This window comes from Rosa chinensis, chromosome 5 (assembly GCF_002994745.2).
Source record: "Rosa chinensis cultivar Old Blush chromosome 5, RchiOBHm-V2, whole genome shotgun sequence".
NCBI lineage: Eukaryota > Viridiplantae > Streptophyta > Magnoliopsida > Rosales > Rosaceae > Rosa > Rosa chinensis.
Window position 1 is genome coordinate 762,686 of NC_037092.1, and position 138,470 is coordinate 901,155.

The following is a 138,470-nucleotide window of genomic DNA, read 5'->3' on the forward strand; positions in this document are numbered from 1 at the left end:
TCTTTTGCTCCAACAGATTCCCTATAACTATCTCTATTTTAGGGAAAGTGAGGAAAGAGAAAACCAAATTCCCTATTTTTACAGCAATCTCTAAAATTTTAAGAATATGGAGATTTTAGAGATTGCTGTAAAATAGGGAATCTGTTGGAGCGATGCTAAAACTTTGAATTTTGCTTTCCTATTATATATAAATTATAGGGAAGCTGTTGGAGTTGTTCTGAGAGATTCTCAACACTTGTAACACAAAAAAGTTAAAATATATCAATTTTTTATTAGTTAATTATTGACGCATCTCAATCTCGTATGATATGTCAGATTTACAGAAGACTCTTAATCCATCACGCATGAGCTTCTCCCAATCAAAATGGGGATGCTATCATATAAGTGGTATTTGTATAATATCTGTTGAATCATAGCTAGTGATAATGTATAAAATAAGAGTGGTAAAATAGAAAACTGAAACCACCTAAATTTGTAGCTTTCAACTTTTGATAGTATTGATCTCTATGATTGAATTTAATACGGGAAAAAGAAAGACTTCTCTCTTTCAATCTCTAACCTAACCCTACCAATTTGACAAACCAAAAGAAGAACTGGATGTGGAAGTGAGCTAACTTATACGCAAATGTAACTGCAACTTTCGTTTCCTTTTATCATGATTCTAAAAGAAAGGAATCCAGTGACAGTTAATAGTACCATTATTTTGGAACCCCAAGCGTTAATTAGGCAAACATCTTTCCTTTTCCTATGCCTACTTTTCGCAGATTCAAGTAAGCAGGCTACTGCTCATCTGGTCCACCTTGTCGAAAGCGGGCCTCCGACTCGGATCAAAGCTTCTGAAGTTTCGCCCACTATGGATTTCGAAGACTGATTGAATCTTATTTCTGCTACTGAATCTTTGAAGTTGCGGCATCAGATAGTAATCATAATAACCAAAGTAATGGCTTGTCTTTTGACCAAAAGTTCCATGTCACAGGAGAAAGCTACTCTATAAAAAGCGGTTGATCAGAAAAAAGCTTCATGTTTGAGTTTCATCTAGAAAATTTAGAAACACTCGAGTGATTACAAGTTACTACCAGCAAAGTGTTATGAATAATCAGAATAAATTTGAGTGTAAGCTGCTACAGACTAGAGCGATATGTTTCTCAAAAGGTTGCTATATTTTTCATAGCTCAAACTAACTGACTTCAATGCTGGCAGAAGAGGCCGATGACTGGAGCACGGAGCTGAGAACTGTGGCTCAGCCCAGCAACGCTAACTGCCGGATTTCATTCTTTACCGGACAAGTTTCTTCAATACAACTTCCGCACGATGCTCAAATTTTGGTAAGGCCCAATCGTGCTGGATTATATCAAGACTGTCCTTCTCAGCACCCAAACTCTGATCAATACAAAATCAAATAAGCACCGAAACCAGTTAGATTAGGAGTAGGAGTTAAGATGGCATCTGATACATCTACTGTGATTAATCTCTTAAACGTTGAAAGTGTTGCAGAAAACCACTAAGGTTATTACCTTTGATGGATCCATGCCGAACCCACTCATTTGCATCATACGCTGAGTATCATCCATGGCTGCATAAGAAAAGCTTGTGTTAGTACACCAGCCTAATAAACTTCCTACAATTACATGTGTGAACAGACTCCTGCATACATTTCTAAGCATGTAAAATACCATGATATAGTGATCATATAAGTTAGCACTAACCATTTTCTTCTCCCAGAATGAGACTGAACAAGCCTCTCAATCCAAACAGATTGAGAAAGTACCTGAGACACGTGACTTTGAGTAATTAGACAGAAACAGATAAACAAACACACAAGAGGTGAAAGATCAATGAGAGTAACTAAGTAATTCCATAATTAAGACATAGGTAAGTACCATGAGCGGCTACTGACATAGCTGACATCAACAGTGCTCAAGTCAATCCCATTCTGCAACATTGACCTGAACCTCTGAGTAAGAGGAAAAGGTATTTTGGCTGCAGAAAAGCAAAAGAAACACTCATACACGATAACTTAAGCATGTGATATGAATATTTACACTAGTTTTGAGAATAGGACAGTGGTAAACTTTGGAGCAAATACAAGCTACACTATATATTCAATAACCTAAAGAAAATATATGCAAAACCAAGGTTAGAGAACACTGCTAATGATATAACAGGGTGAAACATAGTCATATAGTTTACTAAATCCAAAATAAAGAAGTCATATATTACACAGGGATCATGAAATTAGCTTAAGAGGTATAGTAACTAACCTGCTACAAATCCAGAAAAGAAAAAGTTGACCCACGCAAATGTAAGAGTCTGGCCAACAATAAATTAATCATAAGAGTATCAGTTACTATATCTGACAAAATCAAGCCAAACTACAATAATAGATGCTGCAATTTGAAATACCTGGGGTATGATCATAGACAAATTCTTCTTCATCATGTCCATAGCCATGTTGGGATCAGAGAACATCTGCGCCTGTGGATTCTGTGCCTGACCCTTAGGAACAAATAACAACCCATTTTCCTGGCAATATCACAACAACTTGACTTCAGCAATAAGAACTAGAAGACCAGAACCTACTGTCAGCAAAATAACCTTCTTTAAAGAACCCTAAAGGTGTCAACAGCTAAAGCATATAAATTACAGCCCAGAAAAGCATTACAGTTTCTCACATTCGGCTTCTCGCAGCAAAATCTCATGATTTTAATTGGAAACCATCTCTTTAAATGTCACTCAAAGCTGAATTTTTTCGATAAAAAATGAGCTTAAGCAACTATTGCTCTGAGCCAAATTACAAAGTTCATAATGCTCAGCTCAACAACACATTAACACTACAAAGTAACGGACATTCTTTTCGGTTTACGATTTGCAGATGAACACATGTAAAACTAGTGCGTTAAGTGCTCAATAAGCAATTAGAGTGAGGATTATAAGCAAACCTCGTTGCTGAAGTAAAATCGGCGAGCGCGAAACGACTTGGGAGGTATGAAATTAGCAGAAGCACGCAAATTCCGAGCCCTAATAACCAATTGCCTGAGAATTTCAACTTCACAAAGTTAGATAAACTGTAAATAAGTAATGAATACGGGCATGTAAGCATGTTGAAATTAGGGTTAAGGATACACAGACCCTTCTTTGACGATTTTGGCATCGGGGACTTGGCTGGAGCGCATGAGCTTGGAGACGAAGTATCGGAGGACTCCGATGAGGACCATGACGACCGAGAGAGGGATCAGAACCCAGTCTCTGATCGCCGTGTCTAGCACCAGATCTGCCGCCATTGTTGGAGCTCGGAGCTAAAACGACACCGTCTCTGCTCGTTTCGGGTCTCTCTCTCTCAACTAATATCTATTCCGAGAGACTTGAGGGTTGTTTTTGATCCCGGTTCAGCCGTCCAGGTAGCAAATGGCTAGAGACGGATTTCGAGGCTATTTTAGTCATTTTTGAATTGTTGGGCATCATGTAACGGCCCAAATCTTAATGAGAAGAATTCTGACCCGGTAGTTGTATCGGTTATTCATGTTTTCAATTTTTTTATTGAATTGGACATCTGGTTAAAATTAGGGGTGGATTTGGATCCATCGGTTCGATTTTGTCTTACTAGTCGCTAACTGAGTCGATGAGTCCCGTTTCCCTGGTCAGTTACTGACCAGAGATTATTTGCTCAACTACCGTCGGTGGATTTGGATCCATCGGTTCGATTTTGTCTTACTAGTCGCTAACTGAGTCGATGAGTCCCGTTCCCCTGGTCAGTTACTGACCAGAGATTATTTGCTCAACTACCGTCCGATTAAAATCGGACGGTTGACAGATCTCATCTCTGAAAAATCTAGATACATGTCAACCGTTCGATTTCAATCGGACGGTAGTTAAGCAAATAATCCCTGATCAGTAGCTGACCAGGGGAACATCTCTGCTGAATCGATCAATCGATGACTTTGGTTTTTTACTTTTCAAAACCCGAACCGATTACAAAATACAAAAAGTGGCATTGTCGATTCAGTAATTATTAATACATATAAAATAAGTTTCAATAAATTGTAACACCGAGCAAACAAGATGACGTATAGTGCACTCTCCTTCCTAGCCTTATCTGAAGTTTCGGTTTATTGGTAACTTTTGATCAGAAGTGTTGGATGATGTTTCTTCTGCCTTCGTAATTTTTTTTTTGGTGGAGACACTTGATATCTTTCAGTCTTGAGGAAGAAAAAGAAAAAGAATCTGCTCTGGAGTAACAAAAGTTCATAGGGGGTAGAATAACCTCTAGGTATTATTGATCTTGCCAAGTTTTGAGAAAGATGCTTAACCTTTGCTGGTAGTATTTGCTAGGAGATCGAGGTTGCTTCATTCATTCCTTTGCTCTAAATAATTAGTTTGGTATCTATTACAAATATGTTGCTAGCTTAATTTATTTGGTTCCAGTCTTATGGCTTTGAGGACTTGCAATATTATAACCTTGATTCACTGATCATGGCTTTTGTGTCCTTCCCAATCATTACCAATAACATAATATACAGGAATACCATGCAAATTTCGCATGTTAATCCTGTCTATACCATCCATAAAAATTCTAAGAAAATTACAGCTAACAATGCCTTTGGTAATTTTCATCCACCATTTTCAGGCCAACCTTTGATTCAAAGAAGGCACAGAGAGTTGTTGATGGAGCCGATATTCTGTGCTAAAAACTCACCAGAAGGTGCAGGCGGACAAGATCAGCAGGATCCACGAACTCTCGAAAAACTGCTGAAACTGTACGAAGCCATGAAGAACAAAGATGTTCTCGAGTTATCGGAGGTCATAGCAGATGAACCCGTGTGTGCAGGCAACTTATCCTCAATCATCCAACCCCTTCGAGGAAAAAAGGTAAAGTTGATTAATTTTAATCTTATAGAGCCTTTATTGTAAAAGTTAGTTTCCTTCACCATTTTGTTGGTACTTTTCTTCCTGTTGCAGAAAGTGGTGGATTTTTTCCTAAATCTAATCCGACACCTAGGAACTGAAATTGACTTTTTTGTAAAACCAACATTACATGATGGGATGAAAGTTGGTGTTGAGTGGGCTTTAGGTACATCCTTATTCTCAAAACATCGATGGTCGATGAGGTTATGGAACCTTTTTCTTCAAGATCGATCAAATCTGATTCCATCTACTTTCTGATATGTTTGGCTACTTATATGCAGGGTGGAGCAAAACGCATACGCCTTTTGGAAAGGGTTTTAGCTACCATATATCCCACCACTACAAGGGGAAGGTGGTGATAAAGTGAGTCCAGTTTTGCTTCTGCTTTTGCTTCTGTATTATTTCAAAGATAATCACTACAAACAAGTAACTCGATCAAAGTCGAATAGAACCTAGCTAGGTAAAGTAAATTTGCACCGATATATTTGTTCGATAAACTCACGTTTGGAGTTCTCTATCTTTTTTTCAGAAATGCAGAGATGTTCACGGAACCACTCCGGCATATTCCTTCCAGGATGGTACGTTCTAGTGTCTATTTTCATGCAAATATCTCACACTAAACCGTCTTTTTTTTCTTTCTTTTTTTGGGTGTGTATCTTAGTAAACTGGCTGTCATAACAAGAGAATTTTCACCTCATGATAAAGATCCTGAACATCATGTGCAACATTTAGAAGATGCCCGAATTCGATAAACTCATTTGAACCAATCTCATCATTATCAAACATAGAAAAAGGCTGCTGGCAGTTGAAGCATCTTCGTTGTTGATGTTACTGTGTGATAAAATTTGAACCAAGTTGAATTTTTGCATGTGCACTTGAGTTTTTGCAGTTGGAGCCATTTACTACTTCCTGCAATTACGTTTGTTCTAATTTCCTATTACATCTACAGAAAATGATGGAAATTATGACTGCTTTAACGGAGAAGATGGGTTCCAATGCAATATTCAAGGGTTGGGGAAGCAAAGTAGCATTGAGTATCCTCCTTGTGTTCATCATAGCTGCATTTCTAATCACTTTGATGCTCATCTCGCATTAAGTCTTTCACTCGAGGTGCTGCAGATACTAATCTTATGTAATGAAACCATTTGAAATTCTTCCTCCACCGTGTCAGCGGAAAATGATGAAGAAAGCTCAGACGAATCTGAGATGGAGTTGTAAATATTATTGACCCTGCTTGGTTTGCCGAGTCCAAGCATGGGATAAATGTAACCATTATTCTACAAGGACTGTAAAACTAAAATTCAAACTTGTCCGCGCTTTCAGGCCATGCTGTGGTATGGGTGACCCCAAAAGCAGGATGGGCAGCCTTGGTGTAAAGGAGTACATGCCTGCTTAACATATCACAGTTTGGGGCCGATCATTTTACCATTAGCCAGAAAAAAGGTTACCTTCTAAGAATAAGAACTTCAATACTTTGAAACTGTACGCAAATATATTTACTATTCGATACAGCAAATGAAACAAATCACAGTTAAACCTGTGTTTTCTGCCAAGGAACAAGATACACCAGTTGCAGTTAAAAACTTAAAACTAACACTTCCTGCGATCCGACATATTACAAACAAAGGTCCTTCCAGGCTGTACAGAGCATTTATCATTCTGTGACAGTTTTAAAGGTTAGGAGAAGACCACTACAAAGAACTAAAAGACAAGGCAATGGCCGCATACCAAGAAACTTCTTGCGGTGACCAAAGCACACATAAGATTCTAAATATAATCAACCAATACATGTAAAACAGCATATCACCTAGGCTCCTAGCCACGTCAGTGCACCAAAAAGAAAAAAAAGGTTCTGCCCTATCTTCTCTACCATCAGAAGAGACCAGATGGCAAATGTCCCATGCCCTGCAAGAAAACAAACAGAGTTACTTTGGAAATATCAGGCATACGATAAGCAGAAGAAGCATTTTGGGGAAAGCACCACAACCTAAGCAAATATGGTGGTGCTTTGAGCAAAGACGCTAAAAATCAAAAATGTAACAGAAAGCACAACTAAGAGAGAAATGACGAAGATTAACCAAATGGAACTTATACTAACCGGTCAAGACTACCACAAATCATGACTGTTTGATGAAATGATAGCGGTCTAACATCTCTTGAACCCCCAGAGCAGATATGCTTTCGCATCCAAGAAGCTCATGGAGCTTTGGATCACATACAATCACCATAGAATTTACAGGATCCTACATAAATACAACCGAAACCACAATCAGTCTCATTTCCGAATGACCAAATGTCTAGGATGAACAGGGAAATCTCAAAACCGACAGGTCATCCTTCATCAATGATAGAAAGGAATGTATTCCCACCTCCAAATTGTTAGCCTTTACATATTCCCAAACAAGTCTTATTGCCTCAGATTTGAGCATCTCCCTCCCTTCCAAACCCAGAAACTTAGCTAGTGCTTCAGATATTGTAACAGTAGAGGAACCAGGTTGAGTATTATCAGTGTCAGTTGCAGACTCAGCATCTAACTTTACTCGCTTAGCTTGAGTTGGCTCCTCTGCATTTATAAAAGATAAAGATTATTAACTTAAGCAAAGATGTCACGAAATAAAAGATGTTACAAATTTCACAAAGTTCGCATACTTTTAGGTCCAAGGGTTATTATATGCTTGGACAGCAGCTTATTCATCTTGAACATGTCAGTACAATCAGTCTCAAATACCACGCGCAAGGCATCATCACAAATAATCTTTCTCTTATTACTTGGATCTTGGAGGTTGTTTTTCCTTATATATGCCCAGAGCTGCTTCACAATCTGAAATAAGTAAAACAAAAATTAACACAAACGCACATTGAGATTTATATAAAAACACTTGGCCACGTAAAATGGACTTGACAAGCAGTATAAATAGAGAATCTTGATGGATTTGGGAGTAACAACCTCGGTCCTTGGCAAGGCCGGTTCACCAACAACAACCTGAAGCTCAGGTGAGACACCACAGACTTTATTTAAACCCCCAGCCCCACCCCTTCTTTTGGTTCCAGTAGTCGGAGCACTGAAATTTACGCGAGGCACAAACACGGCAAGTCATATATATTGACATTACAAATGCTAAATCGCAACATAAAATAAACAGTGAGTCCTTATAGAGCATACAACTACAAAACAACAAGATGAGACTAGAACTATGAATTAATAACAGGATGATGCTACTTTTGAACTAATTACCCGAGACAGATAATCCTCCATATTTTTATACAAAGATTAATGTGCAGCTGAACAGATAAAAACTAGTTTGATTAGCTACAGTTCTTTAAGCATGCTGGCTGGCTGGCTCTTGAACAAACTTTATGGCAGACGTACCACAGCCACGCTCTATTTAATTAGAGTGAGACATAAGTAAACAGTAAACACTGACCCTTAACGATTTGTGTTTCATATTTGAGGAACCGGGCCAAAATTGCAACAGTTTTGACTATTATATGAAAGATGATATGATGGCAGAAAGGTTGAAAATTTCCCATAACAATAATAAGAAATTCAAAATGCTTTTCATACGTTTGTTTCCACATTTGCTACAAAACAATTTTCAAAACTTATGTTATCAGGCTTAATTTAAGCAGACAAAGAAAAGCATTATAATTTAGAACAAGCCAATAACAGGGACATGGAGCAGTAAAATCAGTAAAAAAACCGTGCAGTAACAAGCAAACTATGCAAATTAATCCACCGTGGTAATTCGCAACAGGTAAAATGAATTCCATTTGAAATCAAACCTCGTCGAATTCGAACAAATTGAAAACCCTAAAAACCACCATTTCATTTCCGATTTCGAATTGTGCAAATTAAAGGGGCAAACCTGTCTTTGGGCGGTTCCGGGGCGACGGCGGTGGCATTCTGGGAGGCGAGGACCTCGAACTTGGGAGGCGGCTGCTGCGGCAGGGCCACCGGACGCCGGAGCTGCTGCTGAGGCGGCTGCTGCGCCTGGAAGGTGTAGGCCTCAGGGGGAGGGCGGGAGTGGGGGTGGAGGGCAAAATGGGAAGGAAATTGTTGGGGGAGGAATGGTGTGGGAGCGAACTGAGGGTGGTGGTGGTAAGGGTTGTGGTGGAGGGCAAAATGGTCTTTTGGTGGGGGCGGTTGGGGTTGTTGTTGTTGTTGTTGGTGGTGGTGCAGGGGATAGGGGCGGAGGAGGAAGCTGATCTGGTCGCGAATGAAGGCAGCCTTGTGGGAGAGGTCCAACCCTAGCTTGGCCTCGAGCTGCTGAACGACGCCGTTTACGGAGGTGACGTTGTTAGGGCCTTGTTGACGGAGCACAGTCTCCACCCCTTCGGCTATTTCTTGGTCCGACACCATCCCTCCTACATAAATATTAAACAGAATAAACCGAAAAAACAAACGCTCTCTAGCCCCTCTCTCTCTCTCTCTCAGTCCCCTTCTGCTCTCTCTCTATCTCTGTCTCTATCTCTCTCTTCCTCTCTGTCTCTCTCTACTCTTTTTAACCTCTATCATCTTTTATAATATTTGAAATGACGAGTCTGTCCCGTTGGTTTTATCCATGGTTCATTAGTCTTATCTGTAATATCAAATTTTTTGAACTTATCCGACGTAGGAAAATTTTATTATGCACCTATGGTGCAAATGAATCAATAGATTCAGTAGATCTCACCGGTAGATATTTACGGATAATTTTCTTTTCTAATAACAAAATACATCTAGTCGTCTATTTAAGTTGGTGCAAGTGCACGTCAATGCACTTGATACTCTCTAGTGTCAGAAAGAAATAGTTTGATTTCATATTTTCATGGTTTCCTTTTTGAAATTTGTATAATTCAGCATGTAAAATTTATTATGGATGACAACTCATTTGATACGAAATTAATAATTACCGAATATAAATTAATAATTCAAAAATTTACTAACATAAGGACGATTCTTTACAATTTACGCCAAAAAAGAGTAATAAATGTTGGTGTAAGTACACATCGGTGCACTGAATATTTTATTTTTTTGATGTGTCGGAAAGAAGTGAAAGAACATATTTTAGGGATTTGATTTTATGTTTTCATGGTTTCCTTTTTGAAATTTTTATAATTCAGCATGTAAAATTTATTATGAATAACAACTCATTGGATACGACATTAATAATTACCAAATATAAATTAATAATTTAAATATTTACTAACATAAGGCCGATATCTTTAGAATTTATGCCAAAAAGAGTAATAACATGGCTCGCACTACAGTGTTTGGAAGAGATGTTTATTTATGTGATTAGAGGATAGGCCTAATGACCTAATTAACTCGTAAATAGCAACTATAAAGATTATTGGCTCCTATTTATGATGAGGATTTTGGTATTAATTTCTTCCCGTTGTATGAGTTGTCAGATATATTGAAGATCACTTTCCTCTCTAAAAAAAAAAAGAGGAAAGGAATTTAAAGTGTTTGCACTTACACCAATAGAAATTGACGACTAGATAAGATTATGCGACTTTTTTATTATTAAAATAAAATGTTGACTACAAATATCAAAAACTAAAACCACCTAAAAAGTGCTGGTTTACTTACACTAACAATGCATAGAAATATTTCGATAAGATAAGATAAAATAAATCAAATCAAATCAATTATGAAATATTCGTGGTAGAATTGATTCGAACTTGCATTCAGTTTGAACTTGGACTAATCTAATTCGAAATCAGTAACATATCCACCGTATTGGTCTACATCATTTGTATCCATCGAAGAGAAAATAGTAATTTTCCTTCATCCAATCCTTAGATAACAAGTTAACAACCTTAAAAAGTCAAAAGGTAAATATTCATAATGTAAAGTTGCAGTGTTTTTATTCTTTTTGTTTTCACTTTCAAATTAAAGATATAAAGATAAAGAGGTGAATAGAAAAGGAAATTGAATACTTTTGATTATGACCGGTGTATCTAAGCGTACGTATTCCCAATAATACCCTGGCCGGAATCTGCAAATTTGGCGTCTCTGTTTTTTATCAAGTTTGGTGTGATTTCTTGTTGTGACTTGGAAGTACGAAGCATTGGATAGGGATTGGTGTGGTTCGGTCAACCACTACTGTAGAACAATGTCACTAGATCTTGGGGTCAAGAAAGTAATTACAACAATAGTCGTGTTTCACTCTACTTGCCACCAACCTAGAGTTTATGTGATTCTTAAGCTACCACCTTTTCAGTGGTTTTGTAATATTAATATATGTGTTATATAGGATTAATGCATTATTGCGTTACAAGCAATGTTTAACCACACCTAGCTCTCTTGATCGACACTTGTGGATGCGTAAAACGCAAGTGACTAGGTGAGAGGCCAATGCAAGTAATGTAAGCCAATAGAGACGTGTTAATTGGTGAAATATCTACACATTTCGCCACTAACTTAGTTCACATATTATACGTACACTTCGGGTATGTAATACATATAAAAAGCTATGTCAAAGATTACATAAGCAGTAATTAGTGCATGAGGGTTGTAGTTGATCATTATCAATAAGTTAGTTATTTATAAAGTTCTGACAGCTGTGAAACTAATTGAAAACATGATCGAGTCTGATAAAAATAAACATGAATCTCTTTATAAATTTAAATCTTTTTGCCAGTGTCAAATTGTTATGGCTTAAACATGCTGAAAAACTTGAACCTCTTGTTAGGATCGGTTCACAAATGAACCTTTGTGTGAAGGCATTTAATTACTCTTATTTGATGATTTCTACCAAAGAAATAATGATTTTTGTTGTTGTTGTTTCAGTCACATTGCTTTGACATATCATATTGAACCCACGACTTTGTGTTATTACTTATAAATTCAACTTTGAAATAGTTGGTATTGTGGCACAAATTAGTCAAGTTTTGGAGAAAATATACATTTGTAAACATTGAGGTTAGATTCTTGGACAACATCTAAGAGACTTTTACGTTCAATATTCATGCTATGTTTCAGATTGCTTCTTCAATAACGCTTTTGTCATGAAACACTCATACCATAAGCAATTTTAGTAGAATTGTGTAGAGATCTTTCATAAAGATAAGCACTTTAGGTCAAAGCACTTGAAAGCACATGCAAATGGACCCTCTTCATTCTAGAAGGCTATATCGTTACCAAATAATCAAGTGAAATTATCCATCTACTAATCTCATGATTGGCTTAATGATCCGTTGTTCAATACAACGAGACAACTTCTAGCTTTCGTTTGAGATGCTCTTGGCTCCCTCCCTCATGGATGATTTACGTAATCTTCGTATCAATAATATCTTTTGAGCCTCCACACGTATCCTGATAAAAGTAAATTTCACTGTTGGTTGCTAATAGGTCATTCACCTCTCCTCAAGTCATTTATGAACACAATGATCTCCCAATCCCGCATCTCATGCTAATATTCTTGATATTCGTAATTTTAGTTTTTGTTGTAGAGAAACTGAATTGGAGAGAAATTTGCTGTGTCTTCTCATTGATAATAGGGGCCTCTTTATATAGAGGATTACAATGCATAGAATCTCAATCATACAAGGAAAGTAATTCTACATTGATTAGGATTCTAGATCCTTCTAATTAAATCATATTACCACTAGGTCAAGTAACCTAGAGTTTGGGCTAAACACAAATTAGGTTTTCCTTCAACACTCCCCCTTGTGTTGCCCAAACGCGGTGCTTCTCTCGTTGCCTCGTTAAAAACCTTGCCGAGTAACAAAAACCCAGTGGGACAAAAATAACCTCGGTCGAAGGGGAAAAAGAGCACAACACACCCTTCACGATTCGAGACGAACATGTAGACATCTCCCCCTGATGTCTGCACCTCCCCCTGATGACTACGATCATGGGAGTTCAGATAAATTCTGCAAGCCAATTCTTGCCACATGTTTCTCGAACGTGGTATTGGACAATGACTTAGTAAACAAGTCTGCCTCACTGTCCTCAGATCGAACCTAGTTCACTTTGATCTCGAGGAGTGTCTGTTGTTGCTGATTATGCTTGGTGTTGTCGCTTTTGATGTAGTCTTGCCTCATTTGTTCAAAACAAGTAGCATTATCCTAAATGCTCGTAGGCTCATCTGTGGTAGACTTCAAACCACAATTGTTCGAACATGCGTAATTATGGATCTAATCCATATACATTCACGAACCACTTCGTGAAGGGCAATGATCTCTGCATTGTTCGAAGATATAGCGACTACGGTCTGTTCTGTAGACCTCCAAGATATCACGGTCTTTTCCCATGGTGAACACTTAACCAGTTTGGGAATGACCATTGTGTGGGTCAGAGAGATACCCAACATCAGCAAAAACCTTCCAAAACACATGTCGTTTTGGGATGGGGATAGAGAACGCAGGCCAGCGTTGGCGGCGTTTCTGGTGTGTGATGGGTCCGAATCCATCATCTCTTTGTAGGGATAGAACAAGCCCATATCAATCGTACATCTCAAGTATCGAAAGATATCTTTTACACCAATCCAATGGCGTCGCGTTGGCGCAGAGCTATATCTAGCTAACAAGTTCACAACATATGAGATGTCCGGTCTTGTGCATTGAGATAAGTACAATAATGCGCCTATTGTACTAAGTAAGGCACTTTTGCCTCTAGCACATCTTCGTCATCATCCTTTCGACGAAGAGGATCCTTTTCAGGATCAAGACTATGGACGATCATGGGGGTGCTTGAAGGCTTGACCTTGTCAAAATGCCTAAACATCCATCGACACGATGCTCAAGTTCCAAACCGAGACATAATCGTGTTCTCCCAAAATCCTTCATCTCAAACTATAGATTTCAAGTGTTCAACGGTTTCCCTTAACTCTTTAAGGGCTTCTAATGAAGATCATGTCCAACATGAACCGCGATAGAATCCGAAACTTGTCATAGAAACGCGTGGGCATATCCCTTCCCAATCAAGTAGTCACTTTAGTGAGCGTTTCAACCTCTTTGTAAACGCGCTCCATGGTCTAGAGTCACTTGACTTGGGTAAATGAAGTTCACCATGAACCTTCATGTATATTCCGTATCTAGATCCCTATAGAGATACGTAGTGACCATATGAAACTACCAAACTGACAGGGTAGTGGAGTGCAATGACATCCATTACGAGAGAATATGTCTCATCGTAGTCGATTCCAGGGCGTCTTGTGAGAAGCCTTGCGCCATAAGGCGAGATTACCATCTCTTTTTCTCATCACGCTTTCTAACGAAGACCCATTAGTCAACAGGTTTTATGTTAGGAGGTGTTGGCATCTCTAGCTCGAAAACCTTCCTCTTCGTTAGAGAATCCATCTTAACCTGGATCGCATCTTTCCATTTAGGCCAAAAACTCTCTACGTTGGTATTCATTCATCAACGGAGCGTGGTTCGACATCATCTAACTCAAAAACTCATGCGCAACAAAATACGCAACTACATCATCAATTCTGATGGAGTTTATATCCCACGTCTCATGTACACTAGTGTAAGTTTCATAGAGCTCTATATTCTCAGGAATAGGGTTTGACGTTGAGGCGTCCCCCAACGATAACCATAACCCGGAAGATACTCATGAGACGGATTTTGAGTCTTGATGATTAAAGGATTGGAATGTGCCAAAGTATCCTTCGAACCCACGGGCCTCCCACGCATCCTAGCTGGGGCCATGGCCTGTAACGCCAGAGTGCCACTCTCTTTGGCATTGGCGCCATGCCTACCTCCGTGTAGGGTGGCGCTTACGTCCTCTAGTAGGGACGTCCTTCCTTGCAGGCATGTTTGCAGCATATTTGTGTGATCTCGTCACTTTAATAGGGATCAAGATGAGACATAGTGGGGACAGACTACGACAATTCCTGTCGTTCCTGTTGAATATTCGTGTTCTTATCTCCCCCTAACGACGGGAAGACTGTCTCATCAAAGTGACATCCGCAAATGTAGCGGTAAGAAGATCGCCTAACAAGGGCATTTAAGTGGCGGACGATTGTTGGAAGCTCAAATCCAACGTAGTTGCCCATTCGTCTGTAAGGACCCATCATAGAGCGCTGTGGCGGCGCAATTGGCACATAAATGGCTCACTCAAATATGCGTAAGTACAAAATACGTGTACCCAGTCACTAGCTGTAACGCAGAGGTACATTGAGTGGCGGTAGGTCGTAGACGAATTAGCATAGCTGCATGCGATATTGCATCACCTCAAGCGGATGTAAGAAGATTGGTGCGCATTACCAATGTTCGGACTACCATCGTAGTCGTTTCCGCGAGACCAATTGGGTGTGTACATGGGAATGTGATGTCCAACATCAAACCCATTGCAATATCCATCGAAAGTCTTTCGATGTAAATTCACTAGCATAGTCAAATCCAATTGACTGAATAGGATGATTTGGGGAGTGAGCCCATTGTCATATGATATGTGCTAGGAGTCTAGCATAAGTAGCATTTATAGGTGGACAATGGCACAACACGTGACCAGCGTGTTTGCGTGTCAACCAACATCATGAAATATTTAAGCTTCCGCAAGTTGGTTGAATCAATCCACAAAATCCCTACGGATTCTTTGTAAGAATAGAATGAGTATTGTCATATCCTTTGCATAGGACGGTCTCAGTCCTAATTTCCCTAAGGAACGGGCTTTGTAAAACGAGCGAGAGGCCTTAGAAGCAACCAATGAGGAGTTTGGTTAGGCCTAAGCGTCTGTAGCGCTATTAGAAGCAAAATATGTGACTACATCTCCCATCATGGCGTGGGAGCCATGGAAATTAGCATGTATGGCGTCATGGCCACAAGGAGGAACAACCATGGCGTTATGCCCATGGTTGGCGCCTTTTATGGCGTCATCTTGCTTCATTTTGCTCAAAAGAAATGATGTCCATGTGAAGTCTTTTGTAGACGGATCATCATATCATGACTAGGATGATCTATCCTGTCGTGACAAAGCCAATATGTGTCTAAATCCAAGAGATCTTCTCTCAAAACTTTATTGGATTTAATAGCTCGAATAGTGACATAGAATCCACTAGAGAGACACATAAACTTCTCTAAGATGCGTCTTTGTTCGCAATTATTAGAGGTAATGCAAAGGAACTCATTTCCGTTCTCTACATGCATTTTCGCATGGAATTCGTTGGCTATTCATAGGGTACGATTTGCCCTAAGAGCGTAGAGAGTTTCTGTGACAACAGTAATCAAGGTGCCATTTGGCAAGTGGAACTTGGGCTATTCCATGTCCTTGAATTAATACTGATGGTTTAGCCATCGTAGTCACAAAGTCATATGCTCAGAATCAAAATTGAGTCGTAATGAAAAGAACTCGAAATTTTATTCATAAGCCAACGAAATACATCATTGTTTCTATGATCAAAGAAAATCTAATCCAATAAAAAGGAATATGGCAATCGCCTACATCTCTTGGAAAATAAAAAGACTTAATCAAAATCGCCAGTTTCTGGGTCTTGATCCTTGTAGTCTTCCACCCTTAGATCTAGATCACCATCTTGATCTTCTTGTGCCATGTAATTTGCTTCCCTTGCCTCACGATACGTCTTGTATGCGTTTGCAACATTCTGGGGTGCGGTACATGTTTTGGCCCAATGTTCAGTTGATCCACATCGAAAACAAACATCATTATGGTCAGGCTCCCTTGATCGAGGCGCCATTGGGGCGCGATTTGGACGACCTATCCTCTTGGTGGCGTTACCACCATGGTCGGAGGCTCCGCCTCTCTCTCTCTTCACACGTTGACCTCTACGGTTCCGTGCACGCCTCTCTTGGCGATTTCCTTCCTCTTTAGGGCGAATATATGGACCAGAACGTCCAGAATTGTCCCTATCTTTAGGGTTTCGCTCCTTGCGTCCTCCATTGAGGGGCGACTATAGTTAGACTCCGGAATAGGCTTAGTTCCCACGGGTCTAGCATTATAGTTCTTCACAAGGATATTATCGTGCTTTTCAGCTACGTTCATGGCGCCAATGAGCTCATGAAACCTTGTGATACGTCCTGCATTTACATTATTCCGATAATTCTTTGAAATCATCAATGCAGAGACGGGGAAGGTAGAGAGAGTCTTCTCGATCAACATCGTATCAGTTATGGCATGGCCACAATACTCCATCAGAGACTTGATACGAAGAGTTTCCGAGTTATAATCAAGCACAGACTTGAAATCACAAAAGCGGAGGCTATGCCATCGCACTTCTAAATCAGGAAGCAGGGAGTCACGAACGTTGCCAAATCGCTGCTCTAGTTCTACCCATAGCTTTCTTGGGTCTTCCTCATTGAGGTATTCATTTTGGAGCGCGTCATTCATGTGCCTTGTCATGAGAATTATGGCCTTAGCTTGTTTTGCTTCAAAAGCAGTAGCTTGCTCGATTGAGAGCACGTTCTGACCAGGCTCTTGGATGGTTTCCAGAATTCCATCAGCCTTAAGATGTTGGCGCACATCTCGGACCCACCTATGGTATCCAGCGCCAGTTGTCTAGAGTGGAACAAAGTTCAACTTGTTCAGGTAACTCATCCTGAAAAACAACACAAGATTAGGGTTAGTTTCGGAGCGAAAAAGGCTACCACGAAAAACTATTAAATTTCTGAGCGTAGTCGCTTCCAAGAAATTAGGAATTTTCTGAGCGTAGTCGCTTCCAAGAAAATCCGATTCCAAGAGGGGTTTTGGATTAGATCGAAACAACGATGTATGTGGTCGATCGTTTTCTTCTCAACAAACTCTAAGTTTGGAGGACTCTACAAGCTCCAAGCTTGGAGTGAGCACGAACCCCCACAGTTCGGCTTTTGGTCTCCCCTACGTAGAGAAAGGGGGGGTAGGAGAAGGGATTTTGGAAGTCCCCGAGAAAAGAAGAAGAAATAAATAAAAAAAAACTTTAAAAACGGGAACTTTTAGGAAAGTTTACCTTAAAAAGATGGCAGGAAAAAAAATGTCGCCGGAAAAGTACTGTAGCTGCCGGAGTTACTGTAGCAGACCGGGAGTAACTGTAGCTGACCGGAAAAAGATGCTGGAAAAGTCGCAGGAAGTTGGCCGGAAAAAGCGCCGGAAAGTGGCCGGAAAAGTCGCCGGAAAGTTGCCGGAAAGCGTTGACCGGAGGGTTGACGTGGCAGGTCCGCGCGCTGACGTGGCAGGTTCAGTGCTGACGTGGCAGAAGGCTTGGCGGCTAGGTGGCTTGGCGGCTTGGCAGCTTGGGTTGGGGCCTGCTGCACGTGGGCTCAACCTGTGGGTTTGGGCCTGCAGCAGGTGGGCTGCACAGGTCCCCCTTTTTTTTTTTTTTTTTTTTCTTCTGCCGGTTCAGGTTAGGAGGATTTCGGTGGCCGGTTCGGTGGAATTTTGGCAGGTTCCGGTGATGAAATTTCCGGTTCCGGGTTTCTGGGGTGGAGACGCTGCAGGTGGTCGAGTATGGCTGCAGGAGGTGGTGAGAAAAGCTTTGAACCGGGCAGGGAAACCTTTTGCTTTTTCCGGTGGCCGGTTCGGTGGTTTGCCGGCCGGTTCTTGGGGTGAGGCCGCCGGTTCTGGACTCCTGGAGTTGGGATCTTCAAGGTGGGCGGCGGTGGTTTCTGGGATTTGAAGGCTACGAATTTAGGATTTCAGGGTTAGGGCTTCGTGCTGATAACGTGTTGTAGAGAAACTGAATTGGAGAGAAATTTGCTGTGTCTTCTCATTGATAATAGGGGCCTCTTTATATAGAGGATTACAATGTATAGAATCTCAATCATACAAGGAAAGTAATTCTACATTGATTAGGATTCTAGATCCTTCTAATTAAATCCTATTACCACTAGGTCAAGTAACCTAGAGTTTGGGCTAAACACAAATTAGGTTTTCCTTCAACAGTTTTCTCAAAGACTTCTTTATTTAAATCGTTATCTGAAAAAAAAAAAAAAAACACCCACAATACAAGCAACCCGAGCTTCCTGGGTGGGCAAGCGGGTTGGGGCCAACCCGACTACTACCCCTCAAAACATTGTAGCGGAGAGTGAAATGCGAAGACAATGGCGCTGCTTCTCAACCTAAGCTCGCCGTCCCCAACCTCATTCCAGTCGACTCGTCACCTCCCCACCACCACTCGCTCCCGCCAAAATGAAGCTGCCCAAGAATGGTCGTCCCTGCTCCACAACCTCAAGTCCCACGGCAGATTCTCTTGCCTCTTCTCAGGCAACCGCAGAGAGGTCATATACTTCGTAATCCCAATTATATTAGTTGCTCATTATTATGTTAAGCTCAGTTTCCATGGGTAGTTTGCAAGTTGTTGATTTAGTCGGAAATGAAAAAAAAATATACTTCGAATTGAGCAATTAGCTTAGTGGAAGAGAAGGAGGAGAATGAATAAACTGGGTTTTAGGGTTTAGTAATGATAGAGAGCAATTCGGTTAGCTGTGTCGCATTGAATGTAGGATGTAGTGATGAGTTTGAAGAAAATTTCACTTCTCTTTCGAGATTTTTTTTATTGCATTGTGGCATCTGCATCTTCTTTGCCTTGTGCTGTTTGAGAATTTGCATTTTGCAGTTATATTTGAGGGGATAGCATTGAGTAGATCAAAACATTGTCTGTTCTTTCGCTGGTTGGGAGATTCAGTATCAGGGATTTCTTCACATTTTGAATCTATAAATTGTAGCTTGAGCTTTTAATGTGTTGGTGAACTTTAAGACACTACTTGTTAAACTTAAACCTGTAAGTCATTTGCTTTACTGAAAAGTACAGAGGACAATTAGGCAGGAAACATATGTTGTTCTACCAGTACACGGAATGCCTGAACCTATTCGTTTTTTTTTTTCTTTCCCAATCGTCATAATAACATGCGAAGGAAGCAATAAACGGTAGTTCTTCTTAACTCGCAGAAGCCTTATCTAAACCATTTGATACACAACTTGGATTTTGCCTGATAATGTAGGATTCATCAAGTATGATTAGCGTGGCTGTTGTATAACTCAATCAATTTGCTCTAGGTATAGGGCCACAAATAAGGTATAAACGTACCATGCTTATCCCCATTGAGACAGATAACAATATCTATCAGATACAAGTTAATGAAAGTAGTTGATTTGGCTCTTGGTCCCTTATTTCATCTCACTCTGAATGCAATATTATAGTTTAAATGCAGGTTTCTTTACCCTGAATGAATTTAACTCTGCTGTTTCTGTGGTTACAGGACCAAGCGCGGAAAGCATTAGAAGGTGCCCTGGGTGGAAAGAAAGATGAATTTGAGAAATGGGACAAAGAGATTAAGAAAAGAGAGGAGGTGGGTGGAGGCAGTAATGGTGGTGGAGGGGGCTGGATTGGGTGGGGCAGACGCTTGGGGTGGTCCAATGGTGACGATTTCTGGCAAGAAGCACAACAAGCAAGTCTTGCTGTCTTAGGCATTCTTGTGATGGTAAGAAGTCTCCTTATTCTATTGTTACTTCAATCCGGTACCATCTTGTTGTAAATATATACTCTCTCGCACTATCTAATAATTTCGTTCTTCATCTTTTTAGTATCTCATTGTTGTGAAAGGAGAGCTGATGCTTGCTGTCGTCTTCAATCCACTGTTGTATGCCTTGCGAGGGACAAGAAACGGGTTCACTTTCATTACTGACAAAATCTTAAGGAGGACAGATGGTCATGCGTATATTGATAGTATCTCGAAGAAAGAAGCATATAGTCATGTATCCGCTAAAGAGAGTGTTGTGAGAAAATGGGGAAGTGATTGACAATTTTGTCCCAGGTTCAAGATCCCATCCAACATACACTGAGAATTGGTCACTATTTTTTGTATCCTATGTCTTCTTTATGAAGTTCAGAAATATGTTTGAACTGCTAGCTGCTAGCAATTGTTCAACGTAGAGATTTTATGTGCTATCTTTGCAGTCCCCAGCATTCTGCTGTCCTGCTTGTGCTGATTTGTGGATATTAAGGACCACAAATTCAAAATCTTAAATCACTGTAGGTTTCAAATACTTCATGTCATAGTCTCCTCCATAAATAGGCAGCAGTGAGTCAGTGACAGACTATCAGATCATGAATCCAACTTTGGAGGCATGTGATTCAAACAACTGATGGGGAACCATGATAAAATTGTGATTGTTGTCATTGACTACTATTATTGCCACTGGCAGACTGGCTTTCACAATCATCTGAGCTGTAATTTCCTGGTATAAAGTTATAAACACTTCCGAGCAGATAGCCATCACTGTTTACGAATTACAGTTGCGACTCGTGACTATCGAGCAGTTAAGAAGCAGGCATGCTCAAGAAACTGATCCAAGCCCCAGGTCTCTGACGTTATGACCGTCTCTCAAACCATAAAAGAGGGACAAGTTCAGGGTGATAATACCATTGACCAACTCCATTATTGCTTTTGATTATGGGGTTGTTTGATTAGCTGGTAGTTTCAATAATTTAGCAGACAGGCAATCCATGATTAAAGCCCGGCAAATAAAATACAAATTACGTATCATGCATGAATACACATTCTCTGGAAAATGCACCTTGGATCCCATAAACCCTAATGACCCAGTTATGGAAAAAAGCAAGAGTATTATATTATCCATAATCAGATCAAAGTTACAGGCCCTAAAACCCAAAAAAGAAAACGTATTAGAAGGGGTCAAAGTTTTTCTTTGGTCCACCCAATGTTTTAGGTTAGAGAAGCTGTCTCATCTGATATGTTCAAAAATTGAAAAGCCCTCCCTCCTCCTCGAATCTTGGTCTTCGTGGAAGCTAGTGCAGCAATAGTGACCCTCCACGATTTCGCCACCATTGTTTCTTTCCATTTTTTTTCTCTTAATTTCGGATCACCACACGACCAATTCTTCAAAATCTTCCTAAACCCTACCCTCCTCTTCTTTTTTTGGTGTTGGGTTTTCTTTGTTTGACCCCAAAGTCTCTCCCTTTCTTGTTACGCTAATTTTCTCTTATCTGCGTCTCTCTCTTTTTGGTTGTTTTCATCACTCAGATTCTCCAAGTGGGTTTTTGGCGTCTTGTTTTTGCTTTCTTTCTTCCCATTTTGTGCAGATTACAGTTCTCTGCTTGGTCATTGGGTTTAGATTGTCTGTGAGCCTCAGAAACTTTAGTCATTGAACTTGTATCCTTGGTGGTTTGTTCGAGTTTTGAAAACATGGGTGATGGAGAAGACGAGAAAAAAGAGGAAGTTTCAGAGACGAAGAATAAGGGTGAGCCTAGTGCAGGAGGGATTGTCAGACCACCCAGTGACGGTTCCTTGTGTGTGACAGAGGATGAGGATGATGATGATGATGAACTAGCGAAGAAAATCGCGTTGGGCCCTCAGTGCACTCTCAAAGAACACATCCAGAAGGATGCGGTTTGTATCTCTCTCTTTTTCACCTCATTACTGTTATGGCCTTGTGACTTTTGTTTTATGTTTTTTGTGTCATGTTGTTTCTTTATGGTTATTATTCGAGGTTTTAGGATGATGAGAGCTTAAGGAGGTGGAAGGAACAGCTTCTTGGGGCTGTCGATGTCAATGCTGTTGGAGGTAATTAATCATTTTAATCAGCCAAAATTGTCTTCCTTTGTCTATGGACAAATGAAGCAGAAAGATGTTTGAATTTTGAATAATACCATTCGGTTTACTGCTTAGGTTCCAAGCTTTTTGTTACTTCACACTGTTTCTCGCAATGTATATTCTTGTCCCTTGGCGTGAATTCTATTGAGATCAGAAGTCAAACTTGTTCCATGCTCTAAAAGATTTTAGTTTTCGATAATTTTTTTTTTGGTTACATCACTCATGACTGTATCAAGTAAAAACCCAAATAAAGTCTTGTCATTAGATATCAATTCAGTTTCTACTCACTACAGTTGAATCTTTGGAATTAGGCAGGTATCTTCAACATGCGGTATAATAGATGTTTGTAATGTTACCTAGCTGCCTGAATGTTTCGCTTATATGCTGCTGCATTCAGCTAAAACAGATGCAAAGTTTTATTTTTTCTGATGGAAGAAGTTCGTGCTTTTGTGTTTCTGCAGAATCTCTCGAACCAGAGGTTAAGATCCTGAGCCTTGCAATTAAATCGCCTGAAAGATCTGATATATTTCTTCCAATTCCGGAGGACGGAAAGCCTAACGGCTTGTGGTTCACTTTGAAAGAAGGTAGCAAATACAGCCTTGAATTTACGTTCCAGGTCAGCAATAACATTGTTTCAGGTCTCAAATACACCAACACAGTCTGGAAAACTGCTGTGAAGGGTAATGTTTCTTTCTTTCTCCCACATGTTTTGTGATTTAAAACATAAGCATTGTATCAAATGCTACGATTAGATAGATGTTTTGCTTCTCACGGGTCCTTGTTGCAGTTGATAGCACAAAAGAGATGCTTGGAACCTTTAGTCCACAGTTGGAGCCTTATACACATGTTTTGCCTGAGGACACAACCCCATCTGGTATGTTTGCTAGGGGAACTTATTCAGCTAGAAGCAAGGTAATCTTCCAAACCAGCTGATTTACGTAAGCTTACCTAGAAATGTGAAAATGGGGATATGGCCAATAAAACTGGCAGATTTTACATACTTGTGCGTCTATTCATAATATAAAATAAATCATCAGGCCATGAAAGAATGAAAACTCTTTAAGAATGTACTCTCATATTTAATCATGATCTCCACTCACTCTCACATGTAGTTGAGAAACTGCAATAATTCCTGGTATGGAAATGGAAAGAGTTAGTGTCTGAGGAATGTACCAGGCATTAGTACAGAATAATTGTACACCAATGCATGATCAAACCGAATGTTTCTAGGCCCATGTGCATCATCAACTTTATATTTCGAATTCAAATTTGTGGTCCAACCAGTGTATTGACATCAGATCTTGCCAATAATTGCTTCACGCTTTTGGTTTAATCTTATTGATTTACTTTGCTCTTTTCTTTTTCTCTGTGTTCCAGTTTCTTGATGATGACAACACATGCTACTTGGAGATCAATTACACATTTGATATTAGGAAAGACTGGGCAGCAGCGTAAACGGCTTTTTTGATAGTCCATTGTTTTTCAAGGCTGAAATCTGCTTCAGTATAAAAATCATGTCAAATTCTTCATTAACTTTCAATCCTGTCCGAGGCTGGGGATCGACTTAAACAACGATGAGAGGATGATACGTGCTTTGAAAAAGAGGGAAAGGGAAAAGTTGAAAAGAAAAGGCTATTGTTTTGCTAGCTAGATATTTGGTCAATAAAACTGAGCTTTGCTTGTTTGATAGATCAGAACACACTTTTTCTCTGTGATGGATTATTGTCTATGTGATTGCTTGCCATATTTTCTCATGTTAATTGAAGCTTTAACCAATTGCCATGGGTATTTTCAATTTTCTTATGGAGAATTTAAATTTGAAAGCAGTACAGATCTAGTGGTAATGGTGCTTTACCCTTTCTGAGTTTCTGTTCTCTTTCTCCTCCATTAATGCACTTGTTCAAACATTGAGGTTTTCATTACCAAAAAAAACTTTTGAATTGTGTATGAATCTCAAGTATAACAAGAAGGCGTATTGTTGTGGTAATATGGTTTTGTACTTTTGGAAGTTTCATGGAGGCACCCGTGAAATGCAATGTTAAACCTTATTAACTTAGTTTTTTTTCCCTTGAAATTCTCTCTACCGTAAACTTATCAATTATAGAACATGACTTTTCCAAGGTGTTTCAATTGACAAAACAACAAAACCTTGAACAAAATAAATTTTATTATTTTCTAACTTTAAACAATTGTAAAATAAATTGGTGTCACATTTTTTTAGTTTCATCAGTTCGAGAAGTGTTTAAAAATTCAACTTCAAAAGTAAAAAAATTTCAGTGAGAAAATAAGAACATGCAATTTTGACAAAAAATCGTGTGCTAGTCCACCGTTTTTTGATGAAAAATCATGGTATTGTAATTTTTTTTTTTTTTACTTTTAAGTTAGGGGGGGTGTTGTTTCCATAACACGATTTTAGCCAAAAAAAAAATATCGTGTTTTATAGCCCACGCAACACAATTCTTCCATTATTCTCAAAAAAAAAAAAAAAACCACAATTCTTTCACATCTGTTAACAATGGGCCAAGGCAATTGTTCATTGGGGTCATTTAACACCGGCCCAACCTAGGGTCCAATCTGCTTCTCTTCTATGTCTTTCTTTCCTATGCAATTGCCCATAGAAGAAAGGTGCTCTCATTCTCTCACGTTTGTCCAGCAACTGCAAAATCCACACTGGTTCAGGTACTCACTCTACCATCTTCTCCGATCGAATTTTCTTTTCAAATGAAGCTTTCCTGCTCAAGCTTCATATGTATGTTACTGTTGTTCTTCACTGATTTCGTTTCGCTTTCCCGCCTGTTCTCTGCAACCAAACGCCGCCTTATGCTTCTCTCCCTGCTCTTAAAATCGAAACGGCATCATTTATGTTTTCATTCTTTTATGGTTGTGGTCATCGTCGTTTTCGTGTTTAATGCGTTTAGAACTGCTTTGCTTATTTTCCGTTGATTGCTTGCTTTCTAGGGTTTCAGAGATTTAACTGTTTAACTTTGCCCTAAATTGATGTATTATTGTTTGAATTGCTGAGTGAGCTCGGTTTGTGTAAATTTCGGCAGTGAGATTTGAATTGAGGCAAGAGAATGAGTTCGAAGAGAGAGCATGAAGATAATGGTGGTGGGGGTATTGAAGGGGAAGGGAGTTTATTGGAGGCAAAGAGGCAGAAAGTGAGTGAGGAAGTATCGCCGGACTCTTCGCCGCCTGCCTCCCTTCTTCCTGGTTTTAATTATGGGGACGAGGATGAGGAGGAGAGAAGGGCACCTGTTAATGGAGGGGGTGATGGTAAGGAGCTACAGGCTGGAAAAAATGGGGTTCGAGTTGAAGAAGAAGAAGAAGAGGATGATGGTGAACAAGGACTTTATCAAGGACACAAGAGCCGCGAAATTGAAGTTAGGAGGGATTGCCCGTATCTTGATGCTGTTAATCGCCAGGTATATACCTCTGCATAACTGTTGCAATGTTGTACTCAAGCTCGTCTATATGTTGCATATGCGGAAGTATCCTTGGCATTGGTATTGATTTCTTGGTTTTGCCTTGAACAGGTTTTGGATTTTGATTTTGAGAAGTTTTGCTCGCTTTCTCTATCAAATTTGAACGTGTATGCATGCTTGGTTTGTGGGAAGTATTACCAAGGAAGAGGAAGGAAGTCCCACGCATATACTCATAGCCTTGAAGCAGGACACCATGTGTATATCAATCTTCGAACAGAGAAGGTTTATTGCCTTCCTGATGGATATGAAATTAGTGACCCATCATTGGATGACATTCGACATGTTCTGAACCCAAGGTTTACTTATTTTGGTGTATTGTTTGTACTTCCACCTTCTCTTTCCCTTGCATCTTGTCTTTCTTTCACTTTATGTCTTATCTCAGGGAAGTGTGTGCAAACCTGCATCTTAAGTCGATAAGCTTGAATAGTGATGCTTATTAGTCATGTGAGTGCACTAAAGATGCTCAATAGGCTGTAGATTTCTCTTTTGATAGTAAATAATTGATAGTAAACAATTGATAGATTTCTCTTTTTTCTTCTCACTAATTGGTAGTAAGAGTTATATAGTTACTATTGCTTTCTTATCATCTACCAAATTGGTTTTTGTCTCTTTTTCGTAGCCTTACTTTGTAATCCTTTTTAAGTGTGGATGGTAAACAAATACTTCTTAATTCTCTGTGTATAGGTTTACTGAGGAACAGGTTGAGCAGATTGACAAAAACAAGCAGTGGTCAAGGGCCCTTGATGGTTCTGATTACCTTCCTGGAATGGTATTGCCTTTTTTTTCCTTTTCTTTTTTTTCTCTCCGTACTTTCAGAAGTACCACATTAGGTGTCTGTTGCTACTGCTGGTAGTTCACATATGTTTGGTATTAATTATTAATTTCTAATTGGCTTGGTCAATACTAGAGAGTTTGTACTATAGTAAGCTACTTGTGGTTTAGTTGCAGAAGAATGAATTGTATTCATTGTCAAATATGCAATTGGATATGCTGACTCTTTGAAGAGCTTAGCCAGTAATTAGGATTGTGATAAGAGTTACTCCTGGTTTTCATAGGATATTTAAGGGAGTAAGAAGGCACCAGTCAGAATGATAACATGATTCTGAAATGTAGTATTAAGTGGGGTGCAGTAGTCTTACATTAATGAATTTTTTATGTTCTATCAGATTCTCTCTTCTAGTGTTAGAGAGAATGATTTTGGGGTTGTGTCAGAATCCACGTTAGTATGGGATCCATCTTGTGACTGATCTCTATGATGGATATTCTTCAATTATTCATTCCAACTTACATGTAGAAGATGTCAATCTTGATTCTAATTAGTATGTCTGCTCAGGTGGGGCTAAATAACATTAAGGAGACTGATTTTGTGAATGTCACTATTCAATCCTTAATGAGAGTTATGCCTTTAAGAAACTTTTTTCTTATCCCAAAGAACTATCAACATTGCAAGTCTCCGCTTGTTCATCGATTTGGGGAGCTTACAAGAAAGATATGGCATGCACGCAACTTTAAAGGACAGGTTTGACCTTGTTGGCTTCATATTCATGTCTCTAGGTATTCCTATTAAACATGGAAGGTCACATGTTTTAAATCTTCAATGTCTGCAGGTGAGCCCGCATGAGTTCCTGCAGGCAGTTATGAAAGCCAGTAAGAAACGGTTTCGAATAGGAGCTCAGTCTGACCCTGTTGAGTTCATGTCATGGATGCTCAATACACTTCATGCAGATCTTAAAACTAAGAAGAATACCAGCATCATTTATGACTGCTTTCAGGTTTGTTGTTCTCCTTCATCTATTGCACTGTTGTCTTGAAATTCTAACCTGCAATGTTTGATAAAACCACATTCATAATCTTCTGTGCTGCTAGGGGGAACTAGAGGTTGTCAAGGAGACCCACAAGAATACAGATGGAGGAACTGAATACAAGGGCCTTGTCACAGAAACTTACAGAATGCCTTTCTTAATGCTTGGATTGGATTTGCCCCCACCACCTCTTTTTAAAGATGTGATGGAGAAAAACATCATACCACAGGTAAGCATATCATTTTGATATGCGGTAAATGCTCATTGTAATCAAATTTCAATATTTATAATAGAGATAATATAAAAAAGCTTCTTTGTAGCCTCAAAATGTCCTAAAATTTCCATGTCTAATTAACTTTTCTTTCCGCTTTGGAGTTGGGGAGTAGGATTTCCCTCTAAGGTAACATATTTGTAAGTTGGTTGTTGAACATATATGACTTCAAATATTTAGAGTTTTCTACTGGTAGTATGGATACCTTTGTAGAACTAATTGTTTTAGATCAAATTCCATGATTGTACAGCATAGGTATTGGCTATTCTGAGCTCATAGTTATGTGTCTGAATGGATTAGAGTTGCTTTTTGAACCAAAATACAAAATGGATTTTTTTTAAATTTTTTTAAAAAAAAAATTTATGGGTAAAACTAAATAGAGGATTTTAGATTTGCTTTCTGCTCCTCTTCATTCACACTTACTTAAGGTTCAATTGCCACAAAAGCAGAAGCATCAAGTTCTGGTCCTCCACTTCTTTGAATATCAAAATGAATCTTGAACTGATGCAAAAATTTGCTCTTATGAAGGGAGCATTATTAATTTTTTTTGCAAAATGGTTTTACATATATTTATAATGGACTGGGAACTGACTGCATGATCCAGGTCCCGCTGTTCAACATTTTGAAGAAATTTGATGGTGAGACTGTTACTGAAATCGTCCGGCCTCGCATAGCAAGGACGAGGTATCGCGTTACTAGATTACCACGGTATCTAATTCTGCACATGCAACGATTCACAAAGAACAACTTCTTTGTGGAGAAGAATCCGACTCTAGGTGAGATCATATGTTTCTGAGAAATTCTGTATTTGAACAATCTTTTAGGTCTTCTAATGTCACTTGGGCTTCATTTGACGATGGAAAACCTTTTGCAGTCAACTTTCCTGTGAAGAACCTGGAATTGAGAGATTACATTCCTTTGCCAACCCCCAAGGAGAATGAGAGATTGCGTTCAAAGTATGATTTGATTGCCAATATTGTTCATGATGGTAAACCTGGTGAAGGGTCCTACAGAGTATTTGTACAGCGAAAGTCAGAAGAACTATGGTAACTCTTCATCTTTATTTGCATTTATTATAAGAAAAGACTAATAAATACAACTATAGGAATGTAGTCTAACATATTGCTAACATATTGCAATGTTATCAGGTATGAGATGCAGGATCTTCATGTCTCAGAAACACTTCCTCAGATGGTTGCTCTTTCCGAGGCTTATATGCAGATATATGAGCAGCAACAGTAAGATTTGAGAGACGGAAGAGAGGGAATCATTTTTATTTTAAGTTCAATGTAATATCCTGTAGGGCTTTAGTAAGCCGTTTGATGCTGATTTGTTCTAAAAATCAATTAGAAAATCTTTACTTTTATAGCTTGTATTTGCCAGCAGACAATGTCACTGAGAGCTGATATATGAATTTTGAGGGCAGCACTTTTTACTCTTAACGAAATACAAAGTTCTTTTGTTGTTGAGCTTGCTAGTCTAAAAGTGCAACAGAAATCGTACAATATTTTTTCATTTCTGGCTTGTTATGAATTTATTGGATAACTCGGTGCTGGTTATCTCAATTGTTAGTGGTGTTGTGATTACATTGTACGCCGGTTTAGAGCAAGAAGCACTAGGAATTTTGAGTGGGTCATTTTTGACCCAGACTTGCAAACCAGTGGCTGCAAAATTAGTGGATTCAAAGTTGGAAGGCGATGTTTTGGAAAATAAAGATGAGGAATTATATGTCAACAAGTGATGTCAAGAACTCACGGATTTGAAAGAGTAGAGCAAATGCAATACAGGGTCGAAGACTTTAATGAAGGTAGGTAGTTTCCTATGCTGTATGTGAATACAGAGGCCAAAGTCGTGTTTAGATTTGATACCATTTTGTTGGTCTCCACTGATATTTTCGTTGCTTTTGGTTAGGAATAAATTCTGATTCATATGTCAAATAATGCTCTTGGTTGATCATGACAAGTCTGCCGGCCCCTTATTAATAGCCAGTCGTTCCAGACTCATCTTTAGCTTCACAACTCCAAAAAAATATCTCCCATTTGAAGCTATCATCTTCTCTGGCTCTCTGCTTTCTTTACTTATCTGGTCCAACATCCAAACTTCCAGTCTGATCTCAGGTCAAGTTATCCGAATTTTCGTTGCATTTACTGATCGTGTCGCCATTTTGGATCCGTAAAGATCTAATAGCAAAGCGATCGAGATTGAGATCAGTTCATCTGGGAGAAAATGGTGATGGAGCTAGGTGAGATGGGAAGCTTCATCAGGGTATGGCTCTTTGTTTTCTTATCTCTATGCTACTGCTATGCATTACCAAGGTTTGTGCCAAAAGGAGTTCCAAGACTCTTGTGTATACTTCCAATTGTGTGCCTCTTTCTAGACCTTCCTCTTCACCTGTCCTCCATACATCTTGGAGGCACCACTGCTTTCTTCATTGCTTGGCTTGCCAACTTCAAGCTCTTGCTTTTCGCTTTCGGAAAAGGCCCTTTATCTTCGGACCCTTCAATCTCTCTTCCCCGTTTCATCGCCGTCGCTTGCTTGCCGATCAAGATCCAACAAAGCCCGGTTCCAAAATCCCATGACCAAAATGGCCACAACAAAGAAAAGCCATTTCCAGGAATGCCCAAAAAGGGCCAAAAATCCCTCATAAATTACGCAACCAAGGGCCTACTTTTGGGTTTGTTGGTACGAGTATATAACTACAGTGAGCATATTCATCCAAAGCTCCTATGGGTCATGTATTGCTTCCACATTTATTTTGCATTGGAAATCATCCTGGTTGTAGTTGCAACTGTGGTTCGACTTGTCATGGGACTCGAACTCGAGCCACAGTTCAATGAACCATACCTTGCATCTTCGCTCCAAGACTTTTGGGGCCGAAGGTGGAACATCATGGTCACCAGCATTCTCCGCCCCACCGTATACGAGCCTGTTCTCACAGTGGCAACACGTGTAGTGGGGCGCAAATGGGCCCCTCTACCGGCCGTAATGGGGACTTTTGTGGTGTCGGCAATCATGCACGAGCTCATATTCTACTACCTTGGGCGTATGAGTCCCACATGGGAAGTTACCTGGTTCTTTCTCCTCCACGGGGGGTGTTTGGTGGTTGAGATCGCCGTCAAGAAGGCAGTTGCTTCACGAAGGTTCCAGTTGCCTAGGCTGATATCGGGACCGTTGACGGTTGCATTTGTGACGGCCACCGTGTTCTGGCTCTTCTTGCCTGCACTGCTCCGGTGTAAGGTGGATGTGAGGGCGTTGGAGGAGTACGCCGCCGCCGGCACATTTGTGAAGAATGTAGGTCGTGCTTTCATTTCTAACGTGATGAAATCCACGACATAGCTTAAATTTTGACACAAGTAGCATAGAAAACATACACACACGAGAGTGTACCTAACCAGCTGGCTCGCCTACATGTATGCCTTTCTTAATCTGATTTTGATATATTCAAATTTCTTCTCAATTTATGAGTGTGTTAGTCGATCACTATCGTTAGATGCTTTTTGTGAGAAAGACGTTTCAATTTAAGTCTACTACTCTTCCCCAATTAACGAGATTGACATACATATGATATTGACTAGAAACAAACTAATGGGTCTCAACAAAGCTATTGCCGATGGTGATCGAATATGGCCTCTTCAGAGATATGAAGACTCAATACTAAAATATTATGTTTTGCGGATGTAGAGCCTACGATAGAGGAAAATTTTAAAAATTAAAATAATGTTAACTAATTTTAACATATTTCGGAATGACATAGTATTTTTTAGGATTAAATACTTGTTACTCCTCAAACTTTTCCCTGAAAAACAGTTCAGTCCCTAGCATTTTAAATTAAACTAAATAGTCCTTATTATCTCTAATTCTCACACAAATGGTCCAAAATAGGTTCAAAATGACTATAATACCCTCACTTCTTTTTATATTATTTTTCTCTCTCTTTTTTTTTCCTTTTTTTTATATTTTTTTCTCTTTTTTTTTTTTTTTTTTTTTTTTCTAGCTCTCTCTCTCTCTCTCACAGTTCATATCCGACTTCGAGTTCATCCACAGACGGCGACCCATCTCTTCTCTTTCCGCAGCGACGGCCCTGCCCCATTCTCTGATGGGCCACTCCACTCAAAACGACGCCGCACTCCTCGGCGGCACCCATCCCCACCACTACGCCTTCCTCACCGCCAAGCCCCTGCCAAATTACGTTGCCTGGCTCAGATTTTGATAGGTCCAAGGCTCCGATTGAGGTCGATTAATCTCGACAAGCTGCTCTTGAAGTCAGCTCCACCCCAACCTCCCCAACTCCACTAGCAAACCCAGGATTGAAGATCGAGAAAAAAAAAAAAAAAAGGGTTTATGCCAGAAAGTGCGGCGTCCGACCGCCACTCAAAACACTGCCACCACCAAATGAAAGATGGGTCAAAGGTGACTCACGCCCAGGCAGGATCGATGCATGGCATAGATCCCAGCCTCCACAGGCTCGCCTCAAAACTTCGACGCCTCTGCTCATGTTTTCTTCGACTTCCGGCCACCGCCTCGCCACGCTGCCACCATCGCTCAACCCAGCAAACATCAGCCATCCTACTTTTGAATCCTCACCCTAACCTCCCCATCCTACTGTTGAGCTCCGATCCAAGGCCGAGAATGGCTCCGGCGAGAGAGAAAGCTGAGAGAGTTTTAGGGGAGAATAAATGGGTACAGTCAAGCTCGTAGGAAGGGGAGAGAGAGAGAGAGAGAGAGAGAGAGAGAGAGAGAGAGAGAGAGAGAGAGAGAGAGAGAGAGAGAGAGAGAGAGAGAGAGAGAGAGAGAGAGAGAGAGTAAGTATAAAAAAAGGGAAGAAAAACTAAAAAAATAGAGAAAAAATAAAATAAAATGAGGAAGTGAGGGGTATAATAGTCATTTTGGATCATTTTGGACTTGTTGTGTGAGAATTAGAGAGAATAAGGACTATCCAGTTTAATTTAAAAGGCGAGGGACTGAACTGTTTTTCAGGGAAAAGTTTGAGGAGTAACAAGTATTTAATCCTATTTTTTAAGTGCTTTATGACACATACCAACATGTCAAATCATGTGTTAACGTTAGTGATCCGTGGGATCTCTAGTTAGCTTTAGAGAGAGAGAGAGAGAGAGTGACACGAGATGTATAGTGGTTCGTCTCCCGCCTTAGCGGGAAACTATGTCCACTTGAATGTGTACTAGTGTGTCGAGCCTTGCGGCCTAACAAGATTACAAGAGATGTAATGGATCGTGTTTAAGTGGGAGGAGGCATTCCTTTTATAGGTGAAGGAAGCCATCTCCTTTACATGGTTTTCGATGTGGGACAAGCAACCACCATTTCTAGTCTAGAAAGCCTATTTGTGAGGGCATGTTGGCAAGGCCGGAAATGTGGCTTCCCGGCACGGATTTGCAACTTCCGGATACCGTAGCGTAGCTTGAACATAGGGCTACAAGATGCAAGTAGCGGTTGGATCCCATGAGGGTGTTGTTTATGCTTGGTGAGGTAGCAAACTAGCCTTGCTAGTAGAGGTATCTACAAGTCCCCGAGTAAGAGGAGCTTCTTGGTTGGGGAGTTATAATCATGAAGTCATCAAGCATAAACAATGTTCGAGAGGCGCGTAGCCCCTACAAGTCCCGAGCTCCGTAAGCAAGAAGGGACTCTTTTAACCTACACAATGAGACAAAAACGCGCATATGTAGAATGCTTGTTGTATTGGTTACCGCTTGTATTAATGGAATGCGAAAAGAATTCGATTTGTAGCGAACAACAAATGGTAGAAGAACTCAATATTCCATTAATGTGTATGAACATGTAAAATATTGGTAGTTGTATATGTGGATCTTATGGCCATATAACACGCACAATAGATAGTGGCAAATGTAATGGGTGTCCATATAAATTTGTGGGAGTAGTCCCGGTGACATCGTATGAAGCGTTTGTGAACTTGGGGCTTAAGTAAAGCATGTTGGACATGATCGAGCAAGTTGGGTTGTTCGAGCAAGTTGGGTGTAGTTGAGTGTGTAGGCGTTGTGCGAGCATGCGAGGCGTGGCCCAAGCGCAAGTCGTGGCCATACTCGATACCCAAGCGAGTCGTAACCCGAGCAAGTCGTTTATCCGAGCATGTTTAATTAAGTCGTAAGTGTCACAAGCTTCTAGATGCATGTCACATGAAAGTGCTTTTAAGCATGTATGTGTGTAGCATGTACTTGTAGTAAAGTTGCTAATAACATTTTGTAGGCATGCTTAAGGGTCATAGAGACATGTATAGTCATGGCAAAGGCTCTAATTGCAAGAGCGTAAGAGATAAGATATAGTGACTTATCTTATACCGATTTGGAGCGAGTTGGAAGAGAAATTGGTGTAGGTACCCAAATCATGTTGGAGTTGTCCAAGCACGACGCTCCATTGCTTTGGCGAAGCACCGTAGTAAGAGGCTCGATCATTGAGGCAGTGCTCGACGATTGTATCTCTTTTGCAATTATGAAGGGGCAGACGAGTTGCTGCAGTCCCTGGGCAGTTGATGAACTTGATCTCATAATTGATTTCAGCGGCGATTGCGGAGAAGACCGAGAAGAGAATCTGGTGAGTACTGGTGGATGAACTTTCCAGTGCTCGGTGAAAATAGAGACGAGAGTTTTGGCCAGCGGGTTGGTGGATCTCTGGTGCTCAGCGGTGACTCGGACTCAACGAAGATGGAGTCAGCGGAGACGCTGGATGGCAGGCCTAGAGGAGGCTGGTGCTCAGCGGAGAAGCTTCTGGCTAGCGGTTGGTTGCTAGCGGTGTTGTGGCTCCTAGCGGAGTTTTGGGATCAGGGGAGCTTGGGCATCAGCGTTACCTGGCCGGCGGAGCCTTAGGACAGCGATAACCTTGATGCTCCCTCAAGATTTCGCTAGCAGTGATACCTAGCTTGAGGTTGATTGATTGGTTGTTCAGTTGATGCTTGCTCAAAGCTTCATGGGTAATGACTGAGCTTCATGGGTTGAGCACCATTCTCCTTGACGCTGATCGAAGATGGAAGTTGTCTCAGCGGTGGAGCAGCTCAGCGGAACTTAGCCGGCGGAGTCCTGGGACGTCCGTGGAGAGCCGGAGACCGATGCCCCGTCGAGGCCTTGTTAGCTCTTGGAGCTAGCCTTGTCGTGCCTGGCGGATGGGATCCGCTGTTGGCGTTGACCGTAGCGGTGCCGCTGAAGTTGCCTAAAGGATCCCACTTGGCAGAGCAAGGCTTTTGTCAGCGGTGATGGAGTTTTGTTGTCCAGTGGTGATGTGGCCAAGCGGAGGAGGGTGCAGCTGAGGCTGCCCAGCGGTGGTGGAGCTGGCGGAGGGCTCCTTGGCGGTCAGCGGAGCCTTTTGCCGGCGGAGGATGAAGAAGATGGTCGCTGGTTGATTATGGGTGCCCAGCGCCTTCTGGTCAGCGGTAGCTTCAGCTAGGGGAGTTGCTGAAGGATAGCCAGCGGAGCCGCGTAGGATGGGGCGCTGATGGACGGTCAGAGGTGCGGTTTGGTTAGCGGAGACAGTCCGGCGGAGCGGAGTTCGGTGCTCGGCGGAGACCACCCGGCTGTGAATCCCAGCGGAGGCTGCCAGAACGAGTCAGCGGAGCTTGCCTTGGAGGTGAAGTTCGGCGGAGGTGCGCAGCGGAGGCCAGCGAGAGTGGAGCTCGGATGCGAAGCTATCCGGCGGTAATGGCCAGAGGAGGCAACCTTGGTCGGCGGAGGTGGCTTGGTTATGCCGCTGGGCGATGCAACAAGGAAGACAAGGCCTTGTTGAAGAGTGGGTGTCCAGAGAAGATCTCTGGGTGTCCAGAGAAGATTTGCCGCCAAGTTTCTTTTTTTTTTTTTTTTTTTTTTTTTTGTGATGGCCAGCGGTGACTTTTTTCATTTCCAACGTTGACCAACTGTGACCAACACTTTGCCAGCGTTGACCAACCTTGACCAGCCCTTTAAGATGCAAATTTTGCTCCGGTTGTACCGTTGGAGTGATGTTGATCATGCTTTGGCAAAAGTTACAGCTAAGAAGCATAAATTCAAACATAAACTCACTGGGAACCAATGAAGACTCAAGAATGACTAAAGAGAAACGGGTGACCAATGAATTTGAAATGGCTCAAAGAAGGAGGGAAGAATTTCTTTGAGTTCCGCTAAGCAGACTTAGCTCGTGGTAGGTGACGAAGCCTTTGTTGGCTTCCCACAGACGGAAATAGTAGTTCGTCTCCCGCCTTAGCGGGAAACTACGTCCACTTGAATGTGTACTAGTGTGTCGAGCCTTGCGGCCTAACAAGATTACAAGAGATGTAATGGATCGTGTTTAAGTGGGAGGAGGCATTCCTTTTATAGGTGAAGGAAGCCATCTCCTTTACATGGTTTTCGATGTGGGACAAGCAACCACCATTTCTAGTCTAGAAAGCATATTTGTGAGGGCATGTTGGCAAGGCCGGAAAGGTGGCTTCCCGGCGACGGATTTGCGACTTCCGGATACCGTAGCGTAGCTTGAACATAGGGCTACAAGATGCAATTAGCGGTTGGATCCCATGAGGGTATTGTTTATGCTTGGTGAGGTAGCAAACTAGCCTTGCTAGTAGAGGTATCTACATCATGAAAGTCTCATTTTTATACAAGTTGTCATGTTTATTAATCTCATCATTGGTAATTCATGTTCATTAGAATGTCTTCTAATAGATGAAATACCGCATGCATATCGTAAGAGCAAGTGTACCGCATCAGGCAAATGGCAAAGGCAAAAGGAGAGGTTTTGCCTCTTAATTATGCACCAGGGCCGGCCTTGCCCATGGGCAACATTGGCGACAGCCCAGGGCCCAAGATTGATGGGGGCACCAGATTTCTCTCCTATTTCTCTATACTATAGTTTTCTCTCATAAAATTTTTATTATAAAATACAAAACGGTCAAAACCTACTCTATGCCCTATGGACTCCCTCACTCCCAATTCTCTATGTCTCTCTGCCACCACCGCACTAACCCCATCTTTTTCTCTTTCTTTGTTCTCTTTTTCTTTTTAATTATACTTTATACTACATAATATCTTTTTCTCTAATAAAATACAAAACCTACTATATACACTCTCATTTCTCTTTGTCAATGTGCCCCCCACATCCCTTTCTCTTTCTTTGTTCTTTTTTTCTTTTTAATAATAATTTAAGTATACTTTATATACTCCCATCTCTTTGCCCGCAACCATTCTTCTTCATCTCTCCAGATTCTCCTCTTCCTCCTCTTCCTTCTTCACTTCATCGTAGCAGCTAGTGAAAAGAATAGTTTTGGCAAAAGTCTCTCTCTCTTTCTCTTAAGTCCCAAACCTTGAAACCCAGCAAATTTTTTCTTTAAATTGGTTGCAACGTTTACTCAATTTCAGATTTTCAGGTATTATTCTATGCTCCAGTGTTTATCAATTATTATTCAAAGTGATTTCTAACAACTTGCTCATTCATCGGTTTTCAATTTTCAATGTTAGGTGAAGTTAGATTTGCAAGTCAATCTCGATCAGAATTGAAAAACTGTTGTTTGAATCTTGAAACTGCTTTGAGAAGTGGTGAGCGTTTTGATATTGATGCGAAATATTTGCTTATGGAGTTACAAATTTTGCAGGAGATGTTGCCAAATGAGGCATATGAAACAGATAGGCCTTGGACATCCATTTAAATTATGGAGTTTGCAGAGAAAATGGATATGTTTCCAAGTGTTATGGTTGCCTACAGGATTTTATTAACTATACCGATGACGGTAGCATCAGCTGAAAGAAGTTTTTTGAAATTAAAATTATTAAAATCAAGTTTTTTGAAATTAAAATTATTAAAATCTTATATGCGGATTACATGACTCAAGATAGGTTGAATGGATTAACTATTTTAACCATTGAAAGAATTATGTTGGCAAATGTTGACTATGAAAAGATAATTGATGATTTTGCTTCAAGAAATGCAAGAAGACATCATTTTAGATGATTTCTAAACTTTTTTATAGGAGGTTTTGGTTTTATCACTTTATATTCCCGTTGGATAATGTTTCTCTGTGTAATAGACTAATAGCCCGTTAAAAAAAGATTTAGAGTATCACATTTGAAAGAATTATTACATGTCTATTTAGGTTAGTTGGGGGCACACACAAAATTTCGCCCGGGGCATCAAAAAGCTCAGGACCGGCCCTGTTATGCACTATACATTGATTTTGCCTTTGCCTTTCATGTTTTTGGTGCACCCCTAAAAGGCAAGACTTTTACTTCTCAATCATCTTCTGCAGAGTTCATTTTTTTCATCTCAGTTTTGCCCTTGCTTCTGCTTCTCTTTCTTCTTCCTCTTCTTCTCTGTTTCTATCTTCTTCCTATCCTTCTGTAGCAAGGTCAAAAGTGGGAAGAGGAAAATGTAGTAGATAAAATAAAATGTTTCATCTGCTTTAATTACGTAGGCCCCACTAGATTGGTTAACCTGATCAAGAGGCAAAAGCTGCCAGTGGGCTTAGTTGACCAGGCTTCTAATCGGGCAATAAGCCATGCGGTGCATGGATTTTATTTTATTTTGGGCTGATTAAGAGGCAAGGCAAGACCATGGTCTTGCCAGTTGCGGTGCATTTGCTCTAAGGAGCGGAATGTTTAAGAGGCCACTGGTTGAACAAATATACGTACTTAGATCAATACTTTTACTAATCAAAGATTATATATGTTTAGATGGACTCCTGTATATTGTTATTAATAATGTGATATTTGAGTATTTAAGACAAGTAGTACATATTCTAACTGGGGTTTAAAATGAACATGTACAAGTCTCTCCTAAACTCTTATGACACGTTTACTTACTTGTAATAAGAATGAAAATAAAGGGAATGATCCCGCGGTATGAGTTTTCATGAGTTAATAAACATATATATGTATTAGAATAGGTGTGAGTCCCATCTCATTATCAGGAATTGATTATTGAATACCCTTTAATTTGATAACCAAGGGGGTATGAGTTTATGAATGATTCCCATATCGATTTCTTCATTCATCCATTTCAGTTGTCTCCGATTCATAACTTTTTTTATTCCAAGTCAATAAATGCATCGATCACTAGTGTATTTATGTTCCAAACAATAATAGAGGTATGAGCATCAGCATCTAAGTAACGTGTCAATTTGTCTGAGTGTCATCCTTATTTTCAAAAGTAATAAACAAAAGATGATATACGAGTACGCATGTATTTTTTGTTTCCATTTGATGAAAAGAACACGCATGTATTTCAACTATTCAAAGCGCTTAGTCAAGTATACACCAAGAATTGACTTTTACATCTCGGAAAAAATAGAAATACTCCGAGTATTCTCCTTCAAATTGCTTGGCGCTAATATCTGTCCTAATGGCAGCAAATATTAATTAATTGTCACGTGTATACAAATAATGATGGTGATCAAGTTTGACCTCCCAAGCTTAGCTAATTTAGATGCCTTAATACGTCTGATGCATGAGAGCGGAAGTTTTAGATCTTTCTCAAGATCCAAACATTTGCACTAATTAAGCTGGAAATCAAATTTCATACAAATTATCTAGCTAGGTATGAAAAATGGAACATATATCACTGCATATATACGATATCGATCCGAGCTTCTCCAAAGTACGCGGTTGAGGACAAGGGAAGAATAATGGGATCGAACCACAATAAGGAATAATACCTTGTCCATAAAATACAAACGTATCATCAAGAAATTAATTAAGAAATTATAGTACAATGAGTTCTTAATCCAGAAATCCCATTAGTAAAATAATATGAGCACATGGATTCCATCACCTATATATGTATTTTGAAGAACATATTCTTTGTACTAGCTAGGCCTGGGCATACTCAGGCCGGGTCGGTTTCAGGCTCAAACCGAACACCAAACTGAAATATTCGGAAATTTCATTTCTGGAACCGAATACCATATTCCTGCTGGCTTGGGCCGGATTTTCGATTGGGCTGAATTCTTGAATCGGAGCGGGTCGGTTTCAGTTGTATTATGGGCCAGAATTTTTTATTTTCAAGCTTACTATTTCTGCTTGCTATAAGTCAATTTTCAGTCCAGTTGGACTTTTCCAGTCCATTTTCAGCATTACAACATCCAAGTGTAACATTACAAACAAGAATTTTTTATTTTCAAGCCTACTATTTCTTCTTACTATAAGTCAATTTTCAGTTGGACTTTTCCAATCCATTTTCAGCATTACAACATCCAAGTGTAACATTACAAACAAGAATATTCAAATCCAAGCATTCAAATTTGCAAATGCATCATCCTAACAATACAAACCTGCAACAAATCTAACATCTAAGCATTGAATAAAATAATAATAATAACTTGTTACCATCAAAAAAGGCCTTCAGCAGCTCACTTCACCATGCCATTCACTTCATTCCTCAGTTGCCGTGACCTGAGTAGTAACCCCAGATTCTAGTTCAAGAAAAATAAAACAGAGGAACATTAGTGGGAGAACATATATTAGACACAAGTCACACAACAACTAAAAAACAGATGCAAATACATATAATGACTTCAAAGCAGCAGTAAGCAAACAATCAAAGTAGCAATTTAATTGATTGGAGTAATAATTTCAGTAACAAAGCATTCTGATTTCTAAGTGACAATTTATCAATTTGAGTAACCTTAATTTCAACAATGACCAATAAGCATTCCGACTTTCTGAGTAACAATTCTGAGGGCGTTGGAGGAGTACGCCGCCGCCGGCACATTTGTGAAGAATGTAGGTCGTGCTTTCATTTCTAACGTGATGAAATCCACGACATAGCTTAAATTTTGACACAAGTAGCATAGAAAACATGCACACACGAGAGTACCTAACCAGCTGGCTTGCCTACATGTATGCCTTTCTTAATCTGATTTTGATCTATCCAAATAATCTTCAAATAGTATGTGTGTTCTCTCTTGTGTCACTATAGTTATATGCTTTTTGTGGGAAAGATGTTTCAATTTAAGTCTGCTACTCTTCCCCAATTAACGAGATTGACATAAATATTATCGGTGCAGCTATTGCCACCGTACTAACTACTTTGTTCACTCTATAAGTTTCTAATTTATTAAAAGACTAAAATACCCTAATATAAAATTACAATACAGGGTTAAACACCAGAACACGTACTTAAATTTCATTTTTAATCTATTCATTCATCGTTAAACTTAATGTTTTCTCTCTTAGCAATCATCATCTTCAATCGTTCTCATGTTGTGCTAACAACTTTATGCCTCAAAATATCATATTAATGCTAATGAAATATAAAAATACCTACTTGGAGCCTGAAAATGAAGTAATCGCACTTTGTTTTCATGTTTCTTCGTTTATTAGATTGATTGACTGAGATTGAGACAAGAAGGAAGCCACAAATTAAGAACTAAGAGAGACGCAAAAGAAGCCAAGTAGAAAAAGAATTCAGTTAAACCATACATGGAAAAGGGGTACTTTGGGTACTACAAATGGGTGAACAAAGTAAACTTGCAATTAAAAAAATATATGTAGGGTGAGAAGAGAATGTAGGGTGAACAAAATAGTTAGTCGGGTGGCAATAGCCGCACCCATATGATATTGACAAAAAACAAACGAATGGGTCTCAACAAAGCTATTGACCAAGAAAAGCTATTGCCGATGGTGATCGAGTATGGCCTCTTCAAATATATGAAGACTTAATACTAAAAAATTATGTTTTGCGGATGGTGAGCCTACGATAGAGGAAATTTCAAAAATTAAAATAATGTTAACTAGTTTTAACATATTTCAAAAAGACATATATTTTTTGGGTGCCTTATATATGACACATCCCAACATGTTAAATCATGAAAGTCTCATTTCTATTCAAGTTGTCATGTTTATTAATCTCATCATTGGTAATTCATGTTTATTAGAATGTGTTCTAATAGATGGAATACTGCATGCACATCGTAAGGAGCGGAATGTCTAAGAGGCCACTGGTTGAACAAATATACGTACTTAGATCACTATTTTCACTAACCAAAGACTATATATGTTTAGATGGACTCCTGTATGTTGTTATTAATAATGTGATATTTGAGTATTTAAGACAAGTAGTACGTATTCTAACTGGGTTTTAAAATAAACATGTACAAGTCTCTCCTAGACTCCTATATATGACACGTTTATTTACTTGGAATTATAATGAAAATAAAAGGAATGATTCCCGGGTATGAGTTTTCATGCGTTTACTAACATATATAGGTATTGAAATGGGTGTAGGTCACACCTTATTATCACGAATCGATTCCTAAATAACCCTTAATTTGATAGCCAAAGGGGGATATAAGTTTAGGAATGATTCCCATATTGAATCAATGATTCCTTCATTCTTCCATTTCATTTGTCTCTAATTCATGATTTTATTTATTTATTTTGAGCCAGTAAATGTGTCATTAATGTATTTCTATTCCAAACAATAATAAAGGTATAAGCATCATCATCTAAGTGACATGTCAATTTGTCTTGAGTTTCATCCTTATTTTCAAAAGTAATAAACAAAAGATGATGTATGAGCACACATGTATTCTTTTTTTTCTTTTGATGAAAAGAAAACGCATGTATTTTATCTATTCAAAGCTCTTATAGTCAAGTGTACACCAAGAATTGACTTTCACATCTCAGAAAAACAGAAATACTCTGAGTATTCTCCTTCAAATTGCTTAGCGCTAATATTTGTCCTAATGGCAGCAAATATTAATTAATTGTGACGAGTATACAAATAATGATGGTGATCGAATTTGACCTCCTAAGCTTAGCTAATTTAGATGCCTTAATATGTCTGATGCATGAGAGCGAAAGTTTTAGATCCTTCTCAAGATCCAAACATTTGCACTAATTAAGCTGGAAATCAAATTTCATACAAATTATCTAGCTAGCTATGAAAAATGGAACATATATCACTGCATATATATACGATATCGATCCGATCTTCTCCAAAGTACGAGGTGAGGACAAGGGAAGAATAATGGGATCGAACCACAAAAAGGAATAATACCTTGTCCATAAAATACAAACGTAATCATCAAGAAATTAATTAAGAAGTTATAGTACAATGAGTTCTTAATTTAGAAATCCCATTACTAAAACTAATATATATGAGCACATGGATTCCATCACCTACATTTGTATTTTGAAGAACATATTCTTTGTGGGTGCCGGGGAAAAGCAACTGGCCCTAACTTTGCATTAGTATTAGTATATTTATAATTAATTAATTGACCAAGAACTTCTGCAATTAATCCTGCATATGCGTTATGAACATGTGCATGCTGATATAGACTTATATATAATACGATTCCCAGTATGTGTATGTGTCTATAAATCTATACACACACACACACACATAATTAATTAACGAAGAACTTCTGCAATTCTACATATGTACATAAATACATGTGGATCGGATGCTGATATGTACTTGTAATATGATTCCTAGGCTCCGAGCTCTCAAATGGAATCCCAGACTTTCTGGTTAGCAAAACATTATTGACCTAGTCATGATCGAATACTGTCGGTAACTATGTACTAGTATATGTACGCCGGTACTGTTACGTTGAAATCCTTTTCCATTTGAAGGACACCCGCAAGGCCCGCAATGATACAAATGGTTGGATTTGATCATACTATAGTATATAGGAGGCGACATGATAGTAACATTATTATTCGATCGATACAACCTAATTGAAAACCGTTCTCAAATACTTTGTTAATTAGTCTCTCGACTAGGAGAAAACGTGCTAATTTGACCGGCACCCTTGGCTGGCTGGACTGGCTCGTCGATTATTATAACCAGGTCAAGTCGAGAATCTAGTATTTATATACTATGCAATGCATCTAACCTTAAACTTTGGGTGAAAAGGTAAATGCAATTGAATAACAAATAAACAACCACTTGAGCTCTAACTAACCCCATTGAAACATTATTTATCTTGGATTAACGTCTCTTCCACATTTTCAATGAACGTTTCATTAGTGCATCCCGCAGATCCTCTTAAGTAATAATGTCTAGATCTTATTTTGTTTAATCAGTCCCACAGATCTTCTTTCGTTTGAATGTCTAGATTAAATAATCGTATTTTTATTATAATGTCCAGTCCCACTGGACTTCTAGTTTTTTTTTGGGTAGGACTTTTGGTTCTCGTATGTTCGCAAACTTGCTTCTGTATCTATTGGCATAATCTACCAACACTCAGGTTTCTGTCATTGCCATGAACGTGAACCTCGAGCAGAAAGTTTCTTCCCAGCCTTTAAAACGATGGAAGAGCTCCACATGAACAAACAGGCTCCGTTTTGGCATGTAAGTATGATAATGAAGTAGATACAACTGGAAATTCGACCCTTAACACTTACAGATATTGGAATTTCAATAGTTTTGGAAAGATGAGTAAAAATAAGGTGATGGTAAGAAAAACAGAAAAGAAAATGCATTACACAGCCACTGAAAGAAAAAGGTTAAAATCATTACCTGAAATTAACAAATGGTAATAAGTTACGCACGCAACTTAAGTAGTTCTAGAACATAATGAAAACGGCCAAAGCCACCCATCATGTCGAACCCCACCTTATGTATTAAATATTAATCAAGAATCTATAACGCTAAAGTGTTTAAATAATTACGCTGCTCCTGGTTACATATAATTAATTCACTTCTAGCAATTTAATACAACTCCATCTGCGGGTTAGTCAAGTTCTTTCGACCAAGGGTCATATCCGGCGACTACAGAAAAGGAATAACAAGAAAATAAAAACAAAAGCACCACAAATCTAGCGACCACTATCCTACAGTTTCACCTATATATAAAATGCGAAACAGCTCCCTCTCCACTCACTCACCTCAAAACCTCTCTGAAACGAGCTCTCTCACAGAAAACAATGGAAGGAGAGATCCCCAACTTCGTTATGGTATGGACCTTAGTCGTCGCATCCCTAACCTACTGCCACACCATCGGAAACCTAACTTCTCCGGGAACCACCAGACTTTTCTTCGTACTTCCTGTATTCTTCTTCTTCTTCTATCTCCCTCTTCACCTCACCACCATCTTCCTCGGCGGTCCCTCCTCCTTCTTTCTCTGTTGGCTCGCAAACTTCAAGCTCCTCCTCTTCGCTTTCGGCAAAGGCCCCTTATCTTCTGACCCGCCCCTCGCTCATTTCATTCCCTTGGCTTGTCTCCCCATCAAGTTCCGAACAGACTCCGAAAAAGCTCAAAATCAAAAGACGGGCCAGAAGTCCACTCTCAACTACGCCACAAAGGCTCTGATATTCGCTACTTCGGTTCAAGTTTTCCACAACAAGGAGTCCATCCACCCCAAGATCCTTATGTTTCTTTACGCCATTTACATGTACACCGGTTTAGAGCTCGTCTTGGCCTTTGTCGCCGCTGGAGCTCGAGTCTTTTTGGGTGTCGACTTCGAGCCGCAGTTTGACGAGCCCTACCTCGCCACCTCCCTACAGGACTTCTGGGGGAGGAGGTGGAACATCATGGTCAACAGAATCCTGCACCCCACCGTGTATGAACCAGTCCGGAACATTTCCAGCCGTTGGATCGGGAAAGAGTGGGCCCCTCTACCAGCAGTGCTCGCGTCCTTTCTCGTGTCTGCGGTGATGCATGAGTTCGTATTCTATTACATTGGTCGGACCAAGCCCACATGGGATCTCACGTGCTTCTTTCTCCTCCATGGTGTGTGTTTGTCTATTGAGATTATTGTTAAGAAGGCGTTTAGGGGGAGTAAGTGGAGAATGCCGGCCGCCGTGTCGGGGCCGCTGGCGATGACGTTCGTGGTAGTCACCGGTTTGTGGCTGTTTTTGCCGGCGCTGATGGAGCGGTGCCGGGCGGACGTCATGGCGTATAGGGAGTACATTTCCTTCATTGAGTTCATGAAGCATGTTGGTGACTTTCTCAATGTCAACTCTCTCTTAAGCATAGTTAGTAGATAGATCAATGCACGTTTTCATTTATGTGTTAACAATTAATTACTGTAGTCTGTGTCACTGAGCAATTATCTTAATAAAAGAGGAACATTTTGTTAAGAATAATTGCATTTTCTTCAGTTTGGTGGCCTGTACGATCTAAAGAGACTATAAATGCATCAATGTCATAATCTTATTAAATTCAGATCAATATTTCCCACGCCTACTTTGTCATAATCTTATTGAATTGAAAGTTGATTAAGTGGCCAAAGACAGCCATACTATACTATTCTAATTTGCTTTTGCTTTTGCTTTTGCTTTCCTTATTTAAGAGGCATTTGCTTTATAAATTAGAAAGTGAGATTTGCCTTTTCTTTTGTTTTTGTTTTTGCTTTTGCTGTAGAATTTTTGTTTTAATTTTAAATAAAATTTCATTAAACAGAAGAAAATATTACAAAGTAGTTTGAATAATATAATCCGAAGTTATTATTGACTATTTATAACACAAGTTGGACCGATATACATGAACTCATCTTTTTAAAGGAGCTACACATCATTGGGTACATCACGAGGTTAGAAAAATGATTATGCGACCACATCGACCTCAAATCCGACAAAAGCGAAAATCAATGATAGGATGAAGTGATGAACATAGACATTACCAATCACCAATCCGATGGTCGCTAGACAGTGTCTCTTAACAGTGAAAGAAATACGTGTGCTATCACCTCCGGTACCAACATAATTGCTTCTACTCTAGTCCATGCATACATTATTCTACACTTTGACCCAACACAAACAATTCCAGATCTTTAAGTGCAACCAATCCTATGGATCTTTGCAATCATCATACTTTTCTAGACACGATATTTTTTACTCATTATCTTGAAAGAAACCTAACCAGTAAAGGTCAAAAGTGAGAAGCATGAGGTTGGAATTTTGACCTTACTTTTGTTTTGAGTTTTTGACTAATCAAGAGGCTTTGGAGCAATTCTCAAAAAACAAAAAAAACAAGGAGGCTATGGAGCAGGCCATGAGTCCATGAACACCCATCTTGGGCTAGTTTCGGTAACTGGGCTCATCTATATAGTCACGGCCCAAATTTGTTTCTCAGAACAAAACTTGAGGAGAAGTTGAAGCTTCTTTCACATCGAGAAGACAACCATATCGATCGAGGTACCCTCTTTCTCTCTCTCTTGGATTTCTACCTCTCATTTCCATATTGTTAATTTTGTTGAAGAAGACCCAGTTAGAATTTTAGCTCATTCAACCCTGTTTCGAATTCCCTTTAGTTCTGATCTTTAGAATTCATGAAAATTGCAGATCAGCTTCTACTGTTTTTGGATTGGATTGCCTGAAGAAAGTGTTTGAATCTGTGAAAGTCGTAATGGGTTTCGCGGTGACAACTCTGATATTTGCAATGGTGGGCGTGATTGCTTCGCTTATGGTCAGAATCTGCTGCAGCAGAGGCGCTTCTGCTAATTTGTACGTCTCACATTTGCTCTATCTGAACTAGTTTTCTCTCTTTATTGATTCATTGTCACAGAGCCTTATCATGTGAATCCAAAGATCGTAGCTTTTTAGTTTTGTTTATTGATTTCAAAGATCATAGCTTTTTAGCTTTGTTTATTGATTTCAATAAAGAGAACTTTGTTTGAGTTTTGATTTTGGATTTCACAGTATTAGAGTTTGCTGAGCTGCTCAGATTGTTAAAAATGATAATAGTCTATATGCTGGTTATGCGTAAAACCAATTTTCAATTATCAATCTTGTTTTTAAAGAATCGAGAATGATTCTAAAGAACGTTCAGACTACTCTCGTAGTGCATTTTACTCTGAGCATTTGATGGATTTTGAGTATTGATTGTTTAACATAGGAAACTGAAACATGGTAATAACCTGGTTTGGTTCATCTTGGATCCTCTGATAAATGTGTCTCAATGGCTATCATTTACCGTTCATAGCTATTTATACCATAGACATTGTCATCCTATTATGAGACTTATGGTGTTGGAAGGTTATTGGGATTTTGTTTGTGAGTTTCTTTATTGATATTCTATACATCTAGAACTTCAATGAGAGTGTCCCAATGACACATTAAGAGAAACGGGAGATCCGCTCTCAAATCCTCTATCTCTGTAGAGATGTAGCTTTGGTCCTCATAATCTACTTATATAATGGATGAGAAACATGACTTGTTGCTTTGAGGGCTGTTCACGTAACATCTGCAACTAATATAAGTTCTTTTATTGGTGCTTTGGTAGAGTTTGGAAAAGGTTTTCACTTTACTGCTGTTGGGGGCTCCTTTCATATGGCTGCAGCTAATGTAATGTTGTTCTTGTGCAGGCTTCACCTTACATTGGTTATCACTGCAGTAGTGTGCTGCTGGATGATGTATGTATTTCTGTTGGATTTTTCCATTTATTTTTCAAATTTGTGTTGCAAATTTTATTCATTTGGATTTGCTTCAGCTGTCCTTGTATGTCTATTGACTTGTCTTGCTCTCTTCAAACTTGTTAGGTGGGCAATCGTTTACGTTGCACAGATGAAACCGCTTATTGTTCCAATCCTAAGTGAAGGAGAGTAAGGTGAATATATAAGGATGCTCACGCAGAATCAGGTCACTTGTCATTCTTTCAGACTTCCCATTCGGGATTTCTATGTATAATTTTGGAAGAGAGTTGGATTCTAAGTTGCCTAGGGATGTTGTATTGATGTATTTGTTTCATCCTTGGAACAAGTTGACAGACCATTCTATGTACCTCACCCGATATGAATGTGAAATAAAGGATCAAATTCTCCTGTATGTAATCAGTCGTCTCTATTTTGTCTCAATGGAATTGAAGTTCTTCGTACACCCAAGTATAAAGGCGTGGATGAGTTATCGGTTTCTTTATCAAATATGCATCGCACCATCAATGACAACTAGGAATTCTTTTCTTACACCGGGTGTACACAATCATGTGTTATGTGTCGATTTCTTTCATGACATGCAAAGTCACGTAACGAGTTGCTTTGACCGTTGTGGCTAATGTTGCCACTGACCAGCCTTGAAGTACTTCGTGTTGGCCGTAGTTGAGCAGACATAGAGAAACGCGATGAGATTAAAACTTTGTGCAAACCAAGACATGGCATTCAATGGCACTAAATGAGGTGGTTCGTAGAGGCTAAAAGGAATCCTATAGCAGCAAAAATTGAATCACCGTTTGATCTCAATCAGAAGGTGATCATAACAGTTAAGAGCCAGATCACTCTAGTGTGGTCCATTGAACAAGAATATATATTTGCAAGCTAAGACTAGACATATCTCCAACAACTCATTTGAGAATAACATCATGGAGAAGAGGCCTTGTACTCTTGCCGTTGTTCCACTAATGCTGCTGCTTTTGTGGCCGACTGTGTTCCCAGAAGTACTGGCTTGTCCGACTACCGGCGGTGGATGTAAAAGATGTCCGGCTAAAGGCGGTGAATGTAGAAGCTGTATCGTTAATCAGATGAAGTTCGTCTGCCCAAGGTGCGTGCCAATTCTACGATGCATGGCTCGATGCTTATGGGGAGGCAGCTCAAGAATGAACTGCGTTAAAAAGTGTGATTGTGGTGGCGGCAACCCAAAACTTTCTGATTGCAAGAAGTGCATGGCACGCTGCAAGTGTAGCTGCATATCATACTAGATGAACTCCAAGCTTGTTTCACTCTAGATCATAAGGTCGAAATCTTTTTATGTCTTATGAAGTTCTAATATCTATTTGCATGTCAATCTTAAGATCGAAACCGTGAAACTAGTCCCAAATACTAACATCACCATCTGTATAACTGTGTTCAATGTTGAAATGGTTTGCGGCCTCCTAGCCTAGCTTAGAATTGTGAGCCGGTAACTAGTTTTTTTTTTTTTTGGTCTGATCCGATAACTAAGTAGGTGATTGATTTTTGAGCGAATCCCTTGTGCATTTCAACGAAGTCGCACCAAACACACCACACTCGATAAAAATGTTGGTTTGTATATTTCGGTGAAGTCGCGCTAGAATGATACACCACCCAATAGAGGTGACAATTTTATAAATGATCAGTGAAGTCACACTAAACGCACACCACTGTATCAAGTTTGATCGTGCATTTTGATAAAGCAGTGTTAGACACGCAACCGAATTGAGTGATAATTTTATGGATGATCAATGAAGTCACACTAAACGCCCACCACTCAATAAAAGTTGTTCGTGCATTTTGATGGATGACCAGTGAAGTCACACACTCACACCAAAGACACCGCTCAATCAAAATGTATTTGTGCATTTTGGTCTAGTTACGCTAGACACACCACCCGATTTGGGTGACAATTTTACGAAGCAGGTTTTATTGACAAAAAGAAACATGATAGCTACAAGCGTATACACGGTGAAGCAGTGGCAGCGCAGCCACAAGATCACGGCTGACTCAGAAACCTCTGTAAGCAGCGAAACCCCAAATACTCAGCACAGAACCTCTCCATTTCCTCACCTCCTCTCTCCCTACACACCCCCTCCTCCATCTCCGCCACGACGTCGTTCCAGTAGTCCCTCCCAAACCCACCGCCGCACCCACCCCAGAACCCCTCCACGTCTTCCTGAACAATCGCGTCCACGATCTCCTGCAGCCCCACGATCCGACGGCTCACCTTCCTTCTCGCCTCCCTCACTGTGGGGTCCACCCCGGGCACAGAGTCCAATCTCAGTAGCAACTTCATCAGCGCCTCGTTCATCCTCAGCTTCTCCCGCTCGCTGCTCCTCACGGCGTCGACCGTCTCCTGCCGTTGGATCAGGCGCTGGAACTCGTCGGCCTCGGAATGGACGGCCGCGATTGTCTTGTAGAGGCTGCGGATAAGGTGGCTCCGGTAGGCCGATTGGATTTTGACGGCGGCGGCGGCGGACTGCGGTACGTGTACGGTGATCGGAATCGGGGTGGGGTTCTGGGTGGAGGTGGGAGGGGCAGGTTGGTCATTGCGGAGAGTGTAGGTGACGGTGACGGTGGCGGTGGAGGAGAAGCTGAGTCTGCGGCGGTGAGAGGGTTTCATAGTGACTTGTGGCTCTGGTGTGAATGTGATGTGTGCGTCCACTTCGAAAGAAAAGGATTATGGAAACTGTAGGAGTATTCTTGAATGCTCTTGGCGGGTAATAGTGGCGTGACCACTCATCATCACCATTACCGTTAATTTAGGGGGACCCACATGTAAAAAGCAGGGAAATCAAGAGCCTACATTTCTGCTCAAAACAAGTTTCACTGTGGTCAAGGAAATCATTTTTCAAGATCTTTAGATTCCATTATTAACAGTGTATTATTCAGTAAACAGCAGATATACGCATTCCTCAAGAGTACGAGTAGAGCTAAAGAAAAATAAGAAGGGAGTTACGGTGCGCGGTGAAGTAAATAGTACAGTTTTACACAACAGTAGGAGGGAATTACAACATGCACTTAATGGGAGAGCTCCGACGAAGTTTATCAAATATATTGCCGTTGAGAGATATATACTTGATTTGATGGCCGAGATAAAAAAAAGGTGCTCAAAGAGGGGGAAGAATCTTTCCAGAGCATGTCCCGAACCCAACATTGTAGCCATTTCCCTGCAACGATAACAATAATTAGATGCCAACAGTTGAATCTTTGCAACGAGTAATAGCACTTGTGGATTTATAATAACTCTAGACCATACTACTGTGCCAGTATAAGCACTTCATGTCAAACATAGCAGAAGCCAGAATGTTCCTTAATCTAGTAGGATAGTAACTATGTGAAATATAAATTTCTTTGTGAGAATGGAAGCAAAATCTACAAAAAATAATAGCTTGATGAATCATGATAAAAGGATAGGAAACATGCGGAAAATCAAGTGCCTTTTGCAGAGAAATTATGAAAAGGAAAGACATGCAGTTTAAAGAGCAAAACAGGTTGTCAAAAATGTTTTCAAAATATTAATCCTTTACTAATGTTCGTTTTACTTTTGCTTTTCTTTTTTTCTAAAAGATCATCCTTCAGTAATATTTGCAAAGACGATTTGCATCAGACATCAGAAATATCAGAGACTCGGAGTTAATAAAAGAACATGTAAGTTTAAGAACCTTGCTAAAACCAGTAATGATGACTTCATCTCCATCTTCAAGGAATTTACGAGTAACGCCATTTAATGACAACTGCTTTTGTCCATTCCATGTCAACTCTAGCAAGCATCCATAAGATTCTGGCTCCTGTTGAGAGATACAAGAGATATATATATGAATTTCACTCAAGAAATAGCGGAATTTGTTAAATTCATAATTTAAGAACACGAACTGAAATCGTACAGGTCCACTAATCGTCCCAGTTCCAAGGAGATCTCCAGGCCTTAAGTTACAACCATTGATTGTATGATGTGCCAGCTGCTGAGTCACTGTCCAATATCTGCAGATGAGTTGCAGAAATTAACATAATTAGCAAAAGGAAAACACTTGGAAAATAATAAAAAGTTCGTAAGCATAGGTTTTCTTCAGCAGAATATTTGACATCATGTTCTAAGTATTTTGATGCCTGTTGGAAGACTAACACTAGAGAAAGCTTGATAATGCATACAAAATACCCTACAATCACAAGTAAGAAAATTACTCCAGAGGAGTTGTATCAAGTAAGACTAAACACTGTTGAATATGTAAATAGGGAGGAAATCCTTACAAGTGGTTGAAATTACTCTTTGTGACCACGGATGAGTCTTTCTCTCCAGCTGGTTTAATTTGAACCTTGCAGTTAAAAGGCAGTTTGATCATCATCTCAACAATGCAATGCGTAGGAAAAAGAAAGTAGAATCTATGAACATGCTTCACAAAACTAAAAGAAACAAGCAGGGAGGGTACCTCCAATTTTATGTCATAATTTTTGGAGATCTTTTCAGCCAGATAGGGCAATGGATGGGGGTCCTGCACTTAGAGCACACATCATATAAGAACCATGAAATACAGCTTCAATAATTACAACACAAAACCAAAATTAGGGGGATATGCACCAAAACAAATAGATATGAGAAAAACCTGTTTGGGAGCATCACAGGAAAATGGTTCTAGAGCTTCGAGTGTCACTATCCAAGGAGATATTGTAGTTCCTAATATTCACAAATTTTACACATAAAAGTAAGTCTTCCAATCATTTGATTGAGCATAGTGCTCCTATCAAGTACTGTATCTTTATCAATGGAGTTTTAAGAATGGAGCGTAATAGTTTTCAGTGCTTACCAAAACTTTTTCCAAGGAAAGGACCAAGGGGAATATATTCCCATGCCTGGATATCTCTAGCTGTGAAAACCAACTTCTTATCAAATACAACCAACTGCAGAACATGAAGGACAAGAACTGAAAGAAACATGAAACAAACATACCACTCCAGTCATTCATCAAGACAAGTCCAAAAATATGATCTGCTGCCTCATTCACATCCACCGGCTTTCCTAATTCATTTCCAGGACCGACTACAGCAGCCTTTAAGCAACATGATAATAAATTATGAGAATAACCAAATTTATGAGTTCTACAGCATTAAATAGTAATATGATAGCATAAGGCTGACCATTTCAAGCTCAAAATCTAGTTTCAGTGAGGGACCAAAATATGGTGTAGAGTTTCCACTAGGAGGTCCTTGACCTCTGTGATAAAACACAATGAAAGAGAAATATAAGATTAAAATACCCAAGAATTATCATAAGTGATGCCACATATATATCACCAGACAGAATGAAATTTCTCTTGGATGGGAAGTCCAGCTTAATCATTGTTCAATTACATAATCTTTTAGGAAAAGCGTAAGCACAAAACTCATGATTTAAAATGCAACAGGTCAAAGGAGGCACAACTGATGGTTTAAGTGTTACAATTTAACTTTCCATCCCCCTCCTTACCAAAAATAAATAAATATGGCCTCAAAATACTAATATACTACCAATTTTTCAGAAATGAACTATTACTACCCAGTCAGCAATCTTCAACACCCAAAACTAAATAACAATAGAGACAGATGAAAGAATTGTTTGACCTGGGTCGAATAATGTCCGTTCCAGAGACAACAATTGACGAAGCTCGTCCATGATATGCAATTGGTAGGTGAAACCTAACACCAAATAAAACTTCTTCAATATGTAAACAATCAAACTAACAGAAGATAAATTTCTGTGCTGTGACTTTCAAATCCCACGTACCAGTTCGGTTGAATTGCATTCTGTGGACCACGAAACATGGTCCCGCAGTTCTTTGCGTGATGCATCGATGAAAAGAAGTCCGAATAGTCCCCAATCGCCATAGGAACCAGCATTTCCACCTTGCTCTACACATTCATCAACACGCATAAAATGAACTACACTGTAACACTCAAAACACGCAAGTTGCATAAACATATAGTAATTTTCCGGATTACAACTTCCTCATACCAATGGAATCAGTGATTTCTGCTTTAAACTTTCATTATCACGCAATGTTGGCTCAGTAGCTGCATCATTAATCAACCAAATCAAACTCAATCATCAACTTGATGAGGTCAAAATTAAGCGAAGAAAAGATTGAAGCATACATGAAAGTAGCTTCTGAAGTGTGGCACGTGCTTCCTTCCAAGCAGGTCGTCCCAAGGCCAAGAACTTGTTCAGATTAGGCTAAAGAACCAAAAACAGAGCAATCAATCACTGGATTATTCAACTTCATCAGCTAATAATAATAATCGTGATTAATGAACCAACGGACCTGATGAAAGCAATCGGAGTTACTGAGGATCGGACCGTTGAAGAGGCCGGCGGCGGCGATAGCTGACAAGTCCAAGACGTAATCGCCGATGGCCACGCCCGGTCGAGGCGGTGAAGCCGGTTCGGGCTTGAACACTCCGAAGGGGAGGTTCTGTATGGGGAAGTGAGAGCTCGGGTCGACTTCGATGAAGGAAGTGAGAGCCATGCCGGAAACGGCGTCGTTGCGAAGTTGAAGGTAAAGCAGTGAAGAAGAGAGGGAAGAAGAAGACAGAGCGAGGTGTTTGATTTTACTCACGGCAAGAACTGTGATGAGGTATAGAGAGTTGGTGATTATTTTTTTTAATTTTATATTTATTATTGGAATTTTTTTAAGGACAGAAGCGTAATATTTTATTCCATTCTGTTTATTTGGTATGGTGGTTGGAGGCTTGTGATCATCGGTCCCCTAATTTACGAGTCATGGACTCATGGGGTAGATATGGCCAACAGCCACCAATCTTTCAAAGTTAAGCGATGCTCTACTGTCTACCCTTTCAATGTGAAAAAATTTAACTTCTTTGAAAGTTAATAAACTTAAAATTGGATTTTGAACTCTACCAATCTATATGTATATACATATTAATAGTAAATGAGTCTAATTTTTTCAGACCATTCATTGTTTATAAATTTCTGTGGTGGGGAACTGATTAACGTTGATGGAAATGTATATGATCAATATAATGATACATCACAGTTTCACCCGAGTCCAAAAGGAAACTGGGCTCGGGCTGATCTTCAAAGTTGAAAGTTCAAACCATAATATAGTAAAAGGCTGGTCATGAATTTGTTGGTCAAGACCCAACCAATTTGTAAAGTCAACATAACCCAAAGATCAATCAATGAAAACATGACAATAACAAATTTCCAAAATGAATCCCAGTCCTTATAAATTTTTAATGGCTCCCCTCATCCCGGCCTTACATCTCTGATTCCAATTTTTGGCTTTCTGCAGCTTTGAGTTGCTTTCACTTTCTCACTAGCTAGCCTTAGGCCATCTCCGGTAAGGGAGGGCTATATTGGGGCCAGGGCTATAATTTAGTCCACAGAAATATTATTCTTTATTGATGAACAAGTAAACCATCTCCAGTAAGGGAGGGCCAAATTTTAGCCCTATCAAGTATTTTATGATTTTATATTATGTTTATTAATTTTTATGATTTTATTTTATTTTAATAATATTTTAATTTAGACTAAAATTAATTTATGAGGAAAAAATTAATTTTTATGGTGTATATTTGGATGAAGTATTTATGTGGTATTGTTGATAACATTTTCTGATAAGTTTTTTAAGTGCCACGTGCCACTTCGGAAGCAAATATGTAGATTCCCGATTAGATAAAGTGTCGACGTGGCAAGATTAATTATTACAGAGTCTTATCAAATTTACCGATAAGATTTTTGAATGCCACATGTCGTGTTGTGATCAACTCTCTAGATTTCCGATTCGATTTTATGCATACGTGGCGGTTCTATCTTCAGCTTCAAACCTTAATAAAAAGAGTGGTTTCAGATGCATATCTCACTACTTCTTCTATCTCCTCTCTAATTGTTTGTTCATTTTCTAACTTTTCATTACATTTTGCAATGAATTCGAACTGGTTTTCTCAGTGGAATGAGAGGCAACGTGAAGACGAGGAAGATGATGAAGAATATGATGCACAGAGGCGAAGAAATATAACACAAGTTATGGCAGAAGCAGCTAGCTGGTTGGCTACTAACCCACTTCAACAACAACCTCAATGGGGTGGTTCTGTTCCAGGCCGCTCTACCCGTCATCGATCACGTGAGGTAGCTAATGAAAAATTGTTAAATGATTACTTCGTAGATGACCCTGTGTATCCTGCCGAAACTTTCAGACGACGTTACAGGATGAGGCGTGAAGTGTTCCTCCGCATGTTAGAGCATGTCCAGACGGCGGATCCATACTTTAGGCAGTCACAAGATTGTGCTGGCCGTCCAGGATTCTCACCTCACCAGAAATTGACGTGCTCACTCCGGATGCTAGCCACTGCATGCTCGGCTGATTCCTTAGATGAATCCTTCTGTATGCCGGAATCAACAGCCATTGAGAATCTTAGTCGATTTTGCGGTACCATTGTCACCATTTATCAAGAACGCTACCTTCAGGCTCCTACAACAAAGGATCTAGATATGCTCCTACAAAGAGCCGAGCGACGAGGGTTTCCTGGAATGATAGGTTCGCTTGACTGCATGCATTGGCAGTGGAAGAATTGTCCAGTGGGATGGCAGGGTAGCTTTAGCGGCAAATCAAAAAAGCCAACCATTGTTCTCGAAGCTGTGGCAGGTCCCGACACCTGGATCTAGCATGCTTTCTTTGGAATCCTGGGAGCTCAAAATGACCTCACTGTTCTCGGACGCTCCCTTTTGTTTGATGCTGTCACAGCAGGTCAGTCACCACATCTTAACTACTATGTGAACGGGACTCCTTATGAGTTTAGGTACTACCTTGCTGATGATATTTACCCTAAATGGGCGACGCTGGTGCAATCTATTAGACAACCTGAGAATGAACAGGAGGAGTATTTTTTCACAAAACAGGAGGCGTACCGCAAGGATGTTGAAAGGGCATTTGGAATTCTACAAGCACGATTTGCAATAATTAGGCAACCTGCAAGAGGTTGGGATAAGGATTCATTATCAACAATCATGTTGGCTTGCATAATACTTCATAACATGATTGTGGAGGATGAGCGAGATGACTACTATAATGATGAGTCTGATGATGATGAACCAAACCCAAATAGGTCAAGGAGAGCTCGAGCAAGAATATATGATGGCCCAAACTTACCTCTTGATTCAAGAACCGGGCAAATTACAATGGTCGAATACGTGTCTTGTTACCGAAGGGTACGCTCTCAAATTGGAAATAGTAATCTGCGAAAAGATCTTGTCAAACATGTTTGGTCAAGAAGAGAACAAGGAAGACAAGGCTAGGGGTATGACAATTACATTGTCATCCTAATAATAATTGACAATTCATTGTCATCTTATAATGCTCGGGTCTTATTTTTTTATCTATTTTTTATTAATGGGTGACTTGTTTTTATTTTCTTTTTTTGGTTTCAATTGTAATGAATAAAAGTGTACTTTAATTCTACTTTACTTTCAGCATTTATTTCATAAATAAAATATTACATAAACTTCATTAACATGATACAAAATGAATAAATTTAAAAAAAATGCACTTGAAAGAAACTAGTTTATATTAACGGTATTCGTCTTCATCGAATGGCATTTGTGGATGATAGTCATTCGATGTTGAGCCGGTATTCGGAAACAATTCCCGTGCGCTTAGCTTTTCAAGTGCTTCTCTCTTTTTCCCATCAAAATAAGTCTTGCTCTTTGAAGTAAAATTAACGGTTTGCACCATTAAAATAGCTTCTTCTCTATCTCTCTCTCGTCGATCTTCCTTCATCTTCTCCCTTATTGCTTTTGCCTCTTCCGCATTCGCATTATCTTCCGCCAATCGATCCATGCGAGCTAATAACTTATCTTCAAAGGCTTTCTTCTCCTTTTCTTGGTCCTTGATTTGCTTTCTTCTTGCGGCATTTCTTCCCATCGGCCTAGGAATCGGATCCCTAGATGAAGTTGGTGTTGAACTACTATCGACAGGATCATCATCATCTTCCAAGGACACCGGGTGGTTTCTTTGCACCGGGGGTGGACCAAAATGTTCTTGCGAGGGTGTGTCAAATATCACCCAATCTTTGCACAAATCGTAGCAACTATGAAAATTGAACGATTTTCCTTTCATGTCTTGCCTAAACATATCCTCGGCGAGGTGTTGCTATAACAATATTTTTAACAACAATACATAAGAATAATAATTCATGAAATGATATTAAAGTACAATACATAAAAAATATATATGATATGAATCTTACTTGATCTATGTGATTTGCTCCACTATGAAGTCTTCTCTCGGAACGTGTGACACAAGAATGCCACTTATTCATGTATGGAAAGAGAAATTTTTGCCATCAAGACTTACAACTTTCATCCGATCTTGCATTTGGAGGATTGCCATTGAAGCCATCAATTAATTTTCTCTCCACTTGTTTCCAAATGCCGTCTCCCTTTTGGCCATTACCTTTTGTAGAATTTTCGGATACTTTCATATATGCAACACAAAGAACTTCATCTTCTTTTCTTGTCCAATTCACACCTTTGAGAGAAGGAGTGGACATGCTTCAAATAAGTAGAAGTGGTGTTGGAGAGGGTAGAAAGTGTGAGAAATTATGAACAAGTGAATATATGTATATATAGGTAAAATGGGAAAAAAGTTACCGTTTTGTTACTGTTTTTTTTTTTGGTAACATAAATGTTACTGTTTTTTTCTTGGTAACACAAATGTTACCGTTTTATTTGGATTACATATATACTAAAAAAAAAAAAAATTATGTAGCCAAACGGCTAGTTGCTCTCATGTGTATAATTATACTCATTAATTGTAAGCCATTGGATTAAATCATTTGCTTGATTATCAACTATTAGATTAAAGTATAGCATCACACATAGCAATATTGGGCTGATTTTCTGTGGGCCCCACCAAGGGCTAAAGGGCCACCCATAGAGCTAAATGTAGCTCTCTCCACCCACCTCTCCACCTCTAGCCCTTTGGACCTTCCCTTGTTGGAGTCCATTTTTTAGCCAAAAGGGCTTAAGGTTACCTATAGCTCTCCTTATTGGAGATGGCCTTACCAACCACTATTATATGAAATTAAGAACATCAGAAATCATGAAAGTAACAGCTAAAAATCAACTTTTATATCTAGTATCATTTTGTGCTTTACACTTGCCATCATCAGCTGTAAGTCTTCAAAACAAAATATTCACCCTATATAACAATGTAGATTCTCCCACCAACGATAAGCAGCAGCCAATGAACTATCTCAGTCATCTACAATCACATCAACACTACAGGAATCAATGAACATTTCAGTTCAACCGAACAAGAACATGCAAGAAGCAACCTTTCTTTCCACGCCACATGTATGTAGTTCCTTTCCGGCAGTGTATGAACCAAACAAGAATATGCAAGAAGCAGCCTATGGATTACCTAGTCCTCTACAATTATATCAACAATATACCTCGGTCATCTACAATTATATCAAAAGCGATGAATGTTTCAATTGAACCACAATATGCAAGAAGCACCCACCAAATTGTCCTTCCCAAACGTTAGATTTGCTTGAGCTTCCCGGTCATGGTACTAGTGTATAGATCATCTCTGCAAATTTTCAGCCAAATTGATGATCGTTAAGGTATCTAACTCGCTTAAACCAATGGACTGACTGAATCTGTCAACCTGAACCGTACTACCTTTAAGGCCGTTATCAAAAAATAAAAATCACATTTAACAACTACAATGAACATGTTGGGTATTTAAAAACATTAATATAATAAAAGATTAGAGAAAAGACAAAAAATTAAGAAAAATGGATGATAAAGGACCAACTTCTTCTTGCATAAAGAGAAAAACTTCGATAGATTTTTTTTTTTTAAGAGGAAATTTTGATGGTCTTTTTCAAATCTTTGGTCTGGAGGCTGGAAAATTATTGGAGTTTGGTATGTATAGTTAACACTACAAAGTCCATGATTATCCATGGTTTTCTAATTCCACAAGTATGAATGATATTTTGAATACCTCTATACTTTTATTCATTTTTAAAAGTCTTAATTGAATACTCCTAAATTTTAGTGGAATTCATGAAGTCTTTTAAAAATCCTGACTGTTAAAGTCTATATTGAATACACCCTGACTTTTAAATTCCATAAATTTCTTTAAAAGTTCCACTAATTCCATATACAATACACCCCCCTTAGAAAATTTCCCAGCTTATAAACTGTGAAAGTTTTATTTTTTATTTTATTTTTTTATTCGTTCAATCTCCAATTTGGGTCTAGGCCCAGCCTGAAACCGACCGGATTTGGTATTGTCAGTATCAAATCTCAAAATGTCCCATACCGACCTATACCGAGACAAGTTTTCGGGCCTGAGTCCAGTCTCACCTAAATTCTGGCCCATTTCGACCCGTGGCCAGGCCTAGTTTTTGGGATTTTTCTTTGTAATTGTCGCTTCGTTTTTACATGCCATTTGGGTTATTCTCATTAAGGCCCATTGGATTTTCTCGCTCCTCTCACATTCTTGAAGAACCCGGCCCGAACCTGCGTCGCCACCATCATGGATCCCAAGATTTTGGCACTCAGAACCAAGAGTGTCAAACTCATCCATGGCATCAAGAAGCTGCGGTTAGCTGTGCGCCGGTTTAAGGCCGCCAATGGCATGGTCATCCAGGGATTAGACATGTCCGTTAACCCCGATTCTTTGTTGCCTCGTCTCTCAGGTTCAATTTCTCTCCTCCAAAAGGAATGCTCTGATTTGATGAATTATGCTTCGAAGTACTGCAACATCTCCAACATGCCGTTCAATCCTCCTGGATCCGACACCGAGTTACAAGGGATGGTGCTATATGCGACATGGCTGCTCGGCCAGGGCATTCAAAGCGGCGTCGACGTTGTTGTTGCTGAAGCCGTTGCCCCGAACGGCGGTGCTCAGAACGGCATCGTCTCAGCTTCAAGTTATGGATCTCCCACTCCCAATCTCTCGTAGCAAAGAGGCGGCATTGGCGACGGCCGCTTTGCCTCGTGGGTCAGAGGAAGAGGGCGGGCTTGTGCCAATAACCTCACTGGGTTCATCGATTGTGCTTTGGCAATTACAGCCGTGGTCCTTCTCGTCAAGTCTGTAGAAATGATTTTTGGGAAAGACATTGGTAAACCCTAACCCTAACTGTTTGTTTTGTTTATTTGCAGTGCGAAAGATGTAGGCTAATATTATAATGGTGAAAGATTTAGATGCGTTTGCTTTTGTTCTGTTTCCTTTTGAGAAATACTATGGGCCTGTTCGGTAACATTTTTAAAAATGATTTTTCAAAAACCAATTTTGAAAATGAAAACGAGAAAACAAGATTTGATTTTTGAGATCCAAAAATGTGTCTGATAGTTTATTCTGAAGACAATTTTCAAAAATGAGAACAGCAAAAACGTGTCCGGTACTACCGTATGAAAATACAAAAAACAATGAAAATATATTCGGTTCTAGTATTTTTAAAATCTCAATTTTCAATATTTAGTGTAGAACTCAATTTTCGTTCTTTGCATGCCGAACGCCACCTAAATCTTCTTCACGTGTTGAGGATCGTCATCTATCTGGTTTTTGCTTTGCTCTAATGTGTTGTGTGCTTTTTGGGTTTGCTTCTTTTTTTTCTTCTTCTTTGTTTCTGTTTCCTTTTGAGAAATAGAAGGGGGAGTAGTACTCACTTTTCCCCCATGGATGAAGCCGTCCAAACCAGCTTTGTATAAGAAATTACCATAGACTAGAAGTGCTTTCGGACACCAACAAAGAAAGAAAGGGATCAAGTGTTGGATCTCCTTGCCTGACCCTCTAGTAGGTTGAAATCTACCCAAGGCTAAACCATTGCAGAAATTCTAGTATGACACTCTTTAAACTTTGAATAATAAAGGAACATATATTAGATGATGAATAAAATGAAATATGTGTAGACGCTTTCATTCATATCGATTGTTTTGGTCTACGGTGCAGGAGAAAGATGGTTATTGATGTGTAGAAAACATTTGCCAGGAGTCTTAAAGAAATTAGTATCCCAGAATGGGATCCCAACCTCTGCAGCAATAAGAACATTTCTAAAAGCATATCAAACACAGACACGAACAACATAACTAGAGTATTCATTTTGTTTTTTAATACAACAAAATGAAATTGCATCATAACATTATCAGTCATAAAACCATCACCTGATATCCCTAAATTGCTAGAATTAGACTTTTGAAGTGTCTATAATACCCTTTCATAACATAATTATTAAATTAAGTCAATAATATATAAATAGATAAAAGTGTAAATTGAAATTAAAAATAGCCAAACCACCACTATTCTATGTTCAAAAAAAAAATTTCCTTTTAGTCGACCATTTTCCCTTAACACAATGTCACCCGCGAGAAACGCCGGCATGTTGCTAGTAATATTTAAGTAAATCTAAATTGTGTCTGGCCCAAACTCTAGGTTACTTGACCTAGTAGTAATAGAGTTTTAATTAGAGATAATCTCGGAGAATATCTTAGAGATATTCATTCATTGTATGGTTACCTTTCCTTGTACGATTCAGATTCTATGCATTGTAATCCTATTATCATTGAGAACACACAACAATTCTCTCTCAAATATCATTTCCCTAAAACATATAAATGATTTTTTTTTTTCGACAAAGAAATGTATATAAATGATTATTGAAAGTTCGAGAATATATTTTCTTCATTGAATTGTTTTTAACTTCTTTTCTGATATTATCATAAATCAATAAATTAAGGCATAAATGCCCAAATACACCATGAATTTGGTTGAAATTGTCAATTTCTACCTAACTTTGCAATTACGAAATTTTATACACTTAACTTGATATAAATTGTCAATTTACACCTCTCCATTAAATTTTCAATTTTCAATTTTCAATCCATTTTTCCTTTAGTGGATGATGTGGTAAGTGTGGGACCCTCTTTTTTTTTTTTTTTTTTTTTTTATATTTATTCTTGACGACAGTGTAACTCCCCACCCCATAATCCTGATCTCAATGAGATTTGAACGGTGTTAGTAAGACTAGTTAACCAATAGGCCACGACCCATATGGTTATCAAATAGGTACTAGGTGGTAATGTAATTTAAGAGAATGAAAAGACTTTTTGAAAAGAAAAATAAGAAATAAAATTTTAGTGTAAACTATGAACAATTTAAGCATCATCCAAAGCCATCTTCATTAGAAGGACTATAGCCACCCAACCTTGTTATACGACTTCTGCTGTTATAGTTGATTGCCTCTCAGTGCCTTGTCTGGCCTAGAGAGGCGACGACTCATTCTGGTTAAATGGTCGCAACCTCTTAGTGGCATGATGAAACTAAGTGTCGTCGGATTTATTTTCCGGCGATAATATAGTAGGAAAGCTGTGATATTGGCAATTATGTTTCGCTATAGTCGAGTTATCTTTCCGTTATGTCAAAGCAAATAGAGTAGGCAGTAGTGCACTCTTTACTATTTGATGCTTGTTAGAATACCTAAATAAACGTAGAGACTCCCGATATCATTTTAAGATGTTCTCTAAATGCTTACTAAAACCAGGGGTTTAGGCTCAATGTACCTCCCTTATATTCAACAGTTTCATTAATCAAGACTTGAGGGCAGTCGCACAATCCTTTATTTAAAAAAAAATAGTTGATTGCCTCTCAGATTTATCTACTATTCTCTCCTCTAAATTTTGATTTGATCGCTAGAACCCATTCTAGAGATGTTAATTAGTGTCCAAAGGACCTTGCCCTGTCTGGTCGACGACGGATGGAATTGTTGGCGATTTTTTCTTTTTTTGGCATTTTAGACTAGTTTGTAGATAGAGGGGTGTGAGGAAGATTTTTATTTTTATTTTTATTCATCTACTTGGGTGAACACATACAAAGAAAAGAAAGATGGATGATGCTGGTTCATTATGTTGAAATGTTGGTGGGGTTTTATTGGCACCATTGATGTTGAGGCATGAGCTTTAGTTCCATCTTTTCCATTTTTGTTTTTCCCAACAAGTCTGTGTTTTTTAATTGCCACTGGTGCTTGTTTGGCATCCATATAAGTAGAGATGGGTTCTCACACTTGCCACATCATCCACTAACAGGACAAATGGATGAAAAATTAAAAATTTAACGGAGAGGGTGTAAATCGGCAATTTATACCTAGTTAAGAGTGTAAATTTTCACAATTACAAAGTCAAGGTGGAAATTGACAATTTTAACCAAGTTCAAGGTGTACTTTGGCAATTATGCCATAAATCCTTGGAGGTGGATGATGGTTCTGACCTACCAATCTGAATGCAGCCATTCAAAGTCCCCCGACTAAGAAGAGGGGTAGACCTAAAGCGAGCAAGAACAAGTATAATACAAAGGGTCCTAAATTTAGGAAAATTAGATTTTCTCATGTGGATAAGGAAAATCAGTTGGGTGCTGGTAATTAATGTGGGTCAAGTAGGTGAAACTCCTTTGCCTGAGGAGAATGCAATGGAAGAGGTAGAGGGAGGTGATTTGCTACTTTAGAAAATGCATGAACATTGTCAATGAAGAAATATGATATCAATGACGTTCTTGTCATCTGTGCCATTTACTCGCTAGGTTTCTCCGAAAACTTCATTCATGAATGTCTTAGAGCATGTCGATACGAGTTCATAAACATGTGATGCGCTAATTTTCGAGATCGCATGAAAAGGCTATGGTTAGTGGAAGTTTAGATATTTTTGAAATTTTTTTGGTATAATTTGAAAATTTTCATAAAAATATCAAAATTTCCTTTTTCAAAAACTTTCTAAAATTTTTTGAAACTCTCTTTAGATACGCTCAACCCAACCCATTACTGAGCCGAACCAACTCAGCTGTACCTCCTCCGTTTGGAGCCCCATGGCGGCGTCACCAGTGTAGACCGACTCGATTTGGACTTCTCTCCTTATCCCAGCCACTGGCTTCCACGAATTCTCACCGTATAAGGTGAATTAACGACACAACTGGCGGTGACGACCGACCCTGATTGATTCTCTCTTTTCTGGCCATGACAGCACTTGAAACTGGTTGAGTTTTGAAGCCCTCTTATTTCTCTTTTGATCTAGACAAGCCTTATAGATTGATTCAACTTGTGGAGCTTAGAATTTGGATTTGAAGTTTCGGCCACCCAAAACTTTCAAGGGATATCTAGCTCGATCCAGGCCGAATTGGATTTAGTGACAGGTATGAAAGTTAGTTCTCATGTTGTGATGTTATGATCTATAAGTTCAATAGTTCTTATCTTAATGGTTTTGAGTTTCACAAACGTGTGAGACTCACGTGCAGCCGCTTGTGGTGGCGAGTCCGGCTCCCTTTGGAGTAGTTCTTTACTCTGTTATCTTGTTTTCATCGAGACGAACATGTAGATATGTTTTGTTTGTCATAACTTGATCGTTTGGGCAAGTTGGGTTAAACGTAGTTTTGGTTAGTTTGGTTTTCGATTTGTGAGGATCCGACCGTTGAATCGTCTATTTATTTTATAAAATTGACCCTAGGAGTCTTTGGTATGAAGTTTTGTCTCGATTGGCTTAAACTTCAGTTTTTAGTTCTAGTGTGTGTCTCGAACTTTAAATGCTTTTGTACTTCGTGTTGTAATCAATTAAGACCTTGCTTTGATTAGGTGCCTCACTAAGTTTTATTAGTCGAGTTTTGTGGTTTTGTGCTTGCTCTCTTTTTTGTGTGTGAAGATGTAGTAGGATTTTGATGTGAGTAAATCTCACATTGTTTTGGTTTATGAATAAGTCTATTTTATGGTTTTAATTTTTAATTTTTTTAATTGAAATTGTGGTAGTTACCCATTGTTAAAATTGGTGTGTGTTTAAATAGTAACAAAATGAAGTCACCAACAAACACATACAATACTTGTGATGGGACTCACATTTGGAAGGTCACCATTTTTTGAAGAGCAATTGACTGACCAATTGCTCATAATGCTCAAATTGATCAATGCACCAGTATAATATTGCTCTACCAATTGGAGGGGCCCATGTAATCAGGCGATTGGCTGACCAATTCTTGGTTGCTCTCTAGGTCGGGCAATTGGTAGGTCCAAAGACAAGTGGTGGCTCTAGTGTCTTTGGAGAGAAGAAACTTGGCTTCAAGTTTGAAAAGAATTGCTTGAGAAGAGAGTCAAGCTCTCTACCTCTCAATCAAATTTTGAACAAACCAATTTAAACCACTAAAGCAAGTACTTGAATTGTTCAGTATTTCAACAATAATTTATCTATTATTACCCATCTTTTTCAAATCTTATTAAATATTATTAATTATTTTGTCAAATGTTACCATTCAAATTGTCATAAATATTTTGTCATTATTAAATGGATAGATTATTTAGTGTACCGTTATTATCATTTAAGATTGATTAATATATCAAATTACAAATTTGTTTCGTTCATATACAAATAAATTGATTAGTTAAGAGATAGTGAGTTAAAAAACTTGATAATGGCTCTGCGCTCCAAACCTAGCCTCCTTGGCTCTGCGGTCCGACAATGGGATTAGCTGTGGTCTCCATCCTAAGCCATTTGTTGATGGTCTTTCAACGCCAACCTCATGCGGCAACCACCCAATCTAACCCCTTCATCACCTTTCTTGACTCTCGCCATAATGAATTGGATGAGGTGAAGGAGATGGATGGGTGGTCTGATCCGTGGATATCCAAGGCTTGGTAGCTGCAAAATTATTTGTTCCGGATTCGTCCAAGTAGAGGTCGGCTCAAGGTAGACCTAGGCATGTTTGGAAGAGGCCTTCTATACGATCTGGAGCTGGAGATGGCGATAATTGGCATCACAAATCTTGGATGGAAGAATGCTGCTGGTGCTTGGTATAAAGGACAGCAGCAGGAAATGATTGGGTCGGACTGTTGGCGGCAGGTTGCAGATCTGCCACTGTAGCAGGTCTTTGAAATTGGATGGGCAATGTCGGTGTTCGACTATGATCTGATGCTGGCGACGGCGATGGGGCTTGATTGCTCATGGCGATGCAGACTGAGGATGAAGACAGACATGCATAGATCGACATGCGCGACAGCCAAGTCTGCTTGTGCTGCGGCTACGAATGCTTGCATGGCAATGATGCGGTGGGGTGACGGGTTGAGGAGCGACAGTGAAGCTCCATATCGAAGGCTGGATCCTGATAGGGTGCCCCTAACAAGTTTGGGTGCCTGCACCATGCTGGCCTGCTGGGTGTCCAAAGTAAATTATGATTGCAGGCCCAATGGAAGTTTGAGACCTAAATGGGTAAAGGCTTGGAAATGGGCTCAATTAAGGGCTCTGAGTTGGAGTTGACTTCTCTTGGGGGCCAAACTGATGAGCTCTAATCTGCTAGGGTTTCGTATTTGGGATCTTGGAGGCTTTGATCTAGCAAAATATGTTTACCTTGACATAAGTGATACTATTGAATCTTCTAGAGTAGTACGAAAGGAGGATTCAAACTATTCTGTAATGGCGGAGCATGAAAAGTCAAATGAGAGAGATAGGTCCAATGTACCACTGTCGGTACTACCACATCTTCTTATTCTGTCTGTAAATGGCAGCGGAATGGTATGTAATGGTCACTCTGGCCTTAAGCTAACACAAATTTCTAGTTATTTGATAACACTCCACAAATCCTATATCTAGATGTGTTACGATATGGTTGTAACCAATCTCCATTGAGTTTCTATCTATAAAACTTTCTCCTTGATTCAAAAAATTGATTAGTTAAGATTGAATTGGCAGACAAATTGTCTTTTATTAGTGCATTGTGTAACCAAAGGTAATTGTCAATTTAGAATGAACAGTGGATTAGTGGTACCCATTTAATAAGCAAATCAGCAATTACCCAAAGGTTCATTGGTGCATTTCCTCAAATAGTGAATTTCTTGGGGAATTGCATGGGATCAAACAATACCAACCCTTAGAGCAAGTTCACCCGTTGGGTCAATAGGTCACCCACTATTCACTACTTTTTAGTGTATATTTTCATTCTCTGGGTCACGGGCACAGTATATTTCGTGACCCAAAGAATGAAAATATACACTAAAAAGTAGTGAATAGTGGGTGACCTATTGACCCAACGGGTGAACTTGCTCTTAATTAGTAACTAAAGGTTGCTATTGCTCTAAGCTACCAATCATTGGGTCTTTAACCATTAAGAATGGTGGTATTAGCCAATTTGTAGAATCAAAATGTCCATGCAGAAGGAATAGCAATTAGTTTGTTTATTCTCTTTCATCTTTGTATGCAAAAAGTAGAAACGTAGCGATTTACCTATTGAAATATTCTCTCAAAAGAAAATATTTCCAAATGAGTTTTTGTTGATATAATCTATACTATTATTAAGAGAAGAGAGTTTGCTATTCAAAACTGAAAAATTTGATGAATATAACCCTCTAATATTAAAAAACTTTAGAAATTGAAATAACCAATATAGACCATAATGTCAATTTAAAAAAATAAAAATAAAATAAATTCCTTAAAATAAAATAAAAAGAAAATAAATTCCTTAAAATAAAAGAAATAATTGTTGTAAAAAACTGCTTTGGTTAAGAAACTACACACCTCCTCCTTTCAAAAAAAAAAAAGAAACTACCCACCTCCTTACCCCAAAAAAAAAAAAAACACCCACACACAGAGTGTGGGCACATGCTAGTTATAAATAAACGCAATAAAGAAAAGTTTTTAGTATTCATGAAAGAAAAAAAGTTGGAATTCCCAAACAGATTATGTAATTTCAAAAAGAAAAAAAGGGAAAATAAATAAAAATAGCGCCGCTCTCTCTCTATCCCAAAACTAGGTTAGAGATTTTTCTGCGAGATCATTCAACAGAACCAGCAATCACTACAAGTTAATTGCCATACATTTGTTCGAATTGACTGAACAAGATTGCCATAATCTTTCAAAGAAATGAAGCTCCCTGTATAACTGAAGATCCTCTTCTCATATCCACTCCATGCTTTTCGTACCCATTTCGTCAAATGGCGTTGCAAATTGCAAATCCAAAAAGTAGCACACAATAGGACGACAATGCGCAGCATTTCCATTGTTTCGTACAAAAAATATGCCATTCTTCCATTCACCACAATCATAAAACCAATTATAAGGAGATTCTGCACAAATTTTGATATTTGTTTTGTAATCTAGTGACCACTCTTAGCATAATTTTTCATCACCTATATTTCAACGTACTGTCTGGATGAAGTATCCACAAGGGCCATGCATGCTTTCAAATTTATCAAATGACAGTATTTGGGCACATCTACCCATGGGCCTAAGTTAGGATGAGAAGTCCAGCAAAACTCTTCTTTCTTGAAGTCAAAAAAAGAAATTATGTGGCTTCCTCCTCCTTCAATATCCATATCACTTCCTTGTTCAACCAACCAATGCATGTCTCCATATGCACATACCTTTCTGTCGCACAACCCGTGTAGGCTCAACTTACAAGGAGGAAAAGATTGTATTTGTCGCCAGGAGCAGGAGCTTTGGCCCAGTACATAAACCTGAGCGTCCACATGATTATGACTCATGGTAAGACAAACAACTTTGAAAGTGTTGGTTGTATTATCAAATCCCATGCCGTACCAGTAATCCAGAAACTTATAATGTCTTGAACTCCTTTCGATTTTTGGAATCTCCAGAACTTCTCCCCTAAGAGGATCGAGTAAGAAGTATGGACCTTCAAATGGCAATGTTCTTCTAAAGAAAAACAAGTTGCAGAACACCAATTCTACATCATAGACAGAATTTAACAAAAGCTTTGAAATATGAGGATTGCCTTCGATTTTTTTCAAGTCGCCCTCACCATTGTATTTTAGTGATTGCAAATGTATTTCACTAAACGACTTTGTATAATAAAGCATAAGTAGAGGTTGTTCAACAACGGCAAGAGAGTTCATACCATAGTTGAGCAATCGTGACATTTGTAGTCTAGCAACAAGAGGGCTGTCGATTATGGTTGAGAATGTCTTGGAAGCGCATTTGATGCAACACAATGATTTGGTGGGCAGCCTCATAAGAATGTTTACTATCACGTCCTCAGGTAGATCGATCAATTTAGTCTTCAATTTCGCCTTTCTCCTCTGCTCTAATTTTCTCAATGAAAACAACAAGAAAATATGCGGTGTCAAAGACAGAAGAAGATTGACTCATCCGTCTGAAAATTTTCCGTCAGACCTGAAACTAGGGACAATTTCCTTCGTCATCATATGGCTGGAATTAACTTTTTGGGTTCAAGTGTTAGTGTGAGTCATCGTTCCCTATTAGGAATAGACTACAAGGAAATATATTGTTGTAACTACTTATCTTGTATATGTTGTGTGGTACAGTAGTACACAATAGTTGTAGTACGTTGTAGTACGATTGTAATTTGTTTATATATACCACAAAATGGGTGTAATAAGATATCAGAAAATTCATTCTCTCTATCTTGTCTTATTTGACTTGGTATCAGAGCAAAGATCCGAAAGGACTTTGTCTCTTGTTCTTTCTAAATTCAGTTAGAACCCCATTGTTAGGGTTTGTTTGCATCCTCTGCGTCCGTCAAAACTTTGACTTCGGCATCATCATCTCCACTTGTAATCCTAGGAGTCCGTCAAAGAACAATCACTTTGTCTTTGACTTCGGCGTCATCTCCAGATTGTTGTGTATCAGACCCGGCATCATATCAGCATTCCACGGCATCAGACGAAGTTTAGACCTGTTCGTTGCATCCCAGGTCGTCACGGTCGTCCAGAGTCAATCGCACTCCCCTGCTGTCCCCAGGTTGTCGCCGGCACTCCGTCGAGTCTGCTCAGCACTCCGGCTTCGTCCTTTGTCGCGGAACTCCAGCGCCGTCGCCCAGCCCCGCCGATCCTTCTCTCTTGACATCTCTCTAATTCAGATCCATGAATCCCAGTTCGGTTCTCCATCTCAGTTCAGAACCCAGATCTGTCCTTCTCCAGGTCACTAACCCGTGCAGCAAAAAAAAAAAAAAAAAAATTGTTGCACGGTCCGTTTTTTGTTACTTTTCTGTTTGATTCTCTTATTCTTTTTTATTCCGCTGCATACTCTGTGATTTTGGTGGTTTTGCTACTATATTGTTACGATGGGTGGTGATGAAGGTGGAAATTCTAAGATCAATGAGGTTCAAAAGATTGAGGTTTCTGTCCGAAATTCAGACGGTGGTTCTTTTGGGGGTCCGAAACTCAATGGTACCAATTTTCAAAATAGAAGAAGATTATGTCTGTCCATCTTTGTGGCATACACAGGATGGGGCATGTAACTAGGACAACCAAAGCTCCTAGAGAGGAAGATGCGGATGCCTATGCTAAGTGGGAGGATGATGATGGATCTGTGATGGCTCTTTTATTCAAAGCCATGACTGAAGATGTGCTACAGTTGGTGGAAGAGTGTGAGACTGCTGAAACAATTTGGAAGACATTGGGAGATTTGTATACAAATGAGTCTGATTTTATACAGGTTCATGAATTGATGTGCAAAGCTGGCAGTATGCAACAGAATGGGCAACCAGTAGCTGTGTATTTCACCAAGCTGAAGAATGTATGGGCTGAAATTGATCAGAAGCGTCCTTGCAAGATCAAGAATTAGGAAGATCTTGTGTGGTACCAGAAGGAGAAGGAACTTGAGAAGGTTCATATATTCTTGAGAGGGCTTGATGAGAAACATAGCAGTGCCAAGGGAGAATTGCTCAGAATGACAAACCCTCCTAGTTTGAACACAGCTTTTACATACATCCGCAAGGATGAGTCACAGCAGGAAAGTGTCAAACATGCACAGGTTGAAGTATCCAGCCTAGCCATTCATGCCAAGCTCCCAGCACATTTCCTTCAGCAGCAGAATTCAGCCCCACTCCATCAGCAAGGTTTCCCACAAGGCTTCACCAACCGCCCTCGTTCTCAATGCTCTTATTGCAACGACCTTGGGCATGTTCGCGAGACTTGTTAGAAGTTAAACCCACACCTTAAACCTAAGAAGCAAGGTTATCGTCCTAAGGCGAAAGCAGCTGCTGTTCAATTGGTCCAAGAACCAGATTTCAATGAAGTGGCTAGACAAGATCATCATACAGCAGGTGGAGCTACTCCTACAGTCTCTATAGCTGGTCGAAGTAAAATTGGTATGGCTTTAAAGGTTTCTAACTTTGTTGGTTCTGATACATGGATTATTGATTCTGGTGCCTCTAATCATATGACTTATGATAAATCATATTTTACTGAATTGTCTTCCCCACCAGTGTCCTATGTAACCAATGCCAATGGTGAGGCCTTTCCTGTGTTAGGGTCAGGGTCAGTTCGTATTACTCCCACCTTAGAACTTCATAATGTGTTATATGTGCCTGACTTGTCTCACCATTTGATATATGTTCCCCAGTTGAATACTGAGTCTAAATGCTCCGTAACCTTTTATCCTATGTATGTGATTTTTCAGGATCTTCTCACTAGGGAGATAATCGGTCGAGGGTATTTGAGGGGCAGGTTGTTTCGTCTGGATCAGACATACGCAGGAGAGAAACCAGGAGCACAGTCCCGCACCGCTTTGACTTCGAGTTCTGATAAGCTAAGTGAAATTTGGTTGTGGCATCGTCGTTTAGGGCATCCCTCTTTTAGTCTTATGAAAAAACCATGCCTACTTTGTTTATTGGTGTGGATGAGTCTGTTTTACATTGTGAAACATGTGTTTTGGCCAAGAGTCATCGTACTACTTATTCTCCTAGTGTTTCTAATAAAAGTGTTATTCCTTTTGAGTTGATTCATTCTGATGTTTTGGGACCTTCTAGAGAGCCCATTATATCAGGTATGCGATACTTTATGTTGTTTATTGATAATTGTACGAGATTGTCATGGGTTGCTCTTCTTAAAACCAAAGATGAGGTCTTCCCTGCCTTTCAAACATTTCGTAATCTGGTTCAAACACAATATCATAGCACCATTAAAGTCCTTCGTTCTGACAATTGGGGGGGGGGGGGGGGGGGGGAGTATGTTAACCATATGTTCCAAGAGTTTTTTAAAGCCAATGAGATTGTTCACCAAACCACGTGTCCGCACACACCAGAACAGAATGGAGTGTCCGAAAGGAAAAACCGTGATTTACTTGATATGGCTCGTGCCCTTCTTTTTAGTGCTCATATGTCTAAGTATCTTTGGGGCGATGCTATACATGCTTCATCTCATCTTATCAATCGTCTTCCATCCAGTGTCCTTCAGGGAAGAATTCCATTTGAGGTTCTCGCCTCTCATGTCTCCTTACCATCATTTCATAATCTTCCAGCTTGTGTTTTTGGTTGTGTTGCTTTTGTCCATGTACCAAAAAATCAGAGGTCTAAGATGGATGCCCGAGCCCTTAAGTCTTTGTTTGTTGGCTACGGAGGCTATCAGAAGGGGTACAAGTGCTATCATCCACCAACCAGCAAGTATTATGTCACTATGGATGTTACTTTCTTTGAAGACATGAGTTATTTCTCCTCTTCAGATACAGCTCTTCAAGGGGAGAATTCATATTTTGAAGAGCTATATCATGGAGAGGAGGAGGAATCAGAAGAAGAAGGAGAAGCCACACAGCCATGAGGTATTTTGAAGGATCCGGTTGAGATTATTAGCTCGCCGCCTCCAGCAGCAGAAGCACCAGTTTCCATCACTCAGAATGAGGTTGAAGACACAACTGCCCCTCCTGTCATTGCTTCTACCCCTGACCCACAGCTTCCTGGTACTGAAGATCACCCATTTGAGGTATGTCCATCCATTGATACTAGTAGTAGTGAGTCTAATGTTGAGCAATATGTGTTACCACATAGGACCACTCGAGGTCAATCAGCCAAAAGATATGAACCTACTTTTACTGCTAAATCAAAACACCCAGTAGCCAACTATATGTCCACTAGGAGGTTGTCTAAGTCATATAAATCATTTGTGAATTAAATATCTGCTGTATCAGTACCTAACAAAGTGCAGGATGCATTGGGGGATCCAAAGTGGAGGAAGGCTATGGATGAAGAGATGGAGGCGTTGCAGAAGAACAATACTTGGCAACTTGTGCCTCCACCACAAGGCAAGAAGGTTGTAGGTTGTCGTTGGGTGTTTACTGTGAAGCATAATGCAGATGGATCAGTGAATCGATACAAAGCACGTCTTATTGCAAAGGGATTTACTCAGACATATGGTATAGACTATGATGAAACTTTTGCTCCTGTTGCCAAGATGAATACTATTCGGGTTCTACTCTCGTTCGCTGCTAGTTTAAACTGGTCACTCCGACAGTTTGATGTCAAGAATGCATTTCTTCATGGAGAGTTAGCCGAGGAAGTGTACATGAGCCTTCCACCAGGGTATGTAGTTGCTTCTCTTGGTGAGTTTGTATGCAAATTGAGAAAATCTCTGTATGGTCTCAAACAGTCACCTCGTGCTTGGTTTGGAAGATTTTCACAGTTCATGCGAAAGGTTGGTTATAGGCAAAGCAACTCAGACCATACCTTGTTTCTCAAGCATAAAAAAGGGAAGGTAACAGCTCTAATTATTTATGTGGATGATATGGTAATCACTGGTAATGATATTGTTGAGATGGATAGACTGCAGAGATAGCTAGCCTCTGAGTTTGAGATGAAGGACTTGGGTGAGCTTAAGTACTTCTTAGGAATTGAGGTAGCCAGGGGGAGAGAAGGAATCTATCTGTGCCAGAGGAAGTATGTTCTTGACTTGTTGACAGAGACAGGTTTGTTGGATTGCAGACCTATTGACACTCCTATTGAGCAGAACCATTGTTTAGCTGAGTATCCAGATCATGTACCTACTGATCGAGCTCGCTATCAGAGGTTAGTTGAGTGCTTGATTTATTTGGCTCATACTAGACCAGACGTTGCCTATGCAGTGAGTGTGGTGAGTCAGTTCATGCATAATCCGAGTGAGAGTCACATGGATGCTGTTATGCTAATTCTGAAGTACTTGAAGTCAGCTCTAGGACGGGGAGTAATGTTTTCTAAACACAACAACATTCTTGATGTTTGTGGCTTCACAGATGCAAATTGGGCTGGAAATATCACAGACAGGAGGTCGACATCAGGTTACTTTACCTTTGTAGGAGGTAATTTGGTTACATGGAAGAGTAAGAAACAGAAAGTTGTGGCACGTTCTAGTGTTGAGGCCGAATATAGAGGTATGGCTCACGGAGTGTGTGAATTGTTGTGGCTGAGAAATCTGTTACGTGATATGGGTTTCAAACTCAAAAATTCCATGCAGTTGTATTGTGACAAAAAGGCAGCTATTGACATATCACATAATCCAGTACATCATGATCGTACTAAGCATGTGGAGGTTGATCGTCACTTTATAAAGGACAAGCTAGATGCCAAAATTATTAGCTTTTCTTTTGTTCCAACTGAAGAGCAACTTGTAGATGTACTTACCAAAGGAGTTTCCAGTAAGGCATTTTATGACTCACTAAGCAAGTTGGCCATGATTGATGTATATGCGCCAACTTGAGGGGGACTGTTAGTGTAAGTCATCATTCCCTATTAGGAATAGACTATAAGGGAATATATTATTGTAACTACTTACATTGTATATGTTGTGCAGTACAGTAGTACACAATAATTGTAGTACGTTGTAGTACGATTGTAATCTGTTTATATACACCGCAGAATGAGTGTAATAAGATATCAGAAAATTCATTCTATCTATCTTGTCTTATTTGACTTCAAGTACTTCGTGTTTGCGTGGGTATATAGATACTATTAAGTTGAGTTGTTTTGTTTTCCACCTTTGGATGTAAATCTAAGGGTTGTTGAGGATAAATTCTTTTGTCAGCAACTGACCAGGTGAACACCACTAGCCTTGCCGTCTTAGGAACAGCTAGCCTTGTCGAAAAGACCCATGAAGATCCGACCACCAGGCCTCCCAGCAATTTCAACATCAAAGTAACCCTTGGTGGTCACTTCCTTCAGATCCTCCTTGGATTTCTTTGCCTCAATTAGAGCTAGGGCTCCGAAGAGGACCCGAGTACAGAGCAGTAATGACGTCGTTCTAGGCTTCTAGCCATCTCTTTGCTTTTCTCGTCGAGGCTGGTCCATAAGAGAAGATTCAATATTTTGATATGCACATGGATATTGGTTAATTTATTCTTATCTTACATGGAAAACTTTACTTAGGGGACGAAAGAAAATTATTTTAATAATAAATATTATTGATGGATTCCAACGCTAACCCGAACCTTAACTTTCCCTGGCAACCTATACTTCCAATCCCTATTAGCAAAGGCGCCTCCAACATCTTACAAAACTATGAGCCCCGTCCCATTCCCATTCGGATTTGGATACTTATAGGAGTGGTGTTCACCTGGTCAGTTGCTGACCAAAGAATTTATGCTCAACAACCCTTAGATTTACATCCAAAGGTGGAAAACAAAACAACTCAACTTAGATTCTGCCCTTGGATTTACATCCAACGGTGGTTGAGCATTATTTTCTTGGTCAATAACTGACCAGGTGAACATTTTCGCTCTTCGGCAAGGCTAGCTGTTCCTAAGACGGCAAAAAATTTCCGAGCTCTTTGCACGGTCTAGGGGAGAAAGGCATTGGAAATAGCAGAAAAGCTCTCCATTTCAAGGGTAGCAAATTTCACAGGATTATTCCCAGCTTCATGCTTCAGGGAGGCGATTTCACTCTCGGTGATGGAAGAGGTGGAGAATCAATTATGGAGAAAAGTTTGCTGATGAGAATTTCAAGCTGAAGCATATTGAACCAGGATTTTGATATCTAGTTGGATGAAGGACATGTTGTATCTGGAAAGGTACTGTCTGGCATGGATGTGGTTTACAAGGTGGAAGTCAGAGTGGAACACCCAAGCGCAAAGTTGTAATTGTTGACAGCGGAGAACTTCCTCTCTAAATATTGTTCCTTATGGAGTGATAATAACAGTAGCTGTTTCTAGTTCCCCTTTGTTTTCCTTGTGGTGAGAAACCTTGATGTGTTTTCATAGGGACCAATAGATGTCTGGACTTAAAATGGTTCAGTTGTGGTAGTTGTTGCTTCTCCAAAATCTGCAAGAGAGAAGCTTTTTTGAATCAGCACTTTGTCGATGTGAGACGCACACCAATTCTCATGCCCACATATATATATGTCAGTAAACATACGAAAATTCATGTTTTCAAATAAATTCTCTCATACAATTCTAAGTTAATACACCGACACCGTAATTTCATATTTGATAAGCAAATTTGGAAGACTAGGCAAATCTATCCTTTTGTTTATTTATTGTACAAGAGTAGAATTCAAATGCAAATGCTCGATCACTCTTGTATATGTTTGACATACATGCTGAAACCTTTAAGACCCTTTAAATTCAAATAGGACACTTTCATGCTCATATGAGAAGAATGAGTTCTAACATCACTCATTTTTTGTATGCACATATAAGAATGAGTTCTAACATCACTCATTTTTTGTATGCACATGTATGAGTTCTAACATTATGTATGATTTTCTACTAAATCGTAATTAAAAGAAAATATATGAAAAAAAATCATAATAAAAAATACCTCCAAAAATATATATTTTTACTCACTGTAAAACATTCACATGTCCATTATATAAACCTTCGCATGAGATCAAATCATTTTTCAGACCCAAAGCAGACCACAACCCGCACATATTCCCTCCATCTCCTAAACCGAAAAATCCATCTTCAATCGAACAAAAAAACCTCTAACAAAACTCTAAAACACCCTTCAAATTCCAAATGAATGGACAGTTCAACAACAAAAAACCATCTATTACCAAAATTATTTGATTACTTACCAAACCATAATAAAAAGAAAAGATATTTTTTTTAAAAATGACAGTAAAAAAGAAAAACACTGCTTGATACAATTTTACCCACGGTAAAACATAACAATAGTAACCCGATGAGGGAGAAAAAAACACATGGCCATTATATAGTCCTTCGCGCGGGATCAAACCATTTCTACACCCAGAGCAAATAACAAACCTCCGCCGGAATATTCCCTCCGATCTCCTAAACCGGAAAGTCCATCTTCAATCGAACCAAAAAACCTCTAACAAAATTCTAAACGCCGTTCGAATACCGTCATATCATCTCAATCTCTACTTGAATTTCTTCAATTCCTATAGCTCCGGTTTATAAAACCCTAGACCTAATCCTCAATCGGAAGATGTCGTCGGACTTGTTGCTAAAGCCGTCGTGCGGCGGATGCGGATCGACTTCTGATTTGTACGGAAGCAACTGTAAGCACATGACGTTGTGCTGTGCTTGCGGCAAAACCATGGCGGAGAACAAAGCCAAATGCTACGACTGCGGCGCCGTCGTCACTCGCTTGATTCGAGTTCGTCTCTCTCTCCCTCTCTATCTGTAATTGATTTTACATACACACATACTTGTTCGATTTTCGGAGCAGAAGGTTTAGGTTTAGAGTTACTTGTTTCAATTTTTTGGAGCTGAAGGTTTGTAATGTGATTGTGTTGTTGTGATTGTGGTAGGAATATAATGTGAGGGCAAGCACTGCCAGCGAGAAGAGCTACTTCATTGGTAGGTTTGTGACGGGGTTGCCCAACTTTTCGAAGAAGAAGAGTGCTGAAAATAAATGGACTCTTCGCAAGGATCTTTCGGATCCGAGAAGGAGTAAAGATAAGGATGGACAAGATCAGAAGAAATATAAGGATGTTCGCCCGCCTACTGACGCCTCTCGGGTATTCAATTCAAACTTTGCCAGCTCTACTTGCTTTCTTTTTTTGGCATTTCGTAAGTTGCATTTGAAGATTGTGGTGCTGTGATTAGTAATGTTGATGCTAGTAACACCAATGATAGCAGCCTTTCGGTTTTTTTATTGCATTGTATTGTTGTTGCTTGCTGCGTTCAGCTTGTAGATTGTGATAGTTTCTGCTCTGGTTTCATTTTCCTTTTGAGATTAGTGCATTGTATGACTTAGTAGTTAGCACTAACTGTAGCTTAAATAGGGACACTAATATCATTTCCCTATTCTCTGAAGTTTTTGTGATTTTTTAAATGCTTTTATCCCATTTGGTTTTGCCGTTTCATGAGTGGCACTTGAAGATTTTCTTGGTGTGACTTACAATGACAATGACAATGATGATGGGTGTAACACTAAAAGTAGCAGCATTGTGGTGTGTTTGTTGCATTGCATTGCACTGTTGTTATTTGCTGCTTTCAGATTTGTTGCTTGTCTATTGTGATAGCTTGTGCTCTGGTTTTGTATGACTTAGATTGTAGCTTAAATAGGGACACTAACATCATTCATACCTTATTGTCTGAAGTTCTTGTGATTTCTTATGGTTTCTATCCCACTTTTTGACATTCAGTTTTTCATTAAATAGGAGAAGCACAGAAACAAACCATGGGTCTTGGAGGACGAAACTGGCCAGTCTCAGTACAATGGTCAACTCGAAGGTGCACAGTCAGCAATTTACTACCTATTAATGTTGCAAGGAAAGGAGTTTTCTGCTATTCCTGCTGGTTCGTGGTATGTAGTGGCCTATTGTCTGATAGAATTGTTTTCAATTCGCTGCTCACATTTATTCTTCACAAGAAGGCGGTTTTTAAAATTTATTTTTCTCGTTATTCTGTTTGGAGAAAAGCTTTATGTAATTATCAATTGCGGCTGTGATTGATTTTTCCATTTACTTATCAACAAAGGTTGTTTACATAATGTCTCACAGGTTCAACTTTAACAAGGTTGCACAATATAAGCAGCTTACTCTAGAGGAAGCAGAAGAGAAGATGAACAATAGGAAAAAGACTCAAGATGGATATGAAAGATGGATGATGAAATCTGGAACTAATGAACCTGGTCCACTTCGTGAGAAGGAAACTGGTGTGGCTGGTGGTAAGGGACGCAAAAAAATGACTGGTGATGATGATGAGGGAAATTTCTCTGATAAAGGGGAGGAAGATGAGGAAGAAGAGACAGCAAGGAAAAATAGACTTGGTCTCAACAAAAAAGCTGGTGATGACGAGGATGATGAAGGTGGAAATGAAGAAGATGACTTAGATGATGATAGCAGTGAGAAGGGTAAGCATATACCTTGTTCATACTTCTATTGTGGTTGTTATCATGTTTGTACTTTCATGGTTGTATCAATCAGATATCTGGACTATAATTTGGTTTTTCTTGCTAAACTCAGAACATTTGTGTTTTGTTACTATAGTTTGGTCAGAGGACCAAAGAAATATGATCCATTTATAGGGGGCTTGCCCTTTAACCTCTTTTCAGAATTTTTTTTTCCTTGTAAAATGCTAGGAGACAATACCTATCTCTGTCAGTAAAATACGAGATTACTTCTTAATTCTAGTTCCCCCCCCCCCCCCCCCCCCTTTCTTATTTCCATGCTATAGTCATATCATGTATGAGGCATAAATGGTTACTAAGGAGCCTTAAATTATGGTGAAAATACGCAAACAGCTTGACCATATGATGCTTGTGCTAACTAATATCAGTGTCGTATGATTTCTAATCTTGTATGAAATGTTCTAATTCTCTCCGGAAATCTTCTCTTAATTAGCACGAAAGGCGGCTAATGAAGTCCATTGATAATCATCTCTGCAATTTGTATGCACATAATTTTCAAATTTCATCATACCTCTTTTCTTATACTGTTCCATTTGTTGCAGGTGATGATTGGGAGCACGAAGAAATATTCACCGATGATGATGAAGCTGTTGGCATTAATCCTGAGGAGAGAGAAGAATTCGAACCTGAGGTTCCAGCTCCTCCAGAAATTAAGCAGGTTTGCCGCACACATTCCTTTAGTTAGGGGAATTTATTTTTGGCACTCATTATGTTTCATTGTGCTCCACTCTTCTCAGTAAGTATCTGGTTTCAGTTTCTTTTGTATTTATTATGTTTCCTTGTGTTCTCCACTCCTCTTTTTATAGCTGATTTTCTAAAATATGTACATAGTTTTTTTTTTTGGCGTTAAACTGATTGTGAAGTTGTTGCAAGTATAACAGCATCCTAGTTTTCTAAGCTCCCTTAAGTGAAGAAAATTTCAAAGGGAAATTGTCTCAGTAGACAAATTTACATAGACAAGTAATGGATAGGATAGAATATACCACAAAAAAAGTGTTCCTGGTTTTGTACTCGTTGGGATCCAAAGTTAAAAAGCCAGAAGCACAGGGGTGGGGGAGGGGAAGTGGAGAAGCATTTTGTTTTTAACAATCTTTTCTGATTAACTAGAAACAAACCCTGATCAATTTTGATGTTTAGCTTCAAATTGATGTTAACTTCTCTTTCATTTTCGAAAAGATGCCATGGAACGAATCAACAGCGATCAAATTAAGGGACCTATCATTATCTTGCATGGTCAATTTGGGCAAGGCGTTTTTGGTTTTCTTGTAGTTTGCTTAAGTCGTGTCATGTTGAAAAGGCCTTCAAACTGAGGCTCATTCGTAAATATTATAAATTTATAATGCTTTCTGATTTCTGTTATATATTTCCGTCATATATATAGTGCTATACTTGTGGATTATATCTATCCAGGGTGCAAAGTTGTTTGTCAGTTTGGCTCATTGTAAAACATTATGATGGCATTGTGTGCATGATTTCTTCTTTTGCAGGATGATGACGATGATGATAATAATGAAGAGGAGGGTGGGCTCAGCAAATCAGGAAAAGAGTTGAAGAAGCTACTTGGGCGAAGTGGTGGCCTGAATGATTCAGATGCAGAGGACGACGACGACGACGACGATGATGTAGGTTATGTACTTTGGTTGCCTGATTTTAGTACATTGTAAACTCAAAGCCTATACTGCCTTGTTGAAATATAACTATTTGTTGTATGCATTCTGAAAGTGATGGAGCATCTATGTTGAAATATTCGTATTTGTTGTATGCATTAACTAGGACTGTTGATGATCTTCTCTGCAATGTAAAGTTGCATCACAGCTCTATCTTCACTAATCAGCGATTTCTTACTGTTGTACAGATGGATGATGATATTGCCTTGCCTCAAGCGCTGGCACCAAAGCAGAAGGATGCACCCAAACAGGAACCAGTTGACAACAGTCCTATTAAACCTGGGACTTCTGGATCTGCTGCTAAAGCAAACCCATCTTCCTCCAAGTCGGCAAAGGGAAAGAGAAAATTAAATGGTGATGACGCTAAAGCATCCAACAGTGCACCTCCCAAGAAGGTGAAGACTGAAAATGTATGTATATCAGACGCTTTCAGCTTAAAGCTTGAAACCTCCATTCTCCCAAATAATGGTACTCATTGTTATTATTTCAAATCAGGAGCAAAAATCAGTCAAAGAGGAGCCTGCTTCTGAAAGTAGTGTGCCTGCAAAAGGTAGTGCTGCATCCTCGAAAACGGGTTCAACACCATCTGGTGGTCCTACAGGTCCTGTATCTGAGGAAGAAATTAGGGCAGTTTTGATGCAAAAGTCACCCATCACCACACGTGATCTTGTTAATAACTTCCCCGGACGACTCAAATCCAAAGAGGTATGGTCTTTTTGTTTATTATGTTTTGTACTGCTGTTTAACTCATTTTCCAGCATTTGCCTTCACCCTGTTACCGTCACTGAATAAAATAGGTGCCAATTTTAATGCAAGCAAACTCTATGAGGATCTTAATTTTGTGTGATTAAATTTAGAACACAATTACCGTATGAGTTAGAAATATATTCGCTGGGGTGGTGTGGTTTATACAGTCCATATAGTTTTATCTTGTTCACTGTGGATGATACATTGCATACTAAGAAATGTGATACTTTAATTCTTACTTCTTGCTGCAGGAGAAGGATGCTTTTGCAGCAATCCTGAGGAAAATGTCTAGGATACAGAAGAACAACGGGATCAGCTATGTTGTATTGAGGGAGAAGTGATTGTACTCCTTCGACAATGGAAGTAGCATAACATTTTGAAGAATTACTATACTTGACTACTACAACTTAATATCCTGACCTGTATTGTAATGGTTATTTTCCCTGTACAATGATCTGGTTCTGGTTTGACAGTGATTTTGCTATATCATCAATGAAGGAGTCTTTCGACTGTTGTAGATTTGTGTTTTCCCTTTTTTCCCTCTCAATTTGGGGGACATGTATGAGCACGAATACTGTGGCCGTAATAGTTAAATATGCATTCATTTTTTCATTTATTGGATGGATTCAGGTATCAATTTGAGATAAAGTGGTCTCAGTTGACGTAATTTCGATTAAAATCCATGTTACAGCAAATGTGAAGCTCATATTAGTCCTTGAAATGTTACACAATTGGGGAATCTTCCCCAAACATGACGACATCTCTTTCTTCCTTATCTTGAAAAACTAGGCCCTCCTAGTCCTTATCCGAACACAGCAACCACTGCTGCTGTTTCATCCTACTGACCCATTACAAAACATAGCAAAGCAAACGCAAATGACAACAAAATGAGACTTGAACTGAGATGAGCTGAACCAGAAGGAGTTGTTGGCCCTTCAGCTGCAGCCAGTGCAGAGATCTCGGATGTCGCCACTATCGGCATTACAGTTTGAGATCGATCCTGATGAGGCAAAACTTGAACGTGTAACTTGAGGCCATTCTTGCAGCTCTCAGGGTTACTGCTTGTGAAGTAGCGGAGTCCTTCCTTGTCCATTGGGGTGCTATCCAAGCCATCTGTGAACATTCTGATCGGATTGCTTACATCACAAGATTCGAATTCCTCCTTGCTTTTCACTTCTGCTATGAACCCATGTGCTGCAGAGTATGCAAACCCTGCCCATTCACAATTTCCCAACAAGATTATGTGTTTGTTCTTCATTGCATGAATATCACACATTTTTTCTAGTTCTCACATCATACATAGTTACATACTTACATACTAGTTAGTAAGGCAAAATTATGGAACTTTTCTAGTTGGATTTTCTTAAGCTAAACAAAAAAGCAGCTAAATTAAGCATACGATATTTTAAAGCTTTTGAGAGATAGAGAAAGAGACTCACAGAGTGTGTCTCCGACCATAAAGCTTTTGCCGGAGGACCAGGACGTGAGATCGGAATTAGCAGGATCCCAGCCACGATCTCCTCCGACGACATGGTGGACTTGAGCTCCGACCCAGTTCCCTCCAAGGCTGAAACTGATGGCCAAAACAACAAACACCACCTTCAATCCAGCCATTGATACTCACAACAACCAAAGAGATAATGCAGCACAAGGAAAGCGTGTGATAAAGTAAGGACGAAGCAAAGGCGCCTCTTTTTCGGTTTTTAGCTCACTTCTCTGAGAAGTTCTCTCCCACTCTTAAATAGTTCTCCAGCCTCTAAGCAACTTCCTATTCTTTAACCTAAAGGGTACCTCCAAGAGACCAAGACTGGTGGTTGGTGCCACTTTCCAATTTCAAGTACTTTTTTTCGCCAAAACACCCTTAAGGGTACCAATATAGCAACCCATCGTGTTACCCACCACGTCCCAGCCTATGCGATAGATAATCCATTTGTGAATCGTGTGCCATGTTATCATAGGTTTGATCATGCCTTGCTGTTGAGTTTCTAATACTATTATACTAATGATGATATGATGCGTATTTTTTTTTTTTTTTGAGAAACTGTCAACGTAAATAAGTTAGGAGGTAAACTCCTTGGATAGTACATCAACAATACAAGCTGGAGGCTCGAGGCCCCAAAATAAAGAACTAGAAGAAGAACAAGCAAAACGAGCTAAAGTGTGAGCCACAACATTGGCTTGACGATAAGCATGAGTAAAATAAGAACCCGACATCTGCTGCAGATGAAGGTAATGTCATCATACACACGACCAATGAAGGAAGTATGGGGAATGACTCTCTGCTTAGTAGCATGAAAAAGAGAAAGAGAATCGGTCTCAAAAATAACTGGAGAGAGGCCACGCTGAATAGCAAGTGAGACTGCCTCCCTCCCTGCTAATGCTTCTACCTGTTCTGAAGAGGAAACATGAGATACTGAGGCATAATAACCACCTAAACATTTCCCCATATCATCACGAATAATGACTCCAATCCCCCCAGTACATGTTTCTTTGTAAAAGGCACCATCAACGTTAATCTTCACCCACCCTGCACTTGGAGGTTTCCAAGGAACTACGCGCCGACTTCCTCCACCCTGGCCCTTACCATGGTGTCTTTGGTACTCCTGGAGACGAGCCGACAAAAGCAAAACCACTTGGTTCACATCCATGGTCTTCTTATCCCACACCCTATTATTTCTCTCCTTCCAAATACCCCACAAATTATAAACAAAAGCTGCCCATAAATTAGGAGGCAAGTTAGACGCACAACTCCAAAACCACTCCATAAGCTGCAACTGCCTAGCACTAGAAGAATAGGCAGTGTGTTCTATCCCAGGCACGGCCTCCAACACTCGCTTCACAAACGGACAAAGCCTACAAAGATGTTCAATTGTCTCATCCCCCACTCCACAAAGAACACAAGGCCGAATCTCCAAAGGAACCTGTTTCTCTAACAATCTAACTATAGTAGGTAAACAATTGTTCAACACCTTCCATAGAAAAATTTTAGCCGTACCTGGAACATTGGTGGACCATAGCTTCGTCCATAGATCTTGTGTTTGCAAGGAAACCTCTTGCACCATCTCCTCCTCCATTAAGAGTCTATAAGCACTCTTAACTGAAAACCTCCCTTTGGAATCAAAATGCCACACCCAACGATCCTTGACCCTTCGGCTACTCAAATCCAAAGGAACCTGTTTCTCTAACAATCTAACTATAGTAGGTGAAAATTGATGATATGATGCGTATTATTTTGGAGTGAAAATCCGTTAAACTAATTATTGTTTGCAGTGTATTTTACATTGTATAATAAGCTAATCCAACAACTTCTATCTCCGAAGTTTAAATACTATAAAACACTCCCATTATTTTAGTGGATGCTAGCTAACTTTGCTTTAAGATTGTTTTTTTAATGTTCCACTTGAGATCTTGGATATTTGGATAGTTCGAACTTCAACTCTTCCTTGCTTATTATGTCGTTGGTCATCAACCAAAAACAAACAGGGAGGGAGAGAGAGAGAGAGTTAACTAAGAAATCTTATTAATACTTGAATCAAATTATAAAATGTAGACCTTCGAATCAGAATAGTAGTTGCAGATCTTCTTTGAAACAAGTGGCTAATTGCTAGTGGTTTAAATCGACACTAACATGGACAACCAGTCATCGGAGATCTACAATTGTTTGGATCACAACTTGGACTTGTGGTCCAAATGAAAACCGGCTGTCTCGCTCGACTTGGAAGAGAAGTAAAGAGAGCTCGTGGGCTGATGAGTCTTGTCTTCATTTAGTATACACAGAAACATTGTGTTACTTTCATGCCTAATTTGGAGGAATCTTGACTGCAAGTATTAGTTGACAATAAATTTTCATGGCTAACCTCATAATGATCTATCAAAGCTGTTTTGTTTTGATATTAGCTAGGAAGAGAAAGATCAAGGAACTACCCTATTAGAACCTAGAACATCTACCCTCAAGAAAGATCATCATCCCTACTTCTTACTTACCCCGTTGCGCGCAGTGATGTCTCCATCTCCTCACCTACTCTAGCATGTGTACAGCACAAAACTATATATATCCTTCTTCGTTCATTTCTTATTTTTAATTTAAGAGAGTTTATCGAATAAATCCAGACCATGTACTTTGAAGCTGAAATTGATGCATGTTGATCAAGTACATGAACGAATGGAGTGTATGCCTGCAAGACTAGGGGATTAAGCATACAGATAACTGCGCCTGGTCGAATTTTGGGTGAGTCATTTATGTGTTTTGCAAGATTATGGATGCAAACATTTTTGTTAATATTTTAAAGAGATTGTAAGAAAAGAAAAAATGACAAAATTAAGGTAATCATGCTGCGATGATGCGAGGATGCATCTCTGGGCTTATTCTTACCTCGTTATATGGTATTAAAAGAAAAGAAAGGGGGGGGGGTGGGGGTGGGGGGGTGGGAAATCTGATTTTGCCGACTACGGAAACTAGTAGCTGCATTAGCTACATGCATCTTATATCCTTGAAGTATTTTGGTCATCAACATCACACCAGAGCTTTCTAATGAAGCCAACACAGAAGGTTTCTAGCTACTTTTATTTATTTATTTTTTTAGAAGAAGAAATTGCATATTATTAAGCAATTTAGATAGATACATCAGATATACGTAAATCGGATAGCCAATAAGATCTATCCATTACCAATTTTTTTTTAGAAGAAGAAATTGCATATTATTAAGCAATTTAGATAGATACATAAGATATAAGTACATCGGATAGCCAATAACCTCTATCCATTACCCCAATTTGGAATGCAGGAAACAAAAGCGCTACTTAACCAAACATGCGCTGCCTGAATACATTTCCTTGGGCATATGTACAAATAACTTTAGGAAAGAAGCGGACAAAGGTCATCGCTTCTTCTATTACAACAATTGCAATTCAACATACATATAAACTTGATAGTGAAGAACAAACAATGTCAATGGTATAGTAGTAACAACTGGAGAAAACTTCAATAAAGATTTGCGAAGGGCTTCATATTGGAGGAAGATCCGCAAGTATAGAAATCAAAAACCAAATACCATCTTCCCTCTTTGATTACTCCACATGCAGACTACTATAGTATCAACAACAGCTTTCAGTTTCTGGTTACTTGTACGTTGCAAGAAACTTTCAAACAAAATTCAGAACAAAATCCGAAAGGCGGAAAACCAAATTACCGTATATATTAGCTAGGTATGAAGCAGAGATGATGATCGGCGGTACCTTGAAATCGTGAGTAGATTTTACACAAAGTTTTGTTCACAATCGATGAACATCTCCTCTGAAGGGTAAAATATAATAATATCAGCTTCCTCAGGCAACCTAAAGCTCACCCTTTTCTTCGACTTATTCCCACTTTGGTTTCTGCTAAGCGATGAACTCGTGTTGTCCAAGTTTGCACCTGGATTCTTGTCACCCTCATTTTTCACAGTTCTGTCTATGGAGAAACTGTCTCTTCCTTTAGAACCTAGAGCTGCATGATCACGAGGCCGTTTTAATGAAGAAGAAGAAGAAGGGTGCACCCTTCTAGATGAGTGGTGTGATCTCAACACATACAATTCACCTCCATTCATGCTATCTGGCTTCGATCCTGGAGAGGATGAGAGCCATTCTCCTAGGCTGGTAAAGCTGCTCTCCCCTGAAATATTTGTAGTTATAGTACTATTTGTACTACTAACATTCCTCTTCTTCATCTCCGGCGTCAAGGGTCTTTTCCTTACGCTCTTCTCCGATCTTAAGCACCCCGGTCTCAGCAACTCCATGAGGGACGCTCCTGTACTTGTACTACAGCATCGCGCAGAAGACGAGCGCTTCAATGTGCTTAACGTAGCACCCCTTTTGATTATCTTCCTAAGCGTATCCATCAAGACGTAATGTACAAGATGAAAGTTCAACCAACGATCAATGGAAATCCATGATGAGAAATGCCTGTGTTTGGGGTACTTTAAACGTGTTTTCGAGACGGAGAGTCCTAGAGAAAGGATGTTGTTCGGAAGCACAATGAAGGCCTAGGTTTTGACAATTGAGTGGAGCTCAATTTATCCATATCGTCATCTTCATGTGTAAGTTGCTCTAGGAAAAATCCCTTGCTGTATTATAATGCATGCACTATTCTTGTGAAACAAACAAGCACTGTAGGTTTACCTTGGCTTATCCTTCATCTTACTAAGCTAACATGCTTGCCCAATTACAAGTTGGAGCTTAGATTACGACAAAAAAATGGTGATTAAACCAAAGCTGTTCTGTTAAAAGAAATGACAACACAAACGTAAGACAATTTTGATGCTTTGCATGTCCTCATTAGGAGGAGATGAGGTGCTCGGAATTATCTTTGTCGTCATATTATGTCTACAGTACTTGGAGAACCAGAAGAGATATTCAATTGGTTTGAGGTCGAATAGAGAGAATCCGACTGTCGACTAGCGAAGGTATCTGTACGTTACATATAATTGTGATTAGTATTAGAGAATATTAATGCATGAGTACTGCTGTGTTTATCTCAGCCTCCCGTTCCTATTTTGTCTTCTTCTTTTTTGTTGGTAAGCAATTATCGTGGTCATATATATTCTTCTACACTTGTTCTTATATGATATGAATTTCAACGTAAATATGTAAATGTAAACTTATTGAAGCTGTAATGGTAGTCAACTTAATTGATCCACATGGTTGAGCTTTTGGGAAAGTTTCCAACTTGAAACCTCTCCCTATAATTAACTAATTAGTTTTGGATTGGGTACCTAAATTTCGAATAATCAATATGGTTCAAGATCGCATATTAGATATATAAAAGCTGGAACACATAGCTCACGTACCCTCTTTGTTATTTTAGCTAAACACATACGTTCTAGCTTACGTATGAGATAAACACTAGAACACATAGCTCACCCTCAACAAAAGTACAAGTGAAGGTCTAGCCTCTTAACTTGGCATGTTACATGACCACATTATGAGCTCACACACACACACACACACATATATATGAGATAAAAACCAGAACACAAAGCACTCTTTAACAAATTATTAGTACGAGTAAAGGGTTTGAGAGTTATAAAATGATCGACGTATGTAGATTTGGTTAAAGAATATTAGAGAATCCGATTGTCGATTAGTGCAAACTGTGAAAGTATATATATGTTACCAACTTACCATTGAATTTTAACTGATATTATTAGAGAATATTGATGCATGAATTGGCATGGTTGTTCTCTCAGTCTCTTTTCCTACTCTACGTACCAATTCTGATATATTTTTCTACTCAGTTTTTCACACACACACATATAGCCACCACTGCCTGAAATAGTATTTAGGGAGAAAGTTTCGGGACTGGTTCAAATGTTCATAGAGGGTTGGAAAATCAGACAACATCTTTTGGTATCCTTATTCTTACTTATATAGATAGCATTAGCCTCGATTGTATGGCTCCGGCATGGAGACCGTTATCCTTACTAGATATCCTCCTTTTCCATGAGAACCGTTAGTCTTAGTAGACATATGTATCATTATCCTCATTAGACATGCACATCGCTAGCATTGCTTGTATAGGCATGGGTATCGTTGCTATTAGTCTCAATTATATAGACGTGGGCATGATCACTGTTAGTCGCACTTGCGTGAGTGTAAATATAACTCATGGGCCATTCATATTGCAGGTTTAGAATTGTGGGCAGATAAAATGGACCAGAAAAGGAAGTGCCCCAATACAGGGAAAATAGTAAAGCCAAGCCCAATTTGTTAGCCACACTATTTCCTCCATAACTGAAGTGAGAGGGCCGAATGCATGCATATTAGACCATCTTATTCTTATCTTAAGCTTTTAAGCGGTTCCATGATGCTATCCTTTTGCAAGTGGCAATATATGGAAATGATTCAAATGAATGCATCCCAAAACTAAAAGATTCCAAGTGTCTAAATGGGGGCAGAGAACCAAATAGATAGAAAGACTCGAGAATCTTAAAAAGGGGACATTGTTGCTTGCTTCACCACCTCTCTCACACTTCATGTCATCTGTCAATGTCTTGACAAATTCCGCAGATCAATTAATAACATATTTAACTTTCACCAAACAATTTGTTGCTTTGTGTCCAGCTATTCGTCAACCACTAAAATGCCTTAAATTCAACCCAGTTTTGTTGGACTGGGATATTTGCAAATACCAAATATTCAATAATACCATGGACCTTGTATATTTATATGCATTCCCCTGTTTTTTTTATATCATCACATGGAAGGAACGTGATAACTTATATTACATCGTAATGTTGATAGTAGCCTCATAATTTCTTGAAAGACAATGTTATTTACACTTTCAGTATTGATTTTTGATTTTTTATGAACAACATTGACTATTAAAAGAATTTTAATGATTTTGGCGTTGTTTTATTTGTGTGTCAATCATTATTTCTTGCAACTTAAAATATTTAAATGCAAATACGTACATAAAATATAACAATAGTGTCCACCTGATCATCGGTAACAAGAACATTTGTATTTATTTCTTTCAGTTCAATGTATTTAATCTCAGTACTTGATATGAAATTTAAAAAATTACCGATCACAAATTTCTTAATCAGCTGATAACTAATGAAATCATCAAACATCGATATTTTATGCAATGAAACAACTTCAATTACCTAGCATCCCTAATGAATGATTAGTGTGGGTGTGGAGAGAATTCTAAGAACCTCAAGGGGTCTAGGAGAAAAAAAGACAGCACATTTCTAACGATTTGACATGCAAAGAGGTTCCCCAACAGCCGTCCACGTGTTAATCCCAGACCTAAATCGTAAATCCGACGCTCAAAAACCACTTGATTATTATAACTAAGAAATTTTAGCATATACCTCAAAAGAAAAAAGGTTCGATATTATTTTTGGGTTGGTTTCTTCCAGAAAACCAGTAAACCAGTAAACCAAAAAAATGACTCACTCTTTCTTCTTCTTCTTCTTCCTTCTTCTACATTATTCGTTTTCGCCTCCTTTTGCTTTTTCCAGGCCTCTTTTTCTCTCTCACTCACCACAAACCAGGTTATTCTCTCTCTCTCTCTCTCTCTCTCTCTCTCTCTCCCTCTCTCTCTCTTTTTCTCTCTCTCTCTGGTTTTCGATCTTATAGGTTCAATTTCGGCTTTCAGATTTGAATTTCAAGTGTTTTCCTCTGTGGTTTCGTTTCGTGGAAATTTTGTTTCATTCTTTATTGTTTCAGTATGTGTGTTTGTGTGATTGAATTCGGGAGCTGTCATCGTTTTTGTTATGAATCTTTTGTTGGAATAGCGAAAAATTTGAAGACTTGGTGAGGTTTTGTGTTTGTGTGTGGATGTTATTGAGGATTTGGAGCTTGAAATTGGAGCAATGTGAGCAGCGTGAGAGTAGTTGGTTGGAGAAGTGTTTGTTTTTGCTTGAAAGGGAAACTTTTTGGAGTTTGTGTTGTGAATTTAGTTGTTTAGGAGGTGATTTTTCTTATTGAAATGGCGGATTTTGTGTTCAATGTAATTGAGTTGACACAAAATACTGTATTTGATTATTGGATAGTCTCTTTTGCCGAATATTGGATGGTTAGAGCGTTTTTCTTAACTAGAGCTTGTAGCCAGCGGGGATGAATTTGATTTCTAGTACTAGCAGCATGCCATTCCCAAACAGTAGGGCTTGCTTTCGTTTCATTTTGTATCAATTGAGTCTACTTTAGACTGGCATAAGCGAAGTAAAAGCGTTTCCTACCGTACTATTTGAAGTCTGAAATGACGAGCAAGGTATCACTTTACATTTTGATTATTCTCACCGAGTATCTTAATGTGATTTTATGTTTCAGGTGACGATTGTTTTTGCATTGGATTCATGCATGTTTTAACCTATTGAGCGAAAGTAAGTTAGAGCAGACATGCAAAGAGATAATACTGCCGGAAGCCCATCAACCCCAAGGTCCCCACGACTGCGGCACCGTAGACGCTCAGCTGAGGTTTGCTAAACTTTGATACTTTGTTGTTTCCTCCATTATGATAGAGTCTTGGACTACCAAATGTCCTTTTAAATGAATATATACTATTTCTGGAATTATGCAGACAAGATGAATTGTCTAGTAGAACTAGTGGAGAAACTACATTTAATTTTCTTCTGATTCTCGTAGTGTACTTTCTGACTTTTGTACTTAATCATGTACTTTTCTTAGGTTAGGAGCTGAAATGATTATCTTTTATGCCATAAAATATAGCTTTGGCATAGCATGTTTTGATAGTTAGGAGTAAATTCTTATTTGTTTTATGTTTTTATGGCAGCAACTTATCCCAGATGCTAGTAACACAAATGGAGGTCATTTACTTGTTGATGACAATAATAAATACAAGACAATGTGGATTCGGGCATACTCTACTGTTTGGATGATTGGAGGATTTGCATTAATTATATATCTGGGCCATCTGGCTATTACTGCCATGGTGGTTGTTATCCAAATCTTCATGGCAAAGGAGCTCTTTAATCTCTTAAGGAGAGCTCATGAAGATAGGCATCTCCCAGGATTCAGGCTGTTAAATTGGTGAGGATATTAGTATAGTAGGCATTTCTGCATCAGAGTTTATTTCAATGGTTCTGTGTAATAGTATTTATTATATTACTGTATTCATTTTCAAATTCTCTGCTCAGGCACTTCTTCTTCACTGCGATGCTGTTTGTTTACGGTCGAATACTCAGTCAACGGCTTGTCAACACCGTAACTTCAGATAAATTTTTACATAAGGTTGTGAGCAGTCTTATCCAGTATCATATGGTCGCCTGCTATTTCTTGTACATTGCAGGTTAGTAGCTGTAAACAGCTTTTGAATATTTGGATTTAGCCATATTTTTGGATAGAAGTAAATATTAGCATTCACGGTACTTGGGCCCTTTGATCATCATCCCATTATATATCTGATATACTGATGTATTTATCTGGATTAGATGCTGATTTGGATAGTATTTCCCCCCTAATTGGGTTCAGGTTTTATGTGGTTCATTCTTACATTGAAGAAGAAGATGTACAAGTATCAATTTGGCCAGTATGCATGGACACACATGATCCTAATAATTGTGTTTACACAGTCCTCTTTTACTGTAGCCAACATCTTTGAAGGAATTTTCTGGTAAGAAGTTTTTTTAATTTGGAACAACACAGTTGCATATTTCCTATTTTTGTTGTTTCCCCTGATACAAGGGAAAATTGTTGCAGGTTTCTTCTTCCAGCAACACTCATAGTCATCAATGATATTGCTGCTTACATTTGCGGCTTCTTTTTCGGAAGAACCCCTTTGATTAAGATATCTCCAAAGAAAACTTGGGAGGGGTTCATTGGAGCTTCTATTACAACTATGTTTTCAGCCTTTTGGGTGAGCATTCTATATAACTTGGTGGTGCTAAATATAATTCTGTTTTCTTACAGTGAAAGTGAAACCATGGTGTCTATCAGATTAGGGTTTATTGCAATGTATTTTGCCAATTCTTTTTGCCCCTTGTAACAGCCCACCTCTCTTCATATCTTTCTCGAAGGGACATGTTCTCTGGGTGACTTAAATTATTTCACTCCTCAAATGTTTCCAAATTAATTTGTACATGGTATCTTGTCTTGCATGCTTTTATCAGATCTAGAGTGTTCCTGGAGTGCAGAGGCGCTCTGTATAAGTTCTATGAGAATATGTCTGTAACGCTGTTTTAAATCTGTGATTGGAGTTCCACCAACATCGTATGTACATTTGTTTATGCAGCTTGCACATATCATGGGACAATTTCAATGGCTAACTTGTCCAAGAAAGGTAACAATTCTGATGAGATATAAATCAGTTTCTTTTGGGAATGAAATAGAATGTCTGTTTGTGAATGTTTTTTATTAACTGATTTCTTTGGATGCGCTTGCAGGATTTATCTACCGGTTGGCTTCACTGTGATCCTGGTCCATTGTTTACACCAGAGTATCATACCTTACCAGGATGGCTCCCAGAATGGGTACGTAAAGTAGGCATTTATTGGTTATGTAATTACAAAAACCAAATCCTCTGTGCTGGAAATCAAATGTTGAATCAGCATGCTTTCTCTAAATATTAAGGATGATTGACACTTAATGCACTGCTTCAATTCAGTAAAAGCCATTCCTGCAATTAAGTTAGTTGATCTCAATGTTGATTCATATATTCCTTCATGATTATTGTGTTGCAGTTTCCTTGGAAAGGGATCTCAATTTTGCCAGTTCAATGGCATGCACTATGTCTTGGTTTGTTTTCATCAATTATAGCACCTTTTGGAGGCTTCTTTGCAAGTGGTTTTAAAAGAGCCTTCAAAGTCAAGGTAAGCTCCTGATGTTGCAATTTTTGGTGATGCAGTTCTAAATGCTAAGGACTTCAGTTGTTTGTCATTATATTAACAATTTTTTCCATTTGTCATAGGATTTTGGTGACAGTATCCCTGGACACGGTGGAATCACAGACAGAATGGATTGTCAGGTAAAGTTTTCTGTTTTAGAAGTAATTATAACAGGGGAGAATTTTCCAGGGATATATAGTTATTTGAGTGGGTAACATATGCATTACTTTTATGGTTCTACTTAACAGTAGCTTATGGAGAATCTCGTTCTTAGCAAGTATTACTTGTTCCTTGCACTGTATAATGGGGTTCTCATTCCTTTTCATTGGAGAAATAACGTGTGTGGTACTGCAACATATTAAGCAGGTTTCAAAGGGGGTAATATGGTTTCTGGAACTAGGGTTTGGGATAAAGATGTAACCATAATTCAGTATGGTTGATATAGATGTTAAAGTGACTGACATTGTGTTTTATTGTAGATGGTAATGGCTGTTTTTGCTTACATCTATCATCAGTCATTTGTTATGCCTCAACACCTCTCGGTTGAAATTTTATTGGACCAGGTACTATTTTCACGGGCTCTATGCATAGTTTTTTCTTTGGTGTTATTTTGTTAGCGATTGAGGAATAATAACGTCGACTCTTATACTGTAATGCAGATTTTGACAAACCTTACTGTCGAGCAGCAGCAAGCTCTATATGAGAAGCTTAAACAAGTCTTGCAGGACAGGCTACTCGGATGATCATGTGTGAATAACCTGTATTTCTGTTATCTTCCTCCTCTCCCTTGCATGTTCGTAGTGTTGTTGTAGAGAGGAAAAAAAAAATGGTGGTGTTCTGTTTTCGTAGAACAACCCCATTGAAATATTTAGGTCAGAGGCATCATTCTTCTGTGCGGAAACTTTGTATAGTGGCCCTTGGTCATTTAATATACATGAACTCTCGATGGAAGTCCTCCCTCCTCTTCCTCCCCTGTATCTGTGCTTTTGATGGATTTGTGAAGATGGGCGAAGCTTTGTCATATGTGGAATTTGATTATTCTTATGCTTACAATTGAATGCTTATTAGTGTTTTATGATACTATCGATTGCTTTGTCCTACTAATTTCAGTCATTTTGTAATGGACATTGATGATAACTTGTTATAATCACCTTTCCTATCCACGATCTGGAAGGCCAACACAACACTTTTCATGCTTCGAAACATGTCTTTACATAACCATTACAGCTATGCGTCTCTTTCAAAATAAAATTATAAGTTCTTCGGGCATTAGGCATTTAGAAATATTATATTTTGATAAGTTTTTGCCACGAAAAATCTATGGATGAAATGCGACTCCATCCATGTTATATATGAGAGATTTTTATCTACGAATAATTCGTTGGCCATATGATATAACGTTATCTGTGAGAGGCTTTTACTGGAGAATGATTTGTCGGCAACCATTATTACAAATTCTTTCGGCAACCATTCCAATAGTCACAATAACACAATAAATACAATCATGACCCTCAAAATCTAATAACAAAACCAAAGATGGAATCGAGAAAGTTTTTGAAAATCAAAAAAGGTAAGCCCCTCTAGCACAATGCCACAAACCAAAGCTTATAGTATGTTACACGTTCTACTTCTAAAACAAAATTTAAGATAATATATAATCTAAAAGAATAAAAATCCAGCCTTCTGCCTCCTGATGTTCCTCTCAAACGTAGATGGTCTCAACTGAAACTATATCCTGCCATTTACTTCAAAGTCTCATTGGGTTTTTGGTTTTTCAATCTTCACATAGGGCAAGAGACCCATAAAACGAACAATCTTAGGAGCCCATCCTCGTTGTTCAGCCCGGCAAAACATCAAGAAAGTGTTTGCAAAATACGAATTAAAACCCATGAATACATGCCACAAGGCATGACCTTGCGGGTTAATGGGCCAACTGGATATCTCTTTGCAGAAAACATTGTCACCGAGCCAACACAAACTCCCTATAAGAAGAGTGGCCACATACAGCTTTGCGAGCCTCTTGGCATAGACGTCCTGTGTGTATATATAATACTTGTACATTCGAGGTATGCAAAGAAGACACAAGATCACATAGTGCACCTTAAAACCAATCTCAAATCGGACCACTGAATGAACTGCAGCAAAAACAACACCATATAGGAAGAGGAAGGTCGGCATTGTAGTGCGATAGTGCCAATCTGGGGAGTAGAGGATATACATGTATAGGAGCATCTCCCAAACCATAGGAGTCTCATCGCTCTGCTGTTGCCTGCAAGTATATTCCAAAAGTAATCTTCAAAATTAAGCTTTCCATGGCATATATTCAAGACAAGAAAAGGTAGCATGATAAAGTAGAGAGACCTGGGAGACTGATTAACTAACACCACTATGAAGCAGATAAGTTATCCCACATACCTAAAGTGGACATGCATGAGTGCATGACAGAATGTGTGTCCATTGTTTGGAAGTCAACACCATCAACCTTAATAAATTTAATTTAGCATCTCCATTCCCTGAATTCATATGTTCCTCAAGCATTAAGGATAGTAGGAACTTCCCCCAGTCCATGCAATAATGCCTTAACAGCCAACTACCCAACTTAACATATGCATGATAGCATATCATTAACATCAACAAGGAGAAGCATAGAAGAAGGGCAAAAAAGCTTTGGATGTATCCTCAAATAAGCAATCTACACAGTATTTGCAACTATCCATGTAATGTACGAATACTTAAGAAAGCAAAAAAGCTATAGTTCCTTGCTTCACAGTTTAGTTTCTTGTAAAATGTAATATGTAATTGCCTTGAAGTTCCTAATCGTATTGTCATTCACATAATCCGGTTAAACTCTTACATTGGCAAGTCATGATTATACTAATTCTAGCATAAGACGACAGTGGTATAAATCCAGCCAACCGACCATTCCAAAAGAAGATCTAGAACAGTACTTACACGTGCTGCAGTGTAGCGTGGTATAACATGCTCCCAATGGCGAGTATCATATTAGATATATGAAGAACACTGAATCTCTTCTCAAACCGCTGCCTTAGAGCATTTATAAGACCAATGAGTGCCAAGAGTATGCTGGGAATGTTTGACATGGTGTTGAAAAATTCCGCAATATAAGAAGAGTAGGCATAGTTCTTCTCACAACACTCGATCGTTGATGTGACAGGACCCCAGAAGCTCGATATCGCATCAGCCATTCCTCTTTCTACGGTCTAAAATGCACTCAACCAATTCTGTTTTCTACTTAAAAACCTGACGACTTGGCAAACCCTGCAAAATCATGTACCTGCAGAAAAAACCACTGCTCAGATAAAACCTCACATTCGATTACACACATTCAAATCATCAGCTCTACCCTAACCCTAACAACATCTATGAAAGATCGTGCATTAACCATACGAAGCATCCGAATCACACATCAACCAAAGCCAATGTCCAACTTCTCTAACACTCAATCTCACACACTAGTAACCAAAATTAACCAATAATCCATTAAATATCCGAAACTAATTAATCCATAACCAATCTAAAAACAGTAAAATCAGTTTCCATAAAATTTAATCAATAAATGAATAATCAGATCCCTATATCTTAAAACCGATCATTATCCTCATCAAGATCCAATCCCAAAAACTCACCACCCAAGCAAAAATTCCACCACAGATCACTACCGACGAACTTTCGCCGCGCTCAAAAACCTCGCAATAGTCGCGAAATCGAAACGAAAACGAAGATACATGGTGTGAAAAATATAAGAGATCTCGTACCTAGAAAACGCACCGTTTTGACCGAAGGAGATCTCATTTCGTTGTTCTTGTTCTTCTTCTTGAGGCTGGTTCGAATTTCGAAAGGGGTTATGAGAGGCAGAGAATAACTTTTCGGCGTTCGAGAGACCGAATCCGCTTCTTCTTTGTGTTTTCTTTTTCTTCTTACTATTTTCTATTTTCTATTTTCTATTTTCTATTTCCTATTTCCTATTTCCTATTTTATAGCTCGCTGCCTCGCTCTCACTTCTTCTTTATTTTAATGGTTTGGATTCTCTTTTGACTTCTCGGCAAATACCGTGTGCCGACTTAGACGTGGTGGCCCGGCCCATATTCTAAACCCATATTTCCAGTAGTGGCCGCCGTTTCGGTTCCTATTAATGAATTAATTAGCTGAACCGCACCGTTCGGTCCGGTTCGGTTCAGCCGGTGAAGTGGAAACATTTCTGCTCATTTTTATGGATCGGATTTGTTAAATCAGTCTGGGTCACGGTTCAGTTGGTAGTTTTTTGAATTGAAGTAGTTCGTTATGTTCTTTTTTTTCTTTTTCTTTTTTGAATGAGATTTAGAACTCAGCCTAACTGGGAGGTTCAGCCCCACGCCCGTACATATTATTAATAGATGAAATAAAGTACAACGGAGAGGACATAAAACCTGTTAAGAAAAAGCATTAGTTTTTGTCTGTTTTTGCTAAGAAATGAGTGACATTATATCGTACTTTCTTATATGTGTTGCCAGTGAACCCTAATCTCTATAACTGCGTTCATCTTCGAACTTGTGTGTGTTCTTCGTCATTGTTCGTTCAAACTGTCCTTTATGTTGATTTAGATGCACTTCATCTTCATTGTTGTCGTCTCGTATTGCCATCCTCTCTATATTTGTCGCAATATCATCATGCTTTGGTATACTAATCAACCACATGGTTTGGGCGTCGATTTAGGCCAAAATCTAACCCATGTCTAGCCTTGTTTCTACCAAAGTCAACGAATAGGTGAATAACTTAATAGTTGGAAATAAGTTGTTTTATTAACTAGATTCGAATATAGTAAAACCTCTATAAATGAATAATGTTGGGTTTACGAAAAATTATTACTGTAGAGGGGTTATTATATTATCGATATATGAATAATTTATTCCTTTATCAATAAGTGAATACTTTTTACTTTGGAGAGAGTTATATGTCATTTGTAGTTGAATTATAATCTAATTTGATTAGGTTGTCTATCGAAGATAGTCAAGATCCAGATGACAATTATGCTATACTAAATGTTTCTTCGAATAAGACATTTCAAGCAGTGATAACTTTGAATAACTACTTGCTACAAAAAGAAAAATAATATACCAACTCTGGTGCATGCATTGCAATAAATTCAATTCAGTTAAGACACAAGGAAAAACTAAAGGACTATAAAAGGATATTTTGAGAATTAGTTAATTGAGAAAATATATGTTGTAAAAAGTTCTTTGATTATTATGTATTTTGAATTTTTATATACTATTTATTTTATGTATTTCATCAATTATTAATATTTTTTTATGTTATTTCTTTCATTTATTTCATCAATTATTACTTTATATATTTACTAGGCCCTTAAGGATGTCCAGAAATATTATTATCTTATACATTTAGCGACATTTTTAGTATTATACACTGGTCCCTTGTTGGGATTGGAGAAATTTATTATTTAATTGATATTATTAATTCATTGAACATTCATTTATCAAGGTTTTACTGTAAAAGATGGTTTGTTTTCTATGTCAAAATATTCCAAAAAAAATATCTTTTTGCACTAGAGAATATATGTACTCAAAAGTTGAGGGCCCTTCCACTAAGAGATTTTAATTTATTTTTGGCATTTTAAGGGATCTCTTATGTGATCAACTTTTCGATTACATATCGGCTCAACTGTTCAGATTTTAAGTCTCCATGTGTAGATCACTTATGCAAATATTCAACCAAATTGATGATCGTTAAAGTGTTCATAATCGTGATTTACCATTATGAACATAAATGGTTTAAGTTGGACAAATTTAGTTAGTCTATAGATTTGATCTAATTCGGTAACTTAACAACTATCAATTTGGTTGAAAATTTGTTCGGTGATCTACTTATCAAGACCTAAAAATTAAATGATTGAGGTGCCGATATGTAACAAATAAGTTAGTCTAATAAGCGATCACTTCAAATTACTAAAAACATGGATCCATCACTAAAATTAATAGCCCTGCTCAGAGATTATCATTGTAATTATTCTCATTTCTAACTTTAACATCCACAACTTCTTTTTTGTCGCTTATCTCTGCATTAACTTTCATATCTCATGTAGAGCATGTGATGTGAAAGTTCATGATTCTCCCATATGATAGTTTATATTATATGTTGAGATAAGGGAGTTTGAACTTAGAATTTTCACTTTCTTTTTTTTTAATCGAAGGAGATCAGTCAAATTTATAATTCAGCAAGCAGTATCAGAAACGACACACCCCAGAGGGGGCCGACAGAAAGAGTCATCTTTTAGGACATACAAATGACATATTCTCAGAAAAAACAGAACCTCTTACTCCTGGGTACACCCACCTTTTAAGGACAATTAAGTACCTTTATTCTAACAAAACCTAGAAACTCAAAAACAAAATAAATAAATGTGACAACCGAGTAACTAGATCTTACGACCCAAGAAACATTTAAACATTACTAATTGAGGATGATGCACCAGCATCCCCAACAATTCCACCATCTGTATGGAGCTCGTCTTTAGCACACTTAGGCCTATTCTTACTTCTAATTGCCTTTTAGGCCCAAAACCCAATCCAAGTACTAAGGCCCGCATCCACCATGAAAGCTCAGCAAGCCCAGCTGGACAATCCCAGACACTGCAACCAGTCTTGCTCGGGAAGAAAATCATTAACCAGAGATCTAACACAACCGCCATTGCCACCTAACGACCAGCCGCCAAATCTACAAACGCCGGCATCTGCAGCCTTCCCATCCGCAACACCCAATCATCTCTTGACATCAACAGTTAACAAGCCAGGCATGACCTCAAGAACTAGAGCCCAGAAGATCGGCTCCTCCCCCACAAGAGAAAAGCTATCGCCGCCATAATTAACCCACCCACCGTTGATAGGAAAACCCAGACCAACCTGGCCACCCTCATCCTTGAACAAAAGCAGACACAGTCGACAACCCTCAGTGCGCTGCACCAATACACTGGCAAAACCCAATCGGTCTAACACCAACTTGTTACCAGACGACACCCAAATCGGCGCGTAATCCGATCAACCACCAGATCAACAGCGAAAACAATGAGCAAAGAAACAGCCGCAAGGCTGGCAATGGCAACAACTATCAGGTTTGGAAATTTTATAGTAGGTCAAAAATTGACGAGTAACCCTAGCAAAGCGTTAGAGCGGCTAGGTCGAGAAGAGAGAAAAGATTCTTATTATGCATCATTAGACAATTCAATAAGATCTTGTATTAGAATTTTCACTTTGACATTGGACATTCTAAAGAGATTTTGGCCAGAAGAATAAAAATAACATTGTATAGAGAAACAATACTAAATTAATTACTAGTTGATTGACTTAATATGTGTTTTTTTTTCCTTTTCCGATAAAGATTGACTTATTTTGTTACACCCCTTTGTTACAATGTATAACTTAAGAAGCTTCTTATTTGGTCAGTCTTTGGCTAAGCCCTAAACTTGCATACTTTATAATACTCGATCAATGTTATTATAGTTAGCTAACATCTACTTTACACATGCTCCCTATCAACCACTACCAGAGGTTGGGGCTAACAAATGTGTTTCCTTCTTCGTGTACCTATTTCATCATGAAGTTTTTCAAGTAGCTAGCTAGATAAAATTGAAGCAAAGTTTCTTTTTGAAATAAGGGTTGGTGCAGCTGCCCTCAAGCCTTCATTAATGAAACTGTTGAATACAAAGGGGGGGGGGAGGGGGGAAATAAAGCCTCTTTGCTTCATAGTAACGAGAGAACAACCCAAATAATAACATGAGCTCCCACTAATCATATGTATTCAAACATGCACCAACTAGCAAGAGTTGACATATTAGAAATCTGCGCAACTCTCTTTGCTTCACAAGGATGACATACAGGAAAAATAAAACTCATACAAAGCCATAGAACAATTAAACATGCTTTCCCACTATGTTGTCAACCAAGACTAACTCTGGCGACACTACGTTTCATCCTGCCACTAGGACGTTGCGTCCATTTGATAAAGACTCGCCTCCCCTCTAGGACAGACAGGCACTATGAGTGCAAATACAGACATTTAGCCCAACTCTCCCTACAAAAACTCTATAGGGAATTATTTTAAACAAAAACCTAACAACCATGAAATAAATATAATAAAATAAACACATGAGCCCAAAAGCCCACCAGCAAAGGGCCAAAGCCATAAGCCCAACCTAACAGCCTTCATCTTCCCAAACCTCCTGGATGATCGCATAGAGCAGCCAACCTCAACGCCGTCGGACTTGCAGCACCACCACCCACGAACCATCACGCAACGACAACCAATTCACTCGAGCTGACGTCAATGGTGAGACCACAAGACTAAACAGATCCATTTTGGATATGTATCGTCCAATTGATCGGACATCCCACCATTGGTCAGATCGCTGAAACTCCCTCGTCGATACTAGGGACGTCCAATCCACCATACCTAGTCGCTCCGATGACTCTAGATTTTACCGCCAGCCATCAACCTCCCTCGCAATTGTCCAAGACTCCAGGAACATAGATTGTACTCGATCTATCTAGTCTGAGATCTGCCCAATCCACAGTCCCCAACCTCGCTCACGCCAAAGAGGCTTGCTAGTGGTCTTTGAACCCTCACAGGAAAGTCCGACAACAACGCCCCAAGGACGCACTGCCGGACGGATCATCACTCACTCAATCTCTTACCAGAACATGAGGCGCTAACCCTAAATGTCGACCAAATTTAGAAGCAAAGTTTCTTGAATACAGCTATTTTTGTTGAGCCGCATTTATTAGGAATAATCCCCAGGTATCTGAGTATACGACCCCTCATCTTCACGAGAAGTTGTTTTCACTTTTTAGAAGCTATTTACTTTATTATTAGGACTAATATTGTTTACTACCCTGTGGTTCTAGTCCAAAATCAATTCAGTCCTTAGACTTTCAATTTCATCAAAAACACCCTCACACTATCATTTCTGATCCAATAGATCACTCCGTCATGAGTAACGTCAAATTGAGCAGTTAAGTAGCTGATGTGGCACACCAACTTCCCACATGGCATGCAAAATTCCAAAATTCTAAAATAAAATTTTAGAAAAATAACAAATTTGATTCTCTCTCCTTGGTTTCTCTCTCATCTTCCTCTTCAATATTTTCTTACTTCTATCTTTTGTGTCTCCTTCGTAGTAAAAGAATTATCTTTTGAAATCAAATCTTAGTTGTCTAATATACACAAACTAAGAACAATAATTAATTAGATCATAGTTTTTCTCTTATCTTCTCCCTCTTTGATTCTGCCTCTAGATGTCCAACATTGAAATACATTGGAACTGTGGAATTAAACCCAAAAAAGCCCAGAAAAACGAAATAGACAATTGAAGATTGATGTCTTTAGGCATGAATTCGGGTATTAATTATCTAGGCATTAATCTTGGCAATTGATTTTTGTTAACTAATTTTGATTTTGGATTGCTAATCTGGGCATTAAGCCGAGCTGGGAGTGGAAGGGACAAAGTCGATGATTGATCTCAATGATATCGTTTTGGAGGAGACGCGGCCGAGGAGGATGCCATTGAAGGCGAAGGTATTCAGTGTTGTTTACTCTGCATGGTCATCAAAGCAAACAATCTCAGATAACCAATGAATCAGAAACTTAAGGCTCTCACATATAAAGAAAGACAGAGTGCGCGCAACAAGTACCAATCGAAATCGAAATAGGAGTCGGCGAATTAGGGCTTGATGTTTTTAATTGCAAAATTGCAGGAGAATTGAACAATGGGTTCTTCTTTGGTGATAACCCTAGAAGATGTATTGGAGTCTCTAATGAACGACGACACCATTGACGCTTTCAGATAGGGGTCATCATGGGTCGGGTTAGGGCCGACCCTACCCTAAATTTTAGGGCTTAGGGTAGGGCTGGGCCGGGCCTAGTCAAAGTCAATAAAATTTAGGGCCGGGTAGGGTTGGGCTGGGGCTTAAATATGTTAACCCTTACCCGCTCGAAAAGGCCCGAGCCACTAGGGCCAAAAGGGCCGAGTCAGGCCGGCCTTTAAAATAAGGCCAAATAGGGCCAAAATAGGCCTGAAAGGGCCTTAATTTGTTTAACAAAAAAATATATTTTATTTTTATTTTTTATCTCAAAATGTGGCTCAATGGTTATATAGGTAATACAAGACTCATTGTTTTTTGTTGATCATATTATATATATATATATATATATATATATATATATATATTGAAATTAACTTATAAGTTATAATATTTATAAATATTAGTTAAGATGGTTATATTCAATTAACTATCTCTCTAAATCTCCCAAAATTAATTATTGTTTAACAAAAGAAACAAAAATTAAAGAAAATAAAGCTCAGGAAATTAATTACAAAAAAGAGATAAGTTGTATGCTATAGACTAAAGATAAACATATTTAAAAAATAGAAAAAATAAAAAATTATTACGCTACCCTATTTGAGAAACCGTAGGGCCTGCCCGCCCTAATGCAAGGGTTGGGTCGGGCTTCAGCCCTACGGACAGGGCAGGTTTAGGGCCGAAGGGCTAAATGATGAGGCCTACTCTCATATTAAAGATCAGCAATAAGCTCAAAGCCAATGAAGAGCTGAAGAGCACGACTATCAAAATGGCAGAGCAAAGCCGAGTTCTCAACACTCTCGAGGCAGAGGTGCAGAAAATAGAACTGTTTGATGCTCAATCAGGAGCTTGAGACCCAAGTGCTGGAGAATGCCTCCAAGTTTGTTTGGGAGTTGATTTTGGATAACAATGGAATGGGAAAGGAAATCAATCAAACTGTTGAAAGGGTGTTCTGCAAACTCAGCGACCACGAACCGCCGCTCTTTCCTCCTCAAGAAGATGCCGATGATGCCAATGTTAAGGACAATGCTAGAGAAGAGAGCAGAGCAGAAAAGGAAGAGGGAAGAGAAGTGAAGATATGTTGAGGGAAGAAGGAACCTTCCAATTCCACCACTGTTGTTATGAGACATAGAAGATAGAGAATCGAGAAGATCTTGAAGTGGAAGATGAGAGAGAGAATCAAATTTATTATTTTTCTGAAATTTTATTTTAAAATTTTGGAATTTTGACTTCCATGTGGCTCCCATCAGTGCTAAGTTGGCTTGCCACATCAGCTACTTAACATTTCCATTTGATGGAATCATGACTGAGTGATCTATTAGATCAGAAAAAATAGTGTGATGGTGTTTTTGATGAAATTGAAAGTTTAGAAACTGAATTGATTTTGGACCCAAATCATAGGATAGTAAACAGTAATTAACCCTTATTATTATCATCCATATCAAGCGTTGGAACTTATATTATGAAACCCAGATATCGTATTGCTCGATCATCATTGATAACCTTCATGCTTAATAAATTGTTCCTAATAAAAAAAAGTTTATCCATCATCATCTCAGTGCATATGATAGTCCTCAAGGCAAAATGCACTATCATATGCTCCCCCTAAAAATGGCAAAGAATTAGGTCACCTCTATAAAAGTATAAATCATCGCTGCATAATGTATATCCCCCAAAAACTGGCCTCATACACAATCTAACTAGCTTGGATATTATTAGAGCTAACAGAATTAATATATGTTGCACATCAATTCAATAATGAGACAAATAACCTAAAGCTCTATACAAATGAGCACCAAATGGGGTTCTTAAACCAAAAACGGTAATGATATAGACGGACTGATGATAGTTGTGCGCACAGTAGTGACAGTACTATCATTTTTGTCCAATGCATGCAATACCCTCCTGTTTATTGAGAGAGGTAGGGCTGTAAACTTTAGTTTTACCACCCTATTTTATCTTAACTATCAAACCATTAACGGGTAAAAAAAAAAAAACACGATCAAATTAAACCATCTGAAAGTGATCGAATGTTAATTTTCTGATACAATTTCATAAGAATGGCAAAGCCAACTACCCAAGTCCAAGTTTACATCCTATTTTCAATAGAGAAAAAACAAACCTCACGAGTTTACTTTGGCGGCTGAATCATGTGATTCTGTAAATTACTTTCTTCGTAAATCACGTTCTGGGGTTTGTTCATCACGATAGTTCATCAACAAGAGGATAAGGTTACGATTCAATGAACGTAAACACAAATAGAAGTTCATTGAACCTTGACATATATGAAGCACCAATAATGGGGGTTTCAGGCTTTCCGCTTCTATTTTCCACATCCAACAGGATGGCAGAGACAGAAGTAGTAGACTGCGCCACATGTGAAAATGCAGTGACCCACAGGGCCAGTTTCCAAACATGGAGTTAAAATGTCACCATTGGAGTCAACACTGTTGAAGAGGGTCAAATCAAATGTGCTACAACTCCCAAAGTAAATATATATTGGAAAGGAGAAATTTCACAAATGGTCACTCAATTATAACTCATTCGACACTTTGGTCACTGAAGTATTAAATATATCACTTTAGTCACTCAACTATTACACTGTCAATCACTTAAGTTACTTTGTTAATTTTTTTTCAATAAAAAAAATTATAAAAAATACTCTTTGGGTGACTTAAGTGATTGACAGTGTAATAGTTGAGTGACCAAAGTGATATATTTAATACTTCAGTGACCAAAGTGTCGAATGAGTCATAGTTGAGTGACCATTTATGGAATTCTCCCTATTGGAAATGAAAGTTTTTGAGTATGCATCACATATAAAACATGAATAGGATCCGTTACCAATCGATTATCACATAAAATGTTCAAGTTTAATGTCATTTTTGTTTCCGTTCTTTAATTTCATTTTCACATGCATAGTCTTTCATTAATGAGTAATAAGTTACATTGCTCAAAGTATTTTGTATGCAACCTTTCATTTTACGTCGTTTTAAGTTTCATCTTAATTTGTATGTATTAGTGTTGTATAATCAGGCTAAGTATATGTAATTACTTTGTGCTATTCCGTTAGTTTCATGATATCTCATATACTTCTAATCTTAACATGTAACAATCTTCTCATATTTTGTATGTACTTTCGTCACTTTAATCTTAAATCTAATTTTACATATATGAAATATATTGTGAAAATCCAGAACTACCGAAATCACGAGCATATAAAGTTAATTTATATCGATATATTGGTGCAGTACGTACAGTTAGCACATTATTATTAACTAATCATTGCATAAGAGATTTTTTAGTGCAATCTAATTTTATAATTTCTTTTACTCAATTACTATTGTCTAATTTTTGAAATGCAACAAGTTTATATTGCGCGCTCAAAGCACGGATGCAAGAATATTACATATATAAGAAAATATAACATGTTATCTAGTAGCACATACATATCTATTTTGAGACAAATATCACTCACTAGAAACTTATTGAAGTTCATATCACAACTAGTTTAAACTATAAAACATAAACCACTCAACGATACGTACTTTACCATCTATTGACGAAACCTCCATGGTTAAACTGACTATCGAAAATAGCGAGACAGGATTTTGAACTAATAAAATGCATTATCATTTTAAAACATATGGTAGTCAAGAATAATTAGCGTTACATAATATGTTGTAAGAATTTACGTAAACTAATTTAGAAGAGACAATGATATCCACGTGAAAGGTCATTAATTAAATTAATTGAACGATAAAATCCATATATAGTCCAGTAAATTGATGGTCAGATTATCAAAAATTAAGAATAATTACTTGCTTAAACCGGTTCAAGGAATATCATAAAAACAAAAACAAAAAACTGAACAGAGACGTAAAAATGGCCAAATTCATTAGACAGTAACGTGATTAAGCCCACATACATGCAACAAAATCCTACTGCTCCTCGAAACCCCCCAATGAATTTGAAGGTCCTATAAATTAGAATGCACGCAGCGGCTTCTACTTCATCACATCATGTCATCATCTCCATTCTCACACTTTGTCTTTTATGTAGACACCATGAACACAATATGACAACACATTCCCTCATATCCCTATAAAGCCACACACCCTCCCTCCCTCACTTGAATCATTGTCTTCCAAAAGCGAAATTGAAAGTTGACAGAGAAGGGAAGGAAGCATAAAGCAAGATAGAGAGCTAGATAGTTTTTTGGTTGTATGAAAAACATGGGAGCAGATAGGATTCCGGTGAGGTTTCAGAGAGTTGCGGCGGCGTTCGACGAGGGGGCGAGGGTAAGGCTGTGCGAGAGCAGCGGCAGCGAGCACTCGGCGGCGGCGGAGAGCCTTGCTGATTTGTCGGACCTTGTCAAGTCTTTTATTGAGCGAGGGAATTATAGAGGGGATTCAAGAGATGATGGTGAGGAAATCGAGAGGGATTCGTTGGAGATGGATGAAGAATTAGAGGGCGGTTATTGGTCTGATTCGGAGACCAAGAATACCCTACAACAGCTGCTTGATCAAAATGGAGGTGGTGATGATGTAAAGGAAAACATTGTTGCTGAGGTAGAACATGCTTGCGGTGTAATTGGGGATAGGTTGGACAGAGAGTTTAAGAGGAAGCTGATGGCTCATTTGCGCCACAAGGGTTTTGATGCTGGTGAGTACAATTTTCTTCTTTAATTATAGCATATACTCTAATCAGATTTTCAGTTAATTTAGAGTTTCCAGGGATCTGGTAAAAAAGTGAATTAGACTGCCAGAAGGATAGGATTTAGTGTGTTAATTTTCGTCAAATTTTATAGTCTAAGCTACTTCATTTAAAAACTTATACGAGGTTTATTATAGATTTAGGTCGCGTTTTGTCTGCAAAGTAGAAATTTTTAAGAATCTCAATGGTAAATATTGCATACGTACCAACTCAAGTTGTATGTGCGTAGATTGTTTTCACTTCAGATCCAAAGAAGTCTATAGAAGACAATAGCTAATTGGTCTAATATACAATGTGGACAAGTCTTTTTCGGGTTAATTGCTGAGGTTTGTGACTAATGTTTCTATTTGTCCAAATCGTCCAGGCCTGTGCAAATCAAAGTGGGTAAAATCCAGTCGGTTTCCAGCAGGGGACTACGAATTTGTTGATGTCAATGTTAACGGAACTCGTTACATTATCGAGCCATTCTTCACCGGAGAATTTGAAATCGCCCGGCCCACTAGTCGATACACATCGTTACACAATGTCCTGCCACAGATATTCGTCGGAGAAGTTGAAGAGCTAAAGAAAATTGTTCGGATCATGTGCACAGCCATCAAAAAGTCCATGAAGAGAGTGGACATGCCCATGCCACCATGGAGGAGAAATGGGTACATGTTAGCAAAGTGGTTTGGTTCCTACAAGCGCACCACAAATGCAGTTTCTTCTTCAGCCAAGGCCTTCGAATTCGATGAGAGTTTGAGCGCAAAGAGATCATTCGGCTTCGAGGCTCTGCCCATGAAGTCTTACTATTGCAGAGACAGTTTTGCTACCAATAATGGATTGAGAATTGGGAACTTGACTGCTGCCTTTCAGCCCAAAGGCATTGGCATGGAATTATAGCTGCATCACTGGCATAGTACTTCATTTGTTCTTATTACCCAATTTTGGGTTCCTTTTTTGTCTTCTTAGCTACATTATTTGGGAGTGTCATTTGGTTTCATTGGAATGGGATTTAGGTTCTGGGCTTTAAGGCCATGTGAAAATTGCTTGTTTTTGAAGAAAAATCAGTGTAAAATACCCATCATATATATATATTTATTTTTTTGGAATGAATGAAAGATTAAAATTCCTCTGTTCTTCCTAGTTCATTACCAAATTTTTTCATGTTAAACATGTAATCACCAATATAAGCAAACAGCTGGGAAATCAAAGCAGGTTTGCCTGGAAGGTGACCCAATAAGAGAAACAACGTTGATTTCTGAGAAGGGTCTCTTGAAAAGGCTAAATCCTATGCCAATTTCCCTCCTCTCTCCCTTCTCATATGAACTCATCCATCATAAACACACACACACACACACAAATTAAGAAGATATCAAAAGGAAGTTAAAACTAAAATGAAATGTAAGAAGCTCGGTAAGCAGATCCGTCGACAGAGATTTAGAATCTCACAACGGGCGGCCAGTAAACCTCTCTGTAAATCAATTTAGCTACAGCCGCTTTGGCAATCAAGGCAAGAGTACTGATTATAAACCCTTGCCTTGGTACAATGTAGCTTTACTATGCACATTAGGATCTATAACAGTTCTGAGAAACTAGAGAAACATAGATGAAGTCATAGAACTGAGAAACTAGAGAAAAAGGGGTGAGAAGAGCTAAAACGGCTGAAGAGAGACAGAGCGCCCAAATGTGTTGGCCATCTAAAACCCTAACATGCTGATTTATAGTGGGAGGAGTAATCGTGGAGTGGGCTGCTTTTCACCAAAGTGGGCCCACCTACGTGGCTTGTTATTAGCCAAGCGCACAGTCAAGCTTAAACGAGCCGGGCAATCGAGTCATTTCGCAGCTGTGTTTCTATGCCTCGTTGTGTTTCGAATTCTCTCACCCATGAAAATGTTCGAAATCACTAGTGGCGAAGAAGAGAGCTCATCAGCAACTGATTCTGACATTGCTTGGGAAGCCATTGACATCAGCAACTGATTTTGATTCTGACATCAGGTCATGAAAAGCATGGACTGAGATCAAACCTTCCTTTTATGCTGCCTTGTTAGCTGGGAGATCCATAACAACGAGCTCAAGGCAATCAGCTTGGACGTCAACCATTATCCTCACCCAGACACCCACTTTACAATTACACCTCTCTGCGTCTTCTTCAGGTCTTTGTTGCCTTTGTTTTTACTGGGATTCGTTTAATCTGGGAAATTTTTTTATTCTTGTAATTGGAATTGATGCTGCTGTACGTGCTAGCATATATGCAAATTTCTCAAATTCCAAGCTCGCTCCAATCTGAATTATATATGTAGGGATTGTGTTAAATGCCCTTCTTATCAAATAATTTCATTGACTTCATAGGAAAGAATGTTAAAATGCAAATTAGAAGCTCATTTGTTCAGACGGCCGCATGCATGTTATATAGGGGGTATTATAACTAGGGTCAACTTGTCTTATAGCTAAATACTTTTGACTCTGGTTTTGATGTCATATTATGTTGTACTGGAAATCAAGTTGTGAGTTCTTAACTCTCTCAATTGCTTCCTGCAATGCACTTCTGTATTTCATCAAACACATAGTCAGGGATGCTAGAAATATCAGATAATAAAGAATTTTGAGATGACAGACTAGGAATCAATCCCAGCTATGAAAAATGCCTCACAACTTAGACATGTGAATCACTCAGAAGAAGCCTAGAATTTTGGAGTCCCATTCCTAGAACGAAAGCCATCACCACCTACCCTCATACATTACGAAAAGACAGAACTATAGTATTAGTTTCAATGATTTCTTGGTTATCTGAATGTCAATCTTTGATTCCTAATTGAATGACTGATTGGTCAAGCCTCTAGACCTTCTAGATTCGGCACTCTGGCCTATATTTTGTACAGGTACATCCTGAGAGTCCAAAACTAATAAACATGTGATCATCCATGTGGTACTGTCCTTTGGCATCATTAGTAATTATCTAATGCATCAAGTAGGTCTTCTTGGAAAGTCAAAAGATTGGCATTTGAATGCATTCTGTTTTGCTTGTTTCACTTACGGTTAATAGTAACTTCTGTTTGTATGATCAGCTTATGTTCTACTATTTTCCTTTTTACATTTAACTTTCCATAAATTAGTTCATTTGTACTGTAGTTTTCAATGCTATATGATCTGAAATTTCGTCTGATGAATATTGTTTTCTTCTCTTTACACTATTGTAGTAAACATTGAACATTATTATTTGCCTTAAAGATGGCGGCCAACTATATGGTCTAATACTTTGTAATGAAAACAGTTTACATCATTTGTTTCATTTGCTTTTGGGTTATGGAGTATATTGTCATGTTTGGCGTAGCTTGCATTAAAAGAATTTTGATGGGCCATAGTAAAAGTTTCATTTTCAACTGTCAATCTTTTACTTGTATGTGCATGCACTCTTCAGGTTTTAGTGCAGATGGCAGATATGTGGATTTGCTGTATCTAGTAAATTATGTTTTAACAAGAGTTTCACAAGTCATCCACATATAGAAGTTACTTTAGATATTATAATTAATATTTTTGCAAATGTGTTGGTAATTAGATGTCATAATTAGTATCTTCACAAATATCTTTGCAAATATCCTTGGTATGACAGTATGCTGGTTTTTATGAGATCTTCTCTCCTAAGAAAGGAGAGACGGTGTTCATTTCAGCGGCATCAGGAGCGGTAGGTCAGCTTGTTGGCCAATTTGCCAAGTTTGGCCAGGTGCTATGTTGTTGGGAGTGCTGGAAGCAAAGACAAGGTAGCAATTATTACTTAGTGATCAATATCAATATTGTCTTAGTTAGAATTCTGGGGATGCTACTCAGTTGTATGATTATTTGAAAATATGTGTTTAGTACTATTTGCCAAGTTCTGAATTATTTGTTCTCAAGTAAAAGTATTAGTCATCACCAATATACATTATCCTCATGATATAAAGTACATTGGCTTGTTTTTTTTAGGTGTGTTTTGTTTTATTAACATGCTGCACTGACTGAAGTAGTTCCTGCGGTTATGCTGCAGAATTCTCATGCCCTCTGGAATTGTAGCATGCACGCTCACTGTTTAATTCACAGAAAACTGCATCCAGTGACTCTGATCAAGTCATTATAGGGATTGTACTATTTGAATTGACTTGTTTTGTTTCCTGTTGCCTTTTTAATATAATATGTCATTTTGCGTGTTAAGGTTGATTTGCTGAAGAACAAGTTTCGCTTTGACCAGAAAGTCAGTAAAATGGATCACGAAAGAGGTGGACTAAAGCATGCACAAGTTTGGAAATAAGTGAAGGTTTCACTCTTCAATACTTTCACAACAGAGTAATCGAACAGCGGATGCAGACGACAACCTTTAGTCCTCTCCAATTGCACTCTTCTTTTCTTATAATTGCATTTTCAACTTAAGAAATGCCTGGGTTTCTTAGTTTATGGATTGTTGACATTCTTTCACAACCGTGTGTATATTTGGAATTAATTTCAGTTTCACTTCATTGATTTCGTTTTTACAGATTGTAATTGTTGAATGTAAATTAGTTTTGCCCCTTTAAATATTGCACTAGCAGGTTGGTTCATTGCTTTTGCTTCATCAGTGTGCATTATTGTGTTATCAAGTAGCAGCCAGAGTTCTCACTAAAGCATGCACTCACCTTCATCTTGCTTCACAGCTTCATTTCATTTTCTTTTCTTGTTTGATGCTATGAAATCCTATATTTCAGCTTGTTTTGATGGCTGTATTCCATCTTGTTTGATAATTAGAAAATCATCCACATCTGAGTCAAAGAAATTAAAGTACAACAAACTAAATGGATAAGAAACAGTTCATTAAATCATCATCATCTCAGTCAACTCCAATTATGAAATTGCAATTGGAAGTGTAAAAGATTCCATAAGACCTCATTACATCTTTCAATTTTGTCACTAACAAAATGAGTTTACTCCTCTAAAATAAAAGCAATATGACATGTCTATAAAAATATTATACATATGACATGTCGATCAAAAGTCTGTTATCATATTGAGCTAGATCAACACTCTCCATTTGTAGCCTGATCATAAGCAAAAATAGAATGACATGAAACAAGAATCCATATGGAAATTGATAAATCAATTAAGCAAGATACCAAGAGTTTATATACAACTTAATTAGAGGTCAAATGCATTTTTATCTAGTATTCTAATCACAATGCAATCTTGATCATAGAGAATACGAAAGGGAGACTAACTTTACCCCAATCACCAAGCAGAAAATCTTTATTCTACATGAATGACATGACTCTTACTGATTGTTCCTTTGATGAAACCATATTTGTTTTGTTGAAAACTTCTTCAACAGTTGTATGCGCAGAATATCAAAAGCACATAACACTAGTGTGTTTAAATGTAGAATGGTGCATTGGAGATGACATGTACACATCATACAATGTTTCTAAGTAAAACAAATACGTTAGAACTTAGAAGCAATTATACCTTCCACGAACAACATGGGGAGGAAATATAATTTATTAAAATCGACCGTTGGATGTTATCATGATAAAAAAATATAGTTATGGATAAGATTTAATCTATTTTTGTCATCGTTTGGATCTCGACCCCACTCTAAATCTCAAAAAAGTTCAATCTCCCTGGTTGTGCAGTGTGCTTTCTCTTCTTTACAAGGCACAGGGGTCAAAATCACGTATCTCGATGGGCATACTCCTAATCTCTGAAGAAAGCTCCATCTTTTCCTTCGCTATCTAGGCCTTTACACTTGTGCAAGATATATACCCCAATTCTAACTCAACGAGGAATATTTATTTCACCTGCAAGGATTAGGAAAGGTAAGAATGTGAGATTGTAATGTTTGATAAAACTCCAATAACCAAAAACCCCATATATAAGAGGAATACACGTGGACGGTCCCGATTGAGTAAAAAAAGGGCACTGGCGCCGTCCAATCCTTCCCAAACACGCAACCATAAAGGCATAAAAACACCCACCCTAGAGAAGAAAGAAACCAAAGATCAAAGCCCCCAAAAACCCTCCTTTTTTTTGTTTTTGTTTAATTTTGCCGCGGATCTGACGCCCAGCGAATCGTAGATCCATGGAGGGAGTTGGGGCCCGGACGGGTCGAACCTCGACCCGCTACGGACCAGCCACGGTGTTCAATGGCCCGGTCAGGAAGTGGAAGAAGAAGTGGGTCCACGTAGCTCCTCCTCCTCATCACACCTCTCACTCCCATCAGATTAACGCCCACAACCACAGCAATGGCACCACCCCTAACGGTAATAACGGTTCCCACCTCCTTCTTTTCAAGTGGGCCCCTATCACCCAAAGCCAAAACGCTGCTGCCGCCAATGGCAGCGCCGCCACTAACTATGACAAGGTGGATGAGGTGGAGGAGCCGCCTCGCCGCAGATTCAAATACATTCCGGTAATTCGAGTTTGGTTTTTATTAGTGTTCTTGTGGGTGTTTGGTTTTGTCGGAAAGTGTTGGGCTTGTTTATGATTGTGTTGGATTTTGTGGGGTTTAATGATTTTAGGTTTTTTGTTTGCTTAGACAGTAAATTTTTGTTCTTTAGTATTGTTGGTGTTTGGGTTTTACTAGGGAGGTGAATTTTGAGTTGTTAAGGTGATCTGAATTGTTTGGGGTTTGGTGGTGTTGATAATGCAGTTTTTGTTATGTAATGTTCACATTCATGGTTTGAAATCGACAGTTAATGTTGGAGCGAGGGGACATTGTAGTAAGATTGAAGAGTTGTTGTGTTTTTCGTGTTGTGATTTACTTGAGGTGCATCGAGATGATTGAGGTTGTAAGAATGTGATAGCTGAAGCTGAATGAGGTTGTCTAGTTTGAATAAGATAACATGTTCAAGTGTTGCAGCGATGATAATACGCAATTAGAATATATGGGAGTCAAGAGTTACTAATTCTATTTTGCTTTTGGGTTCCTTTTGGTAGTTCTTTGAACTTTATTAGAAATTTGGAAAGACTTTTGAGATATATAGCCTGCTTGTTTGTGAATGCACATAACTAAGACTCGGTTAAAAAATTGATTCGTGAGTGTTGGGAAGATCAAATGGATTCTGACATATTAAGGTTATTTGAACTATAGCTTCTTGAGGGAATAAACCATCTGTTTACCCTGGAAATTTTAGGAAAATACACAGGGAACTGCCCTTTAGTTCTTAGTACTCAAATTCGAGTTTATGATAGTGCTTGGAAAGAGTACAATTGTCTCATTATTTGAAATCCGCACCTTGCATTTGGGGTCTCAATGGTTGTTCATGTGTTCTAATAGATTGTGGGTGTGGAATATGTGCTTTACAAAGGCTAAATCAAACAATAGTAATGATTGCTATTTTGAGTTTATTGTGCAGTAACTGTGCCCCAGATAACTATTCAATTGCATTATTCTGTATGTTTTGTTGGGGTTTGCGGTTGAAGGATTAACTTTAGCTGTTTCATGTTTAATAAAACAGATTGCTTTATTAGAGGAACAGCAAAATGAGGCTGCAGAACAGGTTGAAGAAGAAGCTAACTTGATAGATACTGAGACAGCTGAAACAGAGGCAACCGCCAAGGACGAGGGTTTAGTTGAAAAACCTGACATTAATGATGTCCCTATGGAAGAAAATCAGGTGAATTGTCTGCCCTTTTATATGTTTGCCTTTCGAGTTCTTGTAGGTAGGACTTCGAGATGTGTAGAAATTTGAGTTTTTTATTTATTGGGTGGGTGGAATATGGTATTGAGTGATGAATACGGACAGTTGTTTTTGCATGTAGTTACAATTTGGTGGGGTAAACGAAGGTGAACCTTTATCAGTCCATCTGGACGAAGTAATATTCACTTCCATTCCTGGTTTTATTTTCAGGACAATAATCAGGTAGTATGTCAAGATCTGAATGAAAGCACTTTAGATTTAAGTTTGGGCTTGAATGGACATGACAGTGATGATGGTTCTGCTATGAAAACTGATCAAACCAGAAAGGGGTAGTTGCCAGCTGCAGAGGTCATTGGTTTTTTGACACTGAGAATGTTAATTTCTTGGTGCCGAAATCGATTACAATTCTTTGGCACATAGAGAAAGTGAAATGTACTATTAGAATTCTTCATTTGAATGTTTCATTGTTGAGTGGATTGATTGCAGATTGCACCCATTTGGTATAAGTTGCAATACCCATTTTTTTCAGCATTAAAATGATAGAACCTTTTGTAATGGGATTTGACTTTTTAATTTTGAAACAAGATTTATGATAATGTTTATTGTTTATAACACATACAGTACTAAAATTAAGCTGTTAGAGTTAATTAGATGGAACGCATTCTCAAAAAAAATAAAAAATAAATAAAAAAAGTCTGAACTGAGTCCGCATGTTTTCAGATTTATGAAGGAAGAGAATGTAGGCTATGTGGAATTGACCCAAAAAATAAGTAAATTGCAATGAATTTAACTTTGTTCTTGAAACACTGAACAAAAGTAGTTCCAACATGCTTATCAGAGGGGGAGAATCGCCAAGGTATGAGTTAAGGAGGGATCATCGGTTAAGCATCAATTCTTGTATAAATTTTAGTCTCGTATGAATTTTAGATGTGAATAATTTTCGATTTACTTTTTGAACAGAGAAGGACATTGCAAAACTATAGAGTGATACCTTCATTCAAACTTCTTTGGAAATTTATGTTGATAGAAGTGAACAATCACTACCTAAAATACTAAATGCAAACTAAAATAAGATGCAGCTCAATCTCAACCATGAACATTCATAGATGGCCACAGCCGCAATATGAGTATAGAAAACGCATCACTTTGTAACTATGATCAAGTAAACGAAAGTAGATTTATGTAGCCGAAGTGCCAAACTTTATTAAATACTTGCCGACAATTTTTTTTTTTTGGTTACACATGCTGACAATTTACATCAATAGAAACATCCATTGACGTACAGCATCAGTAGATAGATACATGGATCTTGAGGAAGATCACAGTGTCACTTGGACGCCTGGTGGAGGATAATGATAGCGGCTACCAGAACCACTGGAATTATGATCAGAATAGCGAAAGATGGTGGGTGCACAGGACCCATCAGCCGTGGCAGAAAAAAGACTGTAACAGCCACCACTGAGGCGAGCAGTATCGTGATCATCTTGCAGTCACTCTGGTTATCCATCCCTTAAACTTCGAACTTCAAAATTCAAACTTGAAACAACGTATGTTGAATCAAAGTTTCGAAGGAATGAATGAGGAACCCCATGGACGTTGGTGTATATATAATGTTTTCATGGTATCTTTTGGTGTAGGGGCTAGTTAGCGATGCATGCAAACTGATTATGTATGTACCCCTTCTCATGTATGTACAGTCGCTTCATTATACGGTTGAAAGAATGCAACTGTTGCCGGAAGGACTGGTGCATCATGATAAAAACCATATACATGCTCACAATATATGCACACAATCATAAAAGGGATTAAGGCTTAACTTCAGCAATCACTGGCATGGATTCCATCTTATGCTACAAACACGAACACTGAATATGACCTTCTGTTACTTACCAACTTGCTTCTCAATGGACAGAACAATATGCAAAATGTCGGTAGTAATCAGGGACCAATTCATCTGTATATATAGGAGACTTAACCCTCAAGAAGCTTCCCATTAAAGCTATCCATATCGGTTTAGGTTTCCTAGTTAGATTCTTAATGTAACACTTCATTGTAATCTTTCTTGCAAACTAAGAATAGGATTACTTACCTTAATGAATAGATACACTGCTTCATTAAGTTACAAGTATTGATTTACTGTTTGTATCCATGTTAAACTAGGATTGATATTAAGCTAATCATCAATTACTTTATGATGATATGTGTTATGTCCATATTTGATCTTACAATCTCCCCCTTGGACTCACACATATCATGCTCGATGATTTGCACCAGAGAACATCAAAACCTACTTAACTTACTGAAGTGCGCGCCAGATAACAAACTTAAATCGAAAATCCATTCCAACATGGTCAGATCACAGTTACTTATGCAGAGCAAGAAACAGTATACATTTTAACAAAAATGCAGAGTTTCAAAACCACAAACACAAGCTCCTGCAATCCACATATGTCAAACCAGAAGTGATACAATATATGTTAATGTGTATCAACAAGTAAACATATATTAGGTCCTACTTTATGTTCTAAAACCAAAAACTCAAGCAAATTTACTGAACACTGATGGCTTAAAGATATTGCTTGAACCTTAACATCATGCTTCACATGATTTAAGCCATCTGATAGCAAGTATAACTTTAAACACAAAATCGATAATTTTCAGAACATTCAACAAAAACTGCAGTAATAACCAAAATCTGAAAATACCTCAAAATTTATTAATAATAAAATCTGTCATTACAAACAAGTTGTGATAAACAAAATAAAAGATCACAACTAAAACACAAGAACTCAAAAACCTTAGAATTTTAAATGCTCCAACTGGACTAACTCTCTACTGAACCTAAGCATCTAAATTAGCTAAAATTCCAATGCTTGCTGTATGTTTCTGGAATGCTGCTACTGACAATGCCTTGGTGAAAGGATCTGCTAGCTGTGAATTTGTGTCAATACTCAAAACAGCTATTTCACCATGCTTTACTCTTTCTCTAACACTGTAATACTTTAGATCAATATGCTTGGAATTATTTGACCTTTTACTGTTCTTGCTAAAGAAAACTGCAGCCTCATTGTCACAATAAATTACAAGTGTTCCAGCCACAATGTGACTCAATACTTTGGTCTGCATGAGAAAATTCCTAATCCAAAGTCCTTCACACACAGTTTCATATACTGCAATAAATTCAGCTTGCATAGTAGAAGTTGAAACAAGTGTTTGTTTCATGGTTTTCCAAGCAATAGCACCTCCTGCAAGCAAGAACACATATCCACAAGTGGACTTCTTGGAGTCTGGATAATTCCCTGCAAAATCCGAGTCTGAGAATCCAATGAGTTTCAGATCCTCCACTTGCCTATAAACTAGCATGTGGTTTTTAGTTCTCTGCAGGTATCTCAACACTTTCTTCCCAGCTACCCAATGTTCATGGCCTGGATTAGATTGGAATCTTGACAAAATCCCTACTGCAAAAGACAAATCCGGCCTAGTGCAGACTTGTGCATACATGAGACTTCCTACAAGTCTGGCATAAGGCTTTGACTCCATATTTTCTTTCTCAACATCACTATTGGGACTTTGCTTCTTGGTTAACTTATCTCCTTTGGACATGGGAACTTCTCCAGCTGCACACTTCTCCATACCAAATCTCTTTAAAATTTTGGTAACATAATTCTGTTGAGACAAACCAAGTAGTCTCTGTGCCCTATCTCTTTTAATCTCAATACCTAGTACATAGGATGCTTCTCCTAAGTCTTTCATGTCAAAATTCCTTGACAGAAAACTCTTGGTATCTTTAAGCAATTTAATGTTACTGCTAGCCAAAAGTATATCATCCACATAGAGTACCAGAAAAATAAAATTGTTCCCAACAGTCTTCAAATAAACACACTCATCAACAAGATTTTCTGTAAATCCAAGAGTAGAAATCACAGAATCAAATTTCTTGTACCACTGTCTAGAAGCTTGTTTTAGGCCATAAATTGATTTTCTTAACTTACACACTAAGTTTTCACTTCCAGCTTGTACAAACCCTTCTGGCTGCCTCATATAAATCACTTCATCTAGTTCACCATTCAAGAAAACTGTTTTAACATCCATCTGGTGCAGCTCCATATCAAAATGAGCCACCAAAGCCATGATTATCCTAAACGAGTCTTTTGTAGAAACTGGAGAAAAAGTCTCAGTAAAATCAATGCCTTCCTTCTGTGTAAAACCTTTGGCAACTAATCTTGCTTTATGTCTCTCTACGTTGCCATTTGCATCTCTTTTGGTTTTGAAAACCCATTTACAACCTATAGGCTTCTGGTTGGGGTCAGGTTCAACTAATTCCCAAACTGCATTTTGACTCATGGAATTAATTTCTGCTTCCATTGCTTGCTGCCATTGATGAGATTCACTACTTTCAATGGCCTGATTAAATGTATTTGGATCATTGTCCTCTGCACAGTCCATTTCAATTTTTGCTTCTTGCAGATAAACAATGTAGTCACTCTCTTCCCCCCCATAAGTTGGTTTTCTTGCTCTCTGTGATCTTCTAGGCTGAGCCACTGGAGGATGGTGAGGTTCAGTTACTTGATTAGTTACGTGGTCAGTTACTTGACCAGGAACAGTTACTTGGTCAGTTACATGGGCAGTGACTTGACCAGACACAGTTACTTGGTCAGTGACATGGGCAGTAACTTGACCAGGCACAGTTACTTGGTCAGTGACATGGGCAGTGACTTGATCAGTGACATGGTCAGTGACTTGGTCAGTGACATGGTCAGTTACGTGATCAGTGACATGATCAGTTACATCTTGTTTTACACTTATATTCTCATCTGACACAATTTCCTCAAAATCTGAGGTTAAATCCTCAAGGTTTGTATTGTGAACTTTTTCACTTAGAAACTTTACTTGATGTGTTTCAAAAATTCTAGGTGAATGATGAGCAGAATATAATTTATAGCTTTTAGATTTATCTGGATAACCTATAAAATAGCAACTAACAGTTTTGGGGTCAAGTTTATTCAAGCTTGGATTATAAATCCTAGCTTCTGCATGACATCCCCAAACATGACAGTGATGAAGACTAGGTTTCCTGCCACACCAAAGCTCAAAAGCAGTATTTTCTATGGCTTTGCTAGGTGTCCTATTGCAAATATAATTTGCAGTTTTTAAAGCCTCACCCCACAGAAATTTAGGCAAACCAGTTGTACACATCATACATCTAACCATGTTCAAAAGAGTCCTATTCTTTCTCTCTGCAACACCATTCTGTTGTGAATTATAGGGTGTTGTGTATTGAGCTTTAATTCCATTGTCTTGCAAAAACAAGGCAAATGGACCCTTTTGTTGGCCGGATTCAGTGTACTTTCCATAGAACTCTCCCCCTCTATCTGACCTCACTGTTTTGATTTTCTTTTCCAGTTGATTTTCTACCTCAGACTTAAAGATTTGAAAGGCTTTCAATGCTTGTGCCTTTTCTGAAAGTAGATAAATATAACTGTATCTAGAAAAGTCATCAATGAATGTGATAAAATACACATTCCCACAGATAGTTTGATGCCTAAATGGTCCACATATATCAGTGTGTATGAGTTCTAATAAATTTTGGCTTCTATATGCAGTCTTCTTTCTAGTATTAGTTATTTTTCCCTTAAAGCATTCAACACAGTCTGTTAGATCAGAAAAATCAAGTTCATTTAGGATGTTGTTTTTCACCAAAATTTTCAGTCTCTCTTTTGAAACATGGCCAAGTCTTCTATGCCATAAAAATGCAGACTTTTCATTTAGTTTGGTTCTTTTAACACCTGTTAAAGTGTTAGTACTGTTTGTGTTATTTTCAACAAGTAAAATTTCTTGTTGAGCCATTGAACAATTTAACTGTAAATAATCATTCATAATAATACCAGAAACAATTTGAACAGAATTTTTAGAAATAAGAATTCCATTACTATCCATAACAAGTCTACAACCAGATTTTACTAAAAGAGAAACCGAAACCAAATTCCTTCTCATGGAAGGTACATAAAAAACATTGTCCAAAACTAACAATTTTCCTAATCCTAAATCGAGCTTTAAGGTTCCAATAGCCTTGACTGCCACTCTCATGCCATTGCCTACACACAGGTTCACTTCATCACTTTTTGGGATTCTCCTCCTTATGAATCCCTGCAAAGAATTAGTAATATGAATAGGTGAGCCTGAATCTATCCACCAAGACTGTGGTTCAACATTTATAAGATTAATTTCTAAAGAAAAAACTGTATTAGAAAAAATCTTACCCTTTTTGGCTAACCAATTTTTATAGCCAGTGCAGTCCTTTTTCATGTGTCCTACTCTTTTGCAAAAGTAGCACTTGAACCTAAATGGCCTATTTTCCTTGGCCACTGCAGCTGTTGAACTCTTAGTTATGGCTTTGATAGGCTTGAGCTTATTTTGGGGCTTTTTCCTTTTAGGCTTCTCAATGAGGTTAATGGTTGTAGCAGGTTCCTTTTCTTCCTTGATCCTAGATTATTCATCCACACAGATGGATATAAGTTCATCTAGAGTCCAGTTTCCCTTTTGAGAGTTGTAACTGGTCCTAAGATGACTAAAACTGTTAGGCAAGGAATGTAGTGCATAATGCACTACCTGCTCATCCCTAACCCCCATCAAGAGCTCCCTGAGTCTGCCATTTATATTGATCATCTTCATAATATGCTCTCTAACTCCCCCTGAACCCATGTACTTCAAATCATGAAACTCCTTGGTTAGCCTAGCAGCTTCTGCCTTTTCACTTTCTTTAAACTTAGCACCTATGAGTTCCAAAAAATCTGATGCTAGCTCAGGTTCTTCTATACTTCCTCTGACAGTCTTGGACATAGAGGTACGAATGAGGTTCTTAGCCATTCTATTGGATCTATGCCACTTCTTGTAAAGATCAGTTTCCTTCTTAGTGCTCTTTTCAGTTAACTCTTCAGGTTTGTCCTCAGTGAAGCAATAGTCTATGTTCTCATGCATTCCCATATAGTTCTCTACAGAATCTAGCCAAGCTCTATAGTTGGTTCCAGTTAGCATCAAGACACTGTTCAAGTTCATGTAAGAGTTACCTAAGGAGCAAAACAAAAATTCGTGTGAGTTCTCAATTTGTAAAGAAAATAACTTTAAGTTTTCTGTGTTTTATTTAGCTTTAAGCAACCAAAACAAGAACATACAGAAAACCTAAACAATCCATACTTGCATTCATATCAGTCCATAACCAAAAATAATGTTAAGCAACACTTTTGAGCAGAAGCATAACATCCTGGAGTTCTTTATCAATATACCATGTTCAATGAAAACAAGTTATCCAAAGAAATTTATCCACATCTTTAGACAGAAGAAAAATTTCTAAGTATCCGTATTTATTTTCATCAAGCACGCATATTGCTGTTTTGTATTCTAAAACCATACTTGACCACTTCTTTGGAAGATAAAACTGAAGCATAGTTTTAAAACACAAAACACAATTTCAGTTTTGTTACTCGATCAGTTACATGGTCAGTGACCTGACCAGTTACGTGGTCAGTGACCTGACCAGTTACGTGGTCAGTGACCTGACCAGTTACGTGGTCAGTGACCTGATCATTGTTTTCTGCCAACATCAATGAAGAATGCTTTGTGCATCATAATCACTTATGCCAACAGAAAACCACAAAACTCATGAGCTTTTAACTTTATATTCTACCCAGATTCATCCTTGTAAGAAAATTAAGCTCTCGTATCTGTCAATTTTAATTGTGTAAACAAATTCTGGGAGATTTTTGTTCTTCATGCAATTTTACACAATCACAGATACAATACCATATCATCAATCAATTCATCATGCATATTCAAGCACAATCAAAATTGTTTCGATTCCAAGAAACCACAGAACAATCAAGAAATTGTAAATTTCATCCGGTCACCATCTACTCTAACCTAACGCACGCCGGGAATGCAACTAGTGTTCTTGAGCACAATCAAAATTCAATTATCATGCTATGAATCGAAATCAATTTCCATAGAAAAACCTGTTTTTGCTTTTTCCCCAATTTGCTGCTAAAAATCACAGCGGAAGCGTGAATTTGATAATTAACCAGATGCAGCAATCGACTTAAGTAACTTACTTTGATAAGTTACATGACCAGTTACATGGTCAGTGACTTGGTCAGTTACTTGACCCGTAAAGCAAAAACCCTTTTTTTTTTTTTTTTTTTTTTTTTGTATTTGTTTTGCAAAACCCTAAAACGATTTTGATATATGTGAGCCTATGCTCTGATACCAATTGATAAAAACCATATACATGCTCACAATATATGCACACAATCATAAAAGGGATTAAGGCTTACCTTCAGCAATCACTGGCATGGATTCCATCTTATGCTACAAACACGAACACTGAATATGGCCTTCTATTACTTACCAACTTGCTTCTCAATGGACAGAACAATATGCAAAACGTCGGTAGTAATCAGGGACCAATTCATCTGTATATAGGAGACTTAACCCTCAAGAAGCTTCCCATTAAAGCTATCCATATCGGTTTAGGTTTCCTAGTTAGATTCTTAATGTAACACTTCATTGTAATCTTTCTTGCAGACTAAGAATAGGATTACTTACCTTAATGAATAGATACACTGCTTCATTAAGTTACAAGTATTGATTTACTGTTTGTATCCATGTTAAACTAGGATTGATATTAAGCTAATCATCAATTACTTTATGATGATATGTGTTATGTCCATATTTGATCTTACACATCAGACCGGAACAAGTCCATTTCTATAGCAGAAACATTATCACTGTCATGCCATTCAAGCCCAAAGTTAAATCCAAATTACTTTTCATTCAGATGCCAGCTCATATTGTCCCGCAAATGAAAATAGAAATGTAATTGAATATTACTGCTGCTAATAGAAGTAATTCAAACCCGATTGACTAACACCAGTCATACTATTGGATTCTCCACCAGCCTATTCTATAATTAACCTATCTCTCTTCCGTTGAGAAGCATCAAAATTCTCCTTAGATCATCGTCGCAACAAGATTAAGCTGGATATTTCTGTTTCATTAAATGGAGGATTATATAGGGAGACTTGAATTTATGAAGAACGAAAAGAAGAAGGGTAAAATCCTCATATAATACTCAAGCTATCACGAAATGCACTTTTTGGTACCTACAAATTTTCAGGGAGTCCAGTGGTACCTGTACTATCCCTCCGTTAGCCCTTTGCCCCTTTTAGTATCTCCGTCCATTATTCCGTTAAAAATGCCTACGTGGCAGTCATGTGACACTCATGTGAGTAAAATAATAAGGTTAAAATAGTCTTTTCATTCATAATTAGAATTATAAAATTTAATATATTGAATATTTATAATTAAAAAATATTTTGACACATATTGTGACACTCATGTGAGTAAAATAATAAGGCTAAAATAGTCTTTTCATTCATAATTAGAATTATAAAATTTAATATATTGAATATTTATAATTAAAAAATATTTTGACACATAAAAAAAAAAACCTAATTTATTCTTCACTGTTATTGGGATACTTGGGTCGATTAATTTAAGTACTTTTATTTTTGTTTAGTTTTTATTTTATTTTATGAAAAGTTAATATATACTAATTTGGAGATAACTTTTTTCTCGAACTAGTCTAATTTATTTTAATTTAGTTTAATAAAAAATTTGTAAAAGAAATATGAAATAGGTATTTTACGATTTTATCCATACTTTAACGGAATAATTGACGGTACCTGATCTAACGGATAGATCAGGTACTAAAAGGTCAATAGGAGGAATTGGGTAAAAAGCAAGAGAATTGTGCATTGCACAGTGATAGTCAAAGTGCAATTCACTTGGCAAAGAATCCTGCTTTTCATTCAAGGACTAAACACAATCCTATGAAGTATCACTACATATATATGAGAACTCGTGGAGAATGAAGCGCTGCAATTGTTGAAGATTCAAGGAGGTGAGAATCATGCTGATATGTTGACGCAGTCGGATTGATAACTAGGTTTACCAGCAATAAACCTAACAAAAGGATTCTGGAGTCCACCAGAGATAAAAGAGAAAATCTCTATTTTATTGATTAAAAGATGAAAGATCCGTTCTGCAGCCGCATAAATAAGAGAAAAGTACCCTAGGGCGACTAACAATGAAACCCTAAAGCCATGGATAAAAACGAAAACAACCAAAAAATAACTAGGAAAACCAAAAATGGGTAAAATAGAAAAATGTAGTTTTGAGGCCCTAAACGATCCCGAAAGCCCGAAAAATGCTACAGCTCATGGCTATGCAATGAGTCTTGTTTCTGGCGCGATTCCCATTCCGAAAGGTAAGGAACGTCCCAATCAGAGACTGAGCTGCTGTTTCCTGTCTACTAGTCACTTTTCGTTTTCCTCTAGCACGATCTAACTGTTCCTCAAATTGGGCTGCCATTCGCTCTGCATCAGTCTCCTCCACCTCCGAAGAACTCGACCCCGAGTTCTCATCTGGATAAAGAACCTCATCTTCACGAAACTCATGCAGGTCAGCCACATTAAAGGTGTTAGAGATACCCATGGAATCAGGAAGAGCAACAACATAAGCATTGTCGTTGATCTTCCGCATCACCTTAAAAGGACCATATTTTCTGGCCTTCAGCTTATTATAGGTACCAACAGGAAATCTCTCCTTCCTCAGAAATACCATCACATCATCACCTTCTTGGAACAATTTCACTCTGCGATGTTTATCAGCTACAGCTTTATTCTTAGCATTAGTTGCTTCCAGCTTGGCCTTAACTTCATCCCGAACAGCCTGCACATCTCTAGCCATACCCTCAGCAGCAACACTAACCCCAGGAACCTTAGGAAGTTTCACCAGATCAACCACATGTCGAGGAACAGCAGTATAAACTAAGGAGAATGGTGACTTCCCTGTGGCGCTATGCACAGCACTGTTATAAGCAAACTCCACCTGTGGCAAAGCATAATCCCACTGTTTGGGTCGATCTCCACAAACACTTCGGACCATGTTACCCAAAGTTCTGTTAGTAACTTCTGTCTGTCCATCCGTTTGAGGATGAGCTGTGCTGCTACTGTTCAAAACTGTTCCAAACATTCTTCACAAGGTAATCCATAAATGGCTAAGGAACTTTGTGTCTCTGTCAGAAGTAATGGACTTGGGAACTCCATGCAAACGAACCACTTCCCTGAAGAACAATTTAGCTATATTAGAAGCATCAGCAGTCTTCTTACATGCGATGAAATGCACCATCTTAGAGAACCTGTCAACTACCACAAACACGGAATCCACACCCTTTTGGGTACGGGGTAATCCCAATACAAAATCCATAGCAAGGTCCTGCCAAATATCTTCAGGAACAGGTAAAGGTAGATAAAGCCTGTGTTTTGGGACTGACCCTTGGAGACCTGGCAGGTGTAGCACTTTCTCACGATAGTTCCTGCATCCTTCTTCAACTGTGGCCAGAAATACCTCTCCTCAAGGCTAGCAATAGTTTTGTCTCGGCCCAAGTGCCCACTCAATCCCCCTCCATGCAGATCTCTGATCAGTTTCTCCCTCAATGAAGAACTAGGGATACAAAGTCGGTTGCCCTTGAATAAATATCCTTCATTCTCATAAAAATCTGCAACTGCATTATTGTTGCTGCACTTGGCCCAAATCTCCTTGAAATCAACATCTTCCTCATACAACTCCTTCAAGAGATCAAACCCCACAATCTCTTGAGCTAAAGTGACCAGCAAGGAAGCCCTCCTACTCAAAGCATCTGCAACCCGGTTAAGAGTACCAGATTTATGTTGAATCACAAAAGGGAATTTTTGCAGAAAACTCACCCACCTTGCATGCATCTTATTCACAGTTTTCTGGCTATTGAGGTACTTCAAGGCTTGGTGATCGGTGAACAGTACAAACTCCCTCCGAATCAGGTAGTGCTCCCATTGCCTCAATGCCCGGAACACTGCATAAAACTCTTGGTCATAATTACTCCACTTCTGACGAGCTTCACTCAGCTTTTCACTAAAGAATGCTACTGGTTTCTTCTCTTGTGACAACACAGCACCTACCCCCACGCCACTAGCATCACATTCAACTTCAAATATCTTGTCAAAATTAGGAAGAGCAAGAACTGGTGCAGTGCAAAGTTTCTCCTTGATTAAGGCAAAACTCTTCTCTTGTTCCTCTCCCTATTGGAACTTGCCTTTCTTCAAACATTCAATAATAGGGGTAGTAATGGTACTGAAATTCTTCACAAACCTCCGGTAGAAAGTAGCTAACCCATGAAAACTCCGCATCTCAGAAACTGTTTTTGGAGCTGGCCATTCTCTTATTGCTCGCACCTTCTCTTCGTCAACCTGAATGCCTTCTCCTCCAACCAAAAATCCCAAAAATAGCAGTTTGTTGGTACAAAAAGTACACTTCTTCAGGTTAATATACAGTTTACTTTCCTGTAAAGCTCCTAAAACCTGTCTCAAATGTACCAGATGTTCTTCTGTGGTCTTGCTATAGATCAATATATCATCAAAATACACCACGACAAAAGAACCAATGAAAGGACGAAGAACTTGGTTCGTAAGCCTCATAAAAGTGCTGGGTGCATTAGACAACCCGAATGGCATAACCATCCACTCGAACAAACCATCCTTACTCTTAAAAGCTGTCTTCCACTCATCTCCTGGCTTGATTCGAACCTGGTGGTAACCACTTCGAAGATCTATCTTGGTAAACACTTTGGAACCCTCCAGTTCATCAAGCATGTCCTCCAAACGAGGAATGGGAAACCTGTACTTCACAGTTATCTTATTTGTGGCTCTGCTATCAACACACATCCGCCATTGATTGCCCTTCTTAGGAACAAGGAGAACTGGAACTGCACAAGGACTCATACTTTCACGAATGAACCCCTTTTTCAACAAATTTTCAATCTGCTCCCTCAAGATCTCATTCTCCTTGGGAGTCATTCGGTAATGTGGCAGATTTAGCAAACTAGCGCCAGGAACCAAATCAATCTGATGTTGAATGTCCGTCATAGGTGGTAGTTCGTTGGGTAACTCATCTGAAATCAACTCCTCAAAATCTCCCAACAATTTCTGTACTTCCTTAGGGATCACCACATCTTCCTTTTCTGCAGCCAACAACCCCTTTATCACCACTGGGCAGAAAACTTCAGTTTCTTTAAAGGCCTCCTCCATCTCAAATTCACTATTAGACAAGGTCAAGAAACTCTCCCCTTTCTTTCCTCCAGATTTTTCAAATTGACAAACGGGAGCCATAGCAATTTTATGACTATCCCACATAAACATCATCACGTTATCTCTGCCTTTATAAATCACATCTACATCATATTGCCAAGGTCGTCCAAATAAAATATGACAAGCATCCATATTAATAATATCACACATAACTTCATCTTTATAATGCTTACCAATGGAGACCGGTACTTTGCAGGAATCAGTAACTCGAACTTGTGGACCTTTCTTGACCCAACCAAGGGAATAAGGTGCTTCATAAGGCTGCGTAGGTAACTGTAAGTATTCCACCAGTTTCTTGGCTACAAAGTTTTCGCAGCTCCCATTATCCATAATCAAATTGCACACCTTGTTATTGATGGAACAAAATGATCGGAAAATATTGCGTCGCTACCCATCTTCTTTAGGACATAATAAGACCCGCTGCAACACAATATTAACCTTTTCAGGAGACTCCTCCTCCGCGAACTCAGCCCCATCATAATCGTCACCTCTTTCTCCTTCTTCTTCATCTTCATCATATTCACCTATAAGAGCAGTTTGTCTCCTCTCAGGACACACATTAGATCTATGCCCAGGTTTATTGCATCGATAGCAGACATCTGTCGTAGGTCTAGCATAAGGATTATTAAACCTCTGGTTCGGGGCCCTATTTTGAGCACCACTAGAATTGTTAGAACTGCCCGCTCCTTTAAAAGGAGGATTGGAAGCCCTAAAAGCGTTTTATGTTCTCTGCAGTGTGGTTTTACCCTTATCAGTTGAGGAGTTAACCAAATCTGTGCTCCTTTGGTAGTTATATCTCTGGAAAAAAGAAGCTCGTGAATGTTTCTCTAACAATTCTGTCTTCAATGCTAGGTTTGTAACTTCGGCCATAGTATGAACAGTTTGTAACCCGATTTTCTCCTGAATGGAAGGCTTCAGCCCACTGATATAGCGAGCCACCTTCTGGCCTTCAGTTTCTCCTAGTTTATTACGCTCTGAGTAGCGTAAGAACTCAGCTGTATAATCAGCCACTGTCCTAGTTCCTTGGACACATTCAATATACAACCTGTATAGAATTTGCCCATAATCATCCGGCAAAAATCTCTCCATCATCAACTGCTTCATTCTTCGCCATGTTCTAACACCCTGTTTCCTCTGCTTCTTTCGAGTGTTCTGCAACTTATCCCACCATATTGCAGCAGTACTCTTCAATCTCCAGGCAACATGCTTAACCTGCTTGTGCTCAGGCACTTCCATAATCTCAAAGAACCTGTCCACCTGAAGCTGCCAATCCAAATAATCTTCTACACCCAAGTTACCCGAAAAGAAAGGAATAATGCCTTCACTTTGTAATCCTGGTCAGCTTGTCCCTGTTGTTCATATTGCAAAATTTCTTCTTCAGGTTCAGATTCTGATGTATTCTCAACAATTTCACCACGTGAAGCTCTAACTCATTGGCCTCCTTCCCCACCTCTATGCCGATTATTGTTGTTGTTGTTGTTGTTGTTGTTCCTCTCACCCAACAATCCACGAATTTCTCCAATCTGATTATTCATGGAATTGATGGCAGCGGTAAACGCTGTTGTAAGAGCTTCAATATCTGATTTCGTAACTTCACCCATTGCTACTAAGGAAAATAAAAGAGACAAGGAAGACCTGCTCTGATACCACCTGACGCAGTCGGATTGATAACTTGGTTTACCAGCAATAAACCTAACAAAAGGATTCTGGAGTCCACCAGAGATAAAAGAGAAAATCTCTATTTTATTGATTAAAAGATGAAAGATCCGTTCTGCAGCCGCATAAATAAGAGAAAAGTACCCTAGGGCGACTAACAATGAAACCCTAAAGCCATGGATAAAAACGAAAACAACCAAAAAATAACTAGGAAAACCAAAAACGGGTAAAATAAAAAAATGTAGTTTTGAGGCCCTAAACGATCCCGAAAGCCCGAAAAATGCTACAGCTCATGGCTATGCAATGAGTCTTGTTTCTGGCGCGATTCCCATTCCGGAAAGGTAAGGTACGTCCCAATCAGACACCGAGCTAATGTTTCCTGTCTACTAGTCACTTTTCGTTTTCCTCCTTTAGCACGATCTAACTGTTCCTCAAATTGGGCTGTCATTCGCTCTGCATCATATGTTGACTAAGTCTGTGTCAATAAGTAAACTGAAGCTGTGCTTGGCTTCAGTTGGTCTCCAAGTTTGAAGAAGGAGATGTTGGCTGTGATAATGGGTTTTGTGTTGGCTATGATTGAAGAGTATTGAAGAATGTTAGCTACTGGCGTAATCGGCTCCAAGTGGAAAATTGTTAGGTGTGTGGATCCGATTCCTCATAGGATAAGGATTTGTTAATCCTTGATCAAAGAGGAGTTTTGATTATTTCCTACCTGCTTACATAATCCTACTTGGTAATGGTTTCTATGTCTATTGGGAATATGTTTCCAATGTCTTATAGGGTCTAGTTAGATATCTATATTTAGGGGCATAAGTTGTAGTAGTAGATCAAGTCTTTGAAGCATTAAACAGAGAGAGCAAGTGAGGTCTTGAGAGTTGGTGAGAACTTCTTGTATTCTTGTTCGTGTATTCTTCTTATTCTATAGTGAAACCCAAGCAGCCTGGGGACGTAGGCAAAGTTCTTTGCTGAACCTCGTTAACAAGTTTGTGTTTGTTTTCTCGATCGTTTATCTATATTATTTTGCACTTGTCTGCTTCCGCAAGAAAATTTTAGGTCAAATTCCTAACATCTATGTGATAATGAAGGTGTCTAGGGTATCACTGAAGTGGAACTACTCTTTCTTGTGTAGAAATTTACGAGTTCTTCCACGTGTCAAATTTATTCGAGAATTGATGGTTTTTTTTTTTTTTTTTTAGCACACGATAATTGATGCTTAACCGATGATATCGGGCCAACTCGTTTTCCAGTATATCAAACCCTCGCAAGGTATTACTGCATGTCAATTTTGAAAGTTGGAACTACTTCTGTCCAGTGTTTTCTTAAAACGGAGTCAAACTCGTCGAAGTTCTGAGGATTTGAAGTTGTAGGAGGAAAGCCAGAATGCAAGTAATGAGAACTGGCAATTATTTCGGTCAATTCAGATAAGGCTAGATAGCCTATGTTCTATTCCTTTGTATATTTGAAAACCTGCAGACTCGGTTCAAAAATTGCGATCGATTTCAGCACCAAGCACCAAGAAAATAGCTAATTGCAACTACCAATAACCCATTTCTGGTTTGATCAGTTTTATATAGCAGAAACATTATCACTGTCGTGCCATTCAAGCCCAAAGTTAAATCCAAAGTACTTTCCATTCAGAGACCATATCATTCTTGTCCCGCGAATGAATCCAGAATAATTACAATTACTGCTGCTAATAGAAGTAATTCAAACCCCATTGACTAACACCAGTCATACTTTTGGAATCTGCACCAGCCTATTCTCTAATTATTCAGAGTAGAGAGCAGAATATGGGCAATTTGAATGATTACTTGTTTGCAGAACAGAGTGGGTCGCAAGAAGTGGGTAGGAGGTGTGATCAAATGTTCTTTGATGGAGCTTGTGATGTAGCCAAAGGAAAGGTAGGACCGTAGGACTAGGTGTTGTAATATTTGATGGTGGTGGGAGTTTGAAAGGTGCTTCGGCTATACCAATTGATAGTACAATCAAACCGACTGCAACTGAGGCACTTGCGCTGTGGAAAGGGCTACGGTACTGCAGGCAGTTGGGTATTAGTAGAGTGAAGATTGCAGGGGATTCTCTTAATATAATCAAAGCGTTGGATTGGAGTGGGTTGAATCTCAGTGACATTGGAGGAGTACTTGATGCATTTTGTTCTTTGACAAGGGAGTTTGAAATGTTTCATGGAAGCATGTCCAAAAGAGACAAAACGGAAGTGCCCATAAGCTACAGTTGAGTATTAGTAGAGTGAAGATTGCAGGGGATTCTCTTAATACAATCAAAGCGTTGGATTGGAGTGGGTTGGATCTCAGTGACATTGGAGGAGTACTTGATGCATTTCGTTCTTTGACAAGAGAAGAATTGCATGGTAAGCTCTCCATAAGAAAAGCTTGACTTTGTTAGGAATCCTAAGACTCCAGATCGTACTCCAGATGTTAGCGGAGTTAGAATCACCATTACTACCCGCTCCTACACCGACCTGTTTCAACTCCATCCCCAACCAGTAACCTGACTTCACTGAATAATGCCCATCATCATTATAATGCCATATTACCACATCTCCTTCACTACTTTCACACAAAGGAATCGATAGAAATTTTTCTACATCTAACCCAAGGAAATGTTGTCTAATGAAATTACAATTCCACATAACTGGACCGGACATAAGCTTGTTAGACTGAATGAGCAAAACCAAATCCATGATCAATTCACAAATACATAAACACACTGTATATTAATCAAGACCACATGAACCAAAATACAAGTTTTATACTAACCTTCTTTAGTGTTAGGAGCCATTGCAGTAGCATTAATGAACTTGACAACAAACGCAGATTGATCTTCTCCTCAGCTCTGGATTTAAGCTCCTTTCTATGGGGCAAGACTTAATGCTTTGTAATAGAGAGAGCAGGGACCAACACATCTATATATATTGGTTATGATCCTAAGAATCCTCCCATAAAGATGTTTCTTAGAATCCAAGTCACCAACAATTAGAAAACCTAATGCAACACTAAATCGGATTACTATGTAAACCAACTAATGGATTCCTAACCAATGAGTTGATATAATTATCTCAATAGGTTTCTAGGTATTGTACTTAGCTTACAACTCCTATTAATGAACAAAGTTGCAATCCAACTTGTAAACTGAACATAGATGATGATAGGTCCATTTTAGTTCTAACATTCTCCCACTTGGACCATCATTGTCTATTCACAAACTGAACTAAAACAATTTCCAGAAATAGCTTAAGTGTGCACTGAGATGTAAGTGTACTGTAAATCCATTCAACTCTGTCAAAATGCAGAACCATTGCAGAATCAAGAAATGGATATGTTCAAATGAGCATACTCGTTCCAGACCACAAAACAACAGTTTCTGCACTTCACATGAATTCAAACTTAATGTGATGCAATCAAATAACATCATATATCAAACTGCAGTTGTTATCTGATAACAGTCCAACCTAAGTATTTTGAAAATCAAAATCACAACGCAAACACAATTTCTTTACACACAGTGGATCAATGTTTGCTTCTAACTGTATATATGCATATATAAAACAATCCACTTGAATTGAACTGAACTGATAAACTGTACAGCTACCATAAAATTATCAAAATAAATAAATAAAGCTGTCAAAACATTAACTGAAAAATACCTCATTTCATTAAATCAACCATGAAGTACAAGGTTTCTGTTACATAGTTCAAAACAGAAAATCAAGAACTAAACCAAAACTAAACTAAACTGAAGAAACAATTTTCTCAAAACATTTTGCTCCCACTGAACTTAAGCATCTTCAAAACTCGACATAATTCCCATGTTCTTGGAATGCTCCTTAAAGGCTGCTACTGACAATGCTTTAGTAAATGGATCTGCCAGTTGATCACTGGTCTTAACTCCAGAAATCTCAACTTCACCATCTTTAACTCTCTTTCTAATACTATAGAATTTTAAATCTATGTGCTTAGAGTTATTTGATCTCTTACTATTCTTACTGAAGAACACTACAGCCTCATTATCACAAAACACCTTCAAACTTCCAGTAACAAGATCATTCAACACTTTAGTCTCCAAAATAAAATTTCTGATCCATAACCCCTCACACACTCCTTCATATATAGCTATCAACTCTGCCTGCATGGTGGAAGTAGCTATCAATGACTGCTTCATTGTTTTCCAAGCTACTGCACCACCTGCTAGCATATAAACATAACCACAAGTCGACTTCATAGATGTAGGATAATTCCCAGCAAAGTCAAAATCAGTAAAACCAACCAATTCAAGCTTTTTCACACGTTTATACACAAGCATATGGCCTTTGGTCCTTTGCAGATACCTTAGAACCTTTTTGCCAGCTGTCCAATGCTCATGTCCAGGATTTGACTGAAATCTGGATAGCATACCTACTGCAAAAGACAAGTCTGGTCTTGAACAGACTTGTGCATACATCAAACTCCCTACTAGCCTAGCATATGGTATTGATTCCATCTCAGTTTTCTCAATATCAGTTTTAGGACACTGATTTTTAGTTAGTTTATCTCTCTTAGACATTGGAACTTCACCATTAGCACAGGTTTCCATTCCAAATCTTTTCAGAATTTTTGAAATATAATTTTGTTGAGATATTCCCAACAATCCCTGCTTCATATCTCTCTTAATCTCAATTCCTAACACATATGATGCTTCTCCCAGATCCTTCATGTCAAAGTTACTTGACAAGAAAGCCTTAGTATCTTTCAGCAATTTTACATTACTGCTAGCAAGAAGAATATCATCTACATATAGGATAAGAAAGATAAAATTGTTTCCAACAATTTTAAGATATACACACTCATCGACAAGATTTTCAGTAAAACCAAAAGATGAAACCACTGAGTCAAATTTCTTATACCACTGCCTACTAGCTTTTTTGAGTCCATAAATGGATTTCTTAAGCCTACAGACCATATTCTCTTTCCCTGCCTCAATAAAACCTTCAGGTTGTACCATGAAGATTTCTTCCTCCAGCTCCCCATTCAGGAAGGCTGTTTTTACATCCATTTGATGTAATTCCATGTCATAATGAGCTACTAGAGCCATTATGATTCTAAATGAATCTTTAGTTGAAACAGGTGAGAAGGTTTCTGTAAAATCTATTCCTTCCTTCTGTGTGAAACCTTTAGCAACTAGTCTATCTTTATGTCTCTCTATGTTTCCACTGACATCTCTCTTGGTTTTAAAAACCCACTTGCAGCCAATAGGCTTGTGATTTTCTTTTGGCTTCACAAGCTCCCATACTCCATTTTTATACATTGAATCAAGCTCTGCAACCATAGCTTGAGTCCAAGCATCAGAATCATTACTTCCAGTTGCTTGTTTAAAACTAGTGGGATCATTGTCATCAGATAATGCAGATTCTACTTCACTTAAATAAACTTCATAAATATCATCCTCCCCTCCAAACCTTGGTTTCCTTACTCTCTGTGACCTTCTTGGTACCACAACTTGGTTTTGCTGTGGCTCAGTTTGAGGTTGAGGTTCAGGTTGTGGTTCAGGTTCAGGTTGTGGTTCAAGTTCAGGTTGTGGTTCATTTTGAGGTTCAGTTTGAGTCACTTGCTCTTGCTCCTGTCCTAAGTCAAAATCAGACATTTCAGAATTAAGATCATTTGCCTCTAAATTTTCATCTACAGTATTTGGACCTTCGACTACATTTTGACTTTGAGCCAATCCTGAGTTAAACAAATTATTTTGAATGCTTGGCATTACTGCTATATTATCCACATTTTCTACAATTTCTTCAAAATCTGAGGACAAGTCTTCAAAGTTTGTATTGCAGACACTTTCACCTAAAAATTTAACTTGATGAGTTTCAAAAACTCTGGGTGAATGATGAGGTGAATAAATCTTATAGCCTTTAGACTTTTCACAGTAACCAATAAAGTGACAAGTTACAGATTTTGGATCAAGCTTTCCTTTGGATTATAAATCCTTGCTTCAGCTTTACATCCCCAGACATGACAATGGTGTAAACTTGGTTGCCTACCACACCATAATTCAAATGGTGTTTTATCTACAGCTTTGCTTGGGGATCTGTTGCAAAGGTAATTTGCAGTTCTTAAGGCTTCTCCCCAAAACATCTTTGGCAAACCTGAAGTACACATCATACTTCTTACCATGTTTAATAGAGTTCTATTTTTCCTCTCAGCTACCCCATTTTGTTGGGGATTATATGGTGTTGTATACTGAGCCTTAATGCCTACACTTTGCAGATATAATGCAAAAGGACCCTTTTGTTGTCCTTGCTCAGTATATTTGCCATAAAACTCT

The 138,470-nt window shown here is 38.6% G+C and overlaps 19 protein-coding genes, 1 long non-coding RNA gene and 1 other non-coding gene across 28 annotated transcripts; 14 read left to right on the forward strand and 7 right to left on the reverse strand.

Annotated features, from left to right (window-relative positions):
- Positions 1-970: 970 nt before the first annotated feature.
- Positions 971-3,281, reverse strand: LOC112168191 (ER membrane protein complex subunit 3). Its single transcript, XM_024305308.1, has 8 exons — positions 3,130-3,281; positions 2,940-3,033; positions 2,404-2,523; positions 2,262-2,310; positions 1,881-1,980; positions 1,707-1,768; positions 1,515-1,573; positions 971-1,380 (listed from the first exon to the last, which is right to left on the reverse strand). Exons 1-8 carry the CDS (start codon positions 3,279-3,281, stop codon positions 1,276-1,278), a joined length of 741 nt encoding a protein of 246 aa, XP_024161076.1. The 3' UTR covers positions 971-1,275.
- Positions 3,282-4,131: 850 nt separating this feature from the next.
- On the forward strand, positions 4,132-6,210 carry LOC112166102. Of its 3 annotated transcripts, none has more exons than XM_024302870.2 (6): positions 4,132-4,267; positions 4,625-4,866; positions 4,957-5,068; positions 5,184-5,265; positions 5,432-5,480; positions 5,852-6,210. In XM_024302870.2, the coding sequence occupies exons 2-6, from the start codon at positions 4,663-4,665 to the stop codon at positions 5,996-5,998; spliced, it is 594 nt and encodes a 197-aa protein (XP_024158638.1). In that variant the 5' UTR covers positions 4,132-4,267; positions 4,625-4,662; the 3' UTR covers positions 5,999-6,210. The 3 variants fall into 3 exon arrangements, with proteins under 3 accessions (XP_024158638.1, XP_024158637.1, XP_024158636.1); XM_024302869.2 differs by having other exon boundaries at positions 4,208-4,338; XM_024302868.2 differs by lacking the exon at positions 4,132-4,267 and having other exon boundaries at positions 4,417-4,866.
- A 157-nt stretch (positions 6,211-6,367) lies between these two features.
- On the reverse strand, positions 6,368-9,387 carry LOC112166101. Its single transcript, XM_024302867.2, has 6 exons — positions 8,769-9,387; positions 7,850-7,964; positions 7,552-7,723; positions 7,272-7,465; positions 7,001-7,145; positions 6,368-6,807 (listed from the first exon to the last, which is right to left on the reverse strand). The coding sequence occupies exons 1-5, from the start codon at positions 9,260-9,262 to the stop codon at positions 7,020-7,022; spliced, it is 1,101 nt and encodes a 366-aa protein (XP_024158635.1). The 5' UTR covers positions 9,263-9,387; the 3' UTR covers positions 6,368-6,807; positions 7,001-7,019.
- Positions 9,388-18,811: 9,424 nt separating this feature from the next.
- Positions 18,812-20,815, forward strand: LOC112166378. The gene is made up of 3 exons (XM_024303219.2): positions 18,812-19,047; positions 20,029-20,250; positions 20,354-20,815. The coding sequence occupies exons 1-3, from the start codon at positions 18,871-18,873 to the stop codon at positions 20,567-20,569; spliced, it is 615 nt and encodes a 204-aa protein (XP_024158987.1). The 5' UTR covers positions 18,812-18,870; the 3' UTR covers positions 20,570-20,815.
- A 672-nt stretch (positions 20,816-21,487) lies between these two features.
- LOC112166377 (rho GDP-dissociation inhibitor 1) lies at positions 21,488-24,163 on the forward strand. The gene is made up of 5 exons (XM_024303218.2): positions 21,488-22,179; positions 22,287-22,353; positions 22,845-23,063; positions 23,171-23,295; positions 23,761-24,163. The coding sequence occupies exons 1-5, from the start codon at positions 21,976-21,978 to the stop codon at positions 23,836-23,838; spliced, it is 693 nt and encodes a 230-aa protein (XP_024158986.1). The 5' UTR covers positions 21,488-21,975; the 3' UTR covers positions 23,839-24,163.
- Positions 24,164-24,911: 748 nt separating this feature from the next.
- Positions 24,912-29,413, forward strand: LOC112164647 (U4/U6.U5 tri-snRNP-associated protein 2). 4 transcript variants are annotated; one of them, XM_024300913.2, is made up of 10 exons: positions 24,912-25,062; positions 25,434-25,805; positions 25,917-26,161; positions 26,550-26,634; positions 27,199-27,384; positions 27,473-27,637; positions 27,732-27,896; positions 28,543-28,714; positions 28,813-28,984; positions 29,087-29,413. In XM_024300913.2, exons 2-10 carry the CDS (start codon positions 25,458-25,460, stop codon positions 29,178-29,180), a joined length of 1,632 nt encoding a protein of 543 aa, XP_024156681.1. In that variant the 5' UTR covers positions 24,912-25,062; positions 25,434-25,457; the 3' UTR covers positions 29,181-29,413. The 4 variants fall into 4 exon arrangements, with proteins under 4 accessions (XP_024156681.1, XP_024156682.1, XP_024156683.1 ...); XM_024300914.2 differs by having other exon boundaries at positions 24,968-25,062; positions 25,415-25,805; XM_024300915.2 differs by lacking the exons at positions 24,912-25,062; positions 25,434-25,805 and having other exon boundaries at positions 26,020-26,309.
- A 272-nt stretch (positions 29,414-29,685) lies between these two features.
- Positions 29,686-40,745, forward strand: LOC112164648 (acyl-CoA--sterol O-acyltransferase 1). Of its 2 annotated transcripts, XM_040506218.1 has the most exons (2): positions 29,686-31,196; positions 40,607-40,745. In XM_040506218.1, the coding sequence occupies exons 1-2, from the start codon at positions 30,165-30,167 to the stop codon at positions 40,682-40,684; spliced, it is 1,110 nt and encodes a 369-aa protein (XP_040362152.1). In that variant the 5' UTR covers positions 29,686-30,164; the 3' UTR covers positions 40,685-40,745. The 2 variants fall into 2 exon arrangements, with proteins under 2 accessions (XP_040362152.1, XP_040362151.1); XM_040506217.1 differs by lacking the exon at positions 40,607-40,745 and having other exon boundaries at positions 29,704-31,395.
- Positions 40,746-44,794: 4,049 nt separating this feature from the next.
- Positions 44,795-45,856, forward strand: LOC112165723 (acyl-CoA--sterol O-acyltransferase 1). The gene has a single exon (XM_024302347.2). It carries the CDS (start codon positions 44,795-44,797, stop codon positions 45,854-45,856), a length of 1,062 nt encoding a protein of 353 aa, XP_024158115.1.
- A 990-nt stretch (positions 45,857-46,846) lies between these two features.
- LOC112164755 (V-type proton ATPase subunit e1) lies at positions 46,847-48,634 on the forward strand. The gene is made up of 4 exons (XM_024301048.2): positions 46,847-47,005; positions 47,153-47,314; positions 48,175-48,222; positions 48,349-48,634. The coding sequence occupies exons 2-4, from the start codon at positions 47,217-47,219 to the stop codon at positions 48,413-48,415; spliced, it is 213 nt and encodes a 70-aa protein (XP_024156816.1). The 5' UTR covers positions 46,847-47,005; positions 47,153-47,216; the 3' UTR covers positions 48,416-48,634.
- Positions 48,635-48,779: 145 nt separating this feature from the next.
- On the forward strand, positions 48,780-49,946 carry LOC112164754. Its single transcript, XM_024301046.2, has one exon. The coding sequence runs from the start codon at positions 49,164-49,166 to the stop codon at positions 49,497-49,499; it is 336 nt and encodes a 111-aa protein (XP_024156814.1). The 5' UTR covers positions 48,780-49,163; the 3' UTR covers positions 49,500-49,946.
- A 149-nt stretch (positions 49,947-50,095) lies between these two features.
- LOC112164753 (BAG family molecular chaperone regulator 5, mitochondrial) lies at positions 50,096-51,023 on the reverse strand. The gene has a single exon (XM_024301045.2). The coding sequence runs from the start codon at positions 50,873-50,875 to the stop codon at positions 50,249-50,251; it is 627 nt and encodes a 208-aa protein (XP_024156813.1). The 5' UTR covers positions 50,876-51,023; the 3' UTR covers positions 50,096-50,248.
- Positions 51,024-51,117: 94 nt separating this feature from the next.
- LOC112164752 (fumarylacetoacetase) lies at positions 51,118-54,880 on the reverse strand. The gene is made up of 14 exons (XM_024301044.2): positions 54,549-54,880; positions 54,382-54,460; positions 54,242-54,300; positions 54,014-54,138; positions 53,851-53,925; positions 53,389-53,464; positions 53,201-53,300; positions 53,058-53,117; positions 52,857-52,927; positions 52,683-52,745; positions 52,504-52,568; positions 52,140-52,236; positions 51,918-52,043; positions 51,118-51,422 (listed from the first exon to the last, which is right to left on the reverse strand). Exons 1-14 carry the CDS (start codon positions 54,750-54,752, stop codon positions 51,363-51,365), a joined length of 1,260 nt encoding a protein of 419 aa, XP_024156812.1. The 5' UTR covers positions 54,753-54,880; the 3' UTR covers positions 51,118-51,362.
- Positions 54,881-56,170: 1,290 nt separating this feature from the next.
- Positions 56,171-57,541, forward strand: LOC112168219. Its single transcript, XM_024305343.1, has 2 exons — positions 56,171-56,891; positions 56,991-57,541. The coding sequence occupies exons 1-2, from the start codon at positions 56,171-56,173 to the stop codon at positions 57,539-57,541; spliced, it is 1,272 nt and encodes a 423-aa protein (XP_024161111.1).
- A 20,621-nt stretch (positions 57,542-78,162) lies between these two features.
- On the forward strand, positions 78,163-83,252 carry LOC112164822 (transcription initiation factor IIF subunit alpha). The gene is made up of 9 exons (XM_024301148.2): positions 78,163-78,556; positions 78,711-78,920; positions 79,566-79,711; positions 79,908-80,260; positions 80,860-80,975; positions 81,805-81,939; positions 82,173-82,394; positions 82,480-82,689; positions 82,983-83,252. The coding sequence occupies exons 1-9, from the start codon at positions 78,386-78,388 to the stop codon at positions 83,070-83,072; spliced, it is 1,653 nt and encodes a 550-aa protein (XP_024156916.1). The 5' UTR covers positions 78,163-78,385; the 3' UTR covers positions 83,073-83,252.
- A 116-nt stretch (positions 83,253-83,368) lies between these two features.
- Positions 83,369-84,479, reverse strand: LOC112164823 (mavicyanin). Its single transcript, XM_024301150.2, has 2 exons — positions 84,171-84,479; positions 83,369-83,943 (listed from the first exon to the last, which is right to left on the reverse strand). Exons 1-2 carry the CDS (start codon positions 84,343-84,345, stop codon positions 83,570-83,572), a joined length of 549 nt encoding a protein of 182 aa, XP_024156918.1. The 5' UTR covers positions 84,346-84,479; the 3' UTR covers positions 83,369-83,569.
- Positions 84,480-91,608: 7,129 nt separating this feature from the next.
- On the forward strand, positions 91,609-96,218 carry LOC112202727 (phosphatidate cytidylyltransferase 2). The gene is made up of 12 exons (XM_024343733.2): positions 91,609-91,766; positions 92,545-92,691; positions 93,008-93,264; positions 93,372-93,523; positions 93,706-93,847; positions 93,934-94,090; positions 94,466-94,513; positions 94,617-94,703; positions 94,914-95,042; positions 95,141-95,197; positions 95,537-95,620; positions 95,717-96,218. The coding sequence occupies exons 2-12, from the start codon at positions 92,614-92,616 to the stop codon at positions 95,798-95,800; spliced, it is 1,275 nt and encodes a 424-aa protein (XP_024199501.1). The 5' UTR covers positions 91,609-91,766; positions 92,545-92,613; the 3' UTR covers positions 95,801-96,218.
- Positions 96,219-96,488: 270 nt separating this feature from the next.
- On the reverse strand, positions 96,489-99,042 carry LOC112202728 (alkaline ceramidase). 2 transcript variants are annotated; one of them, XM_024343735.2, is made up of 3 exons: positions 98,847-99,042; positions 98,010-98,352; positions 96,489-97,326 (listed from the first exon to the last, which is right to left on the reverse strand). In XM_024343735.2, exons 2-3 carry the CDS (start codon positions 98,261-98,263, stop codon positions 96,813-96,815), a joined length of 768 nt encoding a protein of 255 aa, XP_024199503.1. In that variant the 5' UTR covers positions 98,264-98,352; positions 98,847-99,042; the 3' UTR covers positions 96,489-96,812. The 2 variants fall into 2 exon arrangements, with proteins under 2 accessions (XP_024199503.1, XP_024199502.1); XM_024343734.2 differs by having other exon boundaries at positions 98,834-99,041.
- A 9,896-nt stretch (positions 99,043-108,938) lies between these two features.
- On the forward strand, positions 108,939-110,761 carry LOC112166408. Its single transcript, XM_024303249.2, has 2 exons — positions 108,939-109,591; positions 110,007-110,761. The coding sequence occupies exons 1-2, from the start codon at positions 109,153-109,155 to the stop codon at positions 110,522-110,524; spliced, it is 957 nt and encodes a 318-aa protein (XP_024159017.1). The 5' UTR covers positions 108,939-109,152; the 3' UTR covers positions 110,525-110,761.
- A 260-nt stretch (positions 110,762-111,021) lies between these two features.
- LOC112168553 lies at positions 111,022-111,120 on the reverse strand. Its single transcript, XR_002924314.1, has one exon. It is a non-coding gene; the product is annotated as a small nucleolar RNA snoR109 (small nucleolar RNA).
- A 183-nt stretch (positions 111,121-111,303) lies between these two features.
- LOC121053174 lies at positions 111,304-114,150 on the forward strand. The gene is made up of 3 exons (XR_005810957.1): positions 111,304-111,777; positions 113,235-113,382; positions 113,811-114,150. It is a non-coding gene; the product is annotated as an uncharacterized LOC121053174 (long non-coding RNA).
- Positions 114,151-115,597: 1,447 nt separating this feature from the next.
- Positions 115,598-117,857, forward strand: LOC112165677. Its single transcript, XM_024302278.2, has 3 exons — positions 115,598-116,030; positions 117,079-117,237; positions 117,472-117,857. Exons 1-3 carry the CDS (start codon positions 115,701-115,703, stop codon positions 117,592-117,594), a joined length of 612 nt encoding a protein of 203 aa, XP_024158046.1. The 5' UTR covers positions 115,598-115,700; the 3' UTR covers positions 117,595-117,857.
- Positions 117,858-138,470: the final 20,613 nt, after the last annotated feature.

Coding starts and splice junctions, on each gene's coding strand:
- LOC112164822 (XM_024301148.2), top strand. CDS start 78,386: ATGTCGTCGGACTTGTTGCTAAAGCCGTCGTGCGGCGGATGCGGATCG. Junction 79,712..79,907: donor GCTATTCCTGCTGGTTCGTG/GTATGTAGTGGC, acceptor AATGTCTCACAG/GTTCAACTTTAACAAGGTTG. Junction 82,395..82,479: donor AGAAGGTGAAGACTGAAAAT/GTATGTATATCA, acceptor ATTTCAAATCAG/GAGCAAAAATCAGTCAAAGA.
- LOC112164755 (XM_024301048.2), top strand. CDS start 47,217: ATGGGTTTCGCGGTGACAACTCTGATATTTGCAATGGTGGGCGTGATT. Junction 47,315..48,174: donor AGAGGCGCTTCTGCTAATTT/GTACGTCTCACA, acceptor GTTCTTGTGCAG/GCTTCACCTTACATTGGTTA. Junction 48,223..48,348: donor GTAGTGTGCTGCTGGATGAT/GTATGTATTTCT, acceptor CAAACTTGTTAG/GTGGGCAATCGTTTACGTTG.
- LOC112164648 (XM_040506218.1), top strand. CDS start 30,165: ATGGTGATGGAGCTAGGTGAGATGGGAAGCTTCATCAGGGTATGGCTC. Junction 31,197..40,606: donor TGGATGTGAGGGCGTTGGAG/GAGTACGCCGCC, acceptor AGGGCGTTGGAG/GAGTACGCCGCCGCCGGCAC.
- LOC112166102 (XM_024302868.2), top strand. CDS start 4,471: ATGGCTTTTGTGTCCTTCCCAATCATTACCAATAACATAATATACAGG. Junction 5,266..5,431: donor AAGGGGAAGGTGGTGATAAA/GTGAGTCCAGTT, acceptor TCTTTTTTTCAG/AAATGCAGAGATGTTCACGG. Junction 5,481..5,851: donor GGCATATTCCTTCCAGGATG/GTACGTTCTAGT, acceptor TTACATCTACAG/AAAATGATGGAAATTATGAC.
- LOC112164647 (XM_024300913.2), top strand. CDS start 25,458: ATGAGTTCGAAGAGAGAGCATGAAGATAATGGTGGTGGGGGTATTGAA. Junction 27,638..27,731: donor TCATTTATGACTGCTTTCAG/GTTTGTTGTTCT, acceptor CTGTGCTGCTAG/GGGGAACTAGAGGTTGTCAA. Junction 27,897..28,542: donor AGAAAAACATCATACCACAG/GTAAGCATATCA, acceptor TGCATGATCCAG/GTCCCGCTGTTCAACATTTT.
- LOC112164752 (XM_024301044.2), bottom strand. CDS start 54,752: ATGGCTCTCACTTCCTTCATCGAAGTCGACCCGAGCTCTCACTTCCCC. Junction 53,465..53,850: donor ACGGACATTATTCGACCCAG/GTCAAACAATTC, acceptor GTTTTATCACAG/AGGTCAAGGACCTCCTAGTG. Junction 52,746..52,856: donor CCTGTGATGCTCCCAAACAG/GTTTTTCTCATA, acceptor CTCTAAGTGCAG/GACCCCCATCCATTGCCCTA.
- LOC112168191 (XM_024305308.1), bottom strand. CDS start 3,281: ATGGCGGCAGATCTGGTGCTAGACACGGCGATCAGAGACTGGGTTCTG. Junction 2,524..2,939: donor GATTTTACTTCAGCAACGAG/GTTTGCTTATAA, acceptor TGATATTGCCAG/GAAAATGGGTTGTTATTTGT. Junction 1,381..1,514: donor TCGGCATGGATCCATCAAAG/GTAATAACCTTA, acceptor TGTATTGATCAG/AGTTTGGGTGCTGAGAAGGA.
- LOC112166378 (XM_024303219.2), top strand. CDS start 18,871: ATGGCGCTGCTTCTCAACCTAAGCTCGCCGTCCCCAACCTCATTCCAG. Junction 19,048..20,028: donor TCTCAGGCAACCGCAGAGAG/GTCATATACTTC, acceptor CTGTGGTTACAG/GACCAAGCGCGGAAAGCATT. Junction 20,251..20,353: donor TCTTAGGCATTCTTGTGATG/GTAAGAAGTCTC, acceptor TCATCTTTTTAG/TATCTCATTGTTGTGAAAGG.
- LOC112168219 (XM_024305343.1), top strand. CDS start 56,171: ATGAATTCGAACTGGTTTTCTCAGTGGAATGAGAGGCAACGTGAAGAC. Junction 56,892..56,990: donor TGTTCTCGAAGCTGTGGCAG/GTCCCGACACCT, acceptor ATGCTGTCACAG/CAGGTCAGTCACCACATCTT.
- LOC112166377 (XM_024303218.2), top strand. CDS start 21,976: ATGGGTGATGGAGAAGACGAGAAAAAAGAGGAAGTTTCAGAGACGAAG. Junction 23,064..23,170: donor CTGGAAAACTGCTGTGAAGG/GTAATGTTTCTT, acceptor TCCTTGTTGCAG/TTGATAGCACAAAAGAGATG. Junction 23,296..23,760: donor CTTATTCAGCTAGAAGCAAG/GTAATCTTCCAA, acceptor TCTGTGTTCCAG/TTTCTTGATGATGACAACAC.
- LOC112165677 (XM_024302278.2), top strand. CDS start 115,701: ATGGAGGGAGTTGGGGCCCGGACGGGTCGAACCTCGACCCGCTACGGA. Junction 116,031..117,078: donor GCAGATTCAAATACATTCCG/GTAATTCGAGTT, acceptor TTAATAAAACAG/ATTGCTTTATTAGAGGAACA. Junction 117,238..117,471: donor TCCCTATGGAAGAAAATCAG/GTGAATTGTCTG, acceptor TTTTATTTTCAG/GACAATAATCAGGTAGTATG.
- LOC112202727 (XM_024343733.2), top strand. CDS start 92,614: ATGCAAAGAGATAATACTGCCGGAAGCCCATCAACCCCAAGGTCCCCA. Junction 93,265..93,371: donor GGATTCAGGCTGTTAAATTG/GTGAGGATATTA, acceptor TTCTCTGCTCAG/GCACTTCTTCTTCACTGCGA. Junction 94,514..94,616: donor GGCTAACTTGTCCAAGAAAG/GTAACAATTCTG, acceptor ATGCGCTTGCAG/GATTTATCTACCGGTTGGCT.
- LOC112166408 (XM_024303249.2), top strand. CDS start 109,153: ATGAAAAACATGGGAGCAGATAGGATTCCGGTGAGGTTTCAGAGAGTT. Junction 109,592..110,006: donor CCACAAGGGTTTTGATGCTG/GTGAGTACAATT, acceptor CAAATCGTCCAG/GCCTGTGCAAATCAAAGTGG.
- LOC112164753 (XM_024301045.2), bottom strand. CDS start 50,875: ATGAAACCCTCTCACCGCCGCAGACTCAGCTTCTCCTCCACCGCCACC.
- LOC112166101 (XM_024302867.2), bottom strand. CDS start 9,262: ATGGTGTCGGACCAAGAAATAGCCGAAGGGGTGGAGACTGTGCTCCGT. Junction 7,724..7,849: donor CGGCCTTGCCAAGGACCGAG/GTTGTTACTCCC, acceptor TACTTATTTCAG/ATTGTGAAGCAGCTCTGGGC. Junction 7,146..7,271: donor TAAAGGCTAACAATTTGGAG/GTGGGAATACAT, acceptor GTATTTATGTAG/GATCCTGTAAATTCTATGGT.
- LOC112165723 (XM_024302347.2), top strand. CDS start 44,795: ATGGAAGGAGAGATCCCCAACTTCGTTATGGTATGGACCTTAGTCGTC.
- LOC112164754 (XM_024301046.2), top strand. CDS start 49,164: ATGGAGAAGAGGCCTTGTACTCTTGCCGTTGTTCCACTAATGCTGCTG.
- LOC112202728 (XM_024343735.2), bottom strand. CDS start 98,263: ATGGCTGATGCGATATCGAGCTTCTGGGGTCCTGTCACATCAACGATC. Junction 97,327..98,009: donor CACGCTACACTGCAGCACGT/GTAAGTACTGTT, acceptor ATATACTTGCAG/GCAACAGCAGAGCGATGAGA.
- LOC112164823 (XM_024301150.2), bottom strand. CDS start 84,345: ATGGCTGGATTGAAGGTGGTGTTTGTTGTTTTGGCCATCAGTTTCAGC. Junction 83,944..84,170: donor TATGGTCGGAGACACACTCT/GTGAGTCTCTTT, acceptor GTGAATGGGCAG/GGTTTGCATACTCTGCAGCA.